The sequence below is a fragment of the Phascolarctos cinereus genome, unplaced genomic scaffold, assembly GCF_003287225.1.
Source record: "Phascolarctos cinereus isolate Bilbo 61053 unplaced genomic scaffold, phaCin_HiC Scaffold_5;HRSCAF=322, whole genome shotgun sequence".
Lineage (NCBI taxonomy): Eukaryota > Metazoa > Chordata > Mammalia > Diprotodontia > Phascolarctidae > Phascolarctos > Phascolarctos cinereus.
The window spans coordinates 416,809,282-416,953,460 of NW_027555958.1; the positions used below are offsets into that span (position 1 = coordinate 416,809,282).

At 37.8% G+C, this 144,179-nt stretch overlaps 1 protein-coding gene across 1 annotated transcript; it reads right to left on the minus strand.

Moving 5' to 3' along the window:
- Positions 1–9,376: 9,376 nt before the first annotated feature.
- On the minus strand, positions 9,377–99,693 carry PRRC2C (proline rich coiled-coil 2C). The gene is given in 38 exon segments (XM_078156499.1): positions 9,377–11,387; positions 13,150–13,386; positions 14,220–14,346; positions 15,690–15,793; positions 16,543–16,761; positions 18,347–18,454; positions 20,142–20,376; positions 21,800–21,936; positions 22,620–22,732; positions 23,860–24,063; positions 24,886–24,906; positions 24,909–25,086; positions 29,535–29,636; positions 33,601–33,693; positions 34,515–34,766; positions 34,958–35,146; positions 36,004–36,083; positions 36,512–36,881; positions 37,492–37,646; positions 39,458–39,666; positions 42,155–44,419; positions 48,834–49,047; positions 50,088–50,334; positions 52,356–52,463; positions 52,465–52,523; positions 55,149–55,827; positions 57,688–57,777; positions 60,664–60,799; positions 62,328–62,418; positions 62,504–62,581; positions 62,584–62,636; positions 63,287–63,369; positions 67,440–67,675; positions 69,756–69,881; positions 73,139–73,248; positions 74,164–74,341; positions 81,470–81,638; positions 99,414–99,693. Coding segments are annotated over 37 exon segments (8,259 nt in total). The 5' UTR covers positions 81,585–81,638; positions 99,414–99,693; the 3' UTR covers positions 9,377–11,129.
- Between the last annotated feature and the right edge of the window lie 44,486 nt (positions 99,694–144,179).

The window sequence follows — 144,179 nt, forward strand, 5'->3', positions numbered from 1 at the left end:
ACACCCCCCAAAAATTAGAAAAAGAAAAAAAATCAGTATAATCTAACAACACATCAAAAAAAATCTGAAAATGTATGCAGTGAATTACACTTGTGGACCTCCCACCTCTGCAAAATGGCAGGGTTGGGTGTCTTCTCATCTCTCTTCCTTTGAGTCATGCTTGTTCATGTCCCCAAGCCATGCTTTACTCTACTTTTGATTTCTCTTTGTGACTGTTCTTTCCATTAACATTCTGTACTCATTGTGTATATTGTTTGCTTGGCTCTGTTTACTTTACACTGCATCAGTTTATGTTGATCTTCCCACGCTCTCATTTATAGAACTCTTTCAGGTTTATAAAGCACTTTACAAATATTATCTCATTTAATCATCCCAACAACCTGGGGAGGTAAGTTCTATTATTGTATCTACTTTCTTGTTGTTCGGTCATTTTTCAGTTATGTCTGATTCTTCTATTTTTGGTAAGGCGATCAGGGTTAAGTGACTTGCCCAGGGTCACACACAGCTAGTAAGTGTTAAGTGTCTGAAGCTGGATTTGAACTCAGGTTCTCCTGACTCCAAGGCCAGAGCTCTATTCACTGAGCCACTTAGCTGCCCCTATGTCTGATTCTTCATGACCCCATTTGGTGTTTTCTTGGCAGAGATACTGGAGTGGTTTGCCATTACCTTCTCCGGTTCATTTTACAGATGAGGAAACTGAAGCAAACAGGGTTAAGTGATTTGCCCAGGGTCACACAGCTATGAAGTGTCTGAGGCCAGGTTTGAACTCAGGAAGACAAGCCTTTCTGACTCCAGGCCTGGCGTGCTGAGCACTTTGCCATCTTGCTGCCCTACTTTACAGATGAGGAAACTGAGACAGAGAGGTGTTAAGAAGGACTTATCTAAGATCATTCAGCCAATAAAAGGGTCTGAGGCTGGACTGAACTCATATCTTCCTAACTCCAGGTCTAGCACTCTATCCTGTGTGCCACCTAATGGTTCTCTTTATTCATCACATTTGTCATTTCTTAGAACAAGTAATATTCCATTAGGTTCATTGTTCAGCCATTTCTCAATTAATAGGCATCTCTTTTGTTTATAATTCATTTTTGTCACAAAAAAAAGGGACTGCTATATTTTGGTGTAAATGGGGACTTTCTTCTTATCCATGACTTCCTCGGTATACAATGGAATCTCTGGGTCAAAGAGTATGGACATTATAGTTCCTTAATTTACCTAATTACAAATTGCTTTCAAAATGGTTGTACTGATTTGCAGTTCCATCAATCATGCAACAGTATGCCTAATTTCTAACAACCCCCTCAATACTGAGCATCCCTACTGCGCTAAGTGCTGGGGATACAAAGAAAGGCACAAACCAGTCCCTGTTCTCAATGTGGGAAAGACAACATGCAAATGATTTTGTGCAAAGAAGATAAATACAAGCAAAAATGGAGGTGATGTTGGAGGGAAAGTACTAACATGAAGGGGGCTTGGGAAAGACTTCCAGAAGGAGGTGGGACCATTTCAGCAAACAGCAACCTTTAGATATCATAGCCTATTCAATCCAAAAAGGGCCTTCAAAGTCATCTAGTACAATTCTCTCATTTTGTTTGATGAGGAATTTTAAACCCAAATAGAGGAAGCAATTTGCCCAAGCTCAAACAACTAGTTGCTGAAAGAAATAAGACCATAGTTATCATGGTTAAAAAGACATTCTTTTATTCTCCATATGCCTTCTACCTAATTTGATTATTGGGCCTCATTTTCCTAAAATGTAAAATGGACCAGGTGACCTAACAAAGTTACCTGTTTTTCTATGTCAGTGTGCTGCGTCACTACAATCCTTTTACAAGTCCCTAAATGATTCACTATTCTACTCACCACAGCATCTTTTCCATCCTCTCCCTTAAAAAAAAAAAACCTTTCCATTTCTCCCTCTTACTTTACCCTCTCTCCCAAGAACTTTGCCATCTATTTCCCAGAAAAAAAATGAAGTCATTTGTCAAGAGCTCTCTTTTCTTGCCTTCTCCTCATCTCAGCATTACCCAGATGTCTTCTGCTACTATCTCCTCCTTCACTTGTTTCACATGAAGAGGTGGCCCTTCTTGCCAAGGCAAACCCCTTTGCATGCTCTGTTCTTCATAGACTGACCTCTTTTATCACCCCTACTCTCTCACTTAATTTTAATCTCTCCCTGTTTCCTGGCTGCTTCCCTACTACCCACAAACATGTCCACATTTTCCCCGTCTTTAAAAAAAAGTTCTCACTTGATCTGTCTGTCCTTGCTAGCTGTATCTCTTCTCCCTCTTGTGGCTAAACTCCTTGAAAAGGCCATCAACAATTGATGCCTTTATTTCCATTCTTCTCATTCTCTTAACTTTTTGCAGGGAATTACAACCTCATCATTCAATCAGAACAACTCTTTCCAAAGTTACCACGGATCTGGCTAAGTTTAATAGGCTTTCCTCAATCCTCATCCTTCTTGACTTCACTATAGCCTTTGACACTGTCAATCACTTTTTTTTTTGGTGGACATTCTCCTCTCTAGGTCTTTGTGACATTGCTCTCTCCTGGTTTTCCCTTATCTGACCACTTCTGAGTCTCCTCTGCTGGATTTTCATCCAGGTTGCTCCCAAGGCTTTATCCTGAACTCTCCTCTCATCTTCTGCTGTACTACTTTGCTTGGTGATTTCTTTCAATTTCTATTTTGCCCACTGGTTCTAAAATATCAGGGCAGTTGTTCTTGATAATTTCTTGAAAGATGATGTCTAGGCTCTCTTTTTTGATTATGGCTTTCAGATAGTCCAATAATTTTTAAATTCTCTCTCCTGGACCTATTTTCCAGGTCAGTTGTTTTTCTAATGAGATATTTCACATTCTGTTCTATTTTTTCATTCTTTCGGACTTGTTTTACAGTGTCTTGATTTCTCATAAAGTCAGTGGCTTCCAATCGCTCCATTCTAATTGTTAAGGAAGTATTTTCTTCAGCAATCTTTTGGACTTCCTTTTCATTTGACCAATTTTGCTTTTTAGGGCATTCTTCTCCTCATTGGCTTTTTGCACCTCTTTTGCCATTTGGGTTGGGCTATTTTTTTAAGGTGTTATTTTCTTTAGCAAGCTGTTGACTTTTCATGATTTTCTTGCATCACTCTTATTTCACTTCCCAGGTCCCCCTCTATTTCTCTTGTTTCTCAAACTACTTTTTGAGCTCTTCCATGGCCTGGGACTGATTCATATTTTTCTTGGAGGCTTCGGATGTAGGTCGCTTGGTGATTTCATCAACTCCCGATTCAATGATCAATGATTATCTTTTTATGCCAATTATCTTCTCAGATCTATTTGTCTACTAGCCTAACTTCTCTTCTGGCCTCCAGTCTCTCTCCAACTATCTGTTATACATCTCCTTCCTTCCCCTTCCCTTCCCTCCCCTCCCCTGCCCTTCCCTTCCCTCCTGTACACAGCTTAAACTTAACATATCCAAAACTGAACTCATTCTAATTTTTCCCAAACCTTCCCTTCTTAATTTCCGTATTACTAGGGTAGCATTATCCTTCATTTCACCCAGGTTCGGAACCTACGTGATATTCTCAACTCCTCACTCTCTCACTCCCCCGCCCCCTTCCCATCCAATCGGTTGCCAAGCCCTGGCATGTCCTTCTTCATAGGATCTCCGGTATTTGTCCCTTACTCTCCTTTCACTGACACCAGCCTGGTACATACCCTCATTAGCTCATGCCTGGACTCCTGCAATAACCTCCTGGTTGGTCTTCCTGCCCCATCACATCTTTTTCTCAGTTGTCAAACTGATCCTCCGAAAATGCAGGTTTAACGGTATCACTCAGCCCTTTCAATAAACTCTGGCTCCCCATGACCCTTTTTTGGCTTTTAAAGTCTATCATAACCTTGCCCCTTCCTATTTCTCTAGTCTTAACACTTTCCTCTCCTCCACATACTCTCCCATTCAGCAACACTGGCTTCCTTGCTGTTCCTTGTACAACACTCCATCTCTTGAATCTCAGTATCAATCAACATTTAAGCTTCTACTATATGCTAAGCACTTTGCTGATCACTTTTGTTATTGTCATTTTCAGTCATGTCTGACTCTTTGTGACCCCATTTGGGGTTTTCTTAGCAAAGATACTGGAGCAGTTTGCCATTTCCTTCTCCTGCTCATTTAACAGATGAGGAAACTGAGGCAAACAGGTTTGAGTGACTTGCCCAGGGTCACAGTTAGCAAGTGTCTGAGGCCAGATTTGAACTCAGGAAAATGAGTCTTCCTGACTCCAGGTCTAGCACTCTATCCACTAGGCCACCTAGTTTCAGGGATACAAAAAAAGCAGCAAAAGACAGTCCCTGCCCCTAAGGAGATTACATTCTTATGGGAGAGATGACAGGCAAACAAATATATACAAAGCAAGCTATGTACAAGATAACTAGGAAATGGAAAGACACTAGAATTAAGATGAGTTGGGGAGGGCTTCCTGTAGGAGGTGGGATTTTGTCCAACCTTCCTTTTGGAAGAGGACCAGTAACATCACAGGGTGATGTTTAGACTTGTTGAGTGAACTGGATTTAAGCGAGACAAGAGTTGTACAAACTCTGCAGCCTCGTTCTCTCTTCCAGTTATCGAAGTCCAGTGGCAAAACAGAAGTCAAGATGACTGGCGATGGCCAGAGACGTGGGGGATGAGCTTAGTGGGATCTTAACTGGCACATAAAAGAAGGCAGAGAGGTCAGAGGGAACATTTGGAGAGTAGCATTAGTAAAATGCTGGGTCTTGGGCCTCCTTCCGCAAGGCTCCTACCTGAAGCTCCTGGAAATCTTCTAAAGTTGCGTTCTCCTTGGTAAGACCCTTGAACTTCTCCAGTAACAATAATGACAACAGTTAGACTTTCTAAAACACCTATTATGAGCCAGGCACTGTGCTAAGCACTTCACAAATATCATTTCATTTGGTCCTCAAAACAGCCCTGGGAGATAGATGCTATTTATGATCTCTATCTTACAGTTGTATAAAGTGAGGCAGAAGTTAGGTGACTTGCCCAAGGTCACACTGCCAGTTGTATCCGAGGTTAAATTTGAACTCAAGTCTACCTGCCTCCAAGTCCTAGTTTATTACCTACTCCCTACGATTCGGGGTGATAGAAAATTATTTTATTTCTCACACATCTGTTGGAACCAGGGCCAGTTAGTGAAGTTTTTATTTGTACATTAGTCATCTTATTTATAAAAAATAACTCCTATGTTTTATGTGATTCAATTTACTGTTAAGTCCGCATTGTTTTAATTTCCTAAGTATGTCAAAAATCTATAATGTGTTTAACATTTGACCTAAGTGGAAGAATCTGAACAGGTTTATTAAACCCTCATACAGAAAATGCCAGCATGGTGTAGTGGTCAGTACTTGTAATTGGAATGAGACCTGAGTTCAAATTTGGATTCTCCTACCCACATAATTTTGAATAAGTCACTCACTTCTCTGGGCCTCAGTTTCCCCATTCATTAATTTGAGGAGGGTGATGGATTAGATTATGTCCCTTCCAGTTCTAGATTTTAAAACTGTAGGTTTTCTTTCTCTCCCAACTTCTGTCTTGGAATACCCCTTTTTAGTTGTTAGCTCCATAATGGGAGTCAATGTAGAACATGGAATTCAGTTTAAAGGCAGCTTGACAGACAGCCTCAGCAGCACAACTTTATAGCCAAATAAAGCACGTCTCAGCACAGAAGTACTGTGATGTTTGCAATGCCTGTAGCTTAAAAGCATTCTCTCCTTCTGTGGGATACGAAATAGCCATTTGCCACTTTCAAATTCTGCCTGTATGTTGCCACATTGTTTTATGACTTACGGTACAAGGCTAGGCTTGACTTCTTTCTCTTTTGTACATGGAGGTAATTTAGCATGCTGTCCTAAATAGGAATTCAAGAGCTTGAGGACCTTTCTGAGGGAGCTATGGGCCTCCTGAACCAAGGCAAAAACAAAAAAACAATATACAGAGATGAACGAGGGACAAAGAATCTAAGAGTGAGAGATTCTGGCTGTCACTGCTGTTCCCACACTCCATGGTCCAGTTGGACTAGTTTGTTTCACACACAACACTCCATATTCCCCATCTCTATGCCTTTGCCCTGGCTTGTCTCCCCTGCCAGGAATGGCATCACTTTCACCTCTTTAGAATCTTATTTCCTTTGAAGTACTGTTCAGCCAAGGAGGCAGCTGGATGGCTCAGTATCTGGTGCTGGGCCTGGAGTCAGTGAGAGCTGAATTCAAATACGGACTTGGAGACTAGCTGTGTGTAACCTTGGGTAGATCACTTAATCTGTTTGCCTTAATCCTCTGGAAAAGGAAATGGCAAACCACTCCAGTATCTTTGCCAAGAAAATCCCATGTATAGTATGGTCCATGGGGTCACAAAGAATCAGACATGACTGAATGATTTAACTATATATATATATATATATATATATATATATATATATACACACACATACATACATACATACATATATATGTGTGTGTGTGTGTGTATACACACACACACACACACACACACACACACATACATACATGTATCTGTATAGGTGGCAGGTGGGTGGCATAGTGGATAAGTTCAGTCCTGGAGTCAGGAAGACTCATCTTCCTGAACTCACATCTGGTCTCAGACACTTAATAAATGTGGCAAGCCATTTAACCATGTTTGCCTCCATTTCTTCATCTGTAAAATGGGCTGGAGGAGATGGCAAACTCCAGGGTCTTTGCTAAGAAAACCCCAAAAGAGATCATGAAGAATTGGACACAACTGAACAACAAACATATTCATATTAAACATTTCCTTATTTCCTTCCACCCCCAAAAGCAACTAGTATTTTTAAAATGTTGTCTACAATTGTTTATGTACATTTTCTCATCCAAGAGAAGGCAAACTCCAAGAAGGCAGAGACTTTTAGTTTTTTGTCTACTGGCAACATCTAGCACAGTAACACAGAGGGCAATACACACTTGATTATTTTCTTTTGGTTTTATTGAGTAACAATGACATAACAGAATAATTCCAGGGGCAGTTAGGTGGCACAGTGGATAGAGCACCGGCCCTGGATTCAGGAGGACTTGAGTTCAAATCCAGCCTCAGATAGTTTTATATATATATAAATAAATATATAAAATATATATATAAAAAAAGTGGCGACTTGTCCAGGTTGTCATGGCTAGGATGAAGCAAAGACAATGCATGAAGCCAGGCCTAAATCAGTCTAGTGCTTCATTTGCTGCATCAGTCTCTCCTAAACACCTTGAGATCTTCCCCTCCAACCCTTAACTGTAGAAACTTCTATTTGGTGGTGGGGGAACTGAATCTACTGCCTTGTGTACTCAAGGAAAAGGTGGCATAACGGGCATGATATATAATGGAAATGGCCCCAAAGTAGGTGTTAAGTCTTGGTCTCACTCCTGGTCCTTTCACTGAAGGGCATGGCAAGTCACTGAGACTGTTAACTCCTCCCAGTTTTCTCCTCACTCACACAACAGGGACCAACACCTTCTTCCTTGCTCCCAGGTGATTTTATGGCTACAATGACACTGGATATACTTAGGAAATGGTGTGGGTGCTTCCATCATTTCTTTTATTCCTCTAAGAATCTGTGTGTGGGCTCTGATGGCTGCCTTGGCCACATCAGTCCATCATGGGCATGATAAGCCTTTCTGACGTATCTAGGTTGGTCCTTGGCAGACAAATGTTCATCAAAGAGCTTTAGGATCTACCAGAACCCACTCCTGGGAACAGTCTTCAATAAGTCAAGTCACCTCTACTATTTTTTGATCCAAATCTGTGATTTTATTGGTTATGACAACTTACGATGTGGGAAATCTCTATAAAAGCATCCCACCCACAGCTATAACTTGATTTATATAGTACAGGACACTGAAAAACTGTCACTCAGCTAGTATATGTCCAAAACACAATTTGAACCCAGATCTTGGTAGTGCCTAGGCCAGCTTCCTATCCACTATGTGACAGCTCCTCAAAATGAAACGTATACTCGAAAAATACAAAACACTTTGCTTCAAGCTGTAGTTGATTCTATCGAGTGGTATGGCACATGAGTAACCTCTGCTGGCCAGCTGGGAAACACGCAAGCCCATCATCAATTTAGACTACCAGTCTGTCACCAAGACTAGGCCAATATGCGCCCCCACCAGTCTCACATGGAATAGTTCACACATACATATCAGCAAAGACAGCACGACAAGGCTACAGAACTGAACAGGGCAGGGCTCATCTCGTCTCATGCGGCCCCTTCTCCTTTGAAGAATTAACACAAGATAACACTTTTCAAGCGCAAGGCAGGGGATTAAACACCATCTCCCCCCCTCACCCGCCCCCACCTTCCTGACTCACAAATCATTACCACGGGCCTAGGAGGGTAAGTGAGAGGCAGCCAGATGGTGCAGCGTGCAGTGTCTGGCCTCACATCAAGAAGACCCGAGTTCGACTCCTGTCTCAGACAATCCTGTGAGCCTGGCAAGCCAAAACCTGTCTGCCTCATTTTCCTTAACTGTAAGATTGGGATAATAATAGCACCTACCCCGAAGGGGTGTGAAGATCACACAAGATTTGTAAAGCCTTCAGCACAGTGCCTGGCACAGAGTAGGTGCTCCACAAATGCTTGCTCCTTTTCCCATAAGAGGCACTCAGATGATCCTGACAACTACGAAATCCCAAACTACCCCAGGGCAGGAGTCCAAGTCCTGGTACAGCCCCATAACGGTGTGACCGCATGCAAATCACTGAATGTACAAATGAATGAATGGATGTTTTTTTTTCTCTCTCCCTTTTTGGTTCAAAATAAGTATCCATAAAACTCTATAAAAACCCAAGGAATTCAGACTTCCATGTTCCCAATTGCTGCTTGAAAGGCAAGGTGTCTCTCTCCCCCAAATTTCCTTGACTGAAGAGTCAAACATAATTGTCTTAGGTGAAGCACAATTACACTAAGAACAGGGACCACAGTATTGTCAGCATATTAATCCAAGAACCTATCATTTTATAACATCACAATCAAAGCTGACCACAATATTCCAACTGGCAACCACATTAGGGCAATCCCAGGAGAGCAAACCTGGCTACCTGTTCATCGTCCCTAAATCTTCTTTCAGATTGTTTTGTGGAGTCAGTTACTGTTACTTAAGGTCTGCATGGATCTCCACCCACTCCTCACATGGTGCTCTGCCCAGAGCAGGGCTCCACGAAATGCACTTGACTCTGCAGGACACAATGAGTGGTAGCCCTTCCCCTTTGGAGTATTCTCTTCTGCTGGTTGACATATTGGTTTGTCACTGTTCTTACTGGACATGCCATCTGCTGTACCTTAAGGAAAGGATTAGGAAGCTACAGGACACATTATTTAGAGAATATTTTATTAGTTCTGTAATCAAACCCATGTAAATAAGACCTTACATATTTAATACAGTGTGTTACCCCTGTACAAATGGAAAAAAAATTAAGTTTAACGTTTCTAGGACCAATATGGCTGTTAATTTCTGTACAATGCCAACTCAACACAGTACAAGTGGGATACTTTTTCCAAAGTTGACATCACAGCTAAAGTTTCCAAAAATTCAAATTATATATATATATATATATATATTTATATAAAAAGATAACCAATAGCAATTTGCTAGGCATCAATAGCAGCAACAGCCTTTCCAGGTTCTGCAGTCACTGAACAAAATTATACACATTAGACTTTCAGCTCACTGTTTCCAAAACAAAAACAAAACAAAATCCCCTGAAAACATCCCCCTCCCCCGACAAAAAGTTTTGTTGGTTTGTTTTTTTTTAAAAATCCCAAAAAAACAGCATTCTGTTACTGATGTGGTACCTGGCGCTTTTTATTAGCTTCTCAATCATCATCCGGAAAAAACAAAAGTCCATCTAGAATAACATCATTAAAAACAGCTCTGGTATAGCACGGTCACTACTACGTATCATAAGCAGGTACAGGATATTTTACATTCACAGAAGTATAATACAGTACTGTCCTACAGCTATAATACTAGAGGATACAATTAAAAAGGCATTATTTGACTTGATTCTACTTTTCCAGCACAGAATGGGCAGGAAGGGTAGTGTGACACAGCTCTGACACAGCAATGCACCTCCTTAGACAGGATTTCCATCGACTAGCCGCACAGGTCTAAGTGCTTGTTGCTCTACATGAATATCAGCTGAAAACCGTTTGGAAAACCACTGGCTTCATACATAGATGGCTGAGCAGAGAGGCAAGAAGGACTTGTCTGACTTATTAATGCAACAAGCCTGCCATGTCAAGGGAGTGGATGCTTTCAGGAAGGAAGAGGATGCCAAGTAGCACTTCACGCTTTAGGCCACAATTTAAATTACAGCCATCATTTCAAACAGAAGCAGCAGCCAAACACTGGCCATTTGGATAAAAAACAAATTCAAAGGATGCTGACATGACTATCCATCCATTAGTTTACAGGTCAAGGGAGTGGAGACGATCAGTTACTGTCCTTTGATTGTGTTCATTTAACTCGGCTTCCATGTTATAAAACAATAGCAAGCTGTGATCATAAAAAAAATAAGGCTACTCTGTCCGGCACCATCCATCTGCAGCTCTTATGCACGGAACCTATAAAAACGGAAATGGCAGCCAAGGAACATAAAGGAGCAATAAGAAACCACCTCTGCTCAGCAGCTGAGACCATGCTGCTCACCTCACATTCTGATTCTGCTGTGCTATCTTGTCTTCATGCTTCTGCTACCGCAGGTAACTGTGAAGATTCTGCATTAGGTGTAGGTCTGTGTCTGCTCATACATGGGCATCTCCACCCTGACTATAAAAACGCATCACCATCAGTGCAGACCGACTTCTGGCTGGGTTATAAAGAGCAGCTGCTGGTCTACAGAGCCTCAAGCTTTCCCTGGTATTGCAGCTGTCTGTGCGACAGTGTCAACAGCTTATGTCCCTGTGTGTCTTCCTCAGCCCTGACAGGACAATGACACGACGACCATTTCACCCTCTCCCTTCCCCCAGCTATGGAATCCTGTTGGCGTTAGCTGAACTCGTTCTCCAATCCCCTCAGTCCCCCGTTCCCACCCCCTTCCCACCCCCAACTATAAACCACAGCCTTTAGGATTTGGTTTCTTCTGTTTTGATCGCCTGAGGTTTGATTGGTCCGGTTCTAACAGGTTTGGCTGCTGTGGTGGGTGTAGGGGGAGGCTTGTCCTCTACTCTGTCCTGACAAACTCCAGAGGGGTCAGTCAGAGTTTCAGGAGTTTTGTTTGAATCACTGTCCACTTTCTGTGCCTTGCCTCCTATCTGTTTGCTCTGCTGTTGTTCGGAGAAGAACCGTTGTGTGGACTGAAGAACCTCTGCTCTCTGCTTTGCCTTAAAAAAGGAGAAACAACTAGGCTGAAAAGGCAGCAACATTGTAAAAGCTGTCAATAAGACACACAAAGATCAATGACCAGATATAACCATTACCCAGATCTCGAGTGTCAAGTTAACACCTTGCAGGGATTTTCGTATCCCTAGAAAAACTGGATTGAAAAACTTGAAGGCACATATGAAGATTCAAAATGTCTAGTTATCAGTGACCAGACTACAAGGAAGTACTGCCATTGCGGCTGTCCCCAACACCTAGAATCCAATGTCTTGGTGCTGAGTCCTTTTCCACCATTCTCTTATAAAGAGGAAAAACATTCAGAAATTGGTACTCAAACACTAAATTCTGCTAACTCCTACCACATTACTGGGCTGACAGAACAGGTCATTTAATCTCATTGGCACTATAGCCCAAAGAACATACTTACGTTAATCCACAAATGATATCAATGAATCACATACAATCCATACAGGTTGGTATCTACCTATCTGTCTGTCTATCTGTCTATCTGTATCTCGTAAAAACCACTATACCATAAGTTAAAAAACACCTACCATCCAAGCTCCTGAAAGCAATTTGCAGAAAAGCCCCATACTATCAAAAAGAGATTGTGCACATTTATTCCAATGCTCTTTAAAGGGAAGTGATCAATTGAGCAGCTAGCAGCAGAAAACAAATCACAAGAATAGCTTTTTAATGCCTATGCTCAAATTTTGGGAATTCTTATCCATTTTATTATTTTTCACAGTAAGTTAGCATTACAAAAAAAAGGTATGTGACTCAAGTTAGAACTGTTTTTGCTTTTTAGGGGGCTTTTAATTTACTCTTTTTCAGAAATACAACAGATGACAAACTTTTAAAAAATCTTAAACTCAGAGAACTCAACATTTAAGACAATTCCTAGGAAGTGAGACTCAACATAACATATCTTCATCAAAGGAAAACATCAAAATGGATGATCTTACTTCCTTTAAAAAAAAAAATAGTTAGTACCTCTCCTGCCAGACCTCCCAGCTGGAAAAATGATAGGATTTCTTAGATCCCTATAAAGCTAAGTCTAAGGACACAGGAGATAACAGACAGGATTCTGCTGCCTGTTGAGGTAGCAGACCAGTAACACAATGTTTACAACTCTAAATTGTCCCCACACAGACTCCTAGGCATTGTTCTATTAAGAAATCTCGTCTTTTTATAATGGATTTCATCTGGAAGGATCCCAAAGTGCTTTCCAAGCTCTCTTTCCTAAAAGTAACTTGACCCTATGACAAGACATTGTGTGTGTGTGCATGAGAGAGAGAGAGACAGAATAGGTATAGAGGAATGCACAGGAATAGTTTAATACAGAAAAGGTAGCAGAAAAGTTGTACCCCTCTGAAGGGATGGGAGAATGTTAATCAGGAAGCATATTTTAACCAAATGGAATTTTGACAGGACATCAGTAATATCATTAATTCAATGGGGAGTAGGGGGGATTTTTTAGTAACCCTCAAAAAAGTTTTCTGTTCTTCCTTCAAAAGCTGCACCTCAAGGCTAAACTCAGATCTCCCTCAATTTATTTCATTAGCAATTTACTTGGCCACAGGTGTCAAAATGCTAGTTTGTTACCAATTGCAATTGCAATGGAAGAAAAAAAAACAGCTAGTTTTGGGTAAATTCACTAAGACAACAAATGCCTGGATTTGTGTTAAGTAGTGTCCCAAGGCATCTTAAGACGTGGTTCAAGAGACACAATCTTGCCCTATCAGCTGTTAACACTGTACTAACCTTCATATCTTGTTCAGCCTTCAACGCAGCCTGGGCCTGATTACCTCTGACTCCAGATAGTGATCCACAAGGACCCCTGGCCACATGTGGCAAACGAGGGTGGCTCATGAGGCCTGTGGTCATCGGAGGAGGCATTTGACTGGCCAGTGCCATTGGTGGCCTCTGAACAGGCGCTGGGAAGGTGTTAGTATGTGGGGCTCTTACCAATGGAGGGACCAGGTTAGGCTGAGAGAGGATCTGAGTGAAAAAAACAAAACATAACACATCGAACTGTTAAAAAAAATTGCCAACTAACACAAGTTGGCTCATCCCAGAGTAAGTCTAGTTAATGCCTACTGTGCCACTGAAAGGAAATGTGTGGGCTGTAGGGTTCCATTAACAGGGGCCAAGATGAAACACACCAATGCCCGAAGAGTCTAGCCCAGAAAACTTGAGCCAAGGCCATACTATGGTGCATCATTTGGCTCCATCATCTCAGCTGCAAATTCTGAAGAGGGGAAAAAATAGTGATGCTATTATAAACGAGGACATCTTTAGGAAAGAGAGATGTGCAGCACACACCTAGATACACAATGCAATATGAAAACAAGGGAAGTGCTCCTCACCTCTAGGGACCATGCATCCTCTCTCAGAAGTCAAATCTACTTGGAGAGAATTTAACTTTGGTTTGCCCTGTCAAGACAGTTTTTACCACAGGACAACCAAGCTGTATATATGAGAAGACATTAAAATATCTTCAGGTGGAAACCTGTAAATCTTAGAAACCCCCAAGCACTTGGACCCTTCTTTTCAGACTCATCTTTTCCCAAGGCAACAGATAGGACTGAAATGTACTGTCAGAGCTGTGTGGGGAATCTTCAAGGACTTGGCTCTCCCAGCTGCTTTAAACCCTTCCTTTTAAGAATATACAACTGCCAACAATAAGATCTAAACTGGCATTTACACAAAATGTCACTGTTAAGAGAATGAACTATTGCCTCAGAGCCTTGGGCTTCTCAATCTGTTAACACAAGGCAGGATTAACAAGTCCGAGAATGTGGAAGGAAACACTCTTGTCTGTGTCTGCCCACCTGGGGAGCGAACTGTGCAGGGAATGGTTGTGTCATTCTCACAGTTGCAGCTGCGGACTGGAACTGCTTCTGGTAGACGATGCTGTTCATTTTGCTGGACTGGCTGTTGGGACTTGTGGAACTGGCCCTTGGGAAGAAGCCACCAGCAGTTAGTCAGCATCTGTCCTGGGCAGATAATCCTACAACATCAATAACTCACTTATATAACATTTTTAGGTTCACAACTGCCCTGTAAGACTGGCAGTGCACTGTTCCCATTTTAGAGACGATGAAACTGAAGATCAGAAGAGTTAAAACAACAAACCCAGGATCACACAGGTATTATGTGACTCATACCCATGGCAGTCTTATTGCCACAAACATTACTGTTTCATCACATGAGATCACTTTTTAATGTAAGTGAACTGGCCTAGCAGTTTAGCATACTGGACAGTGTATTCTGGGGCCAGGGATAAGACTGTCCTGGCTCTGACACTTATGCGCAAGTCATTTAACTTCTCCATGGCCCAAGACAACAATCAAGACCAGACGTATCAAAGTCAAGTGTGGTCTGAACCAGATTAAAATGTAATTGGGAAATATTTTAACAAAATAAAAATACAATAAAACACAGGTAATGATAATATGTAGTTTTCTTTTGCTTTTTGGTAAGGCAATTGGGGTTAAATGACTTGCCCAGGGTCACACAGCTAGTCAGTGTCAAGCGTCTGAGGCCAGATTTGAACTCAAGGTCCTCCTGACTCCACGGCTAGGGCTCTATCCACTGTGCCACCTAGCTGCCCCTATAATATGTAGTTTTGTAAGTCAATATGTGTCCACCTGTACTGGTACAGGGAGCTCCAGATATCAATGAAATCATAGGTTCCATCCCCATCCCTAGTCCTTATTAAACTGACTTTAAAAGCAAGTAAATGGTTTAAAATTTTGTGGCCAAATTTTCATCAGATTTATTTTCACTGGGTCTTTAATCCTGAGCAACATAAAATTAATAGAATTTTCATTTGAGTCTTGTTTTTATATAGTATTTCTTTTCAAAAATACTCCTCTCTACCAACCATTGAGCAATCCCTTCTAAAAAGAGATGAAAAAAAGCAGTTCAATTAAAAAAAAAAAACACAACTGATCAACTATGTCTACATTTAAGCAATACTTTACACCACAACACCAACCTCCGCAATGAAGGGAGGAAAGAGTTATTTTTCTTGAGTCTTCTCCATTGATTTTTGAATCAATGTCAATTCAATGAATTCAGGAATAATTTCAATTTCAAGATCTTTTTCAAGTAAGATGGAGTGGCAAAGACATTAAGTTATAATATCTAATATTTTCCTATAGCCACTTATCTCTCATACAATGTAATATACTGTATTACAACTTAACGATGAACACAAAATACTAGATAGTAATCAACACTGAGAGGGGTGGAGGGAATTACTAGGTTTCATAAGCAAGTTTAAAATTCTCATTTACCGGAAAGGACTGGATGTTGGTGTGGTGCTTCTACCCCCAATTGGAGGAGTACCTGGCTTTACATCAATGCCACTTCCAAAAGCTTTCAGATCCATTTCTGACATCTGGATAATAAAACAAGAATGAAACTGATTTTAACACCTAGGAATTCCAAGATCTACATGTGATATTTATTCAAAGTCCTATTATAGGAAAAGAGACCGAGGGCTGGAAAGGATATTAGAGGCTAGTTAGTCTAATTTGCTCATTTTACAAGAACTCAGCTTGAGAGAGGAAGTAATTTGCAGGTCATGCTGATAGTCCCTTGAATCAAAAACAAAAAACTAAAAAACCCACTTCTTCCCACTCAGCCAAGGTTCCTTGGAGTTCTACACTTCTATGAATCATTATCTGATTGGTTAATCCATCTAAAAGAGAGGGATGACATACGAAACTATCGTAAGGTGGTTTCATACAACAGAATTATAAGCTCAGATATGTACCTATCAAAGCCTGTCCAAATCCAATGCTGCCTTCATTAATGTACTCATCCCAGAAAATTGAATCATAACATAAAAACCTGATTAACTGGTAATGGAGAAAGTTGGTGGCACAATGGATATATGAAAAGCAATTTTAAATGACAAGAAGTTGCTAAGTGTCCTATATTTCTTTGAACAAAAAAGTTTTTAAAATGATAATTAAGAATCACTTGTATAGAGGTAGATTCACATAATTAGAAGGGTGCACTATTTGTTTTGCAGAACACTGATTTAGAATATAGTAACCATAGCTAACTAGGTAATCTTAGCCTTCAGGTGTCTATCGCCCTTCAATTACTGGATCAACAGTATAAAGTATTCCCTTCACTAACCTTTCCAGTAGCTGCAATCATGCTATGCTGAGTTCCCGCAGGAATTAATCCTCTGAAAGGCTGGTTTACTTGTGTGGGTCTACTCAGACCTTGGGCCTGAGCCTGTGGCGGGGTGTGCTGTAATGGGGGTTGCAACGTCTGGGGTAAAGCAATTAGAGGTTGTCCAGTAGATCCAAAGTTAGGCAAGGAGAGCTGTGAAGCTGGCAGAGGTACAGTTACCTGGAGAAAGAGAGAGAAAATAGAAAAGAGACAACTCAACAATGTGCTTACACGTTTTATATTGTTCCCTACCTACACTGTTAACCCACATAACTTCTATTCAAACAATAACTAGTGACTAGATTTCAATAAATGCAGTTACTGGACTCAAAATACAGATTTCTTCTGAGTTCACCATGAACAGGTCACACAGGCTTCCCAGGTCTTTATTGCCTTATATTACTTCTGAAACAATATGAACTGGTTATATTTGGTAACAAAGTGCCAGCCAGCTGGCAGTGTCTGCAAATTGCTTCAAGTTCCTCAAATGCAAGAAATTTCATGGGACCATGAATGCAACGAACTGTATAATGCCACCCTTGCCCCATCTCTACTGAATAATCTAAAGAACCTAAAAACAAGGCAGCAAGTTAATGAGATTACAAGTTTATGTGAAGGAAGGGAAAAGCCACAAAGTCTAGTCATTCACAATGATCATGAAGACAAATACCAAAAGCAAAATTTTCAGGAACAAGATAAGATGACATAATAATGAGATCTAAATAAACAGCAACTTCTCATTGCAAGGTTGGGCGTTTACAATACAAAGATTTCTGAACAGGCATTTCATCTCAACTTTGTAAAATCATTAGAACTGAATAAAACATTATCAAGAACAATGACAATTGTCCAGCTTATCCTCTATTTCATTTTCAAGGGATAAAAAGCTTTTGTTTCAAAATGGAATTTGATGTGAGGGACAAGTAGAGTATTTGAACAATATCACCTAAATGTTGCTGTTCAGTCGTGTCTCTTTGTGACCCCATTTGGGGTTCTCTTGATAAAGATACCAAGTAGTTGCCATTTCCTTCTCCAGCTCATTTTACAGATGAGGAAACTGAGGCAAACGGGGTAAAGTGACTTGCTCAGGATCACATAGCTAGTAAATGTCTGAGGTCAGATTTGAACTTGGGAAGAAGAGTCTTCTTGACTCCAGGCTTGTTACTCTATCCATCGTACCACCCAGATGCCCCATCCTCTAAACAGGAAGCTAACTAATAAGCAATGCCGGGAATTACAGCTTTAAGAAATATTTTTATTTCAATATGCTCATTTAAAAAAAATGTACACTAGGATGTATGCCTCCCTTATTCTCTCCATAAGTTTGATTTTTTGGCATTCTGTTCCCATTTTAAAACATTAAGTACTCAGCTAATGCACTTAATCTTTTATTTGATCAAACCTACCAGACACAGTTGTAACATATACCAGGTTATCCTATCTATGCTCTCCACCCCTGCCCTGGCCCTGTGATAGATTTTGTTTAATAAACAGGGATAGGGATTGGAATTATGATTCCAATAGGATAGGAAGTCCTCAATAAGAAAACTCTGCCACTACAGACCAGCATCTTCCCTGCCAGAACAGTAGAGAGCTGCCTGAAACTGAGAGGGGATGTGACCTGCCCATGTCTTCCTGCTCCATGGCAACCTCCCTACCCACATTACACCACGTACTAGTATTTTAAACTTATTTTTATACATAAAATTAAAAGAAAAAAATAAATAAAAAGAAGATTGAGGAAATTTACCATGCCATAGTTTACCTGCTGGAGAGCACTGGGTGACTGAGCAGTATTATAGAAACTGCTCTGACCAGGCTGTTGTACTTGTCCAGAATAAAGATTAGAAGCCTGGGTGAGACTTGCTCTAGCCTAGAAGGGGAGTTTAACAAATTAGGGAAGAAAACAGTAAAAAAGCGATATAAATCCCTATTTTTTGAATCTCAAATAATTTTAAATTAAAAACGCTCTTAAACTTTTTTTTAAACCTTGTAACACACACACACATAAATAAAAACAACAAACAATTTGAAGATTGTTAAGCCTTTTTCTGAGAGCACCCTCCTTCTCCCACCTCATCTCACATCAAAGATAGCTAACTGCCCACGACTACCTCATTCACTTTGTCTCACTGAAGAGGTAGGTGGTCCTTCTCCTTGCCAAGGCAAAGCCTTCTAGATGCCCAAGTGATCTGATGCTACCCTGTCTTTTTACAGCAGAGCCCTCCCTCTATCATCCCTGCTCTTTTCACTTATCTTCATTCTTTCCCTGATTATTGGCTGCTTCCCTCCTTTGCACAGACATGTTCCTCATCTTTAAAAGACAAAACCCCCTCATTTGATCTGTTCACCCCCACTAGTTACACCTTTCTTCCCCTTCATGGCTGAACTCTTCGAGAGCCACCTACAATTGATACCTCATACCTTCACTGCTCCTCTTAACCTCTCTGCAGTCTGGCTTCCAACTTCATCACTCAACTGAAAACATCTCTCTCCAAAGTTACCGATGATCCTTTAATTGCCAAATCTAATGGCCCTTTTTCTCAATCCTTGTTCTTCTTGACATCTCTGTAGTCTTTGATACTGCTGATCATCCTCTTCACCTTTATATTCTCTTTCCTTTAGGTATTTGTGATAAATTGTTTCTTGGCTCTTTTCCTATCTGACCACTTCACAGTCTCTTCTACCTTCACCCAGGTATTATGCACTATCACAGGTGTCCTGGCAAGGTCCTATCCCTATTAGTAAGGTGTCACCATCTTCCCAGTCATCCAGGCTAACAACCTAGGCATCAACTTTGACTCCACAACTCTCGCATCCTCCAATCTATTTCAAGTCCTGCAGATTCTACCTTCCCTTCTCTACTCTTTATGCTGTCACTAGCCTGGTGCAGGCCTCCATCACCTCATGTCTAGGCTACTGCAACAGTCTTTCTGGTTGATCTCATCACCACGGGTCTCCTCTCATTACAGATTTTCTCAAAAAGTGGGTCTGACCATGCCACCATCCCCAGCTATTCAATCAACTCCAGTGGCTCTCTATTACCTCCCAGATCAAATATAAAATCAGAAGATTTAAAAGTCTGGCTTTCAAAGTCCTTTGAAACCTGGTCCCTACTTACCTTTCCAGTCTTTTTTACACCGTTTTCCTTTCTTATACTCTACTATCCAGTGATATCGGCCTTCTTAATGTTCCTCTCAAAGGACAGTCCATTTTACAACTCTTAATACATTTTCATTTAGTTGTGTGCTATGTATGGAATTCTTTCTCCTAATTTCTGCCCTTTTTCTCCCCCCAAGTCCTAGCTAAAATCCCATCTTCTACAAGATTTCCCCCTTAATGCTAGTATCTTCTTTCTACTGATTATCATCTGGTATATATCTTGTTTGTATATTGTTGTCGAGATGCTGCTTCCCCATTAAGACTGTGAGCTCTTTAAGCGAAACACTTTCTTTGTACCCACCCCAATGCATAGAAAAGTGCCTGACACACAGTAGATGCTTAATAAATGCTTGAATTGACTCAGTGTTCAAGAGATGATGTTGACCACACTCTCTTACCTGAAGCAGATGCGTGTCAATCAACTGGGAACCTCCTAAACCTGATGCTTGGCCTAGCTGATGCTCATACAATATAGGAATAGGTTGAGCATTAGAAGTTTGTTGAAAGGCAATGCCTGATTGGGCCTTGGCAAGTTCCTGGTGTTGCACTGCTGGAAAATTGTGTAAGGTTGTTCCAGAAAGAACCACTGGTGATGGTTGGGACAGACTGCTTTGCATAAAGGCTTGCTGAGACCTATAACAGTATTGGAGAGAAAATATCTGCATTATTATTACTTCTCTTTTTTACTTGCATGGATTACTATCTCAACTGATTGCCACGATAATAAAAAATTAGAGAAATGGGAGGGACAGTGGAGAAGAAAAGACATTATGTCTAAGGTAAGTAGGAAACAAAACACAAAGTTCTAAATTTAATGCTATAAAGTCAATCTACTTCCTAGAATTAGCTATGAGAAAGAGGAGGGAAGACAACATTAGACTGAAAGAACAAATTTAACTACAATATAGTTACAGAATTAAAATATAAACCAAGTAATCTTTTCCTTTAACTTAAATGCCTGTCATTTTTAATTCAACAAAAATTATAGAGGTTGCAATGACATCAATGACCTACAGAGGAACGAAAAAAACCAACTGCCTAATAAACACCAGATAAAAATTGAACCCAAACAATCTTGGAAATAACAATTATCTTCAAAGGCAAGAAAAAAGTAATGACACAACTTCAGGGTTTAACCAAGATAGTAAATGCAAATTGTCATGATTGTTCTGGGTTTAATATTGCTTCTATCCCAAACTTTTATATATTTTCTTATGTAACAACCCAGTGAGGTAGAGAACACAAAAGGATTTTCATTGTTTTTCTTTTTATTTGAAGAAACTGCCACTTCTTCATGAAGCCTTCCCCAATCTTCCTCTGACACTCGGGTGCTGTTTCTTTCCCGTCAATTTCTCATTTTACTCATCTGGATGTACACTATGTCCTGCAGGGATTACTTTTTTTCTTTGTATCCCCAAACTCTGAGCATACAACCTTCCTTGTGTATAGTAGGTATTGCTTAAATTATAGCTGAACTGAACTAAATTAATAAAAACTTAGTCAAACCAATACATTCATAATACATTTACACATTGAGAACACTGCCTAAGCTATGACCCTAAAATGTCAGACTGAGAAATTTAAGCACATGATCACTAATGATAATACTAATGGGAGATATTCAACCAAAAGATTATAACTTTGGGATCCTTACCAAATTTCACCAATTTTGTGGCATTTACACTGAAACTTATCCACCTGATAATAATGATGTAACCTTTTCATTTCCACATAGGACTGCATTGTCCAATACGCATAAATCTTCTAGAAAACCAAAGCCTGTGCTCTATTAAGTGATAAGACTAATAACTGAAAGAATGGGAGGTATGACATAGCAGAAAGAATGACAAACTTGGGAGTTATGAAGCTTAGATTCAAATGTTGGCACTGACACTACTGGATCAGAAATAAGGCTAATTTTCCCCATCTACCTGCCTACTTTACACGGCTGTTTTAAGAACAACATTGCGGAAACCTGAAAACACTCTTGAAATGTTAGTTGTATTATTTGTTGTTGACAGAAAGTTAAGATAATTATAATGTTTAACACATTTACCTATATGGCTGCAGGGGAGAATTAAATAATTCCTGAGCTTGTGAAACAGCAGGTCCTGCCCCCAAACTCAACTGGGCTTGATGTTGTCCTTGCAGAGGTGCATAGATAGGAATTGGAATCTGTTGAACTGAAGTGGGCTACAATAAAACAGAAACATAAGTATGCACATGCGCACGTGTTCACCCCCCACCACAGAAATAGGAATAGAAAAGCAAAATCTTTCATGAAGTGAAAAATCAGCTTAGTTAAAAAACCAAGAAGAAAAAAAAATAATGCAAATCAACAATAGATGAAAAAACAAATGTCTGGCAAATATCAAATTAGAAAAGATTACAAATCTTCATTTAAAAATGGAACCAAATTTTATAAATGCTGATGCAATCAATCCTAAAGAAAACTGTTCAAAATTATCTTCACACACCCTTCGAGGTGAGCAAGCAAGACATACAAAAATGCTTGATGATCGACTCAATGCACTTTTATTTTAAAGAAATACAGCAACACTGAGGGGCTAACAAGCAGCCAGCTGAAGGACTACAATGGTACTCAGAGAATGTTTAAAAAAAATACCTAAAAGGAAGGTCTCTATGGTGTATTTATCTGAAGATACAGGTATGAAATACACAGGAATAGGTGAGGATAGATAATTCATACCATCTGAGTCCTGATATCAGTGATATCATAGGTTCAATAAAGTAAAATATTTATTATAAGACTACTATAATCAATGAGAAAAACACAGTTAAATCCTAGATACTCAGTAAAAAATGTAGCCAAGTAAAACAAGTATACATGCCTCTCAAAATGTATTCCAAATTACCTGAGAAAGTCCTGGTTGAAATCCTTGTTGTTGAGCCAAGGATGCTGGAGCCAAGCGTGCATGCTGGGTGTTGAATAAGTGACTTGTGTCCATATAAAAAGCTGGGATCTGTGCTGAAGGTCCCCAGGAAAAGTATAAAATAATTAGTAACGGGTTTTTCCCTACATAGTTTCATAACTTTTATAAAATTTCATGGTTGAAAAAGGACCTCACAAATTGTGTGGCTCTTCGTCCCACTTTATTGTTGAGGGAACTGAGACACAGAAAAGTAAATTTGCTAAAGGTCACAAAAGCCATGACAGTCCCAGGACTAGAAGATTTCAGTTTCCATGACTCCCAGACTAATTTTTATCTGATTGCACCACACTATTTCATATTCAAAAAGCTACCTCAACTCCTTAAAGCAATTAAACAATTAATAAGCTTTTATTAAGTGACTGCTATATGAAAATACTATTTTTGATGCCAGGGATAGAAAAAATATAGACAGAATTACCAGGTTTTGGGGAGTTAATTCCAAATATGAAATAACTAAATTTACAAATTCATTTTTTGTTATGAAATGCAAAAGGCAAATAAAAAAAAAAGCTGCCTGAACCTACAATTACTCCTTTTAGGACAAATCAATCAATAAACATTTTTCAGACACTTACTATGTACCAGGATTGAAGACAGACACAGACACACACACACAATTAGTAGATCTAGGAATAATATAGTATGATATCCTCAATAATATGGTTAATAATTTTGAGATCTTCGGAAAAATTATTTTTAAGTCTTTCAAGAGTTGAAATTTTCAATCCTACTGTATTCTAAAACGAGGTAACCATGTACTAAGAAATGAAACATGTGACTATCTTCCATGTGGCTTATAAAACTTAAATACCAAAAGTTAATAATCTGTAACCAAGTACTACTGTTAGGAGTCCTGAATTCCTTGCTTTATCTACAATAAGTGAGTGGATGGCTTATCACAATTACCACCACAGGTCATTTGCCTGAAATCTGTATCTTGGCAAACACAAAATATGGGGGGGGGAGGGAGGAGAGAGAGAGAGAGAGAGAGAGAGAGAGAGAGAGAGAGAGAGAGAGACTATATATGTATGTATTGCTCAACATAAGCTAGAATTTAATGTTCAATAAAACTGGCATCATTTAGTGAATAAACCTTTTTGGAAGGGAAATAAATACCTGAGACACCTTTACTGATTAAATTAAATCCTATAAATATTATTACCTGCTGCAGATTGTGACACATAGACTTGTGGGCTCTGTTGCTGCTGGGCAATAAGGGAAGGCATACAGCTCAGCTGAGAGAAATGACTAGCAGAAGGCAGGCTGCTGGTCTGTAGCTGTTGAGGCTTCACTTTGCAGATATTGGGAGGATCTGAGGTGGTTGTAGATTTAGTACTCAAAGAAGAGGTAGTATATGTACCAGCTCCTAGGACACGGAGTGTGAAAAGGGAAAACAAGTATGAAGGATACACTGTTCAATGACAACTCCCAGTAAAATACAGACTTTGGAGAAAACATAAACGCTTTGGTACAGGGACAACTACCCCATGAATATCATTAATTACTGAATAAGTGCCTGTTGAATGAAATGAATCATAAAACTTCAAGTTGAAAGTTGAAGGACATATATGGCAGGAAATTAACACAGTTAATTTTAGATTCAGTAAGTAGGAAGGAGCACAGGAATGTGTCCCATAGTTTAAATGGTCACTTGCCAGGTGGCAACAGCTATATCAGATCCCTTATGTCTGACTTAACAAAACAAAAAAACTGCAATGCTTCAAATGGAAACTTGTCAAATTGTCAAAATGCAGTAAAAATACTCTCATGTTTAACATAGGGGCTCTAGTCATTTTAACTGATCCTTGATGATTAAACTGCATGGATTAGACATTTGTCTACCAGTGTAGGTCACCTAGTCAACTAAAAATAGTTGCTTAGATTAGATGCTCAATGTAGATCCAAAACAAGTCATACAGAGCTGCCATTTATTTGTAGTCAGTCTAAGATAAGGTGACATGACAGAAAAAATAATTAACCACAGCAGTATGTTAACTTAAAAAATTTTATTAAACTACACAAAAATTACCCACACCATAACTCACATAAAAGAAGACTAGACAAAAATCTATTGCTACTATGCCACAACCATGTTTAGGTCTTCAGGAGTAACCCCTGTCCTGACCATGGAAAGGATTAAAAATGAGGGGAAAAAATTTAGATGAAAACAAAACACAGAATCTTTTACCTGATAATGAAGTTGTAGGGTGACGGATGCAACAGGAATAGGAGGCATTGATGCACTTGAGAAGGAGTTGTAATTAACAGTGCTTGGTACAGTGGCACTGCTGCTACCTCCAGTTACAATAGGAGCTGCTGTGGAAGTTGCTGGTGACCCTTTTTCTCTCACATTTGGTGAGTTTTCCCATGCTTTGCGTGCAGATTCCATCTATAATTAAAAGAGATAATTTTATTAATATCCCAGAATATAAAGAGTAGTTAAAATAATGGAAAACATGTATATAGTATATTGCAAACACATTTTCCAGGGAAGATCTTCAAAAATTCAAGCTAATCTATAAAACTGAGGTCTTCTTTCCCACCCTTGTTCCTCACTCTGTTGAAGAGAACCTGCTTTGAACCCAGTAAAGTTTCAGAAAGAGCTTTGTGATCTGCTTTGAGAAGCAGTAAGATATCTGTTTACAAAGAATCATAAGTTAAGTCCCTGGAAATGGAAGATGGCAAAAAACCAAAACAAAACCAAAACCCCAAACCAGAGCTCCCTCCAATAGACTCTGTCAAGTCATCTGCCCTATAAAAGCTGCAAAATATTCCCTTGCCCCGATGTCCCTGTCATTAAATAATGTGGCTAGGTTAGCAGCTGGACTTAATACTCCTAATGGTCTGAAACTCAGGAAATGGGAGATTTAATATATACTATTAGTTAGACTCTAGATTCAAGGTCTAGAATAAATGATTCTATTAATTTGGTAACAGGGCTAAGATGGGTAAAAAGCCAATGACACCACAATTATTTGAGTAATTTCCAATGGACACAGTTTTAAGAGAGATGACATATTTTCCTTACTTTACAAAAAGATATTTTACCAGGCAGCTTGATATAGTGGAAAAATTACTAAATTTGGAGAAGGCTTGGGTTCACTATCTAATATATGTGGTAGAGGAGAAACTATTTAGCTCTTATTTATAAAATGGAACAACACTTGTCATGCTCACATCATAAGGTTGTTAAGAAGAACAAATAAGGTAACAGGACAGTGTTTTGTAACCATAAAGTCCTAAGTGGATATAATCTATTATCACAGCTGCCAGAAATTTGTTATCTGAATAAAGATATTAAGGGGCAATAAGGGTGGAGAAAAGCTATCCATCTATAGGCAATGTTGAAATCAATACAAAATCTTACCTCTATAAACACAAGTACCATTCCTCTCCCCATCCCAGAAATTAACTCTAAATGGGATTTAGCTTTTACTTGTTATAGTATGTGAATTAAATATCTGATGCAAAGAACTTTTAGGCCTGTAAATTTGTATTTGCTGAAAAAGTATTTAATCCTAAAAAAGCTAAAAGATATTACTTATTATTTTATTAACCTTGTATGTAGTACAACATGAACTAAATGTGATTAGTCAATTGATTAGAACTGAAAAGCCATCTGAATGATAGTTAAGGGCTTAAAATAACACAAGTAATATATTCACAATGATCAAATTGACCTCTAAGCTGTCCTTATGCCAGATGTTATTAATATTGTACATATTAAGTTATTGAAACTCTGAAACGTGGCATTAAAGGATCCAAAATAATCACCACACATAGAGTGATATAAGCAAAGACAATGGATACTGCCAAAGTTATAGGATAATCCTTGATTTCAATTGGTATTTCTTTTAACATTAAATTTCCTCTTAGTTTAGAGTAGAAGAAAAGTGGATTAAAGCAAAAGTAAAGAAGCAAGGTCATTTCTGAAAAACAGATTCAGTTGATAACAACTGAGTTTAGTAAATGCAAAAATAAATATGAAGACAGATATTTTCATGTATCAGTTACCATGGGACTCATCAATATTCTCAGGAAGACGAAAGCAGAAAATAAAAGTTTTAGCTGAGGATACTGTGATAGCAAAACAACAGTATTGAGGCAGGACTGAAACAAACAAAAACATCTATGGGGTTACAAAATAAATAAAAAAACACCTCATACTCCTTAAGAGAAATTTGCTATCAGGGTTAATTTGTGGAATTACAGGACCATTACTAATATGTTCAGAAAAAAAGTAAACAAAGTCTAAGAACCAGTATTTGAAGACTGCTAGAAACTTTCGACTAGGATTTTTTAGACATACATTTATGTACATAGAGGGTTTGCTTTCTTTCAAAATATTTTTATTGATATCTTTTTTTCCTGTCACCTAAATTTCCCACTCTATTACTCCCCACTGTCTGAAAGAGAAGAGAATATATTATCTCATATAATAAAAAGAAAAAACATCAGCAAAACTGATCAATATATTAGGGGAAAAAAATTCTGGGGGCAGCTAAATGGCACAGTAGGTAGAGCACCGGCCCTGAAGTCAGGAGGACCTGAGTTCAAATCTGACCTCAAATCAAACACTTGACACTTACTAGCTGTGTGACCCTGGGCAAGTCACACCTAACCCCAATTGCCTTAAAAAAATTTTTTAAAAATTCCGACAATTTATATGCAATGTTCCACACTGTACACACTGCAAAAAGAGTGTGTATGCGGGATTATCTTTTCATATCTCTTCTTTGGGGTTCTGCTTATTCTCTGTAATGTTCAATGTTCACTTCTGATTTTTTTTGTGGCTATTCTTCCCATTTACATCGTTGTAATCATTGCATATATGTTTTATCGATCTGTTTACTCCATTGTTAGTTCATGTAGATTTTCCATACCTCTCTGTATTCACTTCTGAAAGCACAGTAATATTCCTTTACACTCATGGGATCCACAATTTGTTTAGCCATTTTCCAAACAATGGGCTTCTACTCTGCTTCTAATTTTTTGCTATCACACACTAAAGGCTGCTATAAAAATTCTGTTATAAATTGGACTTTCTCATCAATGAGCACCTTGGGTTTGTGAAAATTCAGTAGTAATCTCTGGATAAAAAGGTGGGAACGTTTTAGTCACTTTATTTGCATAATTCCAAATTGCTTTCCAAAATTGTAGTACTGATTTACAATTCTACCAACAATGCACCAGTATGCTCCTTCCCCTCCCAATCTTTTGTCATCTTTTCCAATTTGCTATGTGCCAGGAAAAGAATTATGATGATTTTAATTTGCATTTCTATTTTTAGTTAATTTGAAGCATTCTTCCATACGGTCAATAGCTTACAAATCTCCTGAGAACTCAGCTCACACAAAGGATTTTTCTCATTTAATTGATTCCCTTTTTATCCTAAGTCCATTTATTTTATTTGTATAGAAAGATTTTTAATCTTACGTACTCAAAGTTATCTATCCCTTTTTTGATTAAGAATATTTTTCCTATCCAGAGCTGGGCTTCTCTTCTAATTTTTTATGGCATGATATTAAATATCAAGGTCATGCATCCACTTAGAATGCATTATGGAATATGAAGTAAGGTGTTGGGCTAAGCCTAATTTTTGCCTGATTGTTCACCAGTTTTCCTACTAATTTTTATCAAAAGGGAATTCTATCCCAAATAATTTATGTTTTCCAGCTTATTGAATACTGGGTTATTGAGTTCCACTGCTTCTGATTCTTGTTGGTTCCATTGCTACCCCTGCATGTTATAACCAAGACCACATGGCTTTGATGACTCCCATGCTACAATGTAGCTTTAGACCTGGAAATGCTATTCCCCCTCCTTCCTATGTCTTTTCATTATTTTATCAAGTTCTATAAAGTATCCTTCTAACAGTTAATAGTTTGATTGGTATAGTATTAAAACTGCAAATTAACTTTGGTAGTATTATAATTTTTATTATTTTATCTCCAGTAAAGCAGTCTATTATCCATGACATACATTGTATCTACATATAAAGCTTTCTTAACCACAACCTTTTCTCAAAGACCAAAATGTTCACTGTCAACCATCAATGACAGTAGGAAGCATTATCATACTATAATTTCTCATGAATATTAAAGAAAAAAGTTCAGCATTTCATTCTTTGCTTCTCTGTAAGCTGATCCTATGGTAAAAATCTGTTTTTAATGTCCTCTCATTAATCTAATCACCCAAAAGCATTAACAAATCATAATGCCACAAGTTTTTAGCCTAAATCATCAGACCATCACTTTAAGAAATAAGGACTAAAAACAAGCCCTAATCTACTGGCATCACAACTATTTCTTTGACTCTCTAGGCTGAGTATTCTTATTTAAAGAATTACAGTAGAACCAAACAGAACACAGTATATAGATTGAGCTTTTACTATCTTAAAAAAAAAGTAACTGAGCAAATTTTTAACACAATGCACACCAATGATAACACCACAGAAAGACAACTAGTAACGAGCAACTTTATTACTGCTCATCTGAGCAAAACACCAAGTAACCCTATTCGTTTCTGTTGCACACATACCTAATGAATTCTATTTTAGAAGTTTTTAAAAAAAGAATCTATCTCAAGCAACATATGGTACAAATGTAGTCCTTCAGTCCTGAAGCTAAAGCCTGACTCAGAAAATGAGGACAAATAGGAAAGTGGTAATGGACACTAGAATACTCAAAGCCTGAATCTTCTTACCCTTTCCTTTCTTCTGCTTTATTATTCTTGAACACCAAACAAAAAAGCTCTAAATGCACCAAGAGAATCACCATGAACTTCCTTCCCCCTGCATGCAAGAAATAAGGACCCTTAGATGGACATTGTACATACCTTAAAGGTGAGGCTGAAAGTAGTGGGAGGAGCTGGACTTAGGCTGGAGCTCTGTTGTAAAGTCTCCCTCTTAGGGAGGGGAAGGGTGTTGGGCAGGGGCACCTGAAAAGGCAGGCAACATACATCACAATCTAACTAAGTCTACCATTAAAGAAAAAAGCTCAAGTGGTGCTAAGGATTTAAGTCCTTTTCTTAGGGCCTGACCATAAAAGACCAATTTGTGTAACATTACATATCTGTAAATATTTCACACATCCCTGGTCAGCTCTATGGAAGACTAAGTACTAACTGCCTTTTAATAAGAAAATCAATGGTGAAGTTAAGCCCCAAAGAGATACCCCATTCACTTCAAAAAAATCCCCCCAAAATTCATGTCCTAGCTACCTGAAATACTATAGTGGATTTTTATATGTAAGTGAACATGCCCAAAATTATGGATCACAAATAGCAAAAACTGAATTCTGGTTATGCGTTTGCAGTCAATTTTCTTATAATTACTTTCAAAAAGTAGTTTCAGTAGACAGAAACATATGCATTAAGTTGCTTCGGAGACAGAAAGAAAATGTAGTACAAGTGAAACTTACAGGATTGCCCAATGTTCCTTTACATTTTTTTTGTTGTAGTGGCAATTGAGCACACTACCAGAAATTAATTATATATTTCCCTAATATTAGAAGGGTCTAGATATAAGAAATGATATCTAATCTTTCCTTTATGTACTGAGAAATAAAAAGAGAACCAATAGGAGACATAAGGAAATGACATGTTTCTACCTTTGTCATTCCTTTTCTCCCCAAGCTTTTTTTTTTTTTTTGGTGATTTGGGCCGATGGGGATACTATAACAAAAGGTTGTGATATCACATCCCAAAATATAGGAAACAAAATATTAATGTATGGCCCACCCAGGAAGATACGGAAGTAATTTCATGAAACAAAATTCTTTCATAAAAATATCATGTGCATTCTTTCATTTCAACTGATATGAAACACTAGTGATCATTTAACATTACAAAAACCAATGCTAAAATTCTGACATTTAAAAATGTGACAATCCTTAATTCTGTGATGACTTGCTCTCTTACAAAAAGCAGTTAACACTAGCAGACCAATAAAAAAGAAACCAAGTATTAAAAACCACAAAGTTCCCACAAAAAATACTTATCCCAACATCACTTTATAATTGTTAAAAGACCTTAATAAAATCCCTGAAATCAATTTACAGCCTGTCATATTATTTCGACCTGGTTCCCATTTACAATACTCCCCCCAAAACCTCAGCTTGCCATTTTCACACAGAACTTGGAACCTACATTAACAAGTAAGCTTCATAAGCAACTATAGTTTCTGAGTTCCTTCTCCTAAATGGCAGTAATGTAGACATCATTAAAATAGGAAGCCTGAGGTTCTACCACCCATATCCTCAAAATTTCACAAACTTTATCGCATTTTTGAAGAGGAAGGTTTAACAGAAAACTTCATAAAAATAAATTCTCACAGCTTAAAACACATTTCATATTTGAATAGGGAAGGCACCAAAATTCAAACAATTTTGCTGGCCCAGCTCAAGTTACTTTACATACCTGGAGCCAATTTAAACTACAGGCAGTCCTCCATGATACCTATTTACTTGTTAATAATTTAATTTATTCACTGATCAGTTTCAAGAGCATAACACTCAACGTGGACAGTGATTCAAAGGGACAACAGGAATGGAATCTAGGAGATTCCAACAACCAATATTTAAACATCATTCTCCCTATCTCCCCACTTGTTTGTGTTGGTCAATGAAACCTTTCTTTACATTGATAAGCAAACTGAATCCCTATACATTTATTACCCTAAGACAGAGGAGGGAGAAGTTGAAAGAGGGTTTGGGTGGGGATAGGACCAAACTGGATCTTAAAGATCCACTCCAGTTCTAAAATTCATTTTCATTGATACAGTTGTTTCTGTTAATTGTTTTAAGCAAAGCATAAATGAAGTTAAACAAGATTAGAAATTTCCCCGATTTCCACATTCTAATAGTTCTTAGTCATTAAATATTTATGTGTTGAAATGAATAATTTTATCTAATATAGTCACTCATACGAACATAGTCCTTCGTACATCGTGTACAGTAAATTCATACTCACTTCATACAACTTTCATTGGAAAAGCTGTGTTAGAGTAGTAGACTGGCAATTGTGAGATACAGGCTCTAGTCCCAGCACTGCCACAAAAAGTGTTTCTAGACCAAATACTGTAGTTTCACAACTCTACATTTATTGTCAAAAGACACCCAAATTCCCTGGCATTCAAATCACTTCATAATTTTACAACCTTCCTTCTATCTACACTGGGCAAGTCAGCCTCTACAGACCTAATCTGTAAAATTTTCCTATCTGTAAAAGAAAGGAATTAAACAAGATGATCTCTGAAGTAACTCCAATTCCAAAATACTATGATTATCTTAAACGATAAAACAAATTTATGGAATTTTAATATTGCTAGCCAGAATTATGAATTATTTGACAATTTCTTTACAGTTTTATTATATTCTCCTAAGTATTAGATTATTAGTAATGTTATATTATATATAATATTAATTGTATTCTGCTAAATATTATATTATTATTATTAATAATCTAATTCAAGAATGATGGACTAAATTTAAGAAAATGAAATTTAATAGAGATTAAATGTCAGAACCTATTTAGTTCAAAAATCACCTGAAGAAAAACAGGCTGCAGGCTTGGGAAGGCATGGACAGCAAATAGCTTTTGTGCAAAGATCTGGGAGATCTAAGTGAATTATAAGCTCAGTAAGTTAATAGTGTGTCCAGAACAAGGGAGGTGATTCTGCCCTATTCAGACTGTATCTGAAGTACTGCATTTCATTTTTGCTGCCATATTTAAAGCAATGAAATTAACCTGAATACAGGAGATGAGACGAGAAGGAAGACAGGAGGGACAAGGATGCTTTAAGATTAGAAAAAAGATAATAAGATTAGACAAGAAAAAGATTAGGAAAAAAAAAATGATACTTGGTTGAAGGAAACAGAATTATTTATTTAACCCGGAAAAAGATGAAGGGCGAGAGGGATAATACTTGTCAGCCAGAGGACAAAATTAGAGCAATGGCTGGAAGTTAACAGGCAGATTTAGGCTCAAGAAAGCTGAACTATTCTAAAGGAGAAATGAATTGGGATATAAGAGTTTCTACTGAAGGTCATCAGGCAAACACTTTATGACAACTTGTCATGGCTAGGTATAACAAAGAGGGAACTGGATAAGATAAAGAAGGCATGCTTGGGTGTAGGTTGGAGCAGACGGCTTTGGAGGCCCCTCCTAATTCTGAGATCCTCTAATAATTCTTTATGAACATAGTACTCTGAAGATTTGAGCACTTTCACAGACGTTATAATTCATCAAATATTCATTCAACGTAACATATGCAAACTGGCAACCTCATTTGACTTTCACAACAGGAATATAAAATGTGAGGACTTAGCACTACTATTAAGGTCTTCCCTCCCCACCAACTAAGTTTAAATTAGTGAGATTTGTTATTACAGTAATAGATGGTACTTGGAAATTAATAAACTTTTCTCAGATAGATAATTCTGTGATCAATAACTAGTACTCATGAAAATAAGAACAGGTTCCACAAGCTCAAATGTGAGATGAAGAGCTATTTGAACGTTCAGTTTATCTGACAGAAACCCTTCATCTGGTCGTCTTTCAGGATTGTCAATGGAGACCATATTAATATCTACTACAGGGGTGAACCTGTAAAGCAGGTGTATCTTAGAACCTCTACAGAGAATGTGTTAATAGGAATATAAGAAAAAAGGAAATTTGACTATTTTGCTTTTAATTTGGTAACTCAACAAGTACTGGGAGAACAACATGATAGCAAAGTTTTTGTGAAAACCTATAATCCTAGACAAGTCAGGATTCTTTCCCCCTTCCCCTAAAAAGAGTCAACTATTGTCCACTGTGATAAGGATTGTTAAGGACAACAAAATTGGGGAATTGTGTGATATAACAGTTTCCAAAGCTGCCATACACAGAATTAACTACTTACATTAGTAACCAATGTCTCTTCCATCTTGGTATTACTATTAGCCACAGTGTTAGGCAGAGAAGAAGAAGGTGTAGTGTAGTCTGTTACGGACTCCTATGAAGGAATAAAAAATATATTCTGGGAAAAAAAACACCTCACCACATTACCATGCCTTTTCCTAAAGACATATTCTAGTTCTAGTACTAAAGTTAATTTTGGAAACATCAGGGCAAAAACAATTAGAAAAGCTTTAAAAAAATTTTACTATCAATAACCAGTAGGCAAATAAATCAAGAAACCCAAAAATCTAAAATACTCTTTCTAGTAGTAGAACAAATAATGGTACCTTTATTTTGAAAAGAATGACAACTCTGAAAAGAACTGACATGCTAAAAGACTGTCAAGTAGAATTGACAAAATTTATAGGCTGCTGATATAAATATGTATTTTTATACAATCCATTAGACATCACAATTTTAACCATAATCCCTTTCATGAGTAGAATTACATGGCTCATAAAACAGAATAACTGTAGGTCCCCATAGTGATCATCTACAAATAATCAGATATATTGATCATCTACAAATAATCAGATATATTAAGATCAAATGCCTCCACTTTCTCCCGCATTCCTCTTTATATGTTATGTACTTCTAGTAATAACATGAAACGGATTAAGAGATATCCTTTTCAGATTTTTATGCAAAAGTAAATAAAGGCTTAGGTTTAATTAAATCTTGATTGCAGATCACATAGCAATAGGAAATTTAACACATATCTCCACTATGCCTAGCATATATTAGGCGCTACATATCTGCTGAATGACTGATAGCACGTAAATCTTGAATTAAAAATGAAATTAGTTGTATTTGTGACTTCCGTGTTATTTCAGGTAAATGGTCCAACTGAATTTCTAAATACTGTATTTTGCTTACCTTTGTATTAGCACCAAATTCTGGGGCAGAAACAGATATCATTGTGCCTATTTCAGAACTCATTTCTGTAACTGTTTTGGTTTCCTTTGTGGTAACAGCATCAGGGTTTCTGACTGAAGGTGGGTTGGATTTTTCCTGTCCTTCAGGTTCTGCCTGTTGAACATCCTTCACTTTTCTATTTTTTAAAGAACGTTCTTTTCCGATGGGACCAGGTTTATGTTCTTTGTTCTCTACTGGACTCAAATCTGGAAGCTAAATTCAACATTTTTGGGACAAGTAAATATTTTGTTCAAAGGCCTTTATGAAAATGCTCCTTTTCAAATACTAACAAGCATATAATTTAAAGCCCACCCTCCATTTAACTCCAAGAAATGCTAGTTTTTTAATTCTTCCCAAAATTTGGCAATAAAATGAACTATAGAATTGGGAATTGACATTTTCACCTTCTGGGCTTTGATTGGCCCTGCCCGAGACTGCTTTTGCCGTTGTTCTTTGGGTTCAGGTAATTTGTCAGGCAGCTTTTCAGTTAGTACTGGAACAACTTCATTTTCATTGCCATTTGAAGCTGGGGCACCAAACTGAATAGTTTCAATTCCAATTTCAACACCACTTTCTTGGCCATTCTTTATTCCCTGGAAAAGGTACAAACACATTAGCTACAAACCAAAAAAAGAAACACAAGTTATCAAAGCTGCCAATCAATCAACAAGCAATTACATGCCAAGCCCTGAATATAAAATATGAAAGTGAGATAGTTTCTGTCCTCAAGGAACTTTTACTGGGAGATACATCCACATATACATGCAAAAATAATGGGAGTGGGATGACACCCTAACAACTAGGGGAATCATGAAAGGTTTTTGGAAGAGGTGGCACTTAAAAGTGAGCAAGGGAAGAATTTTCCACATCAAGGAATAATCTATGCCATGGCACAGACACAGTGAAAGCTGTGTGTGTGTGGGGGGAGGGGCAGAGAAGAGAAGTGTTTATGTGTAAGCACTGTGGAGTCAGATTGGGCAATGCTCAAAATGCCAAGTAAAGAGGTTTCTCTTTAAAGGCACTGGAAACCCACTGAAGCTTCTGGTGCAGTAGAGTGACATGGTTAGATGTGTGCTTTAGGAATAATGATCCCATGTGTTAAGAATGGACTGCAGAGGGAAGAAATGGAGATAAAAGAAGAGGCTGTTGAAATACATGAAGTGATAAGGTTTGAACTAGGGTGTGAATTGTAAAAGTGGAAAGATCTAGCAACTGATCCCCCTAGCACATTGGTGTGAATGAGAATTAAGATCAGAGAACAATTTCTGTCAACTAAAGAAGTCATATTCAACTGTTCTGGGTAAAAGTATACATTCTGATTACATAGCAGGAATGATTTAAATTATGAACCTGAACAAATAATTTCCTATTTGGGAAAACTGCCACAGATCACAATGAAAGTATATTGCAGCACCTGCCATGGCATTTTATTGTTTGAAATAATTTTTACCTCTGGTGACGATCCAAAAGATGTTAAAGGCTTATTCCATGCACTGACTGAAGGTGGCTGTGGTGGACTAATGGGTCCCACTGAAAATCAGAAGCCAGAAAGCATGAATTTTAATTTTCAACAATCAAAATCACCTTTCAATAGGTGTTTATTTTCTTAAGGTCAGCTCATTAAAAGAACTTTCATATTTCACTATTATACAATGTTGCAATAGAGAATTTAACACCTGGACAAAGATTATTATTTTAAGTTATGTCAGTCCCTAAAACCACACTCATATCAAAAGGGATGATGACACATGATAATTTAATACACTTTTTGGCTTGGGAAAAATATTTCTTTTTTCCTTTTAGCTAATGAAGAACAACATAATCCTGGACAAGGAATTAAGAACAAAAAGGTCCTTCCAAATAAGGAAACCAAAACCAAAACCATCAACATTGCTATATGGAAATAGTATTCCAGTCCTGTCCACCCACAAATAGTTAAGAATCAGAGACACACTTACATTTCTTAGAAATATCACTGAGAACAGCTGTGGGGGCTACTTTGTTCTCCCATATCTCTGCCCCTAGAGGCCCATGAGACTGTGCATGTTGGAGAGACTTTCCTGTTGCTACATAGTCTGTGCCATTAGTTGCATTTGTTGCTTGGACTTGCGGTTGGACTGATGGTAGTGCCTGGTTAGGAGTCTGTGTTGTTGTCGGTGGCTGAACCTGAACAGGGACTTGAGCCTGTGCCAGACTCTGCACTGGAGGTGGGGTTGCAGTTTGTGGTTGCTGGCCTACTGTAGCCTGTTGCTGTTTTTTAGCAAACCTTGGAGGAAGCTTAGAATTCTGATTTCTTCCTTTTTCATTTGAAGGCTTTTTGTTCCACACCTTAAAAAAATTTGAAGTTTTAATAATGTAGTTATAGGCAGCCATTCATACAACCAGCCAACAAAACATGATTCAAATTATCCATTCAAGAGACAAAGTACGCCTGTCCTTCTGAAATACATATTTAACATAGCAAATAAAGACAGTATGTTCCAAAAATTGTTCCATTTTAGGGTTAAGGAAAAAAGCTGTGATAAAAAGGGGAAAAAATGGCCTTGTCTATATAAAAAAATTCAAGTATCTTGAATATTTAAGTTGTCATTATTACAAAGCATCTTTTACTGGACTATAAAAATTTGTTGCCCCCCTTAGTATAGAGATAACTTCTGTAATCTTCCCAAGCACAACTCCAAAAAAAACCATTGGAATACTATTAGTACTCGAAACTCAACATGCTATTACTATTTCATTTACAATTTAATCTGATACATTTATTTTATGAGCTAAAAATACAAGAGCAAATCAGTCTTGATACTTGGAGAGAGTATAATTGTAATAAACTTTTATTTTCTGCATCAATATAGTCTTTTACCAAGCATTATGCACACAATTATAAGATACTTTGGGTAAAATCGTAAAATTCTTATCTCAAATTTTTAAAGTTTCAAACCTGTATAGTTTGTTCTTCCTTCTTTCTACGTTCTTCATCCTGTAAGCGTTTTTGTTGTTTTTTAGAAACCACTTCAGTGAAACCATCATCATTTAAATTTGACTGGGGGTCTTCAACCACAGTCACTTCTGGATGGTCATCAATTATTACAACACCTGTAGGTTAAAGAAGATGGTGCTTTAGATTTGTCTTATGTGTTTAAGAATTCTCCATTCAACAGATGTGTGACCCTGGACAGGTCACTTAACCCCAATTACCTCACAAAATAAAACAAAACACACAAATCAAAAACAAACAAAATATTCTTCCTTCAAAAGCAAGACCAAAGACCTAACATACTTTGATGCTCACTTCCCTACTTCCCCACAATTCCCATGGTGAAACAATCACTGGTTCATATACCATGAGGTCAAAGTTGTTTTTGGATCAGACTTGTGATTTTATTGGTATGGGCAACACCCAATGAGGAAACTCCCTCTACCACAGATTATCCTTTAAACAGTTTAACATATCTGTGAAAATTTCAAATCAAGGACATAAAAAGCAAAACATCTGCTTCGGATGGGTCATTTTAATACTTTTCAAGACTTAAGGAAAATGCAAGACATCTAACTAAGCAAAGGCATTCCAAGGGCATTTCAGGATAAATAAAGAAGGAAAAGAAACAAAAGAAAAATGAAAAAGACCTCTCTACCCCAGTGACACACCCATACTATCACACCTAGATCATAACAACTCAAAATGTGCAAGATAGGATTACTGAGAACAAAGATGGAACAATCAGCTAGATCAGACCGTGTGTCTACAGAAAGGCCTCAGACACTTACTAGCTGTGTGATCCTGGGCAAGTCACTTAACCCTGTCGGTCTCAGTTCCTGATCTGTAAAATGAGCTGGAGAAGGCCAAGAAAAACCCAAATAGGGTCATGAAGATTTGAACATGACTGAACAACAATAAATACAGGAAGGAGTTATGCTAGAAGTAACAATGTGATGGTGTTGAGGTACTGATAAAGTAAGGAACGAATCACCTTTCCTGACACTGAACCACACACATTTTTACTCTTTCACGACTGCTAGACACATGTAAGAGAACAGAAGATCTCACTGCATATGTTGAAAAAGCATTTAATTTAGTAGAATGATGCTTCTACAAGCTGCACTATGGGCTTCCTCTATCATACCTTAAAAACCTCTTCATCCTAGAGTCTTACTCCAGCCCTGAAAAACCACAAATTAAAATATCCTCCCTTTTCTAGCCTTTCCTTATGATTGGAAGGCTCCTACTCTCAGAACTTTTGTTTAACTAGACCCCTACTTCTTTAACTTCTTCTCTGTGTAGTCATATGCCATTAGAATGTAAACTCCTGAGGAAGGGAACAAGCATTTATTAAGTGCCAACTATGTGTGCCAGGCACTGTGCTAAACATTTCATAATTATTATCTCTTTTGGTCCTCACAATAACCCTGGGAGGTAGGTGCTATTATCAGTCCTATTTTACAGATAAGGAAATTGAGGAAGACAGGGGCTAAGTGACCTGCCCAATGTCACAGAATCAGTTAAATGTCCAGGCTGGATTTTAATCTAGATCTTCTTGACTCTAGGCCTAGTATTCAATCTACCAGGCAACAGAGCTGCCTCAAGAGCAGTAAACACCATTCTTCTTCCTTGTATTTGCACAGTGCCCAGTAAATAGTAAGTGCTTAACAAATGTCTGTTGACTGAACAAAATCCCATTAATTTAATTTTTAATTAAAACTTAAATTCTGCTGGTAGCAAGGTATCATTTGATTCATATGGAGGTCAAGTAGTGAAGTTCCCACCTGACTTGTAACCATAAGTTTCCTCCTACTTGTAGAAGGCAATAAAAACTACCATACCATCAAATCTAAGTGTGATGGGTACTTATTGTTATTGTCTTGGTCTTTTCTATGGATGTATAATTTTTTTAAAGTTGCAGACATACTTGCATAGTTGTTGAGGTCAAACTGGGACAGGGCATCCACTTTCTCTTTGGGTTTCTTAGGACCTGGTTTAGGTTCTTCTCTTTTTTTCCCACTGGCATCTTTGGAATTCTTTTGCCCAGTGCCATTTGGACCTCCATCCTGATGATGCACTGAGCTGCCATTGGCAGGATCAACACCAGCCATGCCTATAGACTGGTCTTCAAATGGACTGCAAAAAAAACATTTTATATAAATACATCTGTATTTCCATTAAGCTAAAAATAAATTATAAGCTATCCCATATAAAAGAGAATATTAGTATTTGAAATTTTTAAATTTATATGTAAAGAATATTTAACTGGGAATCAAAAAAATCTGTTAGTCTTAGTCATTACAAACTAGCACTCTGAAAATCTACAACCTTTTAAAGTGTCCATAGTTCCTTCACTTGTAAAATTTAAGGTTTGTAACTAAGGTTGCAGTTTTAATTTCCTTAGGTTAAAAAACTGGACATAGGGTAGAATACCTGAGATCTGTGATTTGATTGATACAGGGAGCTACCAAATGGCAAATTTCCTCCAGTAATTCAGCTCTCAGCAACTGTCTTAAAAAAATTGCCTGTCCAAACTCACACTGTCCAGCCAGGATGCGTCAGAAACACTACTTGGATTCCAAGGTCAGCTTTCTAGGCAAGTGGCATGGTTAGTGAATAAGAGTACTACGCCCAGGAATCAGAAAGATCTGGATTCAAATTCTATCTCAGACACTTACTAGTTGTGTGACACTGGGCAATCCATTTTAATATCTGTGTTTCAGTTTCCTCATCTGTGACATGATGAGGTGGTACCTGGTGATCTCTTGTAGTTTTAAGTCTATAATCTATAATGCTGCTACTTAGGTGACCACTACTATGGTTATTTTAGGCAAATCTGCTTTTAAAATGTTGCTCCAAGCCAAATAAATATTATTTCTGCTTCTAAAACAACTAGTCCTTAGAAATGCTGTGGAAGTGCCTTTTCTTTTTTGGTATTCTATATAAAACAGAAAAACTATGTGTCCCCTAATTTATTCCTTAGTATCAGAATTTATTTAAAAACCCCTATAAGAGAGTACAGTGTGGTGGGAAAAGTGATGGACTCATGAGTTCTGAGTCCCAATCTTTCTATGCCTCGTTTTTCTTTTTTATAAAATGGATTTGTTAGGGTCACAGATTTGAACCCTATAATTTTCTATTGAGGAAACTGATAAGGCCTGAAAGCATGAAACGACCTGCTCACTTGAATCCAAGTGTCTCATCTCTTAAGCCCTTTATTTTTTCTACTGTACCATGCTGTGTTGAAAGGATAATCCCTAGAAGTACCTATTCAAGGTACTTATACACAGACACAGACACACACACAAAATATAAGGTACTCTACAAACTTTAATGCAATACATAATTATTACTACAACTGCTTGCATACCATTTCTTTAACCCGGAAACAAACCTTAATGTGTTTCTGAAAATATGGCAGGTAAAATTGAGTACACTGAATCACTGGCCCTGGAATGCCTGATCCACCATTTTGAGAAGGCAAACCATTTGGAACTGAGGATGTGAGAGGCAGGGGTAATATACTGAAAGCATTCCTTCTACCCAGAAAAACTGTGAACTGTTTGTCCCCTAAATTCAACTCACAGATCCTTTTAGCATTAATACATACAAGCCTTTAAAATTAAGACCACCCAGAGAGAACCTCTTGCCATTTTGTTCATGATTTTTTTCCAATTTGCTTGCAGGTTAAGAAAGAAAAATGTGAACGTGTGGAAATATATTTTATAAAGCTCAATAAGATAGATTAAAGTAAAATAATCTTATTTATAGTCCTGAATAATATACACTCAAGCACAATACAAATAATGTAGTCTGAGAACTACAATTCAAATTAGCCTACGGGCTTTGTGTCTCAAAAAATTAGCCTGGACAAAACAAAGCAGGCTATAGACAAGTAAATATGGTAATAAACTGCACTGGATCACGATGTTAATGTTTATTAATGTCATTAAATGTATTGCTGCCAATAAAAATTTCCAAATTCAGATTTTTTTTGAAGCTCGAAATGACCATATGGATTAAACACCTAATGTCACTGAAATTTTTAATTATCTTTTACATAAAACCCAAAATTTCGCACCACTAAAGAGTTAAAGGTTGTAGGTATAGCAATTCTAAACCTATCTATGCGCTAATCACTGTTCTTGATAGTTTTATTATAATTAATTTTCTCAAGGTCAATATTTGAACAGGAATAACACACTATAGATGTAAAAGACTCTACTATTACACACAGCTACAAAGGCCAGGAACTGCTTTTTTTTTTAAACCACTTTACTAGCATACACAGTCATTAAAGACTGGTTGGTTAATTGAATGACAATCACTTTTACATATACCATTCCCTGACTACTTGAGGTCTCACTGATCTCCTTTTCCTCTGAACTTCCACAGCAATGAAATTAGATATTAACAAATTTAGGTTATTCACTACATTTTCATTAGTTAACCTGATACCTTTCTCCCTTGAGAGTAGGGATCATATTTTACATCATTTTTGCAACTTCCAAAGCAACCAACATTAAGTATGACAAGCATAATTCATAAATTTATGAATAATTCCTTCATCATTCCCTCCTGGCCCCTTACAAAGGAAAATCAACTCACTCTTTCTTATACTCACCCTCTTTTCCCACTTTTTGATGAAGGACCACTTCTTCTTTCATTCCTAGGACCAGAGAAATTCCTTCCTGATTTAGGTGGGCCACCGTTGCCTCGCCTATTCTGGCGATCTATTCCAGGTCGCTGACTGGAAAAGCTTCTTTTTGCTATTTCCCTTTTTGGAGGCAATACATTCTCTCCTGCCTTTGCAGCTGCCTGTGCACTCAAATCAGCTGTTTTCTTTTCATCACGCTCCCGTCTCTCATTGAAATCACTACTTTCAGAAGCTGTTTCCCATTCTTCATTTGCTTGATCTGAAGAGTTCTGATTGGATAAATCTGGTGTCTTATTCCCAGAAATATCCCCAGTAGCACTAACTGGTTCCTGAACCACATTATTAATTGTGCCACTTGTGACAGAAGTAGCTACCACATCATTGATTTTTGAAGCAGCTTCTCTCTCCTTTAGCCGTCTAAATCGAGGAGGCTTATCCTGCCTTGGTGGTCGTGCAGGTCGTTGCCTTCGAGGCCTCTCTCTGGTTGGATCAAACTTCCCCCGTTCAAATTTTGGGGGTCTTTTATCTGCTGGTATAGGTATAAACTGCTCATGCTTTCTTGGTGGCTCTCCATCATCTGGTTTGGGGGCTTCTGCTTGCCTTGGATTCCACTGATTGTCACGATATGTCGGCCTTCTTAATGTGGAAGGACGTGGTGGACGGCCTCCAGGATCCCTTCCACCACGTCTGAACATTCCCCCCCTGCCTCTTCTAGTAGGTTCTCCTTTAGGAAGGAAGCCAGGTTTGGTCTTATTCTCATCATCCCTTATGTACAGTTTTTCCAGTGGTCTGTTGTTATCTACTCGGACATTATTTTCAGGTTTGAAAGAAAGCAGAGGCTTCAGAGGTTTTTTGTTTTCAGGGCGTTCCTCCCTTTTAGGATGCTTGCCTTTGCTTAAACTATCTTTGTCTGAGGGAAGAGTGTCACTGGCACTTTCATGAACTTCACTATCTGAGTCAGTTTCTGAACCCCGCTGCCTTCTGCGTTTGGGCACTATTTCAAAATCAGAGCTTTCACTTCGAGTTTCACTTTCTTCTCGCTGCCTCAGAGATCCAGAAGGTGCGTGCTCTATTCTTGGCTTTGTCTCTCTGTAGTGAGGATAATCTCTACTGTGTCCCCGGCCCCCTCGACCACGTCCACCATAAGAACCTCTGTAGCTTCGTCCCCTGGAGTAATATTCCCCACGTCCTCGACCTCTATAGCCTTGATCTGGGAACCAATCTCTATCTCTAGCCTCCTTCCAGTAAGTTCGAGGAGGTAATGTTGGTTCTTTTTTAATTGGCCTTGAATCTATTCGTGGTCTTTCGACTCCCTGTTCTTTGCCAATAACTCTTTCAGGTTGTTTTTCTTCCTTGGTTAGATGAAGAGGAGCAGTCTGCTGATTTGACGTTTTAATGGCAGGTTCTATGTGAACATTAACTACAGTTTCTGATGGCTTCACAGTATCTTGGGACAGCTTTTTAGCCAAAGATGAAGTCTCAGCAGGAGGCTTCTCTGGCTCTGGTTGGGGAGGTGGTGGAAGTGGTTGTGGTTGAACCTGAGCTGTAGGGGGTGGAGGAGGATCTTTCTTTTCAGGCTTTTCAGGTTTTACAACTTTCTCTGTTGGTTTTTCTACCTTTTCACCCTCTTTCTCCTTTCTCTGTTCCCGCTCTTCTTTCATATCTCGAAGTACTGGTTTTTTAATAGGTCCTGATCTTCTCACAGGCCTGTCACCACCTTCATCCCTTCTACTAGACCCAGGCCTTGGACCCCATCGTGTTTCTGACTTAGATTTGTACAACTTTTCAAGTTTTGGTCCTTCAGAAGGCCTTATAAAACCTTCCTTTTTTGGCTTCTCTTCAAGCCGTTCTGAGGGTTCCTTAGTATCTGTACACCTGTTAGTTATTTTAGGAATGTTTGCAGGTGCCTCATTCCTTGGCTCCTCTGGTTTTTGAGAATGACTGGATCCGTGGGACACACTGCGTTTCCTGACAGACTGACTTTCTCCAACTGGACTCTGGTCATCCTGAGAGGTGGGAACAACATTCTGATTAGCTAGTTCAAAACAAGTTGCTTGACTACTTGTGTCAGTGACAGGAGGTCTTGTATCTTCCAAAGACTTGTTTGGCAATTTCTGTACCTCTGCCTCACCAGTATCTCTGAAAAATTCTGCCTTGGGATGAGTGTCCAACTGACTGTGTTCAACTGGGTAGGAAGCAGCCATTAATTCTTGTTCCAATGGGGCTTCAGGCCTATGTTAAAAAGAAGTAAAAATTATTGAGAAAGTATTCCTTAAATAGGTTGTCTCTTCATTACCACTGAATTACAAAAAATAATGACATCATCAAAAGACAAGATTCCCAATCCTCGTTATAGAAATATAAATTACAAGCAGCTAGTTGTAAATTATTTTAAAACTTCAGAAATTAGCATTTTGAATGGAAGAATTCTAAAACGGGTATTTTCCTTCATAATTTTGGCATCTCATAAAGAAATGAAGATGCATCATTACTTGCTACCAGAGGAAAACTATGTGAACTCTTCTTGACTGCACATCTGAAAAGTGACAAAGAAATGAAACATGACAGTTTTCATTTCATTCAACTCCCTGACAACCATTTAAGATGAATAAAAACCAGGTGTTATTTCAAAATTCACTTCAGGGAGAACAACAAAATCAAGTCAGAGACTAGAAAGGCTGCTGTGAATTAGGTGTGATTTGAAGTACATTTCAAGACTATACCAACATGGAAGCCAAGATGGTGGAGTAAGAAATAAGCTGCTCTCACCCTCTTTTATTGACCTCTGAAAGTCCAGAAAATACCACCCCCAGGAAAAACCCTGGAACAGCTAAACCAGCAGAAAGACAGGGTGCAGCAGTCTTGTAACCCAGGAAGCTTGGGGGAATTAATGGGAAAGGCCCCTCTCACTCTAAGGGAGGGGGAGCAGTACAGAACAGGAGGCATCCCAGCAAGCCAGTGGAAAGCCCCACCTCAGCATACCAGGGGGAGATACTGAACCCCAGGGGGGTATACTAAGCAAGCACCAACACAAGGACCCCCCTAGTGCCTCAGTATGGCCAGGGGAATCTGCTCGGAAAACCACCACATGCGAAGGCATTCTCTGGCAGCCAAGTTGCCCAGGGCCTCAGCAAAAGTCCGGGAAGCACAATTCCAAGAGATAGAGCTCCAGGCTGAGAGACATTTTCCAGCAACGAAACAGCTCTGTGCAAGGCCTGGGTAAGCAGACTTCTCACCCCTAGAGCTCCAGTGTTGCTGAATCCAGCCCAACACCAAGTAAGCTGCCAGAATCCTACAGCCTCCAACTGCCAGCACCTGAGGCCCCAGCACACAAAGCCAGTGACCAGATCCAGGGCTCCCAGCACAAGAAGCTTGGGTCAATGCCCTCTGCTCCCAGTCAGGAAATAAGCAAACAGAAACGGACAATGACTGCAGATTTTTATTATGGAGACAGGGAAGATCAAGGCATAAATTCAGAAGAGGACAACACTGCCAACACATCCACATTTGAAACCTCAAAGGGGAACATGAACTGGTCTCCAGCCTAAAAAGCCTTCTTGGAAAAGCTCAAGAAGGATTTTAAAAGTCAAATAAGAGAGGTAGAAAAAAAACTGGGAAAAGAAATGAGTGCAAGAGTAAATAGCTTGGAAAAGGAAGGACAAAAATTAACTGTAGAAAACAGGTCCTTAAAAAGCAGAATTGGCCAACTGGAAAAGGAGGCACAAAAACTCACTGAGGAGAACACCTTAAAAAGTAAAATGGGCCAAATGGAAAAGGAGGTACAAAATCTAATAGCAGGAAACAATTCATTAAAAATTAGAATTGCACAAGTGGAAGCTAAAGACTATGAGAGAGTGAGAATCAGTCACACAGAAACAAAAGAATGAAAAAGAAAATAGAAGAAAACATAAAATACCTCATTGGTAAAACAACGAACCTAGAAAACAGATCCAGGAGAGAAAATTTAAAAATTATTGTTCTACCTGAAAACCATGATGGAAAACCAAACCAAACCAAACCAACACACAAACAAACAAACAAAAAAGAGAGAGAGCTAGCGAGCGCCTGGACAGCATCTTTTACGAAATCAACAAGGAAAGAAAGCAGCCCTGAGATCCTAGAACCAGAGGGTAAAAGTCATCAAAAGAATTCACCAATTACCTCCTGAAAGAGATCTCAAATTGAAAGACAAGGAATATTGTAGCCAAATTCCAAAATTACCAGGTCAAAGAGAAAATACTACAAGCAACCAAAAAGAAACAATTTAAAAATCATGCAACCAGTCGGGATTATGCAGGACCTTGCAGCTTCTACTTTAAAAGATCACAGGGTATGGGAAAATGATATTCCCTAAGGAAAAGGAGCTTGAATTACAACCAAGGATCAACTACCCAGCAAAACTGATATAATCTTTCAGGAAAGGAGACAGACATTTAATGAAATACAGGACTTCCAAACCTTCCTGATGAAAATACCAGAGCTCACCAGAAAATCTGATCTTCAAATACAAGACTCAAGAGAGGCATAAAAAGGTAAACAGGAAAGGAAAAAAACCCTGTATCAGTAAGGGCAAACTGTTTACATCCCTACAAGGGAAGATGACACTTGTAATTCTATAGAACTGTACTGTTATTACACATAAAAGGGAGTATAATAGAGACAGAAGGAGTGGGTATATAAGTTGACTTTGATGTAATGATAAAAAAACTAAGTGGGTTAAGTTGATCTAATTAAATGGATTAAATGGATCTAATTAAGGGATTGTACTGTGAGAAAATGCAAGGAAGAGGCAGACAAGGGTAAATTTCATTATGTGAAAAGGCACAAAACCCTATTACAGTAGAGGGAAATAAGCATTGTTTGATTCTTACTCTCATCACATTTGGTTCAAAGAGGGAATAGCAATCAGTTAGGTATAGAAATCTAACTTACCCTATAAGAAGTAGGAGGGAAAAGGGGAAAGAAATGGGAGTGGGGGACAGAAGGGAGGGAAGAAGGAATAAGGGTAAAGGGGAAGAAAAGGGAGGGGGCTAAGAGAACGGAGTGGGCACTGAGGAAGGTAGTGGTCAAAAGCAAAACACTAGTGAGGAGGGAAAGGGAGAAAAGGAGAAAGAAAAGCATAAGGGGGGGATAGGATGGAGACACAGACACAGATAGTAATCATAACTGTGAATGTGAATGGGATGGACTCTCCCATAAAACGGACTCTAGCTTCTGGGACAAGAACTTACTATTTAACAAAAACTGCTTGGAAAACTGGAAAACAGTATGGCAGAAACTAGGCACAGACCAACATCTTACACCCAATACCAAGATAGAAATCAAAATGGGTACAGGATTTAGATACAAAGATGGATACTATCAGCAAACTAGCAGAGCAAGGAATAGTTTACCTATCAGAATCTATGGCCAAACATGAGACAGAGAACATTATGAAATACTTTGATTATATTAAATTGAAAAGCTTTTGTACAGACAAAGCCAATGCAACCAAGACGAGAAGGGAAGCAAAAAGCTGGGAAACAATTTTTACAACCACTGTCTGTGACAAAGGCCTCATTTCTAAAATATATAGAGTACTGAGTCAAATTTATAAGAACACAAGTCATTCCCCAATTGACAAGTGGTCAAAGGATATGAACAGGCAGTTTTCAGATGAAGAAATTAAAGCCATCTATAGTCATCTGAAAAAATGGTATAAATCACTACTGATTAGAGAAATGCAAATCAAAATGACTCTGAGATACGTCACATCTATCAGACTGGCTAATACAATGAAACAGGACAATAATAAATGTAGAAGATGTGGGAAAATTGGAACACTAATGCATTGTTGGTGGAGTTGTGAACTGATCTAACCATTCTGGAGAACAATTTGGAACTATGCCCAAAGGGCCAGCAATACCACTTCTAGGTCAGTATCCCAAAAAGATCATAAAAATGGGAAAAGGACTCACACGCCCATAAATATTTATAATAGCTCTTTTTATGGTGGCCAAGAATTGGAAATAATGGGATGCCCATCAATTGGGGAATGGTTGAACAAGCTGTGGTATATAAATATAATGGAATACTACTATGATATAAGAAATGATGAGCAAGCTGACTTCTGAAAAACCTGAAAAGACTTATGTGGACTGACGCTGAGTGAAGGGAGCAGAACTAGGAGAACACTGTACACAGTAACAGCCACACTGTGACTGAAAGACTTAGTTCTTCTCAACAATGCAAGGATTTAAGACAACTACAAAAGACTCACAATGGAAAAAGCTATCCACATCTAGAAAAAGAACTATGGAATCTGAATGCAGATTGAAGCATGCTATTTGTTCTCCTTTTCTTTTGTTGTTTTGGTTTGATTGTTCTTTCTCATGGTTCCTCCCATTGCATCTAATTCTTCTTTACATCATGACCAATGTGAAAATATGCTTAATATGAATGTATAAGTAGAGCCTATATTGGACTGCATGCCGTCTTGGGGAGGAAAAGAAATTTGAAACTCAAAATCTTATGGAAGTGAATGTGGAAAACTAAAAATCAATAAACTGTTTAATTAAAAAAAAAAAGACTATACCAATATACATACACAGAGTAAGCAGACTATTTTTTGCTTTGACTTGTAATAATTGTATAACACAATGATTACCTTAGGTTCTTGGGTTCTTCAGCCAACTTGGGGGGAGAACTTGCCTGCTGAGGTTCTACTTGAGGATAGGGGTCTGATCCCCACATCATACGAGGTTCAGTGAGGGAAACAGCATGGTCTCTTGCTGATCGAGCAATATGTTCAAATGATTCAGAATTAGTTGTAGAACCTTCTATTTGGTCTCTTCTCATTAGGGGCTTAGGAGGAATCATTCCTATCATAAGAGTTCAGAAACAAATGAAACGTGAAACTAAGCTAAACAATAATCACAAGTAAACAGTATAAAAGCAGAGATAATAGAATGCTGTAATTGTATATTTGGGGCAGGTGTAAATTTTCTTTTACAAGAAATGAGTACATCTTTAAAGATAAACGTACAGAAACTTAGAAAGTAAAAAATTTTTACTTAACATGCAAAGCATCGTGGTAGGTGCTAAAAGCAATATAAAGATATGTCATACTTTCTGTCCACAAGGAACTTGTAAGCCTGAGAGGGGTAAAACAAGCAAAAACAAAAGAACTAGAGTGCTAGATTATGGGAAAGCTTCATGACAAAGATTAAATGAAAGCATGATTAAATTCTGAGACAGTATAACAGTTTAAAGAACAGAGACAACCAGACGGTGCAGTGAACAGAGCCTTAGGCCTGGAGATGCGAAGATATGAGTTCAAATCCATCCTTAGATCTTTAGTAGCTGTAGGACCTGGGCAAGTCACTTAACCTCTGGCTCCTGTAGTTTCCTCAACTGTAAAGTGGGGATAAATCAGAGCACCTACCTCCCAGGGTTGTTATGAGTATCAAACAAGACAATATTTGCAAAGTGCCTAGCACATAATAGGCCCTTAATGCTCATTCCCTTCCCTTATAAAATGTAGATAATATTTAAGTTACCATACTGACTGTCACTGACTGGGAATTTATAAGTGACAAAAGTCTCTACAGATGTGCAAAACAATCAGCCCTATAAAGTATCAATGGCAGGTTTTAAGGCTCTTCTCCCTTTCTCTCCTTACCCCCAGCAACTACTTCTTCTCTCCTGCATGAGGAAAAACTGTAAGGTAAGGTGGTGATAGAATTTAATAATCTGTATTTAAACTGAAATGAAGTAAGACTACTCCATTATGTTCTCCTCTTTAGCTAGTCTCTGGCAAAAGTCAATCAAGGAACACAAAGCAGACCCTGAAGAACTTAAAGATCAATTTGGGAAAAATGAATTGAAACATTAGTTTATAACAATGACAACTTCAACATACCAGGATGTATAGGTGGCATATCCATAGCAGGTCTTCCTGACATCATTCGGGGATCCATATAAGATTGTACCATAAGCCAGCGTGGATCAAAGCCCATGGAAGCTAAATGCTGAGGATGAGGCTGCATGGGCTGGTAAAGAGTTCTATGTGGAGGAGGAGGGACAGCACCACTGGAAGGCTGAGAAGGAGCAGGCGGTGGAAGAACACCTTGTTGCTGCTGTTGCCATTGTTGTTGTTTCATTTGTTCCTAAAAAGCAATGCAAGAACAACACAAATGAGTCGGAATAAGTCAGCCTTTCGAATTTAAATTGTAATGAAAAATTACAAATTCAAATATAGGGCTAATTAATCTGAATATATAAGACTTAAATAACTAAATTTTTAACCTTTTACAACACACTTCACAGACCGTTAAAGATGAATAATTCCCTAAGTATTTATTAAATGTCCAGTATGTGCCAGGCACTAAACTAAAAACGCAAAGAAAAATAAAAGACAGTCCTTGCCCTCAATTAGCTCATGATTTAACAGGGGAAGACCACATGCAAACAACTATGTAGACAGAGGCAAGGTACTGGAATAAGAGTGACTGGGAAAAGCTTCCTGTAGAAGGTGAGAATTTAGTTGGGACTTAAAAGGAAAAGAGGAAAAATAACAGATGAGGAGGGAGAGCATTACAGCCAGGGAGAACAGCTGAAGATGGAATGTATCGTCAATAGACTCATAAGGTATGTAAGAAGTAATAAGACTGGAAAAGGCAGGGGTGTGTCTGTGTGTGTGTGTGTGTGTGTGTGTGTGTGTGTGTGTGTGTGTGTGTGTGTGGTGTGTGTGTGTGTGTGTGTGTTTGTTGGGGAGGTTATGAAAGGTTCTGAGTGCCAGAGGATTTTGTATATGATACTGGAACCACTGGAATTTACCACGTGGGTGAATAACATGGTCAGATCAGTGCTTCAGGAAAATCACTTTGGTGGCTGAATGAAAAATGGATTGGAATGCATCCATCAGCAGGCTACTGTAATAGTTCTGGCACCAGGAAATGACAACCTGTATCGTGATGGTGGCATTATCAGGAGAGAATGGGGAATATTGAAGATACCGGAAAAGGGAAAAGACAGGCTTTGGCAATAGCTTGGAAACAGGGTGGGGTGGGAATGGGGATAAGAGATAGTAAGGAGTTGCTCTGAGGTATATAAAGGCCCGTTTGTCACAACATCCCTATGAAAGAGGTAGTACAAATATTGTGACTATTTTAAAAAGGAAACTAAGGCTCAGTATGTGGTGAGTCAGACTGCCTTTGAACAGAAGCTGCACCAACCTTAAAGATCATCTATTTCTTTTCATATGGAAATGACAACGCATTCTCGTGTGGAACTTGAAAACATCACCAATAAAAAACAGGTTGTACCACACGCTATATTAAAAGAAATGGAAGCCAAGAAATGGACAGCATGTGCTGAATCAGGAACAAAATTATATAAAGGGGTAGGAAAGGAGGGTGGTGGGAGACTAGAAAGTTGTTACCCAGTTATCAAAATGCAAGTCTTCAATTAAGAAGGTACTGTAGCTTTCAGAACTGAGTACTGGGGACAGCTAGGTGGTGCAGTAGATAGAACACTGTCCCTGGATTCAGGAGGACCTGAGTTCAAATGTGACCTCAGACACATAACACTAGCTGTGTGACCCTGGGCAAGTTACTTAACCCCACTGCCTAACAAAAACAAACAAACAAAACAAAACAAAACAAAACAAAACAAAAAACCTATCCAGAACTGAGTACAAATCAAGTACAATCTACTGGATCTCTCTCCACAAAAATTGAAAAATATATGCATGTTACGTAATTTTACACATAAAATATATATTCATACACAATACATACGCACACAACACACATTCATACACACACAGACATATGGTGGGAAGGGACAGACACAAATTTACTGATCTGGGAAACTACTAGTGTGGATATTCCACTGGAGACAGGCACCTCATCTGTAATGCATAGAGAGCAGTCTGTAGTACCCAGAAGTTAAATGACTAGTAGCCAATGGTCACAAAGATAAATATATCAGAGGCAGCATTTGAATCCAGACTTCCTGACTCCAAGACTAGTCCTTATTCCAAAAGTCTACCCAACATTAGACATCTGGGCACAATTACACATTTAAAATTTTTATACCCCAACCCACTACTCACCATGTTTTGCAAACAGTAGGTGTTCACCAAACATGTGACTTTATAATTGCCCAACATAACTGTTGTTCTCACCTGCTGTCTTTGGAACCGTGGTGGCAGAGACTTCTGAAACTGTTTGGAATAGCCTGATGAAACAGCAGGTCGAGGCTGAGACCCTGAATCTGGTTCTATTTCGTGAGCCCTGTGGGGTTTCTTTTTCACTACGGTTGCTGTCTTGTCTAGTGAAAACTGGCTGTTCCTCTGATAAAAGAAAACACTTGACAATTACTACTCACACCCATTTCTGTGTAGTTTGTTTCCAGACACTTGATCAAATGAGTTCATATACTGTACATCACAAACCTTAAAGTATATAGATAAACTATTATCTGTCTTTCACATCACAGTACACACGCTAATTAAAACGGCCTCAACTTAATAACATTTTCTAAAGGGAAGACGACCCTAACGCTTCTGCGAAGATATTTTCTGTTCTAATAGATACTAGAACTGGAAAATCTGACCAAGAAAAGTCACTGAGACTCTAGTGGATCAAGGAATCTTATAAAATTATTTACGATCCTAGGTTCCCCACAAATTTTGGGTCGGGGGAATAGAGGGCACAGATCAAATTAAAAAGGCAAAATTGCTAGATTTCTAAATTATAAACACGTATCTAGCCTAATTTCCACTTTAGATTTAAGTAAGGAAGGAGGCTGTACAAATCCATCAGCCTCAGGCGAGATATAGATTATAGATCAGTACCACTGGAGGTGATCCCAGATGCAGTGGGAGAATTGCTTTTTACTGTAAGGAAAGTTCAAGTCAAAGACACAGAAATCCAATAAAGTGTAAGCCAAACTCATTCTAAGTATTTATGGAACACTGTATGTTGTCAGGTAGGATTAAATTAATAAGGAATTTACATATGGTAAAATTTTAAAATGTAGTTTCACACACAAATGCAAAATTAGAGATCATACAGTAAGTCTTCATAGAAGTTCATTTTTTTTAACGTCAGAGCTACAAAGTTACAAATTGTAAATAAGCTAATTGCCACTGTGAAAGATCATAATGGTGGCAAATGGAATGGCTATATCAAATTTAACTGAGAATAAATCACTGATTGAGATATGTAATATGACTCAAAAAAAATGATACAACTTGAGGTATGCTCAAAAAACCCAAAATTAAACCAAACCAAAACAATAAATCCAGATTCGTAAAATGAAGTAAAATTCTACTGTACTCACACACAGTACCCAGGGCAAAAATGTCATTAGAATGCATTAAGGGCTAGGATTCCAAAACGGACAATTACAAAATGTCGGAAAATAGAAGTTCCACTATAAAACTCTCATTTTCTATAGAAATCCAAGAAGATTAAACAATGTAATAAGTCCTACAGTTTCTCAATAACAAAGCCAAAACTACAACACGTTTCCAGCTACCTAGCCCATGCTCCCATCACATCACACTGTTCACAGGCTCATGTTTTATAGTCATAATACGAACATCTTTACTTCTGTTGTATTAATGATATTTAATTTAAAACACAAAACCAAAAACCTGACATTACCTCAAATAGGCTGACTTCAGTAAAACCTGGAAAGAACTTGTATGGTCTGATGCTGAGTGAAATAATAACAGCCACGTTGAGCGATGACTAATATTGATAGATTTAACCCTTCTCAGCAGCACAATGATCTAAGACATCTCCAAAGGCCTCATGTTGGAAAATGCTATCCACATCCAAAGAAATAACTATGGAGTTTGAAAGCAAATCAAAGCATACTACTTCTGTTGTATTTTGTTTCCTCCTATTGGTTCTAATTCTTGCTTACAACATCACTAATGTCAAAATATGTTTAATAGGAACGTATATGTACAGCTTATATCAGATTGCCTGCCATCTTGGGGAAGGAGGTGGAGGAGATGGAGAAAAATGTAAAACTCAAAAGCTTATGAAAGTGATTGTTGATAATTCAAAATAAATTAAAAAATTAATCAATAAACAAAAGATAACCAGAATTTCCATCTGAAATACAAAATAATTTCAATTACACTCTCCTATCCGTCCCCATTGCCCCAGTAGTAGATGGCAATACAGAAGAACTGAAATTACTGACTGCTAGGGTCTATAAAAATCAGCATTTCCATGAAACGCCACCCAAATTTGTAGTTTGTTGTAACTGAGTTTTTCCTTTAGAAAAACGTTCAACCATACTTATTGGAAGCAGGGGAAAATGTTCACGGCTAAGATGGGGAAGGATGTATGGTAGTCTTTTGAGAAAGTCTGGCAGATAAAATCAAATAAGAATTCATATGAAATGTACCTCTACTCAACCCTCCAACTTGTAAAAGAAACAACAACAAAAAACGCTCTCTAATTCTGCTTTGGTATGACTAAGTCTTCAAAACCCTAAGCAAGAGCAGTAACGAAGTCTTGGTAAAAGAAGTGGTCACTGAATTAATCACTCCATATAATAGAGAATTCATATTAAGAGTACTGCTTTCTTTTCTTTTTCTTCTAATTGAGATCTCTACTGAGGTCTTCCTCTAATGCTTCATTGCAGAGAAGAGGTGATGTTGGATTTTCAAAGGCTCTATCAGGAGAGTAAAAGATATGGGAGATCCTGCTAAGCTAGTATAAATCTTTTAGTATAGGGACTGGTGAAGGATTCTAAATGCAAAAGTCATCACAAGAATGTTAACTAAATGAGAAGAATAGGACTTGTTTTATGAACTGTACTGGTGAAGCATACATTCACACCAATAAAACCACAGAGAAAAATATGCACTATCTTACTGAAAACACAAGAAACAATAATTGTGAAAGTTTTACTTATTCAAGAACTAAAATACGATATTAAAAAATATACAAACCTATTTTTTCTTTATTACAGCTTTCACTTTCTTGTTTATCTAACACAGGTTGTAATGGAGGCTCTTCCAGTTCTAATTTTTCCTCTTTCTCTCTTTCTTTTTCCTTCTGCTGTTCTTTTTCACGCTCTTTTTCCTTCTCTCTCTCTTTTTCTAGTTCCTTTTCTGCTTCTCGTTGCCGTTCTAGTTCTCGTTCTTTTTCTTGCTCTCTTTCCCGTTCTCTCTCCCTCTCAAGTTCTCTCTCCTTTTCTCGTTCCCGCTCCAGTTCTTTCTCCTTTTCCCGTTCTCGCTCCAGTTCTCTCTCCTTTTCCCTTTCTCGCTCCCTCTCCTTTTCCCTCTCTCGCTCTCGCTCCCTTATTCTTTCCCTTTCCCTTTCTTTTTCCCTCTCTCTTTCCCTTTCCTTTTCACGCTCTCGTTCCCTAATTTCTTCAGGAGACGGCTGCTTTTCTACAATGCCATATTTCTCATTTAACTGTTTCAGCTTTTCTGCACATGCAGCCTTTCTCTGCTCTTCCATCCTCCTTTCTTCTTCTTCACGCCTCTTTCGAGCACGTTCTACTGCTGCAGAAAGTTCTGATGGCTGCCTTCGGCGCTGTTTCCAAGCTTCATCTTCATCAGGAACTTGTTTGGGAGGAAAAGGACAGGATCTTCCAGGTCCTGCCTGTCGATCAGGAGGTGGATGCTGAAATATTAAGATAAAGAGCTCCAATTAACCATGATATACACAAAGGAGAATTATCCTAGGTCTAATGGGGAAAGGTCATTATAACTCCACGCTACCTGTTAAAAGAATGGATCTCAAGAAATCTTTTTTTTTTTAATTAAAGTATTGGCATGACCACGGCACTTTCCTGTTCAATAAGCTCCAATGGCTCTCTATTAGTTCTCCTCTGATATATATGTATGTATTTGCCCTTTGTAACCTGGCCCCAACCTACCTTTCTAGCCTAACTACATATTACTCTCCTTCATATGTGCTATGATGCTGGATCCATAACTGTCCCTAATACCTGGCACTTGAAGTTGAGTCTCTGTATCTTTGCAATGGCTGTTCTCCATGCCTAGAATGCACTCCATCCTCAACAATGTCATTTAGGAGCCCAGTTTTCTTCAAGGTTCAGCTCAAACACTAGCGTCTATATAAAAGCTTTACTAATTCTGCCTCCTCTCTCCAAAAAGATTGAACCTATTTTGTATCTCCTCATAAACATACATATTGTCTCCCTTGACTACACTGTATCACTTTTGAGTTTGTCTACCCAGATCAAATGCAGTGTCTGACACAATGTAGTTGCTTATTAAATACTTGATGGACTGAATGACACTTTGGTATTCCATTACACCATGTTACCTTATATAACCCTGTAACACGACTTGATTATATATATGCTAGGAAATAAATCAGATTATCAACACTGCTTCTTCTAGACCAACTAGTATACTTAGACATTGGCATGACAATTCCCGCTCATTCTTAAAAAGAGCTTAAGTTTCATCACAGAAAAGACTTCAATACTGGCCTACAGTTTTATAGCAGGAGTTCTTAAACCAGAATCCATGAATAAGTTTTAAAAAACTTGATAGTTGTATTTCAATATTAATTGATTTCCTTTGTAATCCTAGTATTATATGCATTTAAAAATACTATTTGGAGGGAGAGGTTCATAGAGACTTCAGACTGTTACAAGACATCCGCAACATAAAAAAAAATTAAGGATACTTGCACCAAAGTGGAAATCTGAGAAAACTCAACTGCCAAATTTAAGTTAGTCTCGGTGATTTAAAAGTGTGGGGTCAAAAAGATAAACAAATTTATGTGTGGATATATTTCAAAGCTCTGGGAATAAGCATGAAATATGAGCCAGATGTTAATTTACAATGGAAAGTTCTGTATACATCACCAAAAAAAGTGCTTTCTTTATTTGATTCTTGTAGCAAAATATGAGCTAAGCAGGGTTGGAACTAAGACCTATATTCTGTCTCCCATTTTTGTACTCTTTACTATACAACAAGGCCTGTAAAGGGAAATAAGTGCATGGAATTTGCTTCTGAAAAGCATAAACAGGGGCAGCTAGGTGATGCAGTAGATAGAGCACCAGCCCTGGAGTCAGGAGGACCTGAGTTCAAATCTGACCCCAGGCACTTGACACTTACTAGCTGTGTGACCCTACGCAAGTCACTTAACCCCACTGCCCAGCCAAAGTGGGGGAAAAAAAAGCAAAAATAATGAAAGATCCTAAGTTAAAACAAAAAAACAAAACAAAAAAACCCAAAAAACACAACCCCCTCCCAAAAACCACACCCCAAACCCTCACGATTTTGAAAACATAAAAAATATATTAAAAAGCTTAAAGACAACTACACTAAATTTTCACAATTCAACAAAACCAAGCCTCTTCAAAGAATAATTTTAAGTATGGATTTTCAGATATTTTATTAGGTTCCTCAATCAGAAAAACATACTCCAAATGAGAAACATTTGCACATGTCTTTCCACTCAAAAATTCAAGCACTTTTTAACCAGCAACTAGTAGCATCATACCTGCTGAACAAGTGACTTTGGTTGAAGTGGCAAGTGGGCAGAACTATTCTTTTCATGCACTAAGGACTGCACTGGGGGAGGTCCCCGTTCCTAATTAGTAAAGAGGAAAAGATTTGCAAAATGTAAAATACGAGTCATTCTGAAAAAAAAAAACCATTTAATATTCTAAATTAAAATTAGAAATCTTTCAAAAAAGTCTCATGCTACAAGACTTAAAAGTAAACCATTAGCCTTTATTTCTATTAGTGGTTGAATACTATATTCCTTGTACATTTTTATTCCATTCTTAAACTAGTACCAAATTTAATGTAAGAAATGAGCTTGTCATAAAATTTTATTCTGTAATGTAGAAGTTTCCTTATCCTTACCATGATCAGACTGTTACTTAATCAACAGACACTGTATCAATCAATAAATTTACTATATATAAGAGAAATCATGCTACTTTGGGGAGTTATCTTCAGCTACGAACTAGACTACAGTAAAACCTAACACTTGAATGTATTTGTCTATCTAACAAATATTCTATGATAGGTCTAACCAGGTAAGAGTTATTAATGATGATAATAATCAATGAACATGCAAAGGTGTCTTCTCTATTGCCAATATACCTTTATGTTCTAAGACTATGACAGACATGAAGGGACACATTGAATATTTAGAGCTACATAATAGGAATGAAGTTTTGGATCAATTCTGGAGAAAGCAGCTTCCTATATTTAAGGAGATAGGGATTCCCAAGTGTTAGCAGGTGACAGACAAGTCTTCAAAGAAAAAAACAGTAATAGTGGTTGGTGACTCACAGCTAAGGGGAACCAAGGAAGCTATATATATTGACCTGATAAATACCAGGGATTAAGAACTATCTGAGAACTGTTCAACTTGAAGATCATTATTCCTAAAAATTATGAAGTTCAGTAGAGTTGAACAGAACTTAGAGATTACTGCTAAATGAAGACAGTAGATGCTAAAAAAAGGTCAGTTTTGATAAGTGAACATCCTTAAAAAGTGGGCAACTGAAGCTGCACTGAAGTTATACAACCTGAATTTAACTCTAGATTTCAAAGGATAAACAGTGGCTAGGAGATGTAATCTAAAATACTGAGGGGAATGTCACTGCAGGAGAATTAGCAGCTTTCAAAAATGAAAACTTGGAGAAAAGATTATAAGAAAAAGAGGCAAATGTTTGTAAAGACTAATGTAGATACTTGTGAAGACTTAAAAAGAGCTATGGAAACTAAAAGCCGGCAGTTTCAGCAAAAAAAAGATATGAGGTTGCCATTTCTTTTTTTTACAGGGAAGCTAGACTGTTAGATCAGGGAAATCCTGTAAATAAATACTTGACACCAAGTCTTTCATATTATGCTTTAGGATCAGAGAAGAAATATGGGATTCTATGATAACGTGTTATAGTTAAGAGAGGTACATTTGGGATTAGGTGATTTCCAGAAACCTAAGAATACTCATTAATAACAAATTAAGTGTTAATTTGGAGGAAGGGAACTGTCTTTAGTTCTCCACTGTTGACATATTTTCATCAATAACTTAGATAAAGACATAAATTTGCAGACAGCACATAGCTTAGAAAGATAACTAACCCTTTGAATGACAAGGTCTAGCTCCAGCAATATCAAGAGTATTGAACAATGGGCCGAAACAAATAAAATTTAATACAAGAAGATAAAGCCTTATGCTTGGGCTAAAAATATGACCACCAGGGGCAGGTAGTTGGTGCAGTAGATAGAGCTCTGGCCTTGAAATCAGGAGGACCTGAGTTCAAATCCAGCCTCAGACATTTGACACTTACTAGCTGTGTGACCCTGGGCAAGTCACTTAACCCCCACTGCCCCACCAAAAAGCAAAAGAAAAACCAAACAAACAACCCCCCCCAAACAAAAACATGACCACCACAAGAATAAGATGTTGAAAATATTGCTAGACAAGTTTCTGTGAAAATCACCTGAAGATTTTATTTGACTAAAAGCTGAATAAGAGTTGCATGGTCACCAAAATATTAATGTTACCCTAGACTGTATTTTTTTAAAGTACAGGACAACATGCTCCAAGAGGCACTAAATTGTTATGACTGAGTGATAGGGGCCCAGATGCACAAAAATATTTAAAGCAGCTCTTTTTGTCACAGAAGGGAAGTAAAAGTTTAGGGGAGTACCTATCTGGTCGAGTTTGGCTGAACAAATTATGATGTATGAACTGGAATACTACCTAAGAAACAGCAAGAAGGACTTTCTGAAAAACCTTGTAAGCTCTGTTATAAGCTGGTACAGAATGAGCAGAACCTGAAAACAACTTTTACAGTAACAACACTATAAAGACAATTGAAAGAATCAGCAACTTTGATCAACCACAATTGCAGAAGATCAATGATAAGACGTGAAGTTATAGTGAAGCATATGTTGGCATTTTACAAAGGAAACTCTAACAATTTAATTAACCAAAAATAGAGCAGGCTGCCTCAGAAGATATCAGATACTGTCATGCCTTCTCACTGGAAGAATCAGACAAAACTTATACAATGGCTTCATTAAGAATTCAATGAATGGAAGAAAAACATACAAATTAATCAAACAGAGAAGCAGATTTCAGGTTCTTATAAACTAACATTCAAGTTATCCAAGAGTAAAATTGTTTGCTAGAAATCTTTAAGCAGAAACAAGATATTTTGAGCTCTAAGACATTTTAAAAGAAAGATTTAGAAAAGTAACAAACAGTTTGGCCTAAATAGTCTCTTCCTTTCTTAAAATTCTTTAATTCAATAAAAACGTTTAAGATATACTTCACACAGACTGTGCAAAAATAAGTAAATAAGGCTACAATTGGCTTTCAGTAAGTTACTACACTTGAAAGTCTTCAGCCGCATGACATTCTAAGTAATAATTCTTTCCCCCTCACTATTTCAATCATGCCATTACAAAGGACCCCTGCTGATTACTTTATATATACCTCAGTCCAACCAACCTGATTAAAAGGAGGTCCTTTTCCATAGGGACCCTTTGATACTGTTGACTGTGGATGCAACTGAGATTTGCTGCTAGAACCTTCATCTTCTTCTTTTCGGTTTTCAGCACTTTCAGAAGTCTTTGGCGCTTCTTCACTGAAGAACAAAAGGTATAACAAGAATGTGGGGAAAATTATGTATCATCAATATCTCTTTTATATCCACTACATTTTCTCTAACACTGTTTCTAAATTGTGGTTTGTGGAATACCCTCATCTCTTTTTACAGATTTCCAAGAGAGAAAGTGAAATGGAGATGAAAATTAGCAGTCAATTTCTGAGACAGTCACAGGAGTCCTGACATTAAGGCACTATGATTGACTTTTTCAAAAGAAAACATACTAGAGTTCTTTGAATAGCAAAACAAGCAAGTTGCTAACTGTTCTACTGGTCCCCCTACTACCTGTCTGGATTTCTTCTTAGTTCTCTTTGCTGGATAACATCTTCCTGACCCAGACCCCGAGGCTCTGTCTCTCCTGAGCCAGTCTCTTCTTTCTACACTCTCTTGGTGACTCCTGTAAGTTGAATTAGCATCTCTATATGGATGACTTCCAAATCTATACATGCATATACATAGCCCTAGTGGCTCTTCTGAGTTCCAGTCCCAATTACCTACTGGATGCTTCAAACTAACATGTTCTGTAAGTGTGCCATATATAACATATACAAAACAGAATTCAAAAGATTTTCTCTGGATGCCCCCACCCCTTCTCTGCTTCAGTTCAGAACAGCAGTTTTATAGTTAACAAAGTTTGCACTCTTCCTTCATCCTCCTAATCAGTTGAAAAGTTGCCAATTCTACCTCCACATCTCTTCTTCATTTAGCTCCTTCTGTCCACTCACAATTACAATCCTATTCTGGCCCTCATCACCTGTAGCCTGAATTTTATCACCTTAAATTGCAGAGAGAAGGGATTTAAGAACAATCTATCTTCTATACAAAAGTCAATGATATTCTTAAAGCAGACCCAAAGCACCATGCTGACCATGTTATTTCCTTCCTATTAACTCACTGGCTAGTAATTGCTCCTAGGAAAAAATATAAAACTCTTGTCATTTTAAGTATTTAACACAGTGTCAGTTTAATAACCTGTCCTACCCTAAACTTTTTGGTCTAGTCTACACATGATTTCTCTTCATGCACTCTTCCACAACTTCTCATCATCAAACCTGTGCCCAGGCTACTCTCTTGCCTCCAAACCTGCAAAATGCACTTGCCTCCTTATCTCTCTTAGAATCCCTGGGGTTTGAAATGAACCTGAGTTTGAGCTCAGCTCAAACACCTCCTACTCAAGGCCTTTCCTGATAGTCCCAGCTGTTACTACTTTCTCCATTCAAATGGCCATGTATTCACTTTGTAAAGACTGTACAACCTGTTCCCCATTTACAATGTAAGTTCCTGGAAGGCAGTGACTGTTTGATTATTGTATTTATATTTCCAGAATCCTGCACAATGACTAGTCAAAGTAGTGCTTTACAAATATTTATTAATTAACATGCTGACTGATTTTTTTTATATTGAAGCAAAGTGGTGAAAGTTTTCATACAGATGTTTAATACTGCACAACTAACAGCAACCCGCTGAAATTGGAAGATAAGGTTTAACATATGGTTTAATGACTTACCAATTATCTTTGCTGTCTTTCTGACTACCGCCTTGTTCATCATCATCACTAAAATTGAGCTGTTCTGTATAATCTACTTCCATCTGAGCTCCTATTAAATATAAATACAAAGGAAAATTCAGATTAATTCCTTGGAGTGAATGTAGTAAACTTAAGAAGCCAATTTCAGTTCTTACCTGCCCAGCCTTCATCAGCTTCAGCATCTAGGTTATCAAATTTATCAAGCTCCTTGAGTTCTGTTGCACTAAGAATAGAGGGCGTTCAGGCTCAGGGGCCCAAGTGGGGGGTGGGCCTCTTCCTCTAAGACCTCTAGATGAAAAATGAATGTAAGGGTTAAAACACTGCACTCCAGAATAGAATGAAATACTGAATTAGCAGAAAATTCAAGATTGAAAATTTCTGGTTCAATCTTCAAAATAAAACAAATTCTTTTAAGAATGAACAATGGATTTAATACTTAAGAGAACCAAAACTTTACCCATGGAAAATTAAACTAAAATTTAAATTTGTATGATCTTTAAAAAATTGAGGGTAAAGGAGCCTAACAATTACAAAATGTACCGTTTAAAAGTTTCTTTCCCTTATTTAACTCCATACATACTAAGATAACATAATATAATAAGAAGATCCATAATTCAATAAGGACAAGTCAAAAATAAATCAGGAAGAAAACCAAGGGATGGAACAGATCCTAATCTGTTTTTGCAAGAAGCAAAAATTACTTTTTATTCTTTCTTTTGTATCAATACAACAATAGAACAATTTCTACTTTGTGGCATGCTTTCTTAAAATTTCAAACTCATTAAATCATTGGAAAATTTAAATACATTCTTTTTTTTCTGATTTAACAGAAAACTATATTTTAAATTATACATTATTAAATGTGTATTCCACAATCACTAGAAATTATGAATACAGAATACACAATCTAATATACTTTAATCACTTAAAATTCTTACTTGTTAGCTTCTGATAAGGAGGGTGGGAACCTGATGGGGCCATGTAATGGAGGATATGCCATCCTAGGATACTGCTGAAACATCTGGAAGAAAAAGTCATTTATCTAACCCAAAAATTAATTTAAAACTTAAAAAACCTGCTTTATCCCTAAAAAGCTACATAGGCACACTATTAGTTAAAATAATAAACATTACTGCTACTTACCTAAAATAAATTACATTCATTTTGAGTGACTAATTGGGGTTAGAAGAGACTTTATACCTTTCATATTACAGATGAGAAAACCCATGTCCATAAAAGGCAAACAACTTGCCCAGGGCATGTCTACTGATGGGACCAGCTCTTGTACTGATAGCATCAAATCCCACAGCACCAGAGGATTTCAGAAATGAGATTCACCACCACTCAAAACAGGGATCAGAAATAACTATGGTCTGGATCATGCTACCAGCTGGAAGGAGAACCCACTAACACACCAATCTTGAACAGGCTCTACAGGTAGACAGTAATGTAAAGAGGGCCTAGAACTGAATAATGAATAGGTGGGTTGCACTCAGGAGGTAACACGGTGCTTTTAATGATTGTAGATTTCTCCTCGAAAGAAAAATCAACATTTCACTAGGGATGCTGACTCCAAATAATGGAAGATAATAGTCTGAAAAGCTACCTATCACACAACTGGTTCCTTTACACCTCAACGCTGTTTTCATCTGTTGCAGGGAATTCCCCATGTGGAAATGTGCACCACCAATAAGGATGGACAATTCAGTTCCAACTTATAATCACTGAAGTTAAATGACCTGACCACGGTCACAGTTCATCTGTCAAAAGGACTTATTACATGACCAGAGGTAAGCCACTTTAATGTGAATTCCATCTGTCAAACAGTGATAGAACGTACTTTGCAGAGAAGTTATAAGGATCAAACAGGATTCTGATCTATCCAAGAATATATTATTAAAAACATGAATAATCTTGCTCTACAATTTAGTTTCATAAGCTGGAATTACATGTTCTTTTAGAGAAAGGGCCATTTTCAACTTTGTATTTCTAGTTTTTAACATAATAACTGAAACACAGACCACAAAGTTAGTACATGAATATTCAATTAGAGTAAACTGCTGGCTTTATATTTTCTCGTTAACAGAAACAGTTTTAACTTGGAAGTTGATTAGACTAATAGAAAAGACAGTACAAAGCAAGATGGTATGTATGTCTGAAGTATATGGTGACTTATGCTCAGTGGGGAATAAGGCCCTCAAGGTTGAACCAAGGGGAATATTACTTTCAAAGCAAGGCAAGTGGTGACTCAAAGAATTTTAAGTGAGGCTTGGTTCAAGAATTATAGGATGAACTATATCCAACATAGGGCTATCAATAGTCTGTTAACACCTTATCCTGTAATAAGTACAAGTATATAGCACCAGAAAGAATGGATAAGGCCCAAGGACCTAGATCAACAAAATGAAACTAAAGAACCCCCTGCCCCCCAAAAGAAGGGTAAAGAATAAAATTAGAGCACTTGGAAAGAAAATTAAAAACTTAAGATCAGGATATAGAAACTTTACCAAAGTTGTGGACACCCTGAAAAACAGAACACAAAGAACTCAGTGATTCAATGAGAAAAAAAAACCAACCAAATATTAGAACAAGGTCAGAAGACTGAAAATAGAGGAACATAAGAGATAACTATCAATAACAACAGAACTAAGAAACAGGGGAAAGGTAAGAATTGGGGAATGTCTGAATAAATTATGATTTTTTTTAATTGATGGAACAATACCATATCATAAGAAATGATGAATATCACACATTCAAAGAAATCTGGGAAGAATTATATATAGACTGATATAGAGTAAAGTGAATAGAACCAGAAGAACAATTTATGTGATAACCAAAATATAAAGGAAAACAGGTTTGAAATACTTTAGAACTGATCAATGCAATTATAAATTATGACTACAGAAAAATGATAAAAGAATGCTTCTGATCTCATGGTAAAAGGGTGGACAAAAGATGCAAAATTAAATACACATTTTCAGATATAAATTAGTTTTTCCTGACTATACTTATCTGTTACTAGCAAAGAAGAGAATAGTAGTGGCAGAAAAAGAAAAAAGAAAACAAAGTATCAATTAAGTTAAAAATAAATACAAAGTTTTTCAATTTCATAGTCAAAATTATCTTTTATATTTTGTAATTGCCTCTATTCCTCACAACTATAACTGCTCCCATTACATAGTTTGCTGTTACAACTTTTTTTATGGTGTGAGCTTAAATATTCAGGTCAGGGTCATACATCATATTTGTGGAAAATGTTGCAAGCTGCTGGTCTAAACCTAATTTCTGCCAGACTGCTTCCCAGTTTTCCCAGCAATTCTCATCAAATATAGAATATTTTCCTAAGTAATTTATACTGAGGGTTTACCAGGCACCAATTTATTATTAAGTTTCATTATTTATGTTCTTTTTTGTCTGGTCTAGTCTGCTCTGGTGATTTATTTTTCTATGTTTTACAAAGCGATACAATTTTGATGACTGTTGCTTCATAACAGTCTGAGGATCAAGAAATGCTATTGTTCTCTTAATCCTACCATTTTCATCATTTCTCTTCATAGTTTAGATTGTTTTTTTCTAAATGAATTTTCTTCCAATTCTGTCTAGCTGTCAAGCATCCCTTTGTTATAGCATTAAATCTGTAAGTAAGCCTAAGTCTCATTTTTTAAGATATTGACAAAATCTAGCCATAAGTATTGAATATTCCTCTATATTAAAAAAAAATTCATCAAAAAGCATATGAGCAAGCAACATGTGGAATATTGCACATAATATCAGATTTTTTCCCCCAACATGTCTATTCGTTTTGCTGATTTTTTTTTCCTCTTAAAAGAATATCTGTTAAAAGGCATGGGAGGGAGGAGGGATACTGGGAGCAACCTAGGAAATGTTAAAAACAAAAGAAATCAAGAAAAATCTATTTTAAAAATATATCAAAGAGAGAAGAAAATTCAAGAGGATAGAGATAAGAGAAAATCTGTCACTTTGGTGTTAAAATTTATACTTTACAAACTGGATATAACAGAAATTTCTTTTTACATGTAACTTTTCTTCATGTCCTTTTTTGTAGGCTAGAACGTTCACATACATTAAATTTGGGGGAGAAAAAAAGACCCAAGGGGGGCTTATTTCCAAACTCAGCTTGAGAAAATTACAAAACACACTAGCAAATTAACTCAAAGATTTGAGGGAGACAAGGATAGAGATCCTATGGCCTGGAAAAAATAATGAAAGATAATATCCTATGTCTGGTGTTGATTTAATGCTCAGATTACTCATTATGCCATGTAAGGTTTATGAGGCATTCATTTAAGCTACATGGTACTCCAAAAGAGTTTAGATATAATAGTTTTTTTTTAAATTTCAATGATCTAATGTCAAACTAGATAGGTAGAATAAAAATAACTAAAAATGAACAGCGATTTCACCGGTGTGGTTTAATTCCCTCTATCAACACAAACTACAGTCATTCTCTAAGTAGGTAGGGTCTTAGTGCAAATGATTAAGGCACATAGAAGGTTAAGAAAATTCTCCTGGGTTAAAAAGCTAGTATTTTGAAAGGATTTGAATCCAGGTCTTGTTGATCCCCAAGCTGAGCACTTTTAAACCCCCATGGCATGTTGCCACAAATAATTTAGAGCTACTGATAAATTTAAAAAAAAAATACACTTTCTGCTATTTTCCCTCCAGACACATTTTTAGATTGCTGCTAATTTAAATGTTCCCTGGGGGAATAAGTTACTAATAAAGAAGTAGTGAAAACAGCCCTAAACCAGGCCTTGATATTCAGGGCTTAAACAAAATTTAATATAAATGCAAGACCAAAATGAAAATATCTTTGAGAGTTATAGCTTGCTTCTTCCAGGAAGGAAGAAGATTTAAAGGCCTATCTTTTTAACTAACCATATTTATTATTAAATTACACAATATTAAAATTGAATAGCACTGTTCCAGAAAGGTGTTAGGCACTCCTTGAGAGCAGGGGCCATTTTTGGTTTTGTCTTCCCAGACCCCAGAAGAATGTCTTATATTTAAAAAAATTTTTAGTTGAATTGGTATGCAAATTTTAGACCTCATCCACTTAACAGTACTTACATAAGGGGGCATCATTGCTCTGTACTGAGAGGCAAGAGCAGGCTGCTGTTGTCCATTCAGCTTAGGCTGAGGTATCTGAGGCGGAACACCAGGTAACCTCTTTTCTGTTGTTTTATGAGAATCGTTTTGCTCTACTGGTCCATTTGCACCATCATCTTGACCAGGGAGCTTATCTTCTTGATCAGATGGAGAAGATGGGCCAGCAGATTTACCACCTTCTCTCCAACTAGCAACATCTGGTAGGAAGAGGGATTAAACATGCAAAGCACTAAGAATGAAATGGATAAAAAAAAGCAAAAATTGGCTTTTACACAACTTAGGAGGCAACGTCAACCGTAATTTTTTGATGGAGATGATAAAAATCTGCTCTGGGTTTAAAGGCCTAACAAATAAATTGTGCAATAACAATCACTAAAAAAGCTCAAGAGATGTGCCCTAGATGGTAGTACAATTAAGTTTATTTGGGAAATGGCCGAATGTCTGGATACCAAAAGTAATCATTTACAATCCAAGAGTAATTTTGAAATGAGGTTAAGTACAGTGCCACCAAAGATCTGTGATGGACCCTACTCTTTACCATTTTTGTCAATTATCTGGATAAAGGCATAGAAGGCATGTATAAGAGGGATAACTAACACATTAAATCACAGTCAGTATCCAAAAGGGTTCTGAGAGGTTAGACTATTGGACTGAATCTAAAATGATGAAATTTAAAAGGGATAAATATAGAACCTTAGACTTGGATTCAAATAACCAAATTCCTAAGTACAAGATATGGGGAAGCACCATCTAAATTTAGGATCCTTTTCTATGTTTCTTACATAGTAGACTGAAAAAGACTGGTTTTTAGTGGACAGCAAGTTCAATATGAATCAATGATATGAAGGCAAAAAAGCTTAAGACAGCATAAAGCATCCTGAGAGGCAGAGCATCAACATACTGGGGTGACTATGTGCCACATTCTATACTAGTCTAGAGTATTATGCTCAGACAGTGGCGCCACAGTTTAGGAAGGTCAGTGATAAGCTGGAAGTTATCCAGAGGAAGGCAACAAGGGTGGTAAAGGGCCCTGAGATCATGTCATGAGGACTGATGAAGGAAAGACTTTGGAAGGTAGGGAGAAGGTTGTCCCATGGGAAAGAGGGATTAGGTTGGTTTTGTCTGTATTTAGAGGCAGGAATCAGGAAAAATGGGTAGAAGCTGCAGAAAGACGAATTTCAGTTGATTTAAAGAAAACCATTCTAGCAATTACAATTATCCTAAAGTGGAATGGATTGCCCTGGGAACTGGATGTGCTTTCCGCTTTCCCTCCCCTTACTCCTCCACTTGAGGGACCATGGCCTGGAGTCCCTTCCTATTGAGATTCTGTGAGGTAGGAAGCATATGGGAAACTAATGTAACATACAGCCTTCTCTAGAGGTCAAGAAGATAATAATACCAATAAACCTTATCATTTTATACATTTGACCAGGTATGCATCCTGGGTCACCCTTTGACTACTCGGATCTCTCTTGTTTCACACATATAAATTATGCCTCTACAACTTCTGCATCCATCCCATTCTCCCCACTAACACAGCCACCACTTTAGTTCAGGTCCTCATCTTCATTCCCTTAGAATGTTTCAATAGCACCAAAATTAGTCTCCTTGCCTCAAGTCTCCCTTACACTGCAATCCATCCTCCACAAAGCCACAAAAGTGATTATCCTCAAGCACAGGACTGATGTCACTCTGAGCTCCAGAATCTTCAGGGACTCCCTATTACCTATACATCAAATACAACTCTTTACTTTGGCAGTTAAAGCCTTTCATAAACTGGATCAAATCTACCTCCCCAGTTTTTAAAAAATCCACTTTGTGCCCTCTTTTTCTGGGCTTCTTTCTACTCATCACACTATATTATACCTACTAACACTGTGTTTTTACCTATTCTGCCCCTTATACTTGTAATGGACTCCCTCCTTATCTCTGACTTTCAGAAATCCTAGTTTCCTTCAGAACTCAGGTCACACATGGCCTCTATACACTTTCCTGATCTACTCTATCTACTAGTTTCTCCCCACATAAACTGAACTGTATTTATACAAAATAGCAATTACACTGAATGGTTTTTTTTTGGGGGGGGGAAGAGTAAGGCAATTGGGGTTAAGTGACTTGCCCCAGGGTCACACAGTTAGTAGGTGTCAAGCGTCTGAGTCCAGATTTGAATTCAGGTCCTCCTGACTCTAAGACCAAAGCTCTATCCACTGTGCCACCTAGCTGCCCCTAAAATTGAATTTTAATAAGTAATTTAGCCAAAGTAAAATGCTCTCTTACTTGGTGGTCGTAAGCTGGGTCCAGGTCCATAGGCATCATCATTTGTATCCTTGTCTTTTTTTTCCTGATCTCCAGCTGCTTGCAGACTAGGAAACTCTTGCTGGAAATGACTATTTACTTGAACACCTAAAGAATTTTTAAAATATCAAATATAAATATATAACCATGAAACATTACTTTGTTGGTCAGCACCCTCTCCTGTTTTCTATTTTCTAAATAAATCGCTATTTAGCTTGCTGCTGAAAGTTAATATTGATGGAAAATGTTGCCTCAGTCTTTAAGAGTTTATATTTAACTACAACTCCCTGAAAAAGGAGTTGGGGGGTGGGGGGAGACGACAGTGAGGGACAGTGGTGTGTACATAGCAAGAGAAGAAACTTATCAGCTACTTTTATAGAGAACAGGTACAAGATGTCTGGATTAGGATAAGAGTTGTATCTTCCCCCCCTCTTTCCAAGGAAATAATTTCATGGGACAGATAGTTCATGTGGAACAAAGGCAAAAAGGTCATGAGGAAGATAATGGCAAGACTGTGCCAACATCTTCCAGAAGATGGAGAGATACAAAAATTCAATGGCAAATGTGATCAGACTCTTTCAAATTCAATCAATATATATTTTAATAATCTAACTACCCTGGGACAGGCGAGTGGGCAAGGGTGGAGAGAGAAGAGGGAGAAGAATGCAGTAGTAGCACACTAGGAATATAAAGGAAAACAGTTTTAAAAATATTGAAAGATATAGTTTGGGGCTGTGGAACGCGAACAATGATTTTTAGATATCACAAGAGATTCATATACACACATACAAACGATGAATAGTTTCTCCAAGAAGAAAACAGAATGATTCTACATTTGATAAGCACCAAGTAACGCCACAAAAATGAAATTGATCATATCTTTTTTTTTTCCTAATTTTATTTTTTGGTGAGGCAATTGAGGTTAAGCGACTTGCCCAGAGTCACACAGCTAGTGAGTGTTATGTGTCTGAGGCCGGATTTGAACTCAGGTCCTCCTAACTGCAGGGCTGGTGCTCTATCCACTGTGCTACCTAGCTGCCCTTAAACTGATCATATATTAATATAAACTTATGGGAAAGAATGGAAGATTATATGCATTATCCCTTTTCAAAAACAGCAAAAAGAAGTGATTTTTGCAGAAAGCTTGGTGTGAGACCAGTTAAACCAGATGATCCCAAAAGGATTAAAAATAAACTTGCAAACAGATGAAAAATGAAAAACTTCTTCAATGAGAGTGGAGCTACCACAGGGAATCAAACATCATGATACTTTACACTCTGCATGAAGAAATGGAGATAAGGAAAACAAAGACAAGAAAAAGACACTAAGTATACAAATATGTTGTTTATATTACAGACTGTCAAGTTATCAAGTTATATTAAGTCATAAAAAATCCTAAGAGTATCTCTATTGAAAAAAGAAATTAAGAGGATATCAAAAACTATCAATTTATCCTTTTTTCATCATCTTCATAAGACAGAAAAAAAGTAAAGAATTAAAGGCTCTCTCTAACAAGGTGCTTTCATACTAGATTAATGAATAGAGAGAGATAACTTTTAAAAATATATAGATTACAAATGTAACACACTTGACAGAAATGCTTGCTACCATCATGGAGAACGTCTAAAGGAAAAGTCCATAAGGATTGTCTCTAGACAGTGCATTCCTCCAAATTCTTCCATATGCAGATGACTTGCTTACTCCACCAGGCCTCTACCACACTGCCTATCTTCCTAAATTACACTCTTGGCCATCACAAATTGTTCAGAGTAACAATCTACAAAAGACAAACCAAATGGAGGAAGACTGCCTAGTATCAAGTTCATAGTCTTCACTACATGGTTGGAATGGGCAGCTGCAGCTGTTTGATGAGCACATAGAGACTGGATAGACACAGCAGATGGTCAATGAGCTGGTGCTCAGAATAAAATATGAGAAAAGAACTAGATTGCATTGGCTAACATGTATGGCATTTTTAATATCACCAAGTTTCTCCTTCAAAAAAAAATCTTTTAAACAGCAGTATTCTTTTGTTGATGCTGTATATGCCTTCGAATCATGGAAAGGACAATGGAAATATGGTTGGCACATACACAGGCTGCAGCATATTACCTACTACTACAAACTGCACATAAGAAGCAGTATAAAAAGATGTGACCAGAAGATGTTGGCCAGTACATATTGTTTATTTCTGAAAAATTTCTAGGAAGATTTCTAGGCAGGATTCCCAAAGGAAGAGAAGAGGTGGTCTGAGATCTATATCACTGGAGGAAGTATGCACATGGGTGAGATTACAAATCCAATGAACTGTCCCACACGACTTTATGTTATCTATACATGTCAAATCCCTTTCCTAAAAAACTATACTTTTTCTCTGAATTGGAGTCGATGGCTAATTTGAAATACATGATTTGGTAACAAAGACTTTAATTATACAGAAACTTAATAGGGAATATCTTTTTTATTTAAACAAATATTTTGAAAATCCTTAATTCAGACATAACTCACTAATCATGACTGATCCATAAATTCCATAAATTCTGAGAAAGGAGTATCTATGGCAAAACTATAAAAATGTTATACTTTTTCGGGGTGGGGAGGAGGTGCAAATATTAAAGTTAGATCCTACTTTCAGAAATGAAGTCAATAATGCCTATATTTGGGTTTAAGAGAAAATCTTTCAATGGTTAAGAATGATAGTACAGTTATCTAGAAGACAGTAAACGACTGAAACTATATACTGAAACGACCAGATAATGCTGAGATTCTTATAACTAAAGGACATGTTCATTCATTCAACTGAAAACCAAACACTGCAAAATGCCAGGGAATTCTGCAAAAAGTGCTACGTTCCAGAAAAATATAGAAGCTGTATGGCTCGATTCTCATCTTTTTTTTTTTTTAAAAGGATAGCAGATAACTTAAACTGCCAGAGTGTCATACAGAGGCCGTTCTTTTTGCCTAAGGAAAGCAGGTGACAGATCCGAAAATACTGAAATTTGACTACTGCCCTATTCTTAAGTGTAAGTGAGGCAGTGAGGTAAGGGGTAGGTAGAAAGGAAAGATAGATAACATGGGACACAAAGATAAATCATTCAAAGGTGGTCTATGTTAAAAACGACTATTCTGTTTCAAAAGTTCAAGCTTGAAAATACATGTTTACTTTCACTATCATACTGGGAGAAATGAGTAGTTTCTCAGTCACTTAACACCTGCTTAACTGACAGAACAGGCATAAAACTATTTTCTAGGGATTGAGAATGCCATGAAAATTCTGAAAGGACCACGTAAAGCAAACCCATTTCCTGTATGGCTGTTCTGTTACTATGAAGTCCAACTAATTTTCCCAGCTAGTGTACACTTACCATCTCCTTGCCCACCTTGCTTGTTACTGGCCCATGATTTGGCAACCGGAGGAACTTCAGGGGGAGCAGTAACTCCTGATTTTGGCTGTGCTGGCGGCACTTCTGGTGGTCTTTAAAAAAAAATAAAACAAAAGAATAAGGGTGTGTGTGTGTGTGTGTGAGAGAGAGAGAGAGAGAGAGAGAGAAAGAGAACCTATTTCAGAAACGAGAACAAGTATGTACATTAACTAGAAATGTCCAAATTTGGTGCTAATTTCAAGTGGTAATGTCACCTTAATTCAAAAAGTTATTTATCACTGATTAAGCACAGAAAATGCCTTAAAAATCTTACCTTCTACCTTACCAGGATCCCTGTATAACAACCACAAGGAAAAATACTTTTGTTATGGAACATCATTTTAAAGAAAACCACTGTTAATTTAAATAGCTTAAGAGGGCATAAAATGAGGTTAACAAGGTTATATGATCATTCCCTCTAAGTTGTTAACTAAGCAGTAACGGCACTGTGAAGGATAAAAGATTTACAGCACATTTATAAGCATTAATGTCTAGGCCCAATTAACATCATCAAACGAATAAAGAAAGGATATAATGCCATATTTAGGATGTAACAAAGGACCAAGAAAAAAAAATCTAGTCTTGTGATCCTATCAGATAAGTACCACCACTAACCCGCCATTATTTTTTAAAACAAGTAGTTCACAGTGACTAAGAAGCACAAAGCAGTAAGTCTTTGGAAAAATAGCCAAATTTACAACACATGGTACTCTAAGGTGCCAGAGTCTGATAAAAAATACTGCTCCAAGGATAAATCCAGGGAGATGTAAGTGTTAATGCCACAGGCCATGAGAAAAATTATCACTATTTAGCTTAATGATCCAATCAATATAATTCAGTATGCAAATATTTCTGTGCAAAAGGAAACATATTCAATCTTTTTTAAAATCTAAGTCATAGGAATAAGCAAAAACTGTCAGGCAAAATGTTCTTGTTCCTTCCTAAAAGGTATACTATTGTAAACTCACTTTTCTTCTTCATGTTGTTCCTGTTTGGATGCCCACCCTGTACCATCTTTAGGCACAATGTTCACATTAGGATCATTGCCTTTGTTCTCTGCCTTGAGACTGGGGAGGTTGGCAGGTGGGGGCATACGCCGAGAAATAGCAACTTTTCCCAGACTCTGCAATCCATGACGGGCAGCAACTATAAGATCAATAAAACTGGATTAGTTTCTGCATTTCCATTTCATATGCCTTACTCCCCAAATATTATTAGGATAAGTGAGATTTGAATAAAGTACATGCAAATAATGCTGGATAGGTAGGGTTTTTAAACCACTGATAATTATGACACTCTTAAAAGCTTGGGGGTGGGAAGATGTTTTATTTTTTCTTCTTTTAGAACTTAGTGCAATGCATGGCACATAGTAAGCATTTAATAAATGCTTGCTGATTGATTAATAAGAAAAATGGTAGCAATCAACAACTGACATTTTCATTCCCAAATGATCAAATACCCTAACCCAGCATATATACCTTTAGCTACTCAATTTCTATGACCTACTCCTCTATTCCATTTCACACACAGAGAAACGATCTGGCCATCATCCACACGCATTCCACTTTCATGTTCATGAACTCTGAAATTTCTTCATTGGATCACAATCCTTTTATCATTCAAACTTTTGCTACACATGACCTCTAACCCTGATCTTCTCGGCCATGACCTCCAATCATTCCATGCCAGTTTTTCTTCTGTTCCTTACCTCTATCCTCTCAGTAAATCATTTCAAGTCAATTCAATATTCTCTACTCTTAAATCTTCCACCCCTTCTGCCATGGCTGATCAAGCTCTGCCAAACCCATAACCTTGGATTTCTCACACCACCTGTGTGTCTCTTTTGCTCCTGGAGAAATCTCTATGTCAGGTAAACTAGTTTCACTACAAATTTCTCTTATACAATCTCAACTGGGCCCTCACTACAGTGAGGCAACCTCTCTACATGTCCATTGCTGATTTGTCATTGCACTCACAAAAAGACAAAAAAGAAAAAGAAACCCCCCCCCAAAACAAAACCCCACAACTCACAAACCCAATCCTCACTCCCTACCCCAGCTATTCCAAAGCTCCCCCCTCCCCTCCAGCCTCTCAATGCAGCTCATTCCCCCACCTACCCTCTTTAGCTGAGGCCCTCACTTATACTTCAATGAAAAAATTAAAGTCATTAACCAAGAGCTCCTTATCCCACATCATTCAGATTTTTATCTTTGCCCACTGTCTCCTCCTTCCTTTGCCCTGGTTCTCGTACGAAAGAGAAAGGCTCCTTGCCAAAGCAAATCCTTTTAGTATATGCACCCCTGATGCCATCTCATCCTTTCTTCTCTAGCATTCAGTCCCCCCTCCCATTATTACCTTCAGTCTCTCTAATCTCTCCTAATATCCTCCCTATTCCCTACAAACATTCACCCCTATTCTTCAGAAACCCTCACATGATCTAACTATTCCTACCACTACCATCCTATATTTCTCCTCTCCTTCTTGGGTTGCCTTGGAGATTGCCTATACTATGTGCCTGCACTTCCCATTCTCTCTCTCACTCCTAAATTCTCTGTAATCTGGTTTACAACCTTACATCATTCAACTGATGTTCAATACCAAAATCCAATCAATTTTTAATTGCTAATGGCCTCTTCTCAATCCTCATCTTTTTCAACCTCTTCACATCCTTTGATCTTGTCAAGTACTCTTTCCTCCAGGTTATTCTCTTCTCCCCAAGTTTTCATGACACAACTCTCTTCCTGGTTGATCCCCTATCTGACCACTCTTTTTCAGTCTCCTTTGGTGATTTTCATTCAGGTCATGCCCACTAATCTTGGATGTCCTCCAAGAATCTGTTTAGGACCCTATGTCTGGATGATTCCCAAATCTATTGTAAAAACCTGATGTTTCATAACATCTTTAGTATATGTCTCCTTTTCTCCACTGAGACAGCTATTATCCTCGTGTAGTCAAGAAGTATTTATTAAGCACCTATCATGTGTTGAAGTACTGTGCCTAGCTCTGGGAATCCAAAAAAAAAGACTAAAACAGCCCCATTCAAGGAGTTCACAGTCTAAATGGACAACACACATACAACTAAGTACAAGTTACGAAGAGTACAAACTGGAAATAATCTTAGAAGGAAGGCAAAGCATTAATAAAGATCAGGAAAGGTTTCTTGCGGAAGTTAGGATTTTAGCTGAGACTTGACGGAAATCAGAGAAACCAAGAGACAGTTCAAATGGAAACATCTTCCAGGTATGAGAGTCAGCCAATGTCACTGGACTGCACAGCACGTGGAGGGGAGGAAAAGAAGTTTTTTTTTTTTAAAGCATAAATGAGCACTGTACTTTGTCAAAGGATTTTTCTGCATTTGTTGAGATAATCATGTGGTTGTGCGTATTTTTGTTTTCATTATGACTATGTTGAACGCTTTTCTAATGTTGGACCATACTTGTATCCCTGGTATAAATCCTGTTTTGTCACGACAAATGATGTCTTGAATAAATTGCTGAAGCCCATCTGACAGCAACTTAATTTAAAACATTTGAATCAACATTTATAATACCAGTCTACAGTTCTTCTGTGCCTAATCTTTTCCTGGTTTAGATATTAGGACTATCTCACTCAAAAAAGAAGTCCATTAAAGTGTTTTATTTCTCAATTTTTTTGATAATAATTTGGGCAGTATTGGTACTAACTGTTCTTTAAAGTTTTAACAAAATTCTCCCATGGACCAAGATGTTTTATTTTCTTTGATAATTAAAATTAGTTCTACTTTTTTTGAGACTGGATTACTTAAGGTATCAATTTAGTCTTTTGTTAGTTTGGGTATTTATATTTCTGAAAGTTTTCTCTTCTCAGTTTTGGTAGTATATAACTACATATAGCAGGTTCTGACAATTTTTTTCTCTTACGCCTCTTGTGGTTTGGTTGTAATTTCACCTTGTTCGTTTGCTATTTGGTTAATTTTCTGCTGTCTTCATTTTAATCAGGATAGTGAAAGGATTATCAATTTTATCTTTTTCAAAAAAGCATGGTGTTATGATTTCTACAATCTTTTTGCTTTATCAATTTCTCTTCTTTCAATATACCTTCTCTTGTGCTTACCTGTTTGCCTCCTGATTTTAAAAACGCATATATTCAATTCATTAATTCTTTCCTTTTCTACTTTGGTAATGCATGTTTATTTGGGATATATTTTTCTCCTGACGACTGTGTTGTTTTACACTCAAAGTTCTGGTATGTTTTCCTTTTTTTTCTCCTTTTCTTTAGGCAACTGGGGTTAAGTGACTTCCCCAGGGTCACACAGCTAGTAAGCATCAATTGTTTGGTCTGGGGCCACATTTGAACTCGAGTCCTCCTGACTTCAGGGCTGGTGCTCTATCCACTGTGCCTTCTAACTGCCCCTTCCGGTATGTTTTTCATTGTTATCCTTTTCTTTCACATAATTATGGTTGATTCACTCATTATTTGGGATTTCATTAAGTCTCCATTTGGGTTTGTGCCTTGTTTGTGCTCACTGCAATTATTATTTTATATTTGCTTGCTCGTGTGCCTGAATATGATCAAGTTTTGTAAAAGTTCCATATGGTGCTGAAAAATTCATGTTATTTAGCAGTTCCATTTACAAGACACATCAAGTCTTTTTGCTCTAGTTTTTCTAGTAATTTGTTCAATTCTTTATTTACTCTTTTGTCTTATGTTAGATTTGTCCAAAACTGAGTGAGGGACATAAAAACTTCCTGCTATTATTGCATTAATATCTATGTCTCTTGGAATTTAGTTAATTTTTTTCCTTTTAAAAAATTTAGATATTGGGGGCAACTAGGTGGCACACAGTGAATAGAGCTCCGGCCTTGGAGTCAAAAGGACCTGAGTTCAGACCTCAGACACATAACACTCACTAGCTGTGTGACTCTGAGCAATTTAACCCCAATTGCCTCACAAATAAATAAAAAAATTTAGATATTAAAGCATTTGAGAAGATAATTTAATATCGCTATCAGTTTCTTTTCTGGGATTCCTTTCAGCATAATGTAGTTTATTATCCTCTAGACTGTGAATTTTTCCTTTTGCTTTGTCTGGTTGTATGACTGCAACACTTGTTTTTCTTTCTTTCTTTTTTTAGCTAGCAAATGGGGTTAAGTGACTTGCCCAGGGTCACACAACTAGTATGTGTTATGTGTCTGAGGCTGGATTTGAACTCAGGTCCTCCTGAATCCAGAGCCAGTGCTCTACCCACTGCGCTACCTAGCTGCCCCTAACACTTGTTTTTCTGGAATCACCTAACACATAGTCAATTTTTCCCCCCAGACCCTCATTTTTATTCTTTGTATGTCAACTGTTTTCAAGTTATGCTTCCTATAAGCAAAACACTGTGGAGTTTTGTTTTCCAATATAAATGGTCACTCTTTTCATTTTATTGGATTGTTTAATCCATGCATACTGAAAGTTATGACAGATTTATAATTTCCTCTGTCTCCAATATTGGCTTTTCACCCCCCTAATTAGAATTTTCTTCCCTTTTCTTGTTCTATAAAGATAGCACTTTATCTTTTCAGTTATTTTAGCAAACCTATTCCCACAAGCTTTCTTCCTCTTTGCCAAAACATAGCACTCATTTATATAGCAAGCAGCACATGCCATATAACCATAGGGTTGGGGCAGCTAGGTGGCACAGTGGATAGAGTACTGGCCCTGGACTCAGGAGGACCTGAGTTCAAATCTGGCCTCAGACACATAACACTTAGCACCTGTGTGACCCTGGGCAGGTCATATAACCGCATTGCCTAACCCAAAACCAAAATATAACCATAGTGTTTAGGAACATAAATAAATATCCCAATAAACATAGAAGTAAAGCAAGGATGCCCACTCTCCCCATTTTTTAAAATACAATTTTGGAAATGCTCACAAACTAATAATAAAAAAGAACTTAAAGGTGTAATGACAGGTAAAGAAGATAAAGCTATTCCTATTTGCTGATGATATGATATACTTAAAAAATATGAAATAAAACAGTTGAGATGATTTAATATTCATGATGGTGAAACGAGATGAGATGAAATAATACCAATAGAGATGATAAATAGCTTCAACAGAGCTGCAAGCTAAAAAATAAACCTGAAAAATCGACAGTATTTCTATGTAATAACAAAATCTAAGAGGCAGCAACAGAAAGGGAAATACCATTCCAAATAAAAATGCCTAGAATATTTCAGGGTCTACCAAAACATACAAAAACATTTGCACACATTCAACCATAAAGTGTTCATTAAAGAAACAAAGGACAACTCATATAATTTGCTAGAGGACTATTAGAGGTTTATAGATGATCATGCCAATATAATAAAAATGCCAATAATATAAAAGTTAATTTATAGTTTTTAATAATATATATACATATATGTATATATGTATGTATGTATGTGGGGGGGGAACACCTGAAAGTTTCTCATACAAAACGGAAGCTATGCTCCAAAAATGTAGTAAGGCTTTAGCATGAGCTGGGCCTGGGTTTCACTTTCCTGTAAATCTTATGTTTTTGGGGAAATAAAGTCCTATACCAGCTGCCCACCCCCTCCCTTGTTTTGTAACCACTATCTTTGCCAAATAAGGCAATCTGCTAGCTTCCAAGCTTGTTTTGGGTAAAATGTATTGCTTAGCTCCTGGGTAAAGTTGTTTGTCTCTTACCTTAGCCAATGGGGATAAAGAGATTCAGGTAAACAAGTGTGTGTGGGGGGGTTCCTTGGAATTGTTTGTCTAAGGGTATAAAGGGTATATAACTTGTTTGTTTGCTGCTGGAATCCTGCCTCCCTACTCTAGTGCACCCTGGGTAGGTGATGCCCAACTCTCACAAGAGATTTGCTAGAATAAAACTTCTGTTTCCTACCTGGAGAAATCTCTGAGTTTTTATTTGGGTAAGTGGTCTCAATCCCACTCATATACATATACTTATACATATATAATATATATGAAATACTCTACAGAACTACATATAAAAATTCACTTAGAAAACTGAAGATATACACTATCAAGAAAAATATGAAAAAAAGGTAGGGACAAATATGGTGAGTACAGACCCATGGAAAATATCTGTATCAACCGATGCACAGTGAAATAAACAAAGCCAAGAAAACAGTATTTACAATATAAAGGAAAAGAATGATCACAAAAACAAAGTGAATGCTAGAAAACAACAAAGGACAAGAATGTTTTCAAAAAAGAGATTCAAGAAGACACCCCCCCGCCATCTTTCTGCAGAGCTAAGAAGTCCACTAGTGTAGTATATCACACACATTTGCAGCAGGTATAAAATGAGGGCCTGTATCAGTGTGGTGGCAAGGCCAAAGAAAAGAATGTGGACATATATGAAAGATATTGAAAAAGTGGAATCAATAGGACTTAACAATGGACTGGATATAGAATTTGAGAAGTAAAGGACAATCAATATCTAGGCTGCATGGCAGGGTGACTTGCAAGATGGTTGTTCTCTTGATAATAAAAGTATTAAGTTAAGAAGAGGGAAAGGTTGGGGGAGAAAGAAGAAAATATACATTCATTTTTGGACATGGTGAGTTTAAGACACTTGTGGAACATCGAGTTTGAGATATAAGACTGAAGGTCAGGATTGAAAGGTTAGGGCTGAATAAATAAATCGGAGACTCATTTGCATAGAGATGACAGTTGAATCCATGAGAGCTGAGATCGGTTAAAATTCAATTCACAACTGCAACAGCATTCTTTTTGGTCTCTCTCAGGTGTCTTCCCACTCCAAGCTATCCTACATTTTGATGCCAATCAAAATGTTCCTGAAGCGCAAGTCTGACTACATCACGCCCATACTTAAACTCCAGAGATTTCCTATTACCTCCACATATACAATACTCTTTTTTTGGCTTTTAAGGCCCTTCACAACCTAGTCCCTTCTCATCTTTGCAGTCTTCCGCCCTCTATTTCTCTCCAGATACTCCTCAGTGTCTTTGCAATGGCTTGTCCCCATGCCTAGAATGTCCTCACCCCCTCCTTAAAATTTCATCTCTGGCAAGACTTTCCTGCCTTGCTCCCTCTGAGATGAACAATAATGTACCCTTTCTTCTTTTACACTTTATGATCTTGTATATAAATCACATTTACGTTAAATAAGTTTCAATGCCTCATTTAATATATAGGGATCTAAAACAAACACTGCAAATCACGTGTGTATGAAGTGAGCATGTAATAGTTTATATCGATGTAGATGTAACTATATAGAAATGTACACACACATATGAAAGGAACTTCACTTACCTGTAGTTTTCTGAGTTTCTAGAGATTTTCCCTTGTAAGTGTTAAATAGACTGAGTGTTGTATACTTTGTTTTCCCATCCTTTGCTTTTGTGCTCTGGCCTGACTTCTCCGACATTTCGGTGGAAACTCATCGAGTCCAAAACCTCTTGCCTCACCCCTTAAAACCAATCTTCAACATAAAAAAGGGGAAAAAAATAAATTAGGCCGATACATTTAAAAACAAGATTTTGAGTCACCTTATAAGTAAATACCTTAGGTTTATCAGAGGCCAAAATAACCCTTATGTGAATGACAAATTCTACACCAGCAAAAAAACTCCCTTAATGAATACATCCTATACTTAGCAATTGAATCAGGAAAAAAAAAATCTGTTTTTTTTTAAAAGTCTGTACAGAATGCAAAAGACCAAATGAGCTCTAAAATCTAAAGGTATGTTTTATAGATGTCTCAGATGAAATAAACTTTTTAAAATTTCATACTTGTAATGAGGATATTTTGTAATAGAAGCAGTGCAACAACTGGAAAGAGTCTTGATTTCAAATTATGCTTTGATACTACTTGTGGGACTTTGAACAGGTAACTACTCTTCCAGACCTCAGTTTCCCTATTTATAATAAAGGAAGTTGGACTAGATGACTTCTGAAGTTCTAGGTCTAAATCTGAGTCAAAAGCTTAATTGGTGAGTAACTCAATTAATTAAATAAAGCAATTTAAATGTTGCTTTAACTGGCTTGACTTTTTCATTCAATTCATCAAACATACTATGTACAACAGACTTTGCAGGCCACTGGAGATACTAAGAAAGTATAAGCCCTTGTTTTTCTCCTTTTAGAATGTGAGCTCCTTGACAGAAGGGATTATTTCAATCATTATACTTATATCTCCACTACCTTCTACAGTGCCTGGAACATACTAGGCACTTAATAAACGTTGACTGTTAACTGATAATAATGTTAAATAGTGTAGACCCAAGCACAGAACCCTGGCATATGACAATCTAGAGATACACTTCCAGTCTGACATGGAACTGTTAATAACTACTCTTTGGGCAAAGCCATTCAATCATTTCTGAATCTACCTAACTGTATTCCTATTTAACCTATATCTCTTCATCTTGTCCATAACTTTGTCACACATCACTTTGTCTATACTTTTAAAAAATCTAGGTAAATGATATCCACAGCACTTCACTGAGCTATCAGTTTAGTTTAAGGGAAAGAAAAAGAAAAAAAAAAGAGGATGGAAGCAGGGAGATGAAATTAGTCTGTCAGGGACTGTTCTTGACACGAGGCTATGATGGGTCACCAGTTACTTTTCATAAACCATCTCTTTAACAATTCTAGAATTTTGCCAGTATTTGAAGTCTAATATACCACCTCTAGTTTATACATACTGCTAGCCCTTATTTGGAAAATCAGACACATACTTCTCTAGGTCTATGACACCTCTCCTACCTGACAGAATCTTTTCAAAGATCACTGACAATTCCCAACAATCACACCTGCCAGTTCTTTCAAGTCACCTGTGATGAAATTTATCAAGGGCAATTAGGAACTCTTACTATTTCCCCTTTTATCTTGATAACAATACACAATTAGTCATTTTTACCCTTTCTTCTCTGGTCTTAATATTCTCCTTGGCAGGAAAAAAAGCAAATAAAAGTTCAACTTTGTTATTATATCTAACCATCCTCACTATAGTTAAAAACAACAGAAATGACAAAAACAACCAGTTCATGAGCCTAAGTTCTCACTAATCTCAGCTCATTCTGAGATTTAGTATGCTTAGATGATGATGCCTTGTCATATTTTTTTTTGTATCTATTGTCCACTACCTCATCTTCTTGCATGCCTCTCTTAAGAATCTAAGAATTTACATCTCTGCCTCCTTGGCTGACTTCTTTTTCTCCTTGTGGGAATGGATGGGTGGACAGGTGTGTTTCCAGAATTTTGTTAATAAATGTTTCATCCTTCTAGGTTGATACACCTGGAAGAATTAACCTATGTGACTATACTCAAGTCTTTCTCTAATTTCTGAAATCTCTGAAAGGGGAAAGCTTTGGCACTGAACAGATCAGAAGACGCCTCTTGAAAAAGGGTACTTAAGTCTTGAAGGAAGCCAGGGAAACTAACAGATAGAAGTGAAGGGAGAGCACACTCCAGGTGTGGGGGACAGGAAGTACAAAAGCAAAGAAATAAAGAGATGGAAGAGACATGGCTTGCACATAGTAGTAAGAAAGACGGCACTACTCATACTTCTGAAGCATACTGACTTTACAGCCACTGACAAATCACTTAATATATCTCTCAAGGACCACCCCTCCACCCCAAGCAATTCTCTAAACTTACAAATTAATTACAAAGTAGTCAATCTGTAACATGGCTGAATTTCCATACCAGTTGTTCCCCACATAGGTGAAAGCACAGGGGCCCTGCGAGCACCCCCCCCAACTCTCCCTAGAGGAAAACATATTGCCAGACTACCAGAAACAAGACAGTCCAGATAAAACCAATTTTCATCACTTGAAAAGGTAAAGGACTCAATGGATGTTCAAGAAAAAGAGGCATAAGTTCACACAATACAATGTTTGAAATTTCAGTTCATCTTTTTTAGCACAGCAGTTATAGGAAATTCAACAATGAAGTGCTCTTCCTAGGCACCTGATAATTCTGATAACTGAAAATTCCAGCCAAAAAAAATCATTTAAGTGCCTATTAATGTGCAAAAGCACTTTATCAGATGCTACAACAGATACAAAAAGGTAAAAAACCAGTCACTGCTATCAAAGAGTTTTCTAATTTACTGAAGGTAAGGTAGGGTGGCCTCAGGAATGGTTCAAATCCTCAATTATTAAAAAAAAAGAACAGGGGGAACACTCCACCCTTACCATCTACTTTCTGTTTGGGGGAATATCTAGGAAGTCTTATGCAGTGGTCATCTGAAAGTGTTTTCAGCCAACACACTGCCGGTAAAGATCACAACCCTGAGGGAGTTAATATATTCAACATTTGAACCCTAAGGTAGAAATGACCTGGCTGAAGAGTGTTAACTTGTGCCTTCTCCCCAGAAATTACTTTGCAAGTATCTTGTATTTATTTCTCTATGTATATCTCTAAGTACAGAATGTGCATTCCTTGAGGGCAGGGACTGGACTGTTTCCTTTTGTCTATAGTCCTATCCTAAGCAGAGTGCCCTTTCGGTGGTCAATAAAAGCTTGCTGAATAATGCATTCTCTTACTGTATCTCACCACATAATTTTGTGCAAAAAAGTGGGCTGTGACCATTAGGTGAAGCTTTTTAAAGTTGTGCTAGTATCACTTAAAAATCATTTATTACTAAACTGTCTTTGGTGAAAGATCAGGATGCATGGAATACTCATGAATATGTGTTAAAATTAAATACTGATGATGCACGCTGAGAATTCTAGAGATATAAAGATAATGCATATCCATATGCCACTGGTAAATACATAAATGGCATGATGAACAGAATTATATGATGCAACGATTACAGGTTATAAAGCAATTTTTGGACTGGGGAAAAAAACTCCAACAACTAGGGCATGACAATTATGTGGTGAAATATGCTATTTCCTATTCGCTTAATACCAGTTATTTGCTTCTCTTCTCTTCCTTTCTTCCAGATGAAATTATTTTGTATTTAGTTTTCTATGCAAACGTTGTTTGCTTCTTGAAAGCAGAAACTGATTCATTTTTGTCTTTGAATCTGCTTAGCAAGTACTTATTAAGCACCTACTATATTCCAGGCACTCTACTAAACATTAGTCAAATATCATCTAACATCAATCATTCAATATCAATGCCTGTTGAACTGAATGGGAAATATGAGAAAAAGATGCATAGTCAAAAAAGAATGAAGAAGAAACATTAGTCTACTTAGCTTAGACTAGCAGTTCTTTCCAGGGAAAGAACTGATATTAAGTGAATACAGACTGAAACATACTATTCTTCACATTCTTTCAGTTTTTTCTCTTACAAGTCGTCTTGTACAAAATGATTAATATGGAAATGTTTCACATAATTGCACATGTATAATCTATATCTGACTGCTTACCTTCTCAAGGAGGGGGAAGGGATAAAATTTGGAACTCAAAACTTTAAATAACAATGTTAAAAAATTGGGAGGAAAATGCTAGATCATTTTACAGATGAGGAAACTGATGCAAACAGTTAAGAGACTTGCCCAAGGTCACACAGGTAGTATCAAAATCTAGATTTGAACTCAGGAAGAAGAGTCTTCCTGACTCTAGGCCTGGCACTCTCCATTCACTGTGCTGTCCCTAGATCTCTAAGAAAAGTCTTAAGAGATTATCGATAGTCCCAACTTCCTCAGAAACTTATCCAAAAGGTTAAGTAACTTGACCAAGGTCACATATGTACTAAACAGGAAAAGCTAGGATTTTAAAAACCAACAAAACCACTCCTAGATAATTTGACTTCAAATCTAATGCACTTTTATACCATGCTCCCTCTGTCAAACAAGTATATCTATTTTCTCTTCTCTAATACTCTAAAAAAATAAAGCAAATTCTTTCCTTCTGGGAATAGCAAAGAGTTGGAAAAAATAACATGGATTCTTAAGTCTCATATATTTCCCAAGGGCCTTAAGCCTCCCCCCCAAATATTTAAATGTTTCTATAATCAATTAAAAATAAGCTTATACTGTCTTATACTCTAATGAAGTGTCAAATGTAAATTTCTTTAAAAAGATTTAACTAGAAAATTGTAGGTTCCTTAGATGAGGAATAGCATAAATTAGTTACCCCCACCCAGGTCACTGGCAACACGAATTTCTTTCAAGGAGCAAAAAGCCTCTCAAACTGGGCACTGAGACAATCGAGGCCTCTGTTTTCCAATATATCAACCTGCAAAACAAGGTAAATAGAATTTCATGAAACTATGTGCCAATGGGACTACAGCAAAAAGAAAATTGGTTGGAATTGGAAGATTGATGCAACAGTATGAAGAAACTGAAACTAGCAACTGTTGAAGACAAAAGGTAGAAATATCTAAAGAGAGAAGAGAAAACTGGAAAACTAGGAAATAGCTAATGTTAGCACATACCCTTTTTGCATGTAACGCTAATGTTATTCATGGAGTTCCCTACAACTGCTAAAATCACAAGCCTAGACGTTATCCCCAAAAAAATCCCGGAAAGGAAAGGAAGTTATTCCAATGGAGTTTTCAAATTGTCTTTATGAGATTCCTTTCCCCTTTTTTGATAGTTTCTATTATTTCCTATGGCAACTTTATTTGGAAATTGAGAGAAAACAGGTAATAGAAATAATAATAATAATAGTAGCTCTCATTTACACGTCACTCTGAAGGTTTTAAGTTCCTCTCACAATAGTCCGATTATGTGGTTGATACAAATACTATCCAGATTTTACACCATGAAGAAATTAAGCCCTTGAGAGCTGACTGCATGGCTAATAAGAAGCTAGAGGACAGGGGACTCAAGCTCAGGTCTGCTGACTCTAAGTCTAGTGCTTTTTCCACTACCTTACTCTGTCTCTATTCCTTTCCTCTATGAGGAAAAGAAATTACTGAATATTTGTTTTATCAATCTAGCCAATTTTATCAAATTTTTCAGAAGGGATGTTTCACCAAGAAATGACATTTAAGTTCTTTAATAAATGCTTTTGTCCACTGAGAAGCAAGGACACCAAATTTCAGTTTACAAAAACAAAAGCTAAAATCAGCAAGGACCTGAAAAACAGCATAAATCTTACAAAAATTTATAATCGACTTTACAAGGGTAGTTTGATAATTAAATTCATAACCATAACCATTGAGGATGATGAACTATTAAAGACCGTTATTCCAAATAAAGGGGAAAAAACTTTCTGAACCAACTAGTACACAAATAGACTCAACATCAAGTTTGTTAATTACTGTAGAAATTATGACAATTATGACATAGAAAAAAATGTTAAATTCTACAAAATCTCTCAACTTGGAAACCTTAAAATTAATGTTATCATATATACTGTCAAACAACTACTTACATTTATTTAGCACTTTACAAAGAATGCAGGAAAGAGAGCTGTGGACTTACAGAACATTAAATTAATTATCTTAGAACTGAAGATGCTAAAGAAACAGAAACATCCTTGGCTGCTAAGGCCATTAAAATATTGAGACAAATAAGGCTTAATTCTCCATTATTACAGAAAATGGATACAATCATCTCTACATACACACAAAAAATTTAAATGCCAATGATTTTCAAAGCAGCACCAGTTTGAGCCTGACTTAGGTGTTGAATATTAGGAGATACTAAAGTTGTATAAAAGTCAGATTTCTCTTTGGCCTTGCACTTCAGGAAGACCAATTTTTACTTCCATGAAGTCAAGCTAGAAGCAATGGCTGAAAATTTTAAAGAGGTAAATTTAGGCTTGATATAAAGAAAAACTACCTAACAATTAAAGCAGTCAAAACAAAATAGATTAAATTCCTTTGTTGGAAGTTTATAAGCAGGAGGTATCAACATTTATCAAAATTTTAATTTTAATGGGGGTTCTTTTGGGGGTATGGGACAGAATGGCCTCTGGTGTTCCTTCCTCTGAAATTTATGATTCTATGATTTGTTCTCCTATTCCATTTCCCCTACTTAGGCTAAACTTTGACCCCATAACATGTCATGTTAATGTTTCATTGGCCACCATACTAGAATTCTTCAACTCTAACTTCTACATGTCTGAATCCAGTCATCAATTCTGGTTAACCTTCTGTGATCTGATTCCTCCACTGTTCTCCATGAGAAGAAACTTAAGCTATCGTACCTTTTTTTTTTCCCTTTGGTGAGGCAATTGGGGTTAAGTGACTTGCCTAGAGTCACTTGCCTAGTGAGTGTTTTGTGTCTGAGGCCGCATTTGAACTCAGGTCCTCCTGACTCCAGGGCCTGTGCTCTATCCACTGCACCACCTAGCTGTCTCACAAACTCATTTTTAATATCCAGGACCTCATGAAATAAGGAGTAGAATTAGCTCAAAACATCAAAGAACAGTGTGAAGTTATGTGCATTTTCACAAGACTACAATAGGTTGCCAAATGGTGATAATGAACCTAGTCTTTGCTTTACTGTTTTTATTTTCTTTCATTGATATGATGGCAATAATTTCTTAAACAGACCAAAAACAACCATTTCTTATACAACTATGTGCCAAGGCAAAGGTTGATAGCATATAATCATACCTAGCATTTAAGTATTGAAAAATTATTTACAACTATTATCTCATTTGATCCTCATAACAACTCTGGGAAGTAGATGCTATTATTCTTCCCACACTACAGACGAAAAAAAAAAAACCGGAGACAGAAAGCAGTTAAGTGACTTGCCAAATATCATACGGTGTGTGAGGTTGCATTCAAACTCAGGTCTTCCTGACTCCAAACCCAGTGTTTTATCCACTATACTGCCTAGCTACCATTTAAGTTGTACAAGTGTAACTAAGGACATTGAGAAAAAAAAGTTTTATGTGATCTCCAATGCCTGCTTTGAAGGATACACGGAGGCAGGTCTCTCTAACTTCCACAAAGCTAAGATTACTGTCAGCACCCATCCCACTATACATTCTTCCATATCAATGCTGAGCCCTAAGGGAGCCAAAAAGGTTACCACCATAAACCTCAATTCTCCTACAGCTGGATGGATAGATATGCAAAACTGTCAAGAAAGCTGACAGATCCTACTATACATTATATGATAATAGCACCAACATGAAAAAGCAAGAAAGTCTTCTGTATTAAAAACCTGAAAGGGATTAATGAAACAATGTGGGAAGAAAGGGAATCTAGCAGTACCAGATCTCAAACTATACTACAAATCTGTAATCATCAAAAACAATTTGGTACAAGAGAAGACATAAGAGAAATTGATCAATGGAACAGATTAGACACAGTATATGCAGAATAAGCTGCAATAATCTAATATTTGATGAACACAATGATCCCAGCTATTGGGACAAGAACTCAGTCTCTGACAAAAACTTCTGGGAAAACTTGAAAGTAATCTGGTAGAAAGTAGGTATAGATCAACATCTCATATCATATACCAAATAAGTTCTAAAGGAGTACATGATTTTAACATAAGTGGTGACATCATAAGCAAATTAGAGTAACATGGAAGAAATTTCCTGTCAGGTTTATGGATAGGGGAAGAGCTGACAAACAAACAAGAGATATAGAAAAAGGCCCACAAAGTGGACAATTTTGATTGCATGATAAATAAAATGAATTTTTTTTCACAGCTAAAATGAGAAGAGACCTAGGAAATTGGGGAGGAGGGGAAATCACCACTGCAAGTTTCTGATAAAGGTCTCATTTCTAAGGTATCTAGGCAACTGAGTCAAATTTATAAGAATAAGATCCATCCCCCAATTGATAAATAGTCAAAGGATATTAATAGGAAGTTTTTGAGGAAGAAATCCAACCTATCAATAGCTACATGGAAAAAAAGGCTATATATTACTTAATAATTAGGGAAATGCAAATGAAAACAACTAAGTTTTATTTCACACCTATCATCAGACCAGCAAAGTTTAAAAAAAAAAAAGGGGGAGGGAGGGGAATGATCTTTCCCCCCTCCCTCTCAGTTAAAGAGAGCACAGATTTTAAGAGGGAGGGTTAGCAATGGTGTTGCCAATAAATAAATAAATAAATACGTTTTAAAAGGAACACTAATTTTTAAAAATGCACAGAACAAGAAGCTTAGATGAAGACAGTCATGAAAGTAACATGGAGAATTTAAAACAACAAAATGGTGTGAAATGGAGATTTACAGTGTCAACCCAATTTTCTAATTCTTGTGGGAGTCCCTTATCTATTAAATCACATTCTCTGATAAATAGGAAGGTAAACATCCCCATAGAACACAAGAAGTGGAAGAGAAACTGTTAAGGTGGGAATACTTCACTTTAGGGAATGGTGACATAACAAAGGACAATCTAATGAAGAGCATGCATAGTCATCTACACTAACATAGAACTACAATTGCTATCTTAGTTTGAGAATACATTATATATTCTCTTTGGACTATTCTAATATCATAGATGGCTGGGGGAAGATATTTGCCATTGCTAATTCATAATTAGACTTATTCCATGAGATGGCTTAAGATTTTAATAGATGGTATTCCACAGAAATAAATGAAACTCACTAGTAAAATTTCTAAGGAAAGCATTACCCATACCACCCAAATTTCTTAAGAACCAATATGAAAAACTAAATTGGCTAACTTCTTACCCTCCTAAACCATGATTATATAACACATTAAAAATCTTTCCAATGACCAGAGTCCTTTTTCTATCATAAAAATATGCTTGGACTTTAGATTCATCTGTAAAATTGGGAGGCTCAACTATTAGACTCTAAGACGACTTCTGGTTCTAAACCTAGGATTCTAATTGCTTACATTTACATGGCACTTTATACGGTTATTTATATGAATTGTCTCATTTGATCCACATATCAACCCTATGAATTCAAATATTATCTCCATTCAGAAAAGGAAATTAATTGAATTTCGAAGAGGTCAACTGACTTGTCCAAGATCACACAGTAGCTAATAAGCAGCACAGCCAAGACATCAATTCAAAGTTTTCTGAAGTGAATTACTTTTTCTCACAACTTGATACTATTAAAAAATGACAGTTAAGTGCTTCATGGGAAGCACTTACTAACCTTTACTGCTCTCAAACTCAAAATGTAAAAATACTGAAATGCTTATTTAATATAAACCTTATTTCTTCCACCAAGTTTCCCCCCTACCACAATGGATACAAATTTGAGCAAGACCCATGGCATCCTTAGAACAAATTGTACAGATATGGTCTGGATAAAACAGGTAGATTTACAGATAGGCAGAACTATCAAAGTCAGAGATAGATTTAACTCTAAGTTGTAAAAAACCTAGAAAGCCATCTAGACTAACAACCACTCAATGCAGGAAATCCCTTCTAAAACGCTTCTGGACAAATCATTACTCATCTTGCTCTGAACACCTTTTTTCCTCCCACTATTTTTGTGTATATAGATGGCCTTATCTACCTAATGATATAAAATTACTTGATCTGTGTTCTGTCCTACCTTGCAGCTTTCTCACAGCCATCTAGCGAGGTATCTTGTAGTATAAGTGACTTAATAACTTTTTGAAAAACTCAATACAAAAAAAAGTTAAAAGGACACTGAGAAAAAGCATTCATTCAGTACCCACATATCCAAGAACCATTAATTACAAGAGGCATAGAACTACCGAGTCCCGTAGAATCTAGCATGACTTTTTAAACAAAAACTTATCTTGAAAGAACTAAAAGTCGCATGAATTGTTCCTAAGTGTGTTCAAAGTCACTGGATAAAAAAAAAGTCACACGTAGAGGGTCATAGTCTGAGTATTACTCAGTAATTAGGGGCCAATTACTCTCACAAGAAAAAGATTCTTTATCAATCAAGTATTTGAAAATATTCACTTAGGATTGTGTGAATGTATCATGTAAAAGTTAGGCCTTGAGTTAGGCGTTAAGATGACTCTGCTGTCTAAAAGATAGCGTTTGTGCAAAATTTTACAGCATACAGAATTTTTAAAAACATATTTTCATTTGATTCTCAATAACCATGTGATAAGATCAGAGAGGGACTTGCCAAAGGTCATATGCAGGGAACAACTCAGGTGTGGGTTGGATTAGACAGCCTTTGAGGTCGCTTCATATTTTAACACTGAAAATTTTACAGCTAAATACATTAAATTGGCCAATGCAGGAAGACAGTTATTTGTCTTTCTCATGAACTCTGAATGATTCATAATATCATGGATTTAGAAATGGAAAGAACCTTAGAAATCGCTCTTTTGTACCTCTCTAATTTTAATAATGAGGAAATTCAGACCCTGACTGACAGTCAGTGCTTCCACTTCCTTTCCTCTCATTCCTCTTAATTCTCTACAATCAAGCCTCCAATCCACTCAATTGAACCTGCTCTCTCCCAATCTAACACCCTTTTCTCAATCCTTGTCCTTCTTGACTTTTCTATAAGTCTTTGATTATCAAGTACTCCCTCTTACACTGATTATTCTTTACTCTCTAGGTTTTCATGGCACTGCTGTTCTTTTGCTAGGTCTTTGTCCTGGCTGTACTAAACATCAATGTCAGCCAAGGCCCTGTACTAGGTTCTCTTAACTCTATACTATGCTTGTTAATCATATCAACTCTCATAGATTCAACCATCAGTTTCATGCAGATGATTCTTAATTTATCCACCCTAACTTCTCTCCTGGCTTTCAGTCTTACAGCGTTCCAAATGCCTTACTGGACATCTCAAATGGCATGTCTCATAGTCATCTTAAATTCAACATATTATCTTTTAGTCTAACCCTTCCACCCAGTTCCCTATTAAATCTGTCATGGGCACCACCATTCTCCCAGTCACTGGCTTTCAACCTATCATCTCTAAACAGACACTCCAAAATCTACGTCTACGACTGCAACATCTCTCCTATGTGTCCTCTGTTTGGCTTTTAAAGCCCTTTGTGACCTTGCTCCTGTCTATCTTTCCAGTCTTCCTTTATCTTGCTCATCCTCACAAACTTTAATCCAGTGACACACTTTGCAGAAGACACTCATCTGTTCCCTCCATGCCTAGACTCACTGGCTATTACTTCCTCAATACCTTGAATGTCGGGCCTTATCTCCCCACCTTTCTTCCCTGGCTGCCTTCAAATCTCAGCTAAATTCTCACCTTGTACAAAAAGCCTTTCCTGGTCCCCCTTAATTCTAGTGCTTTTCCCTCTTGATTACCTCTCATTTGTCTTGTATATATTTTGTTTGCACATAGTTGATTTTCATATTAGATTGTGGACTATTTTTTTTTCCTTTCTTTGTATCCTTAGTCCTTAATACAGTGCCTGGCACAACAGTAAGTACATGCTTTTGCACTTGACTTGCCCAAGTCAAAGCACCCCTTCCCAAATATGTGTTAACTACTTACTATGTGCCTGGCACAGTGTTAACCACTGGGGATACAAAGAAAAGCAGAAACAGTGACAGAGTTGGGATTTTAATCCAAGTTCATTAATATCCACATGCAGTGTTATTTCCATTATATTCATAATACCAAACTGTGATTCTATATAACAATGGTTGGTTCAAAATAGCTTCATGTTAGAGTGTTAAAGCAAAGGCTAGATGACCATCAATGAGGGACACACAAATTCCTATATTACTCCAAAGATATGCCTAAACTAATTTCCAATGAGGAAATAAATATTATTGATTATAATAATTACTACTGGACTGACCTACCCTCTTAGGTCTTTTCCAACTCTAAAATCACATGGCTGTTTGCTCGTCTTTTCAAAAGAATACAAATACGTATTATACACACACAACCGTAAATGACAACACTGCTTTCCAGCATCTCTTCCAACACACACATTGATCTTTATCGGACTGCTTTAGTAATGCATTAGTATACTATCTGAATATACTACAACAGAATCCCCTATAAGTTACAAAGGCAATAAAAATCAAGCTGCTCCCTAACCCAACAGTGAAAATGACAAGGTTAGGCTTTCACCTCCTGAACAATTTAAACTCCTTAATAATACAGAAAAAGTAATGAACATAGCTTGTTAATGGATTCAGGTAATAAGCCTGCAGGTTAGTTTAGGATTTATGAGAAACATGTAGGTATCTGTTTCTGAGAAAGATTACCAGTCAGTGGAGGCATGAAGGGCCTGAACTTAAAAAGTGGGATATTTAGAGTATTCGCAATAGCCTCCCAGTTGCCTCCCTGCCTTAAGTCTCTTCTCTTTCTAACATGTTCTCATGGGGCAGCTAGGTGGTGCAGTGGATAGTGCACCAGCCCTGGTTAGGAGGACCTGAGTTCAAATTCGGCCTCAGACACATAACACTCACTAGCTGCGTGACTCTGAGCATGTCACTTAACCCCAACTGCCTCACCCCTTTCCCTCCCCCCAAAAATATATATACTGAGAAGACATTTTTATTTTGTTGATTTTCATTTTTACAATTCTTTCTATATTCAAATAAGAAAACCAGGAACACCTTTAAAATTCTTCAGATAAGTGACAACAGCACCAATGAGCAAAAATCTGCTTAGCATGGTGTAGTGAGGAGCACTAAACTTAGAATTTGGGCACCTGGGCTAATTATCATTATTATTCTTAATATTAACATTTATCTGATACTTGAAAAGCACTTTGCATTTTATCCTCACAACAATCCTGAGGTCAGGTAGGTGTCATTATGCCCATTTTACACCTAAGGAAACTGGCTGAAAGAAATTAGATAAGACAATATAGCTTGTCTGATTCAAACTCAGGTTTTCCAGACTCCCAAGTCCAGCACTCCATCAACTAAATCTGTCTGCATCAGCTCCTTTGCATTGCTACTCAGCAAGACATTATTACACATGAGCCTCAGTTTTCTCAATTGTAAAATGGGAATAATACTTGACCTTATTAGGACAGAATCGTTGGAGAGAAAAATCTATTAAAGTGTGCTATTTCATCATCCTACCTCATTGTTTTCTAACATGAAGCTAATCTATTATGATGGGTAGTTTAAAAAGCCTGTATTTGTTTTATGTTTTGGGGGTAATTTTAGTAACTGAGTGGAATGTGGGGCAAGGGAGAGAGAGTCAAGGATGATCTAGTTGTGAATCTGGAAATCTGAAAGGATGGTGATACACCTCGCAGAAATATGGAAATTAGGAAGAGGGGTTAAGTTTTTGGAGACAGGTAATGAGTTCTATTTCAGAAATACCTACTAGAGGAGGGCAGCTTAGATGGTGCAGTGTGCTAGGCCTAGAGTCAGAAACACTCATCTTCCCGAGTTCAAATCCAGCCCTGTGTGACCCTGTTTGCCTCAGTTTCCTTATCTGTAAAATGAGCTGGAGGAGGAAATGGCAAACCACTCCAGTATCTTTGCCAAGAAGACCCCAAATGGGGTCATGAGTCAGAAATGACTGAAAAACTGAAAACAACTAGATATCTGCCAGACATCCAGTTGATATTTGTCTAACAAGCAGTTATTAATGCAAGAACAGGAGTGACTAGGGCGAGTAAAGCCAATATGCATTTATTAAGCTTTTAGGATAAATGGTGGCAATAGAAAGGAAACTATCCCTGACCTCAAGAAACTCACATTCTAATGAGGATGACATGTAAACAACTATGTACATACAAGTTATATGCAGGGCAATTTGGAGATAATGTTAAGAGGGAAGGACTGGTAAAGGCTTCCTGCAGAAGGTGGAAATTTAGCTGAGACTTGAAGGAAATCATGGAAGGTAGGAGGTAGAGACAAGAGAGAAAACACTGCAGAAATGCAAGAGTTGGTGAAAATGTAGGAGCTGAAAGATATAGTGCCTTGTGCAAGAGTCAACAGGAAGGCCAGCCTCACTGGATTGTAGGGTCAGGTTAGGAGGGGTTTTAAAAGCCAAACAGAGGATTTTATATTTGATCCTAGAGAAATTAGGGAGCCACTGGAGTTTGAGTGGAGTAGTGTGGGGGGGGAAAGGGGTGTCACATGGTTAAACTTGCACTTTAGAGATCATTTTGGCAGTTGAATGGAGGATGGGCTGCATCATCTTGAGATTTCAAGCAGGGAGACCAACCACAAAGCTATTGCAATAGTCCAGGCATGAGGTGATGAGGGCCTGTACCAGGGTGGTGGCAGTGCCAGGTGAGAAAAGGGGCAAATAGGAGACATTTTGAAGATAGATATAAAGATTTGGGGGCCAACTTTTTGGAGATAATAAATGAACTCAAAAAGCTGGTAAAGTCACTAAGATAGAGAGAAGGGCTGGCTAGGCCAGAGTCTTGGGCTTACACCCACAGAGAAGAGAATATATATGATGATCCAGCAAAAGAGACTGAGAAGAAAAAAAAAGGGAGACTCAGAAGAACAGTAAGGAAGATAGCAGGTCCAGGTAAAAGCAGTTAGAGGGGATACTAAGTAGTTAACAGTGTCAAATCCTGTAAAGGTAAAAAATATGAGGATTGAGATATGGATACTGAATCTGGCAATTAAGAAATCACTGCTAACTTGGAGAAAAGCAGTTTCAGTTCCAGTGGCCAGATCTGAAGAAAATACATTGCAAGAAACTGAGAAGTAACTGTAGAGGTTCCTCCTAAGAGAAGAAAAAAAAAAGATAAAACTCCCTGCCCTCATGACAGTATGTTCTACAAAGGGCACATATATACATTACATATACAAAATTAATCAATTTGGGTAGTTGGGGAAGGCACAGAAAATAGAGAGGTTGCGCTTAGCTTTTTAAGGAAACTAGAAAGACTGAGAGGTGAGCAAGCAGAGTATTCCAAGCAAGTGGGAAAGCCTGTGCAAAGGCAAGGAATGTGATGTGTGAGAACAGCACAAAGGCCAGTTTGGCTGGATATCAGCAAGTGAAGGGAAATAACATATAAGGCTGGAAAGATAGGTTGGAGTCAGGTTGAGAAAGACTTTAAAACTGAAAGAAGTTTGTATTTGATCTTAGGCGTAACAGCCACTGAAGTTTCTTGAAAAAGGGACTGACCTGGGCTTTAGGAGAATCACATTGGTAGGTACAAAGGTAACAGTCCATACCCAAAAATAACATCGGAGAAGACAGAGACTTGAGGCATACAGACAAATTAAGAGGCCGCTGCAATAGTCTAGGCCTCATCTAGTATGGTGAGTATGCAAGAGAAGAGAGATAAAAGATGTAATGCAGCTTAATATCAATTTGGGTTTATCATTTATGTAAAAGATATCTTTTGATGCTAGTAAATATGAACTGTCAGTACCAACAACACTACTCAGAAATGGAAAGTACTATGACTCAGAAAACCAACATATTAAGTGTCAGATTCCTAAGTAACATAGTTAATGTACACTCAGATGAACTTTCATTATGTTACTCTTCAAATGTGACAAGTATCCATTTATTGGAAGTAGATTAGTCATAAGGCAGTTAGTCTTAAAGAATTTTAAAGTCATGCCTAAGAACACTATTCTTTAGCAACTATGCTACGTACCCTGTCTTCCACAAATACATTAAAGTCATCATTTGCAGTTACCCAACTGACTCACTTGCAAGTCAATGCTCAACTGTTAGGAAATAATCTGACTTTTGAGTAAGTCTTTAGGAATAAATTTTTGCGCTAGAAAACTATAAACTAGAGAAGCAGGAATGTAACTATAAAACTACTTCAGAAATAAAGGGGTACTATTTTCAAGCAAAAGGAAAAAAACTGAAAGGTGGGGTACTGTTATAGTAAACAAGCAAAAAGAAGGAGATTCTGGAAAGGAAGGGGGCTTGGTCAGGAAATGAATAGGCTATTAAGTGTTAATGGGGCAGAAAGAAAGGATTAAGGGGAGATAAAGTTGAAGAAATCGTTTTTTGAAAGACTTGTTAAATACTTATTTCACCTAAAACTAAACTTGGAATTTAGAGATAGTTAACTGCTTCAGAGAAAAAGCTCAGAGAGGAATGTTGTCAGATGTGGAATTTATTTTAAAAAGCATGTTACTTTTGAATCGATCAAGTGGCAACACACTCATATTTAAGGCCTTCCTCCTCCTAAAACACAAATCTTTTTTTGTTTTAAAATCTTTTTCCAAGTCATCTTCATAGAACTAATTCTGAAGCCAAGTTAAATAAAACTTCTTACTAAATATTAAGCTACAGTTCATATTTACTGTAGATTATACGATAACCATAAATTTTTGGACTCATTAGATCATCAAATGTTAAAGTTGATCACCAACCTCAATACTGTGCCATCACAAAAAAAAAGACTACTTCAGTTTTTCTAAGCAAGATTTCTAAACCTTCTTTTCTGAGATCCATACAGACCAAGAACAGATAACTGCAGCCACACACCCCTAACCACCACCTTAATTATCATAGGCTAAAAAGAAAATACACTTTTATACAGGAGTTGGAGCTCACCCTATTGTTTCTTTTTTGGAGAAAAGTCACCAACTGTCACAACTTTGAAAACAAACGAAACCCTGGATCTTTCGAGTGCCATAGAGAAACCCTCCTCTTTCCTCCTCCTCCCTTTCGGTACTACCCCATCTGGAATCTCGACCCCCGCTAGCAGCCCATGCACTACACAGCCTTAACTGAGGAAGAACCCACAAGGAAATCCGGCCGGTTTCGGGAATCAGCAAAGCGGAGATTTCGGGAAAACAAAAACCCACCCGGGCTGAACATCGCCGCACACATCCCATTGTTTACCGGCCCCAACACGGAGCCCGGCACGCTATCCCTTTGTAAGGAAGCTCCCCTTAGCCCAGCGCCCTCGCTCCGGGGCCGAAGCCAGGGATGCTCCTACTGGCCCTCCACTCCTCGCCCCCGGGGTACCTCCCGGCACGTCTCCCACCTCCCCCCCGAGGGGCTGCAGGGGCCTAGGGGGAGGAAAGACACCAACGCCCTCCTCCGACTTGGGCGGCATGTCCTCGGCGGAAGTAGGATTGGTCCCAGCTCTGCGAGAAGGGGCTTGTCTTTCTCTCTCTTTTTTCGGCCGGCTCGGGTCCTTAACCCCGTCCCTCCCACACACTCTCGAAGGGACGCTTTCCCACCAAAGGAGGCGCCCACTCGCCCACCCACGGGGGACGAGCCGCCCCCAGCCCAGCCAAGATGGGCCCGGCCCACACTCACCCTGCAGACCACATGGGCGGGGGGGGCGCCCGCTTCCCGCTCTGCCGGTCCGCGGAGGCCTCGACCACGGCCTAGGAGTGGAGGGCGAGGCGAGGGGAAACACGGACCTCACGCCGCACCGCCCCCCCATTCCCGAAGCCCCCCGCCGCCGGCCCAGGGCGAGCTCCCGTCCCTGCCCTCCCCTCCTGTCCGGCAGGGCCCCCTCCCCCGCCGCCCGCTCGGGCCCAGCCGCCCCCGCCGCGGCGCAAGCTCCTTACCGGCCGGTGTGGGTGGGTGGGGAACGCGGGTGTGTGCGTGTGTGTGCGTGTGTGTGTCTAAGTGTCGCGCCCGCGTCCGCAAAGGAGTCTCCGCCCGGCTCCGGTCCGGGAGGGGAAGGGGTCTGGGGAAGGGTCGAGGGGGAGATGGGGGAGGTGGGTGCCGGGCCACTGAGCCAGGGAACCAGAGGCCGCCCTCAGACAAACCGACCCAGCGCGGCCGCAGCTTCCAGTAAAGAAGAGCGAGAGAGCTAGAGACGGGCAAGATGGCGGACAGCCAGCCCGGACGTGCTACGTCATCGCGCTGACGCACGTAAGGCGAGTCTCTCTTTCTCTCTCTCCCTCTAGTCCCACGCCTCCCTCCGGCGGGACCCTGAGAACGGGCGGGTCACGTGGGGACGCGGCGGGTGGAGAGCGGGCCGAGATGTGCCGCCTCCTGGGAGGTACCTGCAAGCGCAAGCGAGCGTTTCCCGGCACCTCGGCTGGCGGCGTGCTCCTGCCCCTCGGCGCCCGGCGCGCTTGCGGGGGTGCCCAGAGGGGCGCGGCCGGGGGCCCAGGGCTAGTTCTGGTTCGGGGGCGGGCACCCCGCGGAGACTAAAGGTCTTTGGGCACCGTTCCACTTTTTTTTAAATTACATTTGTACTTCATGTAATTTGCACCCACTGAACACACACTAAATTTACAGACAGAGGAGTTAGAACCTGGTAGGTGTCAGGGGAGCCTAGTATTGCCAATCTATGGCTAATGATGTCAGAAAATAGGAGCCGGAGGGACCTCAGATGTCAATCTCATCTAAGGGTACTTGAATATGACATGCCCTGTGAGTTACATATGTAACATCCCCTTAATAAAAGGATTTGCTGTATAAAACTTAGACTGGGTCAAAAGACTAAACCCAAGGACCTAAAAGGCCACAGGTTCCCCACCGGATGCTGGCCTCTGCTTGAAGACCTCCAGAAATCATCGTACCATGTATAACTTCCTTTCTTCTTCCTCCTCCTTACCCTACAATAGACAGTGTTGTTGTTTGTCCTTCTTTGTATGAAGAGAAGCAGTGACATCATGAGGGTAATATCTTGGTTTGTAAGTGAGTTGGTTTTAAGTGAGGTAGAGCTGTGTCATCAGCTTCACTCTGCCAAAGTCATTGAAGTCCAGTGGTAAGACAAAAGTCTAGATCAGGGCTTCTTAAACTTCTTCCACTATGAGACACCTCCAGTGCTTCTTAAACTGCTGTTTATCATACTGATGAAACCCACAGTTTAAGAAGCACTGGTGTAGGTGACTAGGGATGGCCCAAGATACAATGGGTGACCTTGTTCTTTCTAAACTAGGGCTTTGCCAGGTCTGGGTTTGACTGAGCAAGACCATTCCTTGAGTAAGAGCTAGGTAAGAATTGAGACAAAAGGTGACCAAGTTTACCATCACAAAACTATCAGTTTGAGAGGGAAAGACCCTTAGAGTTTCTGGCCAGAATAGAAAACAATTGTTACTTACACTCATTCTAAGCCATCAAAACCTAAATAATGAGCCAGAGAGGCTTCCATGTTACTGACCATTCAATGTGAACCAGTGATTTGGGTTTAAAGGCACCTCAAGTAGCTCTACTTGAAATACAATGGGCTTTTTTAAAGCCTGTTTTTTCAGAGCTATATTTCAAGAAATCATAAATGAAAACCTTGCAGGACAAAAAGTAAATCATCCAACTGCCTTGAAAAGCTACACTGGAGAGAGTTAGTTTTGGAGTTTAATGTGGACACTTCCCACAGAAGAAGTACTTTGACAGCCACTGTGATTCTTGGATCTTTGCTTGTAAGGACCCATAAACTCAACTGTGTCATCTATTTTTTTTTTAGGCAATTGGGGTTAAGTGACTTGCCCAGGGTCACATAGCTAGTAAGTGTGAAGTGTTAGTGTGTCATCTATAAGAAACTGAGTCATCCAGATAGAAAGGGTACCTGAACTGGACTGGCCACAGACTTGAGATCCCTCCTTAAAACTATCTGAGTGTACTCCACCTTTCAAAGACAAATTGGTCAGAGACCTCGCCATCACTTCTCCCCAAGAGTCCTTTCCAAAGGGTATTATCATCTTTGTGCTTTTCTTGTACATCCCAGTGATTTTGGAGTGAGATGATAATAGTAGAATATCTAAGTAAGAGAAATGTGAATAAAGAAGCAAGGCTGATTGGATCTTATAAAATAATGAGGTTTTCTCAATGATGAGCCTACTGGGTCAGAGTAGGGGAGTCAGAGAAGGCTCAAAGTAATTCAGCCAGGTTACAAATGAGGAGAATAGAATATAATTTGAGAATTTACTTTTCTGGACTCTCTCTTTCCCCTCTTTTTTTCTCTCTCTCTATACATACACATATACATACACACAAATTTATATGTATGTATGTGTGTATGTACATATGCATGTGTATATAGCTATTGTGTGTGTGTATATATATATATATGTATACATATTATATATATATACACATATACATACGTACATTTTTTTTGGTTCAATAGGGAATGGGCAGTGGAAGGGACAGATTATAAATTCACATAAAACTAATCACTTTCCTCTGATTAGAAAGTGGAGTCATCAACTCCAAAACCTCCATTTAAAGAGGAGGCTCAGCACAGCTTTTCCTATCTGGCTGTACTACTTTGGGACATACCACAGAATTCAATTGCATTATTTAATGGTAAGGAAGGGGGCCAGCTAGGTGGCTCAGTGAATGGAGCGCTGGCGTTGGAGTCAGGAGGACCTGAGTTTAAATCCAGCCTCAGACACCTACTAGCTGTGTGACCCTAGGCCAATCACTTAACCTGATCACCTCAGCAAAAAGTAAAACAACAACAACAACAAAATCCCCCCAAAACTAATGGACATCTACTTTGTTTCCAATTCTTTGCTATCACACAAATAAAATTGCTATATTTTGGTGTGTGTGGGGACTTTCTTCTTATCAATAGCCCAGGAAGCAGCTTTTTGAAGTATGGCCCTTTGGCCTCTACAAGAATGCAAAGGGAGAAGAGGGACATTTGTCTTATCTTGCTTGGAACTGGTCCCAATGCCTCACTTCCTGGCCTTCTCCAAACCATGCCTTGTACCTTCTGCCCACCCCCACCCCCCTAACTCGAGCTCTCATATATATGTATATATATATATATATATATATATATATGTATATATATATATTATATATATATATATATATATATATATGTGAATATATGTGTGTGTATTATTTTCTTCTATTGCTAAGTAAACTACTTGAAGGCAGGGACTGACTTGTTTGTTTGAATTTATATCTCCAGTGCTTAGTATAGTTCCTGGCACAGGGTAAGCGCTTAGTAAGTGCTTTTTTCATCCATCCATTCATTCATTCCTCTTCCTTACCCCACCCTGCTTCATCCATGGAATTTTGTAGCACAAATACTTAGCAGACAGACAGGGCAGTAAGCAGTTTTAAGGAGTGAGACCCCTGGCAACAAAGAGAGAGTCAACTGTGGATTCTAGGGAGAATTCTCTCTAGCATTTGACAACTGAACTTCAGAGAGGAGCAGATCCAGGGAACCTAGCTGAGCAACTTGCCTACAAAAGATGCTGTAACCAGGGGAGGGTAGCTTGAGTACAATTCTAGAAGAGAAAGCCTGCAGTTAGAGGTAAAAATTGATTGACCACACATTTCCTACATGCTGCATCTCTACCAAAGTACTCTGGGCTCATTCTTCCCACAGATTCTATGTGTATTTGTAAGAGAATAACCTCCACATTTTGGGGGAAATGTTGTATAGATACTGCTCTTGGCATGCTATCTTAGTAAATGCAGTTGCTTTCAGTTAATTGTGTCTTCTTGATGTTATTTAGGTGTTTCAGTCATGTCCAACTCTTCATGACCTGATTTGGGGCAAAGATACTGCAGTGCTTTATCATTTCCTTCTCTAGCTCATTTTACAGATGAGAAAACCAAGGCAAACAGGGTTAAGTGACTTGCCCAGATTCATACAGCTAGTAAGTATCTGAGGCCACATTTGAACTCAAGAAGATGAGTCTTCCTGACTTCAGGCCCAGCACTCTATCCAACTGTATCTATATGAGGTAAGCTTGTTGGTGAGAGTGCATAAGTTCGGGGAGTGCAGACTTACGGACTCTCAAGTCTGGAGATGTAGCAGTCTTCTAGCAGATCCAACCTGCAAGAATGTGTGACTTAGAGTGCAGACGTGGGAAGTCCACAAGTTTTGAACATATTTTGTACAAATATGTTCAATAAATTGTGTATATTTTCAGACTTTTTTGATGTATTGATCAGTTATGCTGATTTTTTCCCTCCTTTTTTCTTTTTGTCTTTACAATGTACAAAAATGCCATTTGTTACATGAGATGGCTGTCTGGGAGGGGGCAAGGGAAGTATACTGGGTGGAATTATGGTGATGTAAAAAAAGCATTAATAAAAACTTTTTTTAAAGGTTGTTTTCTGCTTGAATTTTCCCTATTGTCTCCAAAGCCGATAAACTTAGCTTTTTAAAAGCTCTGAGCAACATAGCCAATCTTGTGTCAGCCAATGTAAAACTTTCCTTACAATTCAATCAGAGAAACTTTTTTCACATGTTCTAAAGGGATAATGATAATGGACTATATAGATTTTCTTTTGGATTTTTAAAAAACATATTATCACCAGTTACCTCTGTTACCTATGGCTTACTTTCTGTGATTACATCAACTGGACTAGGGAACCAACTCCCTCAAGTATATCTCATAACAGTAAGTGGTAAGTACTATAGATAATATTATCACCATTTAACATTCGAGGAAATTTAGGCTCAAAGAGGTTTAGTGACTTGCCCCATGCTTATATAAGTAGGAGGTAGGCTTTGAACCAAAGTCTTCCGGACATCAAATCTAGAATTGTAATACTTCCACACCATGGTACTTCTCAAAGTACTCTGCCTTAGGTGTAGACCAAGTAGACTGCCATGTTTGTGGGGCTATTCGTTTGAGCTTGGGTCTCCCTGTCTTACTCAGGCTGGTATTACAGCAACTACTCATGGGCCCATCTCATGTAGAAGCCTGGACCTGTTCTGTTTCTGGCCTGGTCTGGTTCACCCTCCTTTAGGTGGCTCACCATATTGATTCTGGACTTAGGGTAAACACCTAGTAGGTTTTAGCTCTACTACAGCTGAGAACTCCTGAGTTCAACTGATCCACCAGTCTCAGCTTCCCTAACAGCAAGGATTACAGCTGTTTACCACCACACCTACCTGGGCAGTTTGTTTTTTAGAAGTTCCAATAAGACTTCCCCTTAGGGAAAAAAAAAATAGTTCCCTTGATCCTGTCACTTAATCTCAACCAATGGAGATCAATTCCTATGGGCTGAATAATTGCTTTGTAGGCTTCCTCTTTTAAAAGGCATATAAATCATAGATAAGGATAGCATAAGTCACTTATACTTTCCTGTGCATTTCCTTATTTTCCCCTGTGAAGGGAGACCTGAGGCAACAGGAGTGACATAGGTGCCGGTAGAGTGAAAAGGTTGAAAAGAGGAAAAAGGATGAAGGTGTAAGATTTGGAATTTCCCTCAGATTTTGCCTACTATCAGGCCTGGTGATTAGCAAAGTGCTAAGATAATGATAGCATTTTAGGGTTTCCTAGATGAAACCTTGGAGGGCATTTAGTCAAATGACCCCCCTGCTTATATTTTAGGTAAAGAAAATTAGGCCCAGAAGGAATGAAGTTACTAGGATCAAAGGCAAAGATGGGATTTGAACCTAGATTTTCTAAAAGCTCAATGCTTTTCTGTTCTTCCCAACTGATGCCCCAGAAAGGAATAAGGACAAATGGGACCAAGAAGAAAGAAAGAAAGAAAGAAAGAAAGAAAGAAGGAAGGAAGGAAGGAAGGAAGGAAGGAAGGAAGGAAGAAAGAAAGAAAGAAAGAAAGAAAGAAAGAAAGAAAGAAAGAAAGAAAGAAAAGAAAAGAAGAAAGAAAGAAAAGCTGATGAGGTTGACAAGGGATAGAAGAAGATATCAAAGAAAATGCCAAGGAGGCAGAGAGATGGAGGCTGAACGTGGATAAACTGGCATACCTCTTGTGTGCAATAATACAGTATTTTGACCTCAAGATAATTTTTGTAACTGTATCTGCTTCTTTCATAACCTTTCCAGGCTTATTTCACATTATCTACCTCATTCTACTACTTTCCAGTCAAACTGGCCAACTTGTCATTCCCCAAATTTGGCATTCCATCTCTGTCCTCTTGCCTTTCATTGTACAAACTGTCTCATGCCTGGAATGCAGGCCTTCTTTACTCCAACACTTCTTTCAAAGCATGGCTCATGTGCCACCTCCTACAAGGAACATTCCCTGATTTCTCCTAGTTATAATGCTCTTCAGTAATTATATATTTACCTGTCTGTTCATCAGTTGTGTCATCCCCAGTAGAATGTAAATTCCTTGAAGACAAGAATCAGTGCCTAGCACAGTGTCTTGAACATGGTGGCACTTAAATGTTTATTGGATTGGATTGGACTGGTTGCAGCTGGAGACTCTGCCTTCTGGCCTCTCACTTGGCTTTGTGCAGACTCTTTCACTGTATTTCTGATTCTTATTTTGCTCCATAGAATAATGCAAGCTTGAAAGTACATTTCTTGACTGACGTGTTCCTGAGTATTTGAGCTATCAGAGAAGAAGAGAAAATGTCACTTTCCTACTATAAAGAAATTACCAGTCTAGCACTACTACTTCAGTTTTTGTTCCATCTTATTCTCCATTATTGTTTCTGCTGGGGTTAATTAAACAGTTATTTTAGAAACATTTCTCTGGGTTGTTAAAAGTTACAATGAAATAATTGCTCCAACTGGGAATCGGTTGAACAATTCTCTGGGCCATTATTAACTTTATAAAACACAGCCTTAACTGGAAGAAAAGAAAAAAAAACCCAGCATGATGGAAGGAGAGTTGAGAAAGAGCATTTTTTAAAATCTGACAAAATCTCTAGGCAAGGATAGGGCTTGAAAATATATGCATCTCTCTAACAAAGACTTCCTGCACACACACACACACACACACACACGCATACATACATACCTACATTTCTGTGTGTATGTATGTATATTCATTCATATAAAATTCCGAAAAGTCTTGGGCAAGTACATAAAGCAGTGAGCCCTGGCAGGTCACAGTACATAAAGCAGTGAGCCCTGTCAGGGTTTCTGTGAACAGTCCAAGCCTTAGAAAAGGGGTTCTGAATGGATCCCTCAGGCAATTTGGTGGAAATCTACAGAATTCTCAGAATGTTTTTAAATAATTGAAGTAAATGCTACATTTCAGTTAGAGGTTTATGAAATTAAAGATGTCATTTCCTTCCCTCTTTCAAGTCCCCACCCCGTCTAGTTCCCCTGAAATCTGTCCATGGACCCTTCAGGGATCTGTGGACCGCAGGTTAAGCATCTCTGCTTTAGAAGATTATGACAGAAATCAAGAGGACAAGAGCCTAGGTTTTGAGTCCCTGTGGCCTTTAGAATCTCCTTGGGATGTTTTTATCCAACCATAAAAAAAGTTTGTCAAATTTTACATAAAATAACTGCCTCTTTTATACTGAAGAGAAAGCTAGCAATGGAAAAACATGGGGTCAAATCTTGCTTCTAATACCTACTTCTCTGTGTGATAATAGGCAGATCACTTAACCAGTCAGTCAGCCCTGCAATTCCCTAGACTGAGTCACTGATAGTAGTTGATTGTACTGATGGAGGAAGCTTCTACCCTGGGAATTCTTTCCACTGAAACGCATAAATCACAGATCCTACCTATACCAATTGTGTCTACATCTATATCTAAAGTCAATGTCCAATTTTCAAGGGGTGGGAACTACTGACCTTCCTGGCTTCCTTTAAGTCAACTAAAATACCGCTTTTTACACCTTCACCAATCCCTCTTCATTCCAGTACCTTTCTTTTTTTGTTTAATATTTCCTATTTATCTTTGTATATATTTATTTGTATGTTGTCTTTTGCCCCTTTTTGTATCTCCAGCACTTAGCACAATGCCTAGCACACAATAGATGCTTAATAAATGTTTATCTCACTTTCTTTATTTTTTTGTTTTTTTCTTTTGTTCAGCTTCTTCTTTTGCAAAATGACCAATGTGGAAATATGCTTGGCATTATGGTACATGTATAAACTATATAAAATTGCTTACCATCTTAGGGAAGGAGGGAGAAAATTTGGAACTTAAAAAATTTTTTAAATGAATGTTATAATTTGTTTTTGCCTGTAATTCAGAAAAATAAAATACTATTAAAAATAAATGTTTATCAATTGTTTGATGTATGTTCTTTCCTCAAAACAGCCCTGTTATATGTAGTATATAAATATTATCCATGTTTAAAGATGAAAAAAATTGAAGCTTAGGGAAAAACAAACCCCCACAAAGCTAATAAGTGTGAGAACAAGAAGTTAAACCTTAGTTTTCTGATGACAAGCCTGATGCTTTTTTCCATTTATACCACAATTGCCAGCTACCCAGACAATGTGCCTTTGCCAAAGGATGCTGACAATATAGGGTCCTTGTTAGAGACTTTTAAAACTAGATAACTGTCAGGCTGGGGGTTAAGGCTGAGTACATAGGCCTGAGCTGCTCTAACCTGGAATTCTCTAAACTCCTTAGAGTAGCTACTGTCATGAGCCTCTCTTGGCTTCTAAAATTTCAGATTGTAGAGAGATTTGCTGCAATAGCCCTTCAGGCCTGGCCCTGATTTGCCCTGAAGACACCCTGGATGTTGTTACAGTCTACAGATTATAGGTTACATTTACTTTCAACTGGCTTTGCGGTGACTTGCCCTGTTGTTCCGGGCCAGGGCTAACTCACGCCAGTCCAGTAATTGATGCTCAGAATTAGAACATAGTGAAACACTGGTGATCATGTAAATTTCAATAGAAGGAAATATATTTAATAATAAAAGAATTTAAAAATATGTAGTCACTGATTCAGGAGGATGTTGCTAGCAATAGCTTCTTGTCAGAAAGATATATTGGCTCACGTGGCAATGGGGGATTCTGGCAAACCTGAAAAAACCTAATTCCTCATAGACTCATGTGGCCAGGAAGTCACCCCAGTGGTTCAAACACTAACCACCAGAACTAGTAAAATCCCAAGGACAGCCTCCTTGCCCCTTTAAAAAAGAAACTAGTCCAGTCTATATAAAATAAATGGCGTAGCTACCATATATCACTCCATAGTGATCATCCTGACATACCCGACTACATCCTTGCCTTGCTCATAGTATTCACATGTACCTAGTACATAGGGAACATATAAACAAAGGTATGAAGTTGGAAAGGCAGGGGAGCATGTGACCATGGCCCTGTAAGGAAGGAAACACGAAACTATAGGAAAGTATCAAGTAGAACTTGAAGGGACCTTGGAAGTCATTTATTCTACCCACCCCCACTCACCCATTTAAAAAATAGATTTACACTGATATTTTTTGGTTTTGCATTGCTTTGATTTTCTGCTGTATACTTCCCCAACCTTCTTCTCAGAGAGCCATCCCTTATAATGAAGGCTTAAAAAGGGTGTGTGGGGGATTCAGCAAAACTTATTAACACGTTGAAAAAAAATCTGATGTTCTATTGCAGTGTTTCATAGCCAGAAACCCTGTATGCAAAAGAGCTGGGGGAGGTATCTTCTCATATCTTCTCTTTGAGGACAAACTTGCTCTTTATAATTTTGCAACACTCTGATGGCTTACTATTTCCTCTAGGGTTAAATATAAAATGTGCTGTTTGGCACTGAAAGTATTTTACAGACTGTCCTTTTCTTACTTTTCCAGTCCTCTCATAACTTCTACTTTCCCATACTCTTCAGTCCAATGACCCATCCAGATAATGTGCCCTAGCCAAAGGGCAAGGTTTGCCAGAGTCCCCGATTGCTACATGAGCGTCAATATAACTTTCCAACAAGGTGCTATTGCCAACAACAGCTTCCTTGCTGTTCCATGAACAAGACACTCCATTTCTCAGCTCTGGGCATTTTCACTGACTGTCCCCCCATGCCTGGAATTCTCTCCTTCCTCAACTCTGCCTCCTGGCTTTCCTAGTTTCCTTCAAGTCCCAGGTAAAATCTCACCTTCATCAGGAAGACTTTCATAATCCCTCTTAATTCTAGAGCTTCCCTCCATTAATTGTTTCCAGTTCATCCTGTACATAGCCTGTATAAATTTGTTTGCTTGTTGTTTCCCCCATTAGACTGTGAGCTCCTTGAGGGCAGGAACTGTCTATTTTCTTTCATTTGTATCCCCAGCTTTTAGAACAGTTCCTGGCATTCAGAAGGGGCTTAATAAATGCTTATTGACTGACTGACTCTATGATCCATATACTGGCTACTTATTGTTCCTCACATATGACACACTATTTTCCAACTCCATGCCTTTTCATTGTCTATACCCCACATCTATAATATTTTCCCTCCTTACCTCCATCTCAGTTAAAATCTCACCTTCAAGAAGCGTTTCCCAGTCCCTCTCACTGGCTTCCCTCTAAGATGTACATATTCAGCAATGTGTTGTCTACTTTAAAGTGGTTGTATGTTTGGGAGGGGTTAGATGTTTATTCTATAAATATTGCCATTTCTCAGAAAATTTGGAACTTCCCTTTTAAGATTGCTCTCAGTCTCCCATTCTTTTGAAAATCCTCAATAGCAGGGAGAGGTAGGTGGTACAGGTCAGAAAGACCTAAACTTAAATATTGCCTCAGACACTTACTACCTGTGTGACCCTGGGCAAGTGACTTAACCTATCCTGGCTTCAATTTCTTCATCTTTAAATGGAGAAAATAATAGCACCTACTTCCTAGTGATGCCATGAAGCTAAAATGAGGTAATATTTGTAAACCTTAAAGTGTTATATAAAAGTCAACTGTTAGTAGTGGTGATAAATCTTCATCCTCTGAAGGTGGATTTGATTTTTGGAAATAGCCAAAAGTCCTTTAAAGCTAAGCCTGCTCAGGTAATAGGTGAATAACAAGGATCAAGTAAATACTTATTATTTGTCAGGTACTACGGATTCAGAGACAAAAGCAAGTCAGTCCTTGACCTCAAGTATACATACATATACACACATGTATATATATATATATATATATTATATATGCCTTCTAATATGGGGAGATAACATATATAAGGGAGTATATAACAATTAGAAATCAGGGAAGAATGTTTTACTTTGGAAAATCACAGGGATAGTGAGTAAAGCCACAGAGGAATCAATGGTGAGGATGAATGGTCATGTAGAATATGAAGCATAGTTTGGTATCTAGAGCTGCTAGAAAATAGTGGCCCTTCTGAGTTTATATCAGCTGCTTCTCCAGTGAGCATAGCATGGCCCCAGGGCAGTGGTTCCAAAACTGAGTGGATTAGATCACCCACCGCAGCATCTCAGGAAAGCTCTAGGTCCACAGGCAGTTGCTTCATGGTAGATAGCATGAAAATGACCTTGTGGTCAGTTAAATAGTCTAAGCCAGCACTTCTTAAACAGTGAGTTGCGACGTGTAACTGAATGTGGTAGTTTCGAAAAATTTGGCAACAGTAAAAGGTTTCTGAACACGCAACGACCAAAAATTAATTCAAAATGGCAGCGCTTACCCATGTTGCATCCCACAACTTCACTGTAGCCTTGGTTCTGAGCACACAACATGCTTACTTTGTACTGCACATGCCATCGCACCATGCAACGCCAGTGAATGCTGCCAGAACACTTCAGTTCGGATTTGAAACTATTGTATGTTATGAATTGCTGTGTTTTTACTGTATGTACAAAATTGTTAAATGAATTTTGGCTTGAGATTAGAATTTCCAACAATTTCTGAAATGGCCCATAGCATACCTCTCCCATTTTGTACTACAGATTTATGCAAAGCAGCATTCTCAGCATTGACAATTATAAAATCAAAATATTGATCAACTCCGAAAAACATTGAAGATTCTGTGTCCTGCAGTATCAAATATTCTGCCAAGATTTAATTCTTTATGTTAAAATAAACAAGCACATCCATATGCAAGTTTGCTTTTGTCTTTAATAAATAGTAAAATTATATACTAAAGAATTGTTTTAAAATAAATTTCTTTACAATTTATTGTCAGTAAATGTTTGATTTGTATACCTATTTTATAAACCTATATACTTGGGATCATGTAAAATTTTCTCAGGGGAAAAGGGGTCATTAGTGGAAAAAGTTTAAGAAGCTCTGGTCTAGGTTATACCAGTTTTTTGGTTTAAAAAAAAAGGCACTTGTCCTGAAGTCAGGAGGACCTGAGTTCAAATCTGGCCTCAGACCAAACACTTGATGCTTACTAGCTGTGTGACACTGGACAAGTCACTTAATTCCAATTGCCTAAAAAAATAAAAAAAGAAAGAAAAGTATGGAACTATAAATTTGCAAACAAATACTGTCACCAACATTATCATCACCATCCTAATAATAATTGTGTAATCTCTGTTCCAAAGCCCATTGGTATGGCACTCTGTCCTCATTGGTAGAGATGAGTGCTTTGCCCTATGTGAGGGGCAGGGCAGATTTGGTGAGAGGCAAGAGAGCTCCAGCCTTCACCAGTCCCCCTTGAGCATCCCTCGGGACTCATCCAACCTTTGAGTCTTCTTTTTGATTCTTCAAGCTTTGAGATGCTTTGAATGCTTTTGGCTTCCAGCTTCAATGTAGAAGGTCAAAACTTCTGGCTTCCAGCTTCAATGTAGAAGGTCAAAACTTATGGCTTCCAGCTTCAAGAGAGAAGGGCAAAGGAAAAGGTCAACCACATTTCAGATTGCTGAAGGAAAAGATTCTGGGAACACAGGAAGAGAGCTGGCAGTTTCCATCATGTCTTTGTTCTCAGCTTGCTACACTAGAGACTTTAGAGACTTATCTCACTCCCAATGGGAGAGCTCTTTCATTTTGTGTTATCTGGTATACATTCTCCTATGTATACCTTTTCTGACTTCTGTTTTGCTAAGATTGGACAAATGAGTTTCTTTTCTCCTTGTGTGTTCATTGTGTACCCTGATATTGGTGAGAAAGAGGTCAAATTTTTGATATAAAGCTTGGGGGCCTTCTTTCCCTGCACCTCAATGACAAAGAGATCAGAAGTTAGATTGTACCCAGACATATCCCCTAGATTAATAATATTTAAGGGAGCAGATGGTTATGATTCTAGTCTGGTGGCCACCAGCCCCAACTTCCTGCTTCCCCTCCTGGCAGGAATTAGTCTCCCTTGGAGAAAAGTGGGGGAAGATGCTAAAGATGTTTATTCTGTCTCTCTTTGAGCCATGCAAAACAGATGGGAATCTTCTCTCTCCCTGAATGCGAAGCTTGAAGAGTCCCTGAATAGGACTGAAGAAGGCTCAAGCTCTGCCTTTGTAGGGCAAGGCATTCATTTCTACCACTGAAGAGAGTTCCATACCAATGGGCTTTGGGACAGAGATTACAATTATGATAATTTATCATTTCCACAATACTTTAAAGTGAGAAAAGCACTTTTCCCTCCACAAAAACTCCATGAAGTAGAGAATATGCAGTATATAGTTAGGCAAGAATTTGATGTAGTTTACCTTTTGATCCAGCAATACTACTTCTAGTTCTATGATCTCCAAAGAGATCATAAAAATGGGAAAAGGACTCACATGTACAAAAATATTTATAGCAGCTCTTTTTGTGGTGGCCAAGAATTAGAAATTGAGGGGATGCCCATCAATTGAGGAATGGCTGAACAAGTTGTGGTATATGAATGTAATGGAATGCTATTGTGCTATAAGAAATGATGAGCGGATTTCAGAAAAACCTGGAAAGTCTTACATGAACTAATGCTGATTGAAGTGAGCAGAACCAGGAGAACATTGTACACAGTAACAGCAACATTGTGCGATGACCAACTTTGATAGACTTAGCTCTTCTCAGCAATACAATGATCTAAGACAATTCCAAAAGACTCATGATGGAAAATGCTATCCATATCCAGAGGAAGAACTATGGAGTCTGAATGCAGATCGAAACATACTATTTTCTCTTTTTTCCTTCATCTTTTCTTTCTCATGTTTTTTCCTTTTGGTTCTAATTCTTATTTACAGCATGAATAATGTGGAAATTTGTTTAATATGATTGTACATGTATAGTCTATAACAGATTGCATGCTGTCTTGGGGAGGGAAGGAGAGAGGGAGTGAAAATTTAGAATTCATAATCTTATGAAAGTGAATATTGAAAACTAAGAATAAATAAATTAATTAAAAAAGCAAAAATATTTGTTAAAAGGAAAAAAAAAGAATTTGATGAAGTTCATAGAATGTTGGCCTTAAAAGTCAGGAAGACGACGAGGTTGCATGCTGCCTCAGATATGTATTAGCTGTGTGACTGCAACCAAATCAATTAATCTCTCTCAGTCTTAAGTTTCTTCATCTATAAAATGGAGATGATTATCGTATGTACTTCAAATGAGATACTGTATGCAAAGTGCTTGGTGAACCTTAAAGCACTATATAAATCCAGCTATTATCAGTATGGCATAGTGGATAAAGACCTGGTGTTGGAAGGAAGATGGGCTCAACCACGCCCAGCTTCTTGAACAAGGAAAGTTGCTTAAACTCTAGATGCTTTATTCAACTCTCTGAAAATCTAAGGACAGATTTTTTTATAAGAGATCCTAATACATAGGCAAAATTGTCATTTTGGACCAATAATTTTAAAAATAATTCAATGAACAAGCACCTTCTATATCCCTCCCAGTGCACCCTGTCAACTCTGTAAAGGTGTAAGTTATACAAGAACTGCCACTTTGTAGAAGTGGAGGGAACGCTGTGAGTTCTTGCACATCCCTGAAATCACATGCTCAGAGAAAAAATACACAGTTTATTACTGTATTATATATAGTATACATAATACTAGTGTATTATATACAACTATTTGGTCATGTCCATGTGTATCAGCTCACTTAATCTTTCTTTGTAAGTTCTACTGTTGCTGTTTGTTTTTTATATCACATCTTGTTCCTTGAATGTCATCACCCTTCATCCCTAAAACAGACAAAAGGATTGAATGTATCCTTGCAACAAAGGGAAACATTTAAGCAAAGTCAGAAGTTGCTGTCCAAGTCTACCTCTGGAAGAACTAAGAGAAGAAAGTTTTGTTTCCTTATCAGTTCTCTAGAACTGAGATTGTTCATGAAATTATATCAAATTAACTATTTTTAGTGTTGTTATAATCAACATTATTGTAGTCAATCAGAGGTGTCAAACACCCAGCAAGCAGGCCACGGCATTTCTGAGTGCTATAGGAACAAGATTAAAATGTTGATGTACTAACGAAGAAGAAGATATTATAAACATATGTGGTTTTCTAAGTCAGTATGTGGCCCATAGGGATGTAGGTGTGTGACTTAGTGGTTCCCATTTCTATTTGAGTTTAACACATTTGATTTATATTATTCTCTTGTTTTTTCATTCTTCACTCTGCTTGATTCAGTGTCTTTCCCTAATTTTTCCAAATTCCTCATATTCATGGTTTCTTATGGTACAATAGTATTTTGTTATATTCATATACCACATTCGGTTATCCATGCCCCAACTGATGAGGACTTATTTTATTCCCAATTTCTTTGTTACCACAAAGAAAGAGGCTATACACATCTTGTTATATGTAGCACCTCTTCCTACTCTTGTCAGTGACCTCCTTGAAGTATCTATCCAATGATATTATGCTTTTTTCCTAAGACAATCAGATGTAGAAAATCAATTAGTATTTTTCCTGTTACCTAAAGCATGTGATATGTCATGATGTGACACATAACCTCTATTTATTATTCATAATAATGCATGCTACTTCTAGGTAATTTTGCTTTGTTCAGAGACCTCACTTCCAAGAATACCTCTGGATCCCAATAAAACTAATTATTTTCTTTCTCTGAAGGAGCATGAACCTTTTTCACTGCTATCAAGTTCAGAAGGTGCTGATTCTGGATACCTGTTCAAAGACATAAGTAATATGATGAAAAGACTGCTAAATTTAGAATACTTGACAATTATGCGACTATAAGCAAGTCACCTAACTTCCCTGAGTCTTATGTAAATTGGGGGTAATAGCACTCATAGCATTGTTGTGAGGCTTCAATGAGATAATATTTATAGGATACTTTGTAAATTTTAAATTGCTATACAAATTAGCTCATTATAATATGTATGTAATTAATATGAGAATTAAAAACATGCTCATAATCAAGTTAACAAGTTTTTTTTATTAAGCAATTATTATGTGCCAGGCACTATACTAAGTGATAGGAAAATAAAGACACAAAATAAAGATGTCCTTGTACTCAAGGAGCTTATATTAAATATGGGAAAACAGCACATAAAAGGAAACTGAAAAGAGAAAAGGGAAGAGAAAAAAGGTACCTGAGAGAACATGGTGGAGAAAGAAGTCCAGAGAGTATGGAGTTGTAGAAGTGTCTGGAGAGGAATGAAGGAGTATGGTTGGCCTGGTCTCTTCCTTATAATGGAGATTCTAGAGGGAACTGACAAATCAGAGGAGGAAGCTGAAGGGGCAGAGTGATCTTTCAGGATGAGAAGACTGAAGAGAATTGATTGGTTGAGAAAGAAGCCTGGAGAGTTAGCGTGGAGAGTGATAAAAAAATGAACATGGCTGGCCTGGGTTCTTAAAATGAACATTCGAGGAGGAACTTCATAGTAGGTATATGGGAGGTTGTTGTTTGTCCTTCAATTTTTTTCTTTCTTTCTTTCTTTCTTTCTTTCTTTCTTTCTTTCTTTCTTTCTTTCTTTCTTTCTTTCTTTCTTTCTTTCTTTCTTTCTTTCTTTCTTTCTTTCTTTCTTTCTTCTTTTTTTAAATTTAGGCAATGGGGTTAAGTGACTTGCTCAGGGTCACTAAGTAAGTGTTATGTGTCTGAGGTCACATTTGAACTCACTTCCTCCTGAATCCAGAGCCAGTGCTCTATTTACTGCGCCACCTAGCTGCCCCATTTTTCCTTCATTTTCGAAGAGGACCAATGACATCACTGGGTGATGTCTTGACTACTATGTGAATTGGATTTAAGTGAGGCAGAGTTGCATAAAGTTGTCAACCTCACTCTGTGTTCCAGAGTCTTCTAGACTCTTCCAGAGTCATTGAAGTCCAGTAGTAAGACAAAAGTCAAGATGATTGGTGATGGCCCAGAATGTAGTGCCTGCTTTGGTCACCTTCATGGCCATTGTAGCAAATTGTTCTTATCCACCCATTGTGCTGTGGGAGGTCTTCACACTCTTGGGGTAGATAGCCTCCTAACTAACTGATGTGTTTGAAACCTGTGAATTACTCTCCATCTGGTTTAGTCTGTCTGCCAAGATGGCATACTGGAGTGTGGCCACTATGTATACTACAGCCTCTTGGAGCCACAGGTGAGAGTTGAGTGTCAGGTAAACACCAAAGTTGGATGAGAAGCCCTGAAAAGTGCTTGGCAAATCCTCACACCAGAGGTGCTGGTTCTTCTTGAACACCCCACATATGAAGTAATCTTAGAGGGAAGGCGCTAGCATTTGGAGGTGAGAAGGTCCTGGAAATACCTCTTGAAGAAAGTAGGATACATAATAAAATAAAATGTCTTTAAGAATTTGAAGGACTATCATGTGGAAGAGGGATTAGACTTGATCTGCTTGACCCCAGAGAGCAAAATTAGAAGCAATGTTGTAGAAAGGCTGTTTAATTCATTGTGTTGAGTACTTCATAGAAGTAGCCCTTCCCCAAAATGTAGTGAACTGCTTTTGATAATTGGGGTAGTAGATTCCTTTTCACTACAGGTTTTTCTTCAAGTGAAGCTTTCTTTTCTTTCCCAGAGGGGGAGAAAAGAACTACTGTTACACTGGTACCCTTGAAATATCAGAAAAAAATGAAAAAAGGACTAGCACATTGAGTGGACCCGTGTGGTATCCTTTTATAAGTATATGAATCAGAATCACACAGGTTGGGAAGGCATGGATTGGCCATTATCTGACATAATTATCAAAGAGAATTTCTGAATCAATGTACTCACAGATCTATTTGGGTTTTTGAGATCCACAAATGCTCAACAATCTAGGATTAGAGAAATTGGATGGATGGGGTTACCTAAGATATGGAATTGACAGGTAAGAAATAATGAAAGATCAATATGGTCAAATGTTCTATAATGGTAGCTACACATTGATCATTCAATAAACACTTATTAAGTTCCTAATATGTGCCAGGTACTGTGCTAAGTGCTGAACACATCATTGAAGTGCCAGACAGTGTGGGGAAGATTGGGTACAGAGGCAAGTGAAGCCAGAGAGGATTAGATGAACAGAGAAGAATTAAGGAACCAAAGGTCATGATAAAAGCAAAGAGGTGAGTAGAGACTATGAGTGAGAGAGTAACAAGAGGTAGAAAACTTGGAGATGGGGGTTTACTAGCAGAGTTTTGAAAGTAAGGACCTTGGAGTATGTGCAGTTCTGTGAGATGATAAAGTGGGATTATATGGTATGCATCTACAGTGGGTTGGAAAAATTAATCAGTGGAATTGAGAAAGTTAAATTATGCGAAGTACTAGAAGGCTTTTTAGCATAAATATTGATGTCTGCAAGAATGATGGCAGGAGATGGAGTGAAGAAGATGCTGAACAAGATGCTTAGTCATTGAGAAAACTGAAATAGTTTCTTGTAAGTTGTGGAAGATAGTAATAAATATGGAGGAGAAGGTTGTGTAGGATTATGTAGACTTTGAAAGAGAAAAATCTATTAAGGAACAGCCTCAGGTAGTTTGGAAGAAGCACTAGAGGTCAAGGAGTATGACCACACTTCCTTGGAGAGGGTAGGTAATGAAGAATGGGAAAAAGAAGAAAGTGCCTTTAATTGAGTAGGTTGTGAGGGATGTAGTGACTTCTTGGGGGAAGCCAGTGTAATGCCAATAAATAGCTTGTTTTAAGCATTGGGAAGGCCAATGAAATGTTGGCTGAGGACCACTTGGTTTCTCTCTCTCTCTCTCTCTCTCTCTCTCTCTCTCTCTCTCTCTCTCTCTCTTTCTCGGCTTCAGGGAGTTTATTGTAGATGAAAAGTTCTAAATTAAATCACAATTGCTCTAAACTCCTAGAGAGGAAAACTTATAATCCAGAGCCATATTCTCTGTTTAAATTATATTTATATCTATTTCTGGTTAACCTGTGGCCTCTTGGTCATTGAGGTAAAATTCAGTTTACTGGAAACATTTGGATAACAGTAGATTGTATTATAATGTCCATAGTTCACAGGCATCAGGAGGAGAATTTAGGGAAAAAGATGACTTTTTCTTAGGATTCTCAGCCCAGGTCTCCCACTCTGAGATTCCTACAGAACCAATGACTCTTCTTGATATCTGCCATCTTTGCCACAGTCAATATTCCCTTTGTTCCATGCTTACTTCAACCCCTTGAATCTACTCTCTTGGAATCTCTTTTCTCTTGATTCTGAAATAGCCTTTTTCATCTTATACAAATTTCTTAGCTTATGACACAGTCTCTCACACAATGGCTTTGAGTGAATAAGAGAGCTGTACAGGCCCAGTTCATATTTACTTCCAATAGGGTCAATTAAAAAGAAATGTCTTCACTTAATCCAGGTACCAGAACTAAATAGGATGGTTTTTGACCCCACCCTTAAGTTTCAATGAAAGTATAGAACTGTTGAGTAAAACTCTTGAAGATATAGGGGACTTTTTTTTTTCAGAATAGATTTGAAGGTTCAAGATACACTGTGAAATGAACCATAGTAAGGGAACTGGGTTAGGTTAAAATGGAAAGGAATAGGGCTTATCTGAATAGGGCTGAGAACATGGGAGAAGTTATTATTACAGGTTATACAATTTGCATCCAAGTTAACCAGGTTACCAAGTTTCAGAAACAAATTTGATGGAAATTAGACTAATGTGGCATGTTGGTTATCCATAGAACTTCCACAATGAAATTAGATGACAGGAATTAACCTCCCATGATGTGGAAAATCTATGTTCATTATAATTTCTCTGGTTGACCATTTAAGTGTTGTTATGTTGGAAAAGTGTGTTTCTGACACATGAATATTTATTTGGTACTTATTATGCAAGGGCCTCTGAACATTTCATTAAGGGTGAGACTATGGCATTCAATTTTAAATGTGAAAATACATATGGTTCTGGAATCACATTTTTGGATGAATATTTCTAAAATTTCCATTGTCATTGTCTATCTGTTTTTAGAGCTGGGTGTAATGTGACCTATCACTCAGCTGTTGTTTGTACTTTGGGATTTATACATCTCTAAGTGTGAAGTTTTTGTGGGTGCTTGGTACTAACTCTGTAATACAGGTAATTGAGTCATAGGGTAGACTGTGAGTAATCAAATTGCCATTTGTCTTTGGTGGTCATTCTGTTTCAATCTGGTCTTTGCTTTCTGAAAAATGTGCATTTTGATAAAAATTTCCCAAAACTGGTATAGGTTAGTCTTTCCCTCTGAAGAGGTGGTAATGAAAATAGTAAATTGATTTTAAATTAAAGCTCAAAGAAGAAACGTACAGTTAAAAATAGGAGTCTATGATTAATGTCTATGATTCTCAGCATAGTTTTTATCCTTTTCTATGATATGAGGAATTGGTAAGACAATTCTTGAGAAATAAGGGTAACAGTTTTTTAAATGCCTTTCTTCCTTTGAGTTTCTAGTATGTTAAGCTTTAGAAGTGTAGCTAAGCACTTGTTCTTCTATTCAACTCTACAATGGAGGATAATTTGTATCCAATGTATTATTTTAAAGTTATTGATATCTTTCATCTTTACATTTTTAATCTTAATTTTTACCTTAATTTCTAAACACATCCCTCCCATCTACCTTACTCAGAGAGCCATTCCTTGTTAACAGAGAATTGTGGTGGTTGTTGTTCGTCCTTGTTTTCGAAGAGGACTAATGACAGCAGGAGGGTGATGTCTTGAATTGCAAGTAAATTGGATTTAAGTGAGAGAAGCTCATGCAAAGTCATCAGCTTCACACTCCTCCAGAGTCATCGGAGTCCGGTGGCAAGACATAAGTCGAGATGGCTGGCAATGGCCCAGTAACAATAAAAAAAGGAAAGGGGTGGAAAACAGTTTAGCAAAACCAGCCAAAACATCAACCGAGTCTGAGGGCATAGATACTGTTCCACAGCTATAGTTCCCTTACTTCAATAAAGATTTTCTCATCTTCTCTTTGGGGCTGTAGTAATCTAGACCTGGCTCAGGGTGTGCTAGTGCCTCATGTTGGAGATTGGAATAAAATTAGGTCCTTTTAGTCCATCTAAAAGTCAACAAAATGAGCCTTCCTCAGTCATGGCAGAGGACAGACATTCATGGGGGCCAAACTTAGTTATTATAATTAAACAGCATTCAGGATTTTCTGGTTGTTATTATTGTTCTTTCCATGTATTTATCTATCTATCCATCTATCTTTCTTTCTGTCTGTCCATCCATTCCATCCATCCATCCATCTGTTTTTCTATCTCTGTCCTTCTATCTATCTGTCTATCTATCTATCTATCTATCTATCTATCTATCTATCTATCTATCTGTCTGTCTAGTTTTCCCGGGTTCTGCTTGCTCTGCGTCAGTTCATATGTTCATCAGTTTATATCAGTTCAAAAAGCTTGGTACTGTTTGAAGTCTCTCTGAATTGTTCACATTCATTAATCCTTATGGCACAATTCTATTCTAATACATTTTTTAGAATCAGAAATTAAAGCACTGCTGTGCCAGAAAGCTATGATGCCTCTTTTGCATTTATCCAGAGTGAAGTATGCAGAATCAAGAGAACAGTATGAAAATAATAGTTCACATAGAGAGCCTTAAGGTTTGTAAAGTGTTTCACATACAATCATTTCATCCTTGCGAGAACCCCGTAAGATGGGTTCTGTTTTATTTTTTTCTTTTTAATCCCAGTTGTAAAGATGTGGTAATCAAGGCTTAGAGGAGTAAAATGACTTGCCCAGTTAATAAAGGTCTGTGGCATGATTCAAACCCTAGTCTCCAAGTCATTCTATCCATCATGTCATGCTGCATGATGTAATGGGAATGGACACTAAAAGACATCATGATTTAGGTCAATGTAATGTGCTTAGAGTATTGAACTTAGAAGTCAAGAAGACCTGGGTTTGAATCCTACCTCATAAGTTTACCAGAGGGCAAGTCATATCCTCTCATTTTCTCTTTCCTCACCTATAACATAAGTGGATTGGAATCAATTATATTTAAGGTCCTCTTCAGCTCTAAAACTATGTATGGTACTTTGACCCTATGATTCCAGAGAACTGATAGGACATACCTCCCTCTTCTCAGTAAAGAAGTGTAGAATGAAACATAGGTTATCTAACATAGTTGGTCAGTTTATTTTACTTAACACAAGAGGGACCAGGCACATCCACTGATGCAAATTTTAAAAAATAATTGTACTATAATTTTCCCTATTAGCACAAATGTATTTTATGCACTAATAATTACAAGGAGATAATATAATTTTATTTTGGAATATAAATTTTCATTCCATTTTCTCTATCTTCTTTGCCTTATGGATTTAAAAAAACCTGTCAATTCATATAGCTTAGTACTTAGTTATTCTTAAATCTCTGTCCTTCATTAATTGTACTTTTTTTTTTTTAATAAGGAAGGGTTTTTGCTGGGGGAAAATCACTGGGAAGTGAGAGCAATATAAAAAAAGCCATTAATATTAAAAAACTTGGTACCTAGCTTTTTGCTTTATTGCTTGATCTGTTCAGTAAATAATCTTATTAAAAATAAGCATGCTTTCATAATATCCTTCTGCATAGGACAGCTTAGTTTGCTTTAATATCCTTTAAAGACAATTTTCTCTTTGTAATTGTCACTCCACAAGTCACATATACGACCTGGACACAATGAGAATAACTAAATTAATTTTTTGCTATCCAGAAAATTAAGTTCAATAAACAGTGATTAAGTGCCTATGTGGTACCTAGTATTGTGGTGCATATTGCACACTGACAGGGATTCTGTATCTATATCTATACATATATGTGTATGTGTATGTGTGTATGGAGAGAAAAAGAGAGAATAGTATATATTGTACATTTATTGTTGTTGTTCAGTTGTTTCAGATATGATCAGCTCTTTGTGACCCTATTTGGGGTTTTTCTTGGCAAAGATACTGGAGTGGTTTGCCATTTCCTTCTCTAGCTCATTTTGGAGATGAAGAAACTGAGGCAAACAGGGTTGTGACTTGCCCAGGATCATATGGCTAGTAATTGTCTAAGGCTGGATTTGAAATCAAGTCTTCCTGACTCTAGGCCTGGTGTTCTATCTACTGTGCCACTTATCTGTCCCATATAGTATTTAGAGGATCAATCAATCAATCAGTCTATCTATAATCTATAGTATGCAGACATATATGTGTATACACACACACACACACACACATATAGAGTGTGTGTGTAGATAGAGAGAGAGGGAGGGAGAGAGAGAGAACTATACATCTCAATTTTATCTGATAGGTTTCTCACAAATCTAATATTCTATGAGTTAATGGTTCCTATTCTCAAGGAACTAACACTTATTTTTAGGGAGGTATATATATTAAAATTTTTTTTATTTTTAATATAAATTTATGTATTTTTAGTTTTCAATATTCACTTCCACAAGTTTTTGAGTTCCAAATTTCTCACTCCTCTCCCCACCCCCAAGATGGCATGCATTCTGAATACCCCTTCACCTGGTCTGCCTTCTCTTCTATCTCTCCCCCCTCCCTTCTCTTATCCCTTCCCCTTCTATTTTCCTGTAGAGCAGGATAGACTTCTGTACCCCATTTCCTGTATTTCTTATTTCCCAGTTGCATGTGAAAACATTTTTTTAAACATGTGTTTTTAAAACTTTGAGTTCCAAATTTTCCCCTTCCTCCCTCCCCACCCACCCTCATTGTTCTGATTACCCTCTTTCCCAATCTGCCCTCCTTTCTATCACCCCCTTGCTTTCTTGTCTCCTTCTCCCCCTATTTTCCTGTAGGGTAAGACAGATTTCCATACCCAATTGAATGTGTATGTTATTCTCTTAGGGAGGTATATGTTACACTTCAATATTATGATCAATGATTTTATCAGTGTTGATACTACCTCCAAAAATTACAGATAATCAGTCGGTATAGATTGGTACAGATTGTATAGATCCAACCACAACTTCTCATCCTTTGAGATTTTTGTCCCTGTTCTCCTAAAAATTTATCCTTACAGAATATGTCCAACGTAACAAATCTTTGCTGTAAGTCTTTTTGTAAAAAAAAATTTCTGAGGGTACCATTCTGAGGGTACTGGGACTATCTGTTATCTCTTGCTCTCATAATATGACTGGATCACATCCTTTCAGTGACGGTACATTTTCTAACATCAGCTTAGCAATTCATTCAGGAAAAGATAAATTCAGGAAGGATTGGCTGTATTGGCTAGATCAGAGGTTGTCAGACAAGTAGCCCAAGGACCACACACTGTCTGCAATATTCCTAAGTGCTGCCTGGATCAGATTAAAATGTAATTGGGAAATGTTTTTAAAAATAAATAAAAATACAATACAATATAGGTAACATTACATTTTAAAACTAAGTCAATATGTGGTCTGCTGGGATCTGTATGTATGGTTCAGTGGCCTCCATTTGTATTTGCATTTGATATCACTGGCCTAGACTGTGATATGCAACTGGGTGAACAGTCTGTTGAGTAGGTTTATCAGTAGATATTAACATAGAAAGATACTGTAAATGGGCAATGAGTAGCGAGTTGAATAAAATTAACTGTAAATGCAATATTTTTAATGATCCCAAACTACTACCTGACACAAAAATTCATCCTTTTACTACTGTGATTCTTTTGAGTATGCTCTATGGCTAAGAATCACTGAAAATCAGAGTCTCCAAAGAATGAAAACTGAAGGTCATCCAAAGGGCAATGAAAAGACACATAGTGAAGGGTGGGAGAACACCAACAATAACTTAAGTTAGAGGATTTACTCTAGCACTCTCATTTTGTAGATGAGGCAACTGAAGTACATAGAGATCTAGTGACTTGCTTAAGTTCACAAAGGTAGTAAGTGAAGAGTTGGGAGGAAGAGATGGGAGCCTAATAGATAGGGGGCTCAGCTAGGAACCAGGAAAATGTAGATTCAAATCTTGTCTCTAACATTTACTTGGTGTGTGTGACTCTGGGCAAGTCACTTGAGCTCTGTCAGCTTCAGTTTCCTCGGTACTGCACTGGTGCTCTTAAAAATGTTGAACTCTAAATCTACGATCTTACAAAACCATTTTCTCTGACTCTAAAGCTAATATTCTTTGCACTGCACCATGCTATATATAAAACCTCTTATGCGCAAGAAGTCCTACACACACAAAATAATTAGACATGGAACAAATATGCATCTAGTGACTGGTGCAGCTTGTTAGCTACTAAGCAACCACTTTATTTTTGATTGACCAAAAGACCTTTCTAGGGGTCTGACTTCATGAGAGCTAGCCTAACATTGCTATCTGAATCAACTTCCATCATCTACTACTGGGACTTCTTTTATTATAACTAGCCTTTTGTAATTTGAGCCAGATGGTCCCTGGGTGGCAGGGCAACCAAATTGTCAGCCAAAAAAAGGTCTGAAGTATACTATATGTGTTAGTTTTCATCTATTCCAGAGTTTTTAGCTACCATGTAGCTCAGTGCAGAAATCTAGCATACAGTAACCTGGTGCTGAGATGTACCTTTGAAAATTAACTAGCATTCATGAATGTTGTATTTATTTATAGCAGTGGATGACCTAGTTATTGTTTTAAGAACTTCTGGTCTAACTCCTGATGATGTTCATGGCATTCTACAATATTGTATTTTTCAACTGAGTTTCTATAATCTGACATAGAATAGGCAGGATTTTTTTTTGGATGAAAGCTGAAACCTACTCACCTGTAACCTTATTGATTAACCCAATTACACAGAATTAATGCTAAGCATCATATGATTGACTATGGGAAAGAATTTAGAATTCCAGCATCTTCATAGCAAAATGTGATTTGCATGTATATCTGGAGAATTGTTTTACCTTAAAATTTGCAAAAAATGTATTTTCACTGAAATAAGTATTTGACATATTTTGGTTTTGTATCACTTTCATTTTTAAATATATCTTACCCTCACTCTATTCCTTAGAGAGCCATCTCTCTTCCATATATGTATATAATCCATTTATTCATTATAAAAGATATTCTTTTTTTAAATTTTGAGTTCTAAATTCTCTCCTTCTCTCTAGCCCCTCCCCCCAGTGAGAAGGCAAGCAATATGATACTTATTATACGTGTGAATTCATGCAAAACATATTTCCATATTAGCCATGTTAATGCCCTCCAAAAAAAAGTAAGAAAAATAAAGTGAAAAGCAATATACTTCAATCTCTACTCAGAGTTCTTCAGTTCTTTGTCTGGAGATAGCATTTTTTCCTCATAAGTCTTTTGGAACTGTTGTGGATCACTGTATTAGGGTAGCTAAGTCTTTCATAATTGCTCATTGTTACAATATTTCTGTTACTGTGCACTATGTTCTGGTTCTGCTCACTTGAGAATCATCTCTTCTAACAAAAATAAAAAAGAAAAAGACAAAGAGGAAAAAAAGTTCATCAAAATTAACCAGCATACCTATAGTCCCCTACCTCCCCAAAGAAGCAATGAAAATTAAGAAATTTTGTATCTTATTGAGAGATTTTTACATTTTATTTTTTATTTTTATTTTTAAACAAAAAATTAAAATATTTTTATATTTAAAATAATTTTAAATTTTACTTTTATTACATTTTATTTTAAATAAAATAATTGCTTTAATACTTTTTAAGATCCATTATTTTTACTGATGTGAGTACTCTCTGCACCAAGGCAGATCACAATCCCATGCCTACGTAAACAGTTTTCTTGAGTTGGTTCTCTCTCTCCCGCAGATCATTACTTTCTAGTTAAGCTTCTGATGATACACCTCTGTAAAACTGGTATGAATGATATGCCATCCACAGACACAAAATCCATTACAGCTGTAACTCAAAGCCTTTCCAGCTTACTAGGTCCTAACAGAGATGTGTTCTGCTGGCAGAGCCTTGAAGAACCCAGTATCACCTCCACATCACAAAATTTTTGGAGTAGTACTTTTGTGGAACTTTAAATTTTAAAAAGCAATTAAACAGGTTTTACAGACGTATGATACAATTATTATTATTTTTTAAAACTTTATTAATTTGTTTTGATTTATCAACAATCACTTCCATAAGCTTTTGAGTTTTAAATTTTTCTCCCTCTCTCTCCCCACCTCGCTCCCCAAAATGGCGCACAATCTGATATAGGCTATACATATACATTCCTATTTAACATATTTTCACATTAGTGATGTTGTCAGTAAGAATTAGAACCAATAGGAGGAACCACCAGAAAGAGGAAACAAAGCTCAGCAGAAGAAAAAAAATAGTAACAGTATGCTTTGATCTGCATTCAAACTCCATAGTTCTTTCTTTGGATGTAGATAGCATTTTCCATTATGAGGCCTTTTGGTCTTAGATCCTCGCATTGCTGAGAAGGGTTAAGTCTATCAATATTAGTCATCACACAACATGGCTATTACTGTGCACAATGTTCTCCTGGTTCTGCTCACTTCACTCAGCATCAGACCATACAAGTCTTTCCAGGTTTTTCTGAAGTCTGGCTGTTCATCATTTCTTATAACACAATAGTATTCCATTACATTGCCATTCTCCAGTTGATGGGCATCCTCTCAATTTCCAATTCTTTGCTACCACAAAGCAGGCTATAAATATTTTTGTACGTGTGGGTCCTTTTCCCATTTGTATGATCTCTTTGGGATACAGACCTAGAAGAGCTATTGCTGGATCAAAGGGTATGCACATTTTTATAGCCCTTTGGGCATAGCTCCAAATTGCTCTCCAAAATGGTTGGATCAGTTCACAACTCTACCAACAATGCATTAGTGTTCCAATTTTCCCACATCTTCTCCAACATTTATCATTTTCCTGTTTTGTCATGTTGGCCAATCTGATAGGTGTGATGTGGTACCTTAGAGTTGTTCTGATTTGCACTTCTCTAATCAATAGTGATTTAGAGCATTTTTTCATATGACTATAGAAGGCTTTAATTTCTTCATCTGAGAACTACCTGTTCATATCCTTTGACCATTTATCAATTGGGGGTGACTTTTATTCTTATAAATTTGACCAAAATCTCACACCATATACCAAAAAAAAGTCAAAATGGGTTAATGATTTAGATATGAAGGCTGATATTGTAAGCAAACTGGGAGAACAAGGAATAGTTTACCTATCAGATTTATGGAGAACAGTAGAATTCATGACCAAACAAGAGATAGGGAACACTGCAAAATGGATAACTTTGATTACATTAAATTGAAAAGTTTGTGCACAAACAAAGCCAATGTAACCAAAATTAGAAGGAAAGTAGAAAATTGGGAAAGAATTTTTACAACCAGTGTCTCTGATAAGGGCCTCATTTCTAAAATATACAGATAATTAAGTCAAATTTTATAAGGATACAATTATTTTTAATGAAAGTGTAAAGGTGTGACTTCATTGATTACCACACTCACTAAAAAGTAATTATCTTTGTTAGGTAAGAAGACATCTTGATTAAATCAATCAATCAATCAGAAATAGCTGTGAACTAGGCAGATATATCTCCTAGAATCAAAGCTATTGGGTGAGGGAACTTGTATAAAAAAGAGCAACTAGGAGAAAAACTAAAAAAAGAGTTTTAAAATATATAAAGTGTATAAAAAACAGTAGCAGAGATTTGGAAACAGAGGAAGGAGTGGGAATGTTGAAAGCTGAAATAGAAAGATCCAGAAGCCCAGACAAAAACAGCAGAGGGAGATAGAAAAGATATGCTTGATCTGTGTCACAAAAGGGAGATATTGATTCTACAGACATATTACAGTAGAAGACTTGGGCTGATGCTACCCAACAGTGGTACCCACCTACTCATGGACTTAAGGAAATCCCAAGAAAAGGTCTGTTATTTCTCCAACTCCCCCTTCTGATGCCCATTTATCAATAGACCCTGTAATATAATCTGGCGCTTCATTACACAAATGTTTCCAGTAATCTGAATTTGACCTAAACTATGAAAAGACCAGGGAATAATTAGAGATAGATATAAAAATGTATATCAAGTCAGGGAGGCAAACCTCTGCCCTGGTGTCAGGAATTTTCTTAACCAAAGGCTCAGAGTGATTGTGATTATGCTTCTAAATCTTTGTTTAAATAGTGGCTCTAGTATATTTTGTCTATATAGGTTATGTGTTCACATGGGTCTGTCTGTCTAACTGTGGCTTCTCAGAGAAGCATGAATAGATATCTCTAGATGCCCTTCCATCCACTTTTTTCTGAGGGAGAATTTGACTGAGAACCCTATCAGGAGGGACAGCAGTCTAGCCCCTCTGCTCTTCTGAGAAAGAGAGACACACACACAAAGAGAGAGAGAGAGACAGACAGACACACACACACACATGCAGAGACAGAGAGAAACAGGCTAAAATTATAGCTGCTCCTCTAAATATTGTTAGACTACAGAAATAATTTTTAGGTTCAAGCTGAGTTCTTGATCACTATCCTTTAAAGGGGAAAAAGAGTCTTAAGCTGTATAACCAAGACTTGAGTCCCTTCCCACCAAATGCCACTTCCACAATGAATGCACATAGCAAATAAATCCATTTATCCTAATTGATAACAAAGGGAAATCATATAAAATTTATAGATAAGAATAAATTGGACAATACACAAAGTGAATGGACTCTGTCATTGGGAGCAAAATAACTTAGACAAAAGAGTCCCAGCTCTCACCCCAAGGGTAAATTTCGCTGAAGTTTCTAGTGTAGTAAGCTAGGGACAGGATATGACGGGGCTGCCAGAACCTTCATGTCACATTTTCCCTAGTCTTTCTCTCCCTTCAGGGACCTCAAGGCAATCTAGAATAGCATGTCTTCTCTCTCAAAGTTGGAAGTCAGAAGATCAAGATCTCTCTTCTCTCAAACTCTCACCAAATCTGGCCCTCATAAGGCATAAAGTAATTGAATAGTCAGTTTCCACAGTTGACAGAGTCCTGTGTAAATGCACTTTGAGGCACAAGTTATATTCAAAATAAATTCCCTGATAAAGCAGAAGAGGTAGCCACATGGACCTGAAGGGCTATTATATTGCCCACACATTGAGGACAAACTAATTATTGTAATAGTTATTATAAGCCAAAAGCTAAATAATTTCTTGAAGGTATGTGTTTTCTTTGACAACAAAGAATAAACTACACTCCCACAGAAGTGGCTTTCTCTTTTAATAACAACAATAGCTGGAATTTATATAACACTTTAAATTTTATTTATTTATTTATTTTTAGGCAATTGAGGTTAAGGGACTTGCCCAGGGTTACATAGCTAGTGTCAAGTGTTTGATCTGAGGTTGGATTTGAACTGAGGTCCTCCTGACTTCAGGGCCAGTGCTCTATCCACTGTGCCACCTCACTGCCCCTACCACCTAGCTGCCCCAACACTTTAAATTTTAAACAGTGCTTTACTCATAATGACCTTCTGAGGTGGGAACTATAGACATAGTTGTCCCTATTTTATGGATGAGGGAAACTTATGCTTAGAGAGATTAAGAGAGTTTCCCATGGTCATGTAGGTAGCAAGTATTACAAGTTACATTGATGGGAGTCTTAGTCACCCACTACATCTAGGATTGACTCTGGATACATTTCACTTCACCCCTTGGTCACCTCAACAGCTACCATGCTGCTATACATACTCTCTGCTCTTTTTCCTTCTCCCTTCCAGTTCTGAGAATCATACTCAAATCAATTCTGTCATTGTTCTTGGAAAGGGCTTCTCAATCTACTCCCCTATGGCTCTACTCACCATCTCTGTAAATTTCCAAATGAAAATATGCCATCCTGGTCTATTTACTCCCTTATATGAATTATCTTTCCTTATTAAAATATAAGCTCTTTGAGGGCAGGGACTATCTTCATTTTTTTTATATTTACATCCCCAACTCTTATCACAGTGCTTGATATATAATAAGTTCTTAATTAGGGCTTTTTTCATTCATTCATTCATTCATTCATTCATTCATTCATTCATTCATTCAATCTAGATCTCTCTTGACTCCAAAGACTTTTCACTACATGTCCCTGCACTGAGCTGTTATATCAAGGACTTCCAACCTCACAGAAATTAGAATACCTTGCTATACTTGACTTAATTTGTTATGTCCCTTCCTCTTTCTTTTTTTTTTTAAATTGTAAATTCAGCAGGTTTTTCATTCTCTCCCCAACCTGTATCTCTTAATTGAAAACTCCAAATTCAGTTGTTTATTCTATAGATTGAAGATAAAAAGCAAGCAGCTGGTGAAACCTCTCTGCTTTTGTAATACTTATTTGTTCTCTTAACCCTCAACAATCTGATGACGTGTCTCCAGGACTGCATTTCCCACAATATATGGTCCTGAGAAAATGACTCATTGGGAGAGATTCTCTTTTTCACCTGGGGATATATATGAGGCCCCAAAATGGTAGTATCACCAGATTAGGATTCTGATTGATAAAATGAAATATTTGTAAAATACTTTGCAAACCTTAAATCACTATAAAAATTCTGGGTAGTATTATTTTTAGTCAGGAATATGTTAAAAACATGAGACATTTGAATAGCAGACAGCATGACCACAAAAAAGGTGGAAGAACATGACATGTTTAGCTATTCCTTTTTGTTCACCCCACCCTATTACTGCTTAGATAAGTTTTCAGGAATAGGTGATCTTTCTCTGTTCTGGGATATTAAAAATGTTGTTCTTTCCTTTTGTTTCCCTCTAGCTTCAAGCCCCCAAGCCAGAGGCAGCACTATGGCAAAGCACTTCTGTATTAGATGTCCCCTTCTCTGGGCAAGTTCCCTGCTAAATTGACTCCACCCAGCTGCATTTGCAAGTACAGCCTGACTAGCAAAGGCCTGTAACCTAATACTCTTTATTAAAACAAAGTAAATGTTTAAATCAAAGAAACAAGAACAGACTTTCCTAGTGTCAGAGGAAAAGGTTTCAGGTTGCCATGAGGGTGACAAAAAAAAAAAAAAGACGTAGGATGACTGCCTTGGGATCTGTACCCTGGGGTTGGTGGTTGGTTTTTTTTACTCTTTAATTTAATTTTTAGCAACAAAGCATCTGTTCCAACATGCCTTGTGCCTGATTGACCCAAAGTGCATCGCTTCCAGAGTTCTGGCTCCTTTTTTTAATGGCTGCTGCCTGTGTTGGACTTTCGCTGTGCCAGTTCCACACAGTTGCTTATGGCCTCACCTTCTCCAGCTTCATGCATCCTCTACGCTTCTTATCAAGAGCTGGGCTTTTCTTGAGTCTGGCTTCTGCCTGGACTGACTAAACTGATTTTTAAAGGTTATGCAGGAGGCCACAGCCAATCACTGTTCATCCTATGGCATTGTTCTCTTTCTAATTTGTTCAAAGGACTTGGTCACAATACATACAAGGATCACTTAGCACGGCCACATTCTTATTGTTGGGTTGACACCTCATTATTGGTTCCTTTTTCTGTCTTGGGTTTTCAAGGATCAGCTAACTCCTTTACACACTCCCTTGAGTTAAAAATTTTCAGTCCTCACCGAATCGGTAGGGATGAGTCTGGACATATTTGTCTATAGTCCCAAATTTCACATAGCTCTTTAGTAACGAGAATTCTAAATGACATGCAGGGCGCATGATACACATCTATTCCAACAGCACAGAGCGTGCATATTCATACAGACAAATATGATAGTCATCAAAACAAAGCAATGCAATATTGACATTGGTAAGCCTTCATAATAAGTAAGAAAGCAAACAATAAGCATTTAAGCACCTTTTATGTGTCAGGCATTGTGTTAATTTCTAGGAATACAAAGAAGGACAAAAGCATGGTCCTTGTCTTCAAGTAGCTCACATTCTAATGGAGGAGACAGTATTAGAAATGATGATGTACATACAAGGCATACACAATGTAAATGGATTGTGGTCTCCAAAAGAAGGCATTAGGGGGAAGGAAAAGACCAGAAATGCCTCAGAACCTGCATAGACAATATATATGCAAAGAGACAATAACAAAATTACGCATAGCTAATAGGCAGATGTATGGTACATAAATATATATTATTACACTATGAATCAATTATGAATCAATCAATAGGAATTACACTATGAATCAATGAATACAGGCAATTACATGCAGGTACATTTTTAATTAGCCTGGCTGTCTGGCTACGTGGCTAACCACTTTTCTGATTTTCCTTGTAATAGAGTAGTCAGGTTATAGGTGATCTATCTGTTCCTGTACCAGGTGATTGTGTGGGCTGATCATAATCCTCATCAGAACTGTAGTCCTGCATCCCTAAACCTGAAATTTTCTAGGGTTCAGGCTGGCTAGCAGTGTTGTTATGCTCTGTAAGGTATCTCTAGCTTGGGAATCTTCACATAGAAAGTTCTAAGCAGAAAATTTCTACCTTTGGGTTCCCTCCTCTCCCATGTCCCACTGACATAGTAAGAACATACCTATCCTCTGTGTATCTGCCTCTACTAATCCTTCCATTCTTCAATGCTAGAGAATCACCAAAGTAAAATCTTTGGATCTGCTTTTGAGGCTGTAGTGCCAGTGCTCCTGTGACATTCACTGTTACTAGCCCTCTGTATTCTTTAAGCCTCTGCACAAGCCGCATGGATAGTTTGCAGTTAAAATAGGAACCACAATAACTTTGCAACGTTTTGATGGACTAATCTCCCATCCACTTGGAGGACTAATATGAGAAAGTCCTCAGCACTTCTTAAAGGAGAAAGAAACCATAGCGAACTATGCAAGGACATGGTAAAGCAGAAAGTCCCATCCACTGTTGTAACAACTACTCACTGTCCTTGGATGAAAGATTTCCATTTTGTCTAAAAGGACTTCTTTCCCAATTACAAAAGTATTTGGTCACTTCTCCTTCTCTCATGACCTTGAATAGAGAATATTTTTCTCGTTGTGTTTTTTTTTCAGTATCTCCTCATCTTTATTCTTTCTTTCTTTTTAACATTTTAATTCATTACTTATGTTTAACATTCTTTTCTTTTAAAATTTTGAGTTCCAAATTCTCTCCCTCTCGCACCTCCTCCCACACCTACCGAGAAGGCAAGCAATTATATCAATCATGCACATGAAATCATGCAAAACATATTTTTGTACTAGCTGTATTTCAAAAAAAGCAAGAAAAATAAAGAAAGTGAGAAAATTATACTTCTATTTGCATTCAGAGTTCATCAGTTTTCTCTCTGGAGGGAGATAGCACTTTTTCATCATGAGTCCTTTGGAATTGTTTTGTTTGATCACAGTAGCCAAATCTTTCACAGGTAATCATCATTACAACATTGCTGCTATTGTACATAATGATCTCACAGTTCTTCATTTTGTATCAGTTCATATAGGTCTTGCCATGTTCTTCTGAAGTCACCCCTCCTTGTCATTGCTGAGCACAAAAGTATTCCATCACAATTATGCCACAACTTATTCAGCTATTCCCTAATTGATGAGGATTCCCTCAATTTCCAATTCTTTGCCACCACAAAAACAGCTGCTGTAAATGTTTTTATACATGTAGATTCCTTTTCCTTTGATGTCTTTGGGATACAGACCTAGTGGTGGTATTGCTTGGTCGAAGGGCATGCACAGTTTAAAGCCCTTTGGACCTAGTTCAAAATTGTTCTCCAGAATGGTTGGACCAGGTCCCTACTCAACTAATAGCTCATTAGTGTACCTATTTTCTCTCATCCCATCCAGCATTTATCATTTCTGATAGGTGTGAGGTGGTACCTCAGGATTGTTTTGATTTGTCTTTCTCTAATTGAGAATAATTTAAAGTATTTTTTTATATGACTATAAATAGCTTTGATTTCTTCTTCTGTAAACTACCTGTTTATATCCTTTGACAATTTATTATTTGGGGAATAGCTCCTATTTTTATAAATTAACTCAGTGTTATAATCAGTATATATATGAGAAATGAGGCCTTTATCAGAGAAACTTACTGTAGAAATTTTGATATTATTTCATTGTGGCACCTTTTAGCATAATATAGTTTTTCTGATTATCTCTTTTAATTAGGTCTATTTTTGCTTTGTCTAAGTCACAGGAGTGGGAAACCTGTGGCCGCAAGGCCACATGTGGTCTTGTAAGTCCTCAAGTGCGGCTCTTCAACTGAGTCCAAGTTTTACAGAACAAATCCTTTTATTAAGGGGATTTGTTCTGTGAAGTTTGGATTCAGTCGAAGGGCTGTATTTGAGGACCTAGAGGGCCACATGTGGCCTCCAGGCTGCTCTAAGATCATGATTGCTGACTCTGCCTTTTTTACTTTACCTAAAGCATATTAGATTCCATTCTAGCCTTTTATTTGAACTCTGTATGTGTCTTTCTGCCCATCCCCTTTTCCCTGTCTTGTAAAAACTCTTCCTTGTACACCTCTTTCATGTGAGAAAATTTTTCTTATTCTACCTCTCCCTTTCCCTTTCTCCCAGTACATCCTTCTTTCTCACCCCTTCATTTTTTTTTTTTGGAGATTATTTCAACAAAAAACTCATGGCCTCTGTCTACGTAAACTCCTTTCCTACCCTAATAATGATAAAGTTTTTAGGAGTTACAAGTATCATTTTCCCACATAAGAATGTAAACAGCTTAACTTTATTGAATGATTTATGATAAGTTTTTCATGTTTACCTTTTAATGCTTCTCTTGAGTCTTATATTTGAAAGTCAAATTTTCTGTTCAGCTCTGGTCTTTTCATCAGGAATGCTTGAAAGTCCTCTACTTCATGAAATATCCATTTCCTCCCTGAAGGATTACACTCAGTTTTGCTGTGTAGGTTATTCTTGGTTGTAATCCTAGCTCCTTTGCCTTCCAGAATATCACGATCCAAGCCCTCAACTACTTTTTAACATGAAAGCTGCTAAATCTTGTATCATCCCGACTGTGGCTCCACGATATTTGAATTGTTTCTTTTTGGCTGCTGAAGTGTTTTCTCTTTGTCCTGGAAGCTCTGAAATTTGGTTATAATATTCCTGGGAGTTTCATTTTGGGATCTCTTTTAGGAGGTGATTAGTGGATTCTTTCAACTTCTATTTTACCTTCCAGATCTAAGGTATCAGGGTAGTAGTCTAATCATTCTTAAATCATCTCTCCTTGATATATTTTCCAGGTCATTTGTTTTTCCAATGAGATATTCCAAAAAGATATTTTGTTCTATTTTTTCCATTCTTTTGACTTTGTTTTATTATTTCTTTTTTTTCTTTTTTTGGCAAGGCAGTCAGGTTAAGTGACTTGCCCAGGGTCATACAGCTAGTAAGTGTCAAGTGTCTGAGGCTGGATTTGAACTCACTGCCTCCAGACTCTAGGGCTGGTGCTCTATCCACTTTGCCACCTAGCTACCTGTAGTTTATTGTTTCTTCATGTCTCCTAAAGTCATGAGCTTCCAGTTACTCAATTCTAATTTTTAAGGAATTGTTTTCTTCAGTGAGTTTTTGTACCTTTTTTTCCCATTTGGCCAATTCTGCTTTTTTCCCCCTTACCTTATTTTTAAAAAATTTATTTCATTTTGAATTTATTGAATAAAAAAAGCATTTCTGTAACATATTATAATAAAAAAGATAATTACACATGAAACTGCAAATCTATTATGGACAACTTGCTATTACTTTAAAATATGTAATAAAGTTATCATGTAAATTTCTTTTTTTTTCCTTCCCTCCCTTCCCTCTCCCCCATACTAGAGATGGCTACTGTTAGTCACAAAGAAACATATATATGTATATACATATATAAAAAATTATTATATACATCTATTTACAAATAAAAACAGATCTAAATAATTGGAGAAGTATTCATTGTTCATGGGTAGACAGGGCCAATATAATAAAAATGACTTTTACCTAAACTAATTTATATATTCAACAACATCCCAATTAAATTACCAAAAAATTATATTGCTGAATTAGAAAAAATGACAAAATTAATTTAGAAGAAGCAAAAGTCAAGAATATCAAAGGAACTAATAAAAAAAATGTAAAGGAAAGAGGTTTAGCAGTACCAGATCTTGAACTTTATTATAAGGCAGTAATTATCAGAACTGGTACTGGCTAAGAAACAGCCAGGTAGATCAATGGATCAGAGTAGATGTACAATTTACAGCAGAAATAAATATAATAACTTTGTATCTGACAAGTGTAAAGGCTTAAGATTTTCTGTTAAGAATTCATTATTTGGTAAAAAATTGTTGGAAAAACTGGAAAGCAGTATGGCAGAAACTGAGTGTAGAGTAAGATCTTACACCATTTGTCAAGATAAGGTCATAATGGATACGTGACCTAGCTATAAAGAGAGATATAAAAAGAAAATTAGAAGAACATGGATATTACTTATCAGATTGATAGATAGGTGAACAATTTATGAATAAATAAGAGATAGAGAGCAAAATTAGGTGTAAAATGGATAATTTCAATCACATTAAATTAAAAAGTTTTTGTACAAATAAAACAAATGTAGTCACGATCAGAAGGAAAGCATAAAATTAGAAAAAAAAATTATAAACAATTCTGCTTTTAAGGATTTCTCTTCTTCAGTGATTTTTTGTGCTTCATTTATCATTAGGCCAATTCTATTTTTTAAGGTGTTATTTTCTTCAGTATTTTTTGTGCCTCTTTCCCCAAGCTGTTAATTTTCTTTTCATAATTTTCTCGTATCACTCTTATTTCTTTTGCCAATTTTCCTCTACCATTCTATCTCTTTCTTAAACTCTTCCAGGAATTCTTGTGGGACTTGGGTGCAGTTAGCATTTGTCTTTGAGGCTTTGTTTATAGCTGTTTCCACATTGTTGTCTTCTAAGTTTATGTCTTGGTTTTCCCTGCCATTGTAGTAGCTTTTTTATAGTCAAATTCTTTTTTTGTTTGTTTGCTCATTTTCCCAGCCTATTTCTTGACTTTGAACTTTATGTTAAAGTTGGGTTCTGCTTACCTGGGGGTGGGGGTGGGGGTGGGGGTACTGTCGTAAGCTTTAGGCATTTTTGTGCTGCTTTTTTTCAGAACTAGTTCTGGGAATATCCGAGTTTTTGGTGCTTTCAAGGTGATGTGATCCTGATAGAGGTATGGTCAATTCTCTCCTGGTTCGTGTTCTGGTTTTTACCGAGGAAGAATCCCTGAACCCCTGCAGTCACAAGCACTAGCACTCCTCTCTGCTTTGCAATTGTGACCAGGGCCCCTGCTCCCTTGTGACCAACCACCAATGCCCTGAACTATGATCTAGAACTGCCCATGGGCAATAGAATTTTCAATTAGTGCCAGCAAAGGATCCCCTGTAATCTCTTTATGACAAGCAGTCTGAACCCCTTAGAGTCTCTAGACTAACAGCTCTCAAACTGCTTCTGCCCCTGTGGCTGCTATTGCTGCTCTTACATGTGTGTGCATCCGATAGGCCTCCACCCAGATGTCACAGACTTCTCCTGCTGACATTCTTAAGTTTTCTTAGGCTAGAAAAATGTCTCACACCAAACTTTTGTTAGCTCTGCCACTCCAAAATTTGTTTTGAGGAGTTAGTTTAAAGTTATTTAGAGGGGAATGTTGTGGCTGCCCCTAATCCACTATCTTGGTTCTGCCTGAGAACATTGTCTTGTAAGAAATCCTGCTTCAGAAAAACCTTGAAAGGCTTGTATGGACTGATGCTAAATGAAGTGAGCAGAACCAGGAGAATGTTGTATGCAGTAACAGCAACATTGTGGGATGACCAACTTTGATAGACTTAGCTCTTCTCAGCAATGCAAGGATCTAAGACATCTCCAAAGCTCTCATGATGGAAAATGTTATCCACATCCAAAGAAAGAACTACGGAGTTTGAATGCAGATTGAAGCATACTATTTGCTATTTTTTTTCCTTCTGTTGTGTTTTGTTTCCTCTTTCTGGTGATTCTTCCTATTGGTTCTAATTCTTCCTTACAAGATGACTAATATGAAAATACGTTTAATAGGAATGTGTATGTATAGCCTATATCAGATTGTATGCCATCTTGGGGAGGGGGGGGAGAGAAAAATTTAAAACTAAAAAGCTTATGGAAGTGATTGTTGATAAATCAAAATAAATTAATAAAAAAATTAAAAAAAAAGAAATTCTGCCAGTTGCATTCCAAATACTCCCCTTTCTTCTTTGACTTATCCTCCTTTTCCTTTTTCCCCCTCCCTCTTCTGTGAAATGCTTTACTGATCTATCCTAAATTCCTACAAAATGTCACCGATTAGTTGTGTAATCTAAGCAAGCCTGAAAGAAAAAGACAAATATGTACCCTAAAAAGCTAATGCCGCTTTCAGTGGGAGCAGCACTTCTTAATGTGCTAATAAATTCCTTTACTCTCAGTTTGGCCTCCTATCTTTGACCCATAGTCATAGGACTCTTGCTAATCCCTGACGATGGCATATCATTCATAAGAGGTCCCATTCCTCTTGGCAAGAGAATTCCCAGACAGTGGGTAAAGTATGCAAATGAGTCAGTTTATATTCTGCAGAATCCTGCTGGTATCTTGAATAACTTAGACTTGATCCCAACCACTGCTGACATGCCAACGATATTATCTGGGTCTAAATGTGCTGGAACCAAGGTGTCGCCTTTCTAATGACACCAACAATCTTCTCAGTAAACTTCAGGATCTCTCTTGTGTATCCCAAATATGGGCAAATATTTGCCACTTAGTTCTCTAAGTTCAAGTCCTTCCAAAGGCTGTGACAAGATTTTTGTTAAATATCTCTTAAAAAATGACTGGGAAATGATAGTCACTTTTGTTCTACTGTGCAACACACTAGGGCATTCTACATCCTCAGTCTTTGTTCTCATTTGTGTATGGGATCCTGAGTCCAGGTGGGGTAAACCATGAGGTGATCAGCTTCCTGTTTTCAGAGTGAAATATGGCATCTTTCTCTGGCTCTCTTTTCTTTTCCCAGTGCTAGTCCTACAGATTTATGGATCTCAGCTTCTGCAACGCCAAATTAGCATTCTCTTCATGAATACATCCAGCCTGAATATGACTATTTCTCCAATAGTTATAACAGTGTAATAGAAGGTAGATCTGCCCTTCTGGCTGTCTCTTGGTAGCATTATTTATTTTACCTACCTCTTTGGCTTCCATTGTTTGGTACACTTTTCTAGTTAACATAAGTTTTGTCCTTGTTTCCATCTCTCACCAAATTTTCTGTGAATATGGTCAGTTGACTCCATGTCTGTAGGTCAGCTCACTTGTTTAGTTTCCATGGTCAATACTTTGAAAGTCATTTCTAAGGTTAAGTTTTAGTTTTTCAGAGAAAGTTTATTTTTTTAAGCTCCCTAAAAATACTTGATTGTTTTCATGTGGTCTACCATTTTTTCACAGATCAATGGCTATGTATTTGCTATTGCAATCTTAAGGTATATACTTAAATAAAGCCAACTCCATAGTCCTTTGGCTCCTTGGTCAACCAAGTCTTGTCACCTCTTCCAGGGTTTACCACTCCTCTTCTTATCAGTCTCAATAAGTGGTTGTTCATCCACATCAGGTATTAGGATGGTAATTTCTCATTGTACTGAATGGTATCACCATTGTAATTGTAATGTACAATCATACATTACAAGTTTAATTCCATTTCAGACATGAGGCCTGGACCATAGAAATGCTCAAGCTTTTGTAAGCATTTCTGATAAGTGGTTCCCAACATTTCTTTTCTTTAGGATCCATCGGAATTCAAATATGGGGCCTGGTTATTTTCTGTTACACATTCAACCCAGACCTCTACTGTTATTCCTAGGAAGACAAGGATCTATTCCTGAGATAATTCCTATCTTAGACCACCTATTATTGTTGTCTGCAATGAGGCATTTTGTCTCAGGTCTGTCCCCAGATGAAGCTTCTTTGTGCCACCCAGGAGATCTAGCCCTCACCAGGTATGTTTAGAACTGTCTCCCTCCTTATCTCCCCCTCCTGTCTTCCCTGACTTCCTTCTAGTCTTAGCTCAGATGCCACCTTCTGCAAGAAGCCTTTCCTAGTCTTCCTTAATCTTAGTGTCTTCCCTCCGAAACCACCCCTAACTTACTCTGTACATATCTTCTTTGTACCTAATTGGGTGTTGTCTCCTCTATTAAAAAAGTGAGCTCTTTGAAAGAAGGGCCTGTTTTTTTTTTCTTGGCTTTTCTTTGTCTTCCCAGCATTTATTACAGTGGCACATAGTAGGTGCTTAATAAGTACTTATTGACGGACAAATTTCCTAAGGGCAGATTTTAGACTACACTTGAGGTTTCCACTGATCCTCAAGCTGTAACTCAAGCCAAATGGCCTTGTTGGCCAGGTGATGGGTGCTTGAGAGCCATGTTGTCTGTCCCATTATATTCACCCTTAATGATGGGGGTGAGGGCAATACCTAAGAGATAATTTACCTCAGTAGGGCTAAGGTTGAAGTCTAGGAAGAGTGCTAACTTCCCTGCAAAGTTCCAAAGGTGGGGACCAAATAAGAGAGTGAGTTCTTCTTCCTTTCACTTTTGCTTTCTACTTTCAACCTCTAAGCCAGGGGTGGGGAACCTGTGGCCTTGAGCCCTCTGACTGAACCCAAATTTCAGAGAACATACCCCCTTAATAAAAGGATTTGCTGGGTAACACTTGGACTCAGTCTAAAAGCCACACCCAAGGAAGTGGAAGGCCACATGTGGCCTTGAGGCTGCAGGTTCTCCACCCCTGTTCTAAACCTCGGCAGATAGCACAGATAGTACAGCTTGTTGATTACGTACATACTGGGTGTTCCAAAAGTCTTTGTGCAGCTTTAAGCTAGTAGCTGGAATACCCTGTATAGTAACCATTGTTGATAATACTGCCCAGGTAGCCGCTGCAGTATAGATTCTTATGTATCTTGCAATTAAAACTAAACATATTATTTTCTAACATTGTTCTTTTGGGGAGAGGATCCAAGTATTAAATTTCATTTTTATCTTGAGGTAAGCACTTTTGTTGCTCAGTACAAAATATAATTTGTAACAGTGTCTAGGCTTCTAAATCCTGTCTTGTAGACATTTGCGAATTACTTCCAGTTGAACAATCAAATTCAGTCACCAGGTCCATCCCTAAGGGATAAAATCTTGGATAAATTAAATAACATTATGAACCCTCTTCCTGAACAACATTAGTATGAGGAGAAAACAAGGAAAAATACACATCAAGAGCAACCTGAAAGGAGAAAAGTAGTCACAAAAGAGCACCATTCAGTTAGGGGAGCATAGGAAAGAATACAAGACAAATGTTCCCTCCTTGATCTCGGCGCTTAATAAATGTTGATCGATTGATGGCACTGATTGGATTTGGTGAGGTTGCGGTCTGATCTCATCTATATTAGCTTATAATTTTGGACACTAGATAGGAAAACTGCTTGCATAACTCCGGTGTGGAATCATTTCATTCTCAAATTCTGGCTATCACCTTTGGGAAAGCTCCTGTTTTGGGATAAAAGTATGCCACAACATATAGTTATGTCATTTAACATCAACAGTCTCTGAGGTAGATCAATCATTGTTCAGTCATTTCAGTTGTGTCTGACTCTTCATGTACCCATTTGGAGTCTTGGCAAAGATCTTGGAGTGGTTTGCCATTTCCTTCTCTAGCTCATTTTACAGATGAGGAAACTGAGGTACATAGGGTGAAGTGACTTGCCCAGGGTCATACAGCTAGCAAGTATCTGAGGCCATATGTGAACTCAGGAAGATGACTCTTCCTGACTTCAGGCCCAGCGTTCTATTCACTACACCACCTAGCCTCCCAGGTTATACAACTATGATATAACTAATTTATATGCAAGTATATATATATATATATACACACACACACACACACACACATACACACATATGTATATACATATATATATGTAATTTTAATATATATAATTTATATCATATAACTAATTTATAGATGTGGTAATTTAGGTGCAGGGAAGAGATACAAATTGTAAAAGTCAGGTCAGGATGCAAACTCAGGCTGTCTGAATCCAAATCCAGCGTGCCTTCTCTTATCGCACTGAATATGGAGCTTGTGACAGGGATAGAGGCCAGAGAAGGAGAAGCTGCTCCTGGGAAGGTGGCCACGTGGCCAGAAGCTGACAGCATTACCGGTGAATCAGAAGAACCTCAGACGATGTTCCCAGTCTCGTACTGCCTCATGTGATCAGAGGACTTAGAGATTAAGAGGTTCCACTTCCAGTTATGTAGCACTCATCCACGCATATGTGATTTGGGCTCCTTGGCGCCTTCTTGGACACATACTTTTTGTTTTGTGGAAGTCTGTGGGAGGACTTACAAAGCATGCCATTCAGATATGCTGTGCAATGCAGAGTATATCTGGGCTTTTATTCATGATTCCCTAATACTGGTTTTACTGCATGGAATGGGGAATTGTGAGGTCTAGAACATAGCATATCTCCCTGCTGCACATAATCAGAGTCCTAACAAACCCCACAGGGCTTCAGATTTTGTCCTTAATACATGTTGGTTCTTTCACATGAACTGTCCAAGCCCCAAGCTCCCAGAATTGCTACATGGTCACAGTTAACGTTCTATCTCAAACACAATGCTCTTCTCACACTCACTCTAGCTCTCACATAAATCCAGCAGTTCTCTTTAAAAAAATTCAGTTTATTTTTAAAGTGAATAAATATTTCTTTTATTTCTTCCCAATTTCCTCCCACTGAAAAGCAAACAAAAACCAAAACCTTTGTATCAACTATGAAGTGTCAAACAAAATAAATCATTGCACTGGCCATGTTAAAAAATGCACGTCTCATTCTACATCTTGAGTTCTTTCTCTCTCAGATGAGTTAGTATGCTTAATTATCCATCCTCTGGAATTATGATTGGTCTTTGTATTGTTCTGGGGGCAGCTAGGTGGCACAGTGGATAGAGTGCCAGGCCTGGAGTCTGGAAGACTCATTTGCCTGAGTTCATATCTGGCCTCAGATACTTACAAACTGTGTGACCCTGGGCAAGTCACTTAACCCTGTTTACATGAGTTTCCTTATCTCTCAAACGAGCTGGAGGAGGAAATGGCAAACCACTCTAAAAAATCCAACAAAACCCAGATGGGGTCATGAAGAGTCAGATATGACTGAAAATGGCTGAATAACAAACAACATTGTATTGATCAGAGTTCTAAGTTGTCTTTACAGTGCTGTTGTTATTCCATAAATTGTTCTGTGTCTGCTCCCTTCCCTCCAACTTCTCTAACTCTTCTATCAACTATCTACGTGCTAAGTATCCTTCCATTTATACGCTGGGACTAGCTTCTCCCAGGGCCCCTAACAATAACATCAAGACTATGGCCAGACACCTCTTAAATAGGCCTGCAAAATAACATGTGGCTCCCTCCTTGGATAGCCTCCAGAGCACAGCTGCTCCTATTTTCCACCTGGGTGTCCTCTGGTTTTAACTTTTTACAAAAACATCCATTAAGAAGGTGATGGCAATACATCTTTCTTATAGCTAGAGAAATGACATCTGGTGGAGAAGGAACATACCTAGCAAGTTGCTAAAGATTTCCAGGGGAGCCAAGAAGAATGAACTTACTGCTACGCTTGTGTTAGGGGAATGTCTTAAGGTCCCTGAGGAACAGGTATG